This window comes from Paroedura picta, chromosome 16, assembly GCF_049243985.1.
Source record: "Paroedura picta isolate Pp20150507F chromosome 16, Ppicta_v3.0, whole genome shotgun sequence".
Classification (NCBI taxonomy): domain Eukaryota; kingdom Metazoa; phylum Chordata; class Lepidosauria; order Squamata; family Gekkonidae; genus Paroedura; species Paroedura picta.
The window spans coordinates 17606662-17750358 of NC_135384.1; the positions used below are offsets into that span (position 1 = coordinate 17606662).

The 143697-nt window shown below is 47.9% G+C and overlaps 3 protein-coding genes across 3 annotated transcripts; 1 reads left to right on the plus strand and 2 right to left on the minus strand.

The window, feature by feature from the left end:
- Nucleotides 1-6830: 6830 nt before the first annotated feature.
- Nucleotides 6831-27368, minus strand: LIN7B (lin-7 cell polarity scaffold B). The gene is made up of 6 exons (XM_077314156.1): nt 27195-27368; nt 26639-26757; nt 26241-26312; nt 22032-22241; nt 11650-11813; nt 6831-7572 (listed from the first exon to the last, which is right to left on the minus strand). The coding sequence occupies exons 1-6, from the start codon at nt 27229-27231 to the stop codon at nt 7551-7553; spliced, it is 624 nt and encodes a 207-aa protein (XP_077170271.1). The 5' UTR covers nt 27232-27368; the 3' UTR covers nt 6831-7550.
- A 2237-nt stretch (nt 27369-29605) lies between these two features.
- On the minus strand, nt 29606-46890 carry SNRNP70 (small nuclear ribonucleoprotein U1 subunit 70). Its single transcript, XM_077315286.1, has 10 exons — nt 46742-46890; nt 45236-45393; nt 44995-45057; nt 43940-43994; nt 43635-43699; nt 43375-43437; nt 40744-40825; nt 34152-34253; nt 33017-33104; nt 29606-30509 (listed from the first exon to the last, which is right to left on the minus strand). The coding sequence occupies exons 2-10, from the start codon at nt 45380-45382 to the stop codon at nt 29855-29857; spliced, it is 1320 nt and encodes a 439-aa protein (XP_077171401.1). The 5' UTR covers nt 45383-45393; nt 46742-46890; the 3' UTR covers nt 29606-29854.
- Nucleotides 46891-57992: 11102 nt separating this feature from the next.
- KCNA7 (potassium voltage-gated channel subfamily A member 7) lies at nt 57993-82463 on the plus strand. The gene is made up of 2 exons (XM_077313943.1): nt 57993-58553; nt 81510-82463. The coding sequence occupies exons 1-2, from the start codon at nt 57993-57995 to the stop codon at nt 82368-82370; spliced, it is 1422 nt and encodes a 473-aa protein (XP_077170058.1). The 3' UTR covers nt 82371-82463.
- The last annotated feature ends 61234 nt before the right edge of the window (nt 82464-143697 follow it).

Sequence of the window (143697 nt, forward strand, 5' to 3'; positions counted from 1 at the left end):
CATTTGGTAGCATCTTTCGTATCAAGTAGATTGTTATGCATTTATCTGGAGCAAGGCCTCTCAAACACTAGGCTTCACTCATTTGTCTATTATACAGATTATCCTCACTTCAGAAACTTCAGCATAGCTGACAGCAAGGATCCCCAACCTTGCTGAACCTGTGGTCACATTTGGAATTATGAGGACAGGTAGTGAACGTCAAAACAAAATGGCTGCCACCTGCAGCTGGGCCCAGTCACAGAACAAGAGGAAGTTCCACACCTAACATCCTGCTATAATGGAGGAAGCTGTTTCCCTGAAGGCAAAAAGATGGCGCCTACTAATATCTTCTGAACATGGAATCACGGATTGGTTCAAAATTGAGAAAGGAGTTCGGCAAGGCTGTATACTGTCGCCTTGCCTATTTAACTTGTATGCGGAGCACATCATGAGAAAGGCGGGATTAGAGGAGTCACAAATTGGGATCAAGATTGCAGGGAGAAATATCAACAACCTCAGATATGCAGATGATACCACTCTAATGGCAGAAAGTGAAGAGGAGCTAAAGAGCCTGTTGATGCGGGTGAAGGAGGAGAGTGCAAAAGTTGGCTTGAAACTCAACATCAAGAAAACAAAGATCATGGCAGCCGGCCCTCTCAATTCCTGGCAAATAGATGGGGAAGAAATGGAGATAGTGACAGATTTTATTTTCCTCGGCTCCAAGATCACTGCAGATGGGGACTGCAGCAAAGAAATTAAAAGACGCTTGCTCCTAGGGAGGAAAGCTATGGCAAATCTAGACAGCATCCTAAAAAGCAGAGACATCACCCTACCAACAAAAGTGCGTTTAGTCAAGGCTATGGTATTCCCAGTTGCAATGTATGGCTGCGAAAGTTGGACCATAAGGAAGGCCGAGCGTCAAAGAATTGAGGCTTTTGAACTCTGGTGCTGGAGAAGACTCTTGCGAGTCCCTTGGACTGCAAGGCGAACAAACCGGTCAGTCCTAGAGGAGATCAGCCCTGACTGCTCTTTAGAAGGCCAGATCCTGAAGATGAAACTCAAATACTTTGGCCACCTCATGAGAAGGAAGGACTCCCTGGAGAAGAGCCTAATGCTGGGAGTGATCGAGGGCAAAAGAAGAAGGGGACGACAGAGAATGAGGTGGATGGATGGAGTCACTGAAGCAGTAGGTGCAAACTTAAAAGGACTCCAGGGAATGGTAGAGGACAGGAAGGCCTGGAGGATCATTGTCCATGGGGTCGCGATGGGTCGGACACGACTTCGCACATAACAACAACAACAATATCTTCTGAAGCCCCGCATACCTCTGGTGGAAGAAAGCAAGGTGATCCAGCCCTTTGCTGGGGGTGTAGGGAACAACTGAGGACCAAGAAGTATACTGGTAGGTACCATAAAGAAGCCTAGCAACGCACTACGGATCTCTGTTATATGTAGTGTCCTTTTCACTCCACTAGCCAAGCTGAGCATTCTCTTGCTCTTATGGGACTTCATGGAAAGCAGAGCTTCCCTGTACCTTTCCCGTTCAGAACCCTATACAGGTACACCTTCCTAAAGACACAATCCATTTTACTAAGCATTCCCTTTGGGCAATGTTTTCACTAGGTCAATACCTGGATATTTTGGGAGTGGACGTAGGGAAGGCAGAGTCTGAGGAGGGGAAAGGTACCATGGTACCCGCAGTTCTCCTGAGGAAAAAAAAAAAGATGTTTTTGGAGGGTGGAATCTCTGGCTCTGAGGTCCATGGCCTCCCCAGGCTTCACCCCAAATCCCCAGGAGTTTCCCATCCTGGAGCTGGCAACCCTTCCCCTCCCCTGTCCTCCACTGGTGGCCAAGAGGGACTTGCTAGCGCTACATAGTCCACCTTCTCCAGGGGAACTGATCTCTGCTGTCTGGAGATAGTTGGAATAGCAGGAGATCTCCAGACCATACTCAGAGGTTGGCAGTGTTAATGATTGCAGTGTGTGTGGCCTAGGAATAAGGGTCCATAGACAAATGTAAGAATTATATAGGTTTGTACAGCGACTCATCCAACCATTGATGCAGTCCTCCTGAATGATGGCCCCACATTCCTTGGCTTGGTTCCAAAGGACTCACTGACCAAAGGAACCAGGACTTTTGTTTGTTATCTCCCTTAGCATGGGGCTCAGAATGCTTGAAACTGAAGGAAATATCAAGAGTTTGCACTATTACCAGACAGCTGAATAAACTCACCCCCTGCAAACATTTGTGGAAAGGCAAAACATGACCTGACAGTGTTCTTGTTTTCAGAGCAATAGTGACGCCTATTAAGACAAAACTGACAAAAATGAAGTCTATGATCATAATACTGAGGATTGCTGGTTCAATACCTTAGGTTAAGTCAAATTTATTTACACAGTCATAGACCAGAATGCACCAAGACCTTCTCCAGGTTTGACTCACCAAGGAGCTACTGGCCTGAAAAGTTCTCTGTGACCAAGGTAGTTTTGGAGGAAGTAGTGTTTGAGCCGGACATTTCACCTGTTAGTGATCATTGTTACCTGTGCCCTGGCTCCAAGCTGGATCATGTCCTGGCCAGCATCTGCTATGAACTCCACTGCCCTCTGAAGCTTGAGATGCACCAACCTCTGCTCATGACTGGCTTCTCCAGGGGTCTTCAGCAAATCATCTGCCCAGATCACAATGGCCCTGGCAATATTAGAGGTCACTGTCCCGTGTGAATCACCAGGGAAGCCACCTCATGTGCTCTCTTAAGAGTCTCGTTGCATCTAGCCATGCCATCCTTCAGAGCCTTGAAAAGAACTGCGCCAGAATGAAGAGCCACCCCTGTAGCATCAACTAAAGGAACGTTCAGGTTTTCCATCATCCTCACCTGTAGGCAATACAGCTGCTTGGCGAGGGAGGCCAGGGATGAACCTCCCCCGAGAGAGGACTTATGGTCCATTGATAGTGACAAGGGAAAGGTGAGATGCTGAGAAGCTGTAGAGGATCCCTGAAGATTCTTTCATCCAAGTTCCCTTAAGGTTCTGGGGGAGCTGAGTATTTAATCGTAGCCAGAACTTTACAGAGTATGTGCTGGAAATGTTGCATGTGAAACAGCCTGGCTGAGACCTCTTGTGGCTGATCCTTATTCCGAGATAATTCTCCTTCCAGGTCAGAATTCAAATCTATGACTTCCTGATATAGACTCCTGGACTGGGAAGATTAGAGAGCTCACACTGATGGCCAAGCTAATAAACTTAATAGGAAACCACTAGAAGACTTTCAAGATTGCTTGGACTATTATATGATATTTCTGTAACTTTTTTTCTATGACTAATTTATTATGTTATAAAAAATGTATGACAATGGGATTCTCAGACATTATGTGGAAACACATTCCACCTAGTGGCCGAGGCAGTGGCTGGTGGGGGCTGGTGTTGAGCCCCATTGGCTGCACCTCCACCGCCACCTGTCTTCTGAACCTGTGGTTGCTCTTCTGATGGCAGGAGCCTCAGAAGATGGGCGGTGCCACAGCAAGCGGGGCTCATGCCAGGCCTCACCAGCCGCCATCTACTGACATGCTCTCTGGAGCAGGACCACTGAAGTCACATCCACGTCCATTTTTGTTTCAGGGAGCGCACCAGTAGATGTGTTTCCACATCAATAATAAATCTCTCTATAAAACAAATTCAGATCTATTGATAGGGGCACTGTGTCTTGAAGCTTAGAATGATACACCAGAGAGGTGATATCGAGATCCTCCTCATCCTCCTCTCCTTCAGCTGGCACAGTGAGAATGGTGGGCACAGCCTGAGGAATGCTGGTGGCCTAACCCTGGAGGGCTTCACTGTTTCCCTTGGCTTCTGGCTCCCTCCTCTCAAAGAGGGGCAGTAGTCCTTGCAGGTGGCTGTCCCACCACTGGGAGAAAGGAGGTGCAGGGGAATGAACCCAAAGCCACACACCCCATGGATCCCAACCCCACCCTTGAAGCAAGGGGATCTGGGGTGACATAGATGGACCCATGCCCCAAGAAGAAGAAGAAGAAGAAGAAGAAGAAGAAGAAGAAGAAGAAGAAGAAGAAGAAGAAGAAGAAGAAGAAGAAGAAGAAGAAGAAGAAGAAGAAAGAGTTGGTTCTTATATGCCGCTTTTCCCTACCCGAAGGAGGCTCAAAGCGGCTTACAGTCGCCTTCCCATTCCTCTCCCCACAACAGACACCCTGTGGGGTGAGTGAGGCTGAGAGAGCCCTGATATCACTGCTCGGTCAGAACAGTTTTATCAGTGCCGTGGCTAGCCCAAGGTCACCCAGCTGGCTGCATGTGGGGGAGCGCAGAATCGAACCTGGCATGCCAGATTAGAAGCCCGCACTCCTAACCACTACACCAAACTGCACAAAGGTCTGGTAGTGAGAAGGTGCCATTGCCATCCCATTTGCCCCTCCTAGGGACATCAGGAAAGAATGTGGGTCCATAAATGGAAAGGTTGGGGCAGGCGCTGTTGCCATGAAAGCTGAAGCACCTGAAAGTGGGGTGGTGGATACGGCGATTGCCTGGACAGCTGTGGGAGCAGAAGACACAGGGCAAAGTCAGCCCATGGACCAGACTGAGTGGCCAATGAGAACACGGACATTAATGGGGCCATGGCAGGAGATTCAGGGTGCAATGAAGGAGGTGGGCACTACCATTAGTCTTTGCAACCTGCTTTTGCCTTTACCCAGGGCCTTGTGGTCCATGCCATTTTCACAGGCCCTGGCTGGGAGATGCCACCAAACCTGGAATGGTCTCAGCTCTCCTGGCCAAATGTGTCTGTGAAGGCAGGACACCTGGGGCCTGGAATGGTCTCATCCGAAGGGCACACTGAACTCCTGTGGTACTCCAAGTCACCTGCTGGAGGATCCAACACGGAGGCAAAGGTAGGGAATTGCTCTAAAAAATGTGGATTCCTCATGATCAAGAGCTGGCCACAGGCCTGTTACCTGAGCAGAAGCCTGGAAGAACCCCCATGGTCGCCAGCAAAGCTACCCAATTCATTTGATAGGGCTAGGTGTGACCTAACCCTCCTTGGATGACTTCCCCCATTGAAGTAGAAACTGACTCCAATCTGAGCTTTAAAGCCTTATGCTCCCAGCTCAGGACAGCAGAGCCAGGTCAATCTATGTTTTCTTGTAACGACAGCTATCAATGGTGCACCAGGGCTTGTGTGCAGGCCAAGGGAGTGCATTGAACTTCTGAATCGTGCCTCGGCTCTCTGCATACGGACTCTGGTGTTCTAGTGGTTGCTGCGAGATGCAAAAGTCAGAGCGACAGCATATCCAGCATGTGGCTTTGGCAACTGCCTCAGTGCAGGATCAGAACAGGATGACTACGGGTGAGCATGGCAGATCAAAAAAACGGAACTGTCACATCAACGCAGTGGTATGAACAGAACTATACAAGGGGCCTGTGAAGATCACTGCTAGCCCAACCCCAAGGCCCTCATTTATCTTGGGAGCAATAATATGTTCTACCCACCTTTTCCACAATGGTACTCTCATTCAAATTCTCAACAGCCCCTAAATGCCTGTAAGTCACTTTCATGAATCTTTACCCTGTACGAGGTAGCTGAGCACGCCATCTGCTCATCAGCAGTTCTCCTCCTGCTTATTTCCGTCCTGATCATAAGAGCAGCAGCACAGACTTACACCATGGGTATCATAAGCCCAGAGTGCTTTGGGGCTGGATCCTGCAAAGAAACTGCAGCATGCAAAACAGTCTTTGCCCCAGTAGAAGTGCTCAAATGACCCTCCTGTTTGCACCAACTGAAAGTGATAATGCTCTCCACTGCTTTCCTCTATCTGCATAAGAAATAGCACAGGGCATTCCTACTGATGCAATTTCTACTGCAAATTAGACAAAGCCATGTGAACCATCTGTTGTACGTTCCATTTTCCCACAGGCACGTGGTTATTTTGTTAAAAATGGCACTGAGGCGGTCTCTGTTGCTGCAGCCGTTGCAGGATTGCTTGGACAAGCGGAACCCGCTCTAAGTGCATTTCCCCATCCATTCACACACCACTGGATTAAGCTCCATTTCACATAGGAGCCCACTGAAGCCAGCTTGATGTAGAGGTTTGGGGCCTCCGATTTGGGGAGCCGGGTCCGATTCCCCACTCCTCCACTTGCAGCCAGCTGACTGACTTTGGTCTAGTCACATTTCTGTTAGTGCTGTTCTTGCAGAGCAGTTCTGTCAGAGCTCTCTTAGCTCTACCAATAACACACAGGGTGTCTGTTGTGGGGGATGGAAAGGAAGGCAAATGTTTTTTTGCAACTTTGCAACTCCTTTGGGCAGTGAAAAGCACGGTATAAAACTTTTGGATGGCCCCACTCTGGCCCAAGTCAGCTGGGGTGGGAATCCTTCACGTATGAAGCACAGGAAAAGGAGAGCACAAGAGAAGGGGCCAAGGCCTCTTCCCACGGAGCCCATTAGTCATTCCCATGATGCAGCTGGTAATGGAGAAAAGTAGGTGGGACAACCAAATGGGTGGTAGGGGGTGCAGAAACCACATCTTCTGAGTTATGGGTGGATGGCAGACCCCTTGTCATCACAGCATGTATTTGTTGTAGAAGGGCATCATGCCAACCATCAGGAATAAGGGAAGGGACATATTCCCCATCCAGCCTAATCTAATTTATAGCACACTTATGAACGGTTTCTGTAGCCAGGAAGTGTTTTCTGCAATTCTTATCTTCACAATTCTAACATTATAGTTCCTATTTCATGGCTGGGGAATTGCAACTAAGACTGTGGGCCACTCAGCTTAAGACCTCCAGGGAGCCTTACAGTTTTCAAATGCAACATTTTCATTCCTTGCATAAATCAAAGAAACAACAATGGATCCAGATGGGAAGAGGTGTGAGTCCCAAGACAATCCCCTTCTCTTTTTATTACTCATCACAGTCTAACCCACTCTTTGTCCAAGGTGCTCAAGGCTACATACACCAGTTTTCTCCATTTTTTATCCTCACAACAACCCTGTGAGGTAGGCAAGAGAAAGTGAATTATCTCAAGTCATCCAAGGAAGTTTCATGAGGGATTGGAACTTAGGGCTTATGTCCATTGTTTTACCCATTGCACCACACTACATGAGAACCTGTTTATAACAAGGAGTGGAAGTGCAAAGTCCATTTGGATGGGGAAGGAGGCTGGCGTTACAAGGGCCTCTCACTCAGAGCAGAGATGAAACTCCCTCTGAGGTAGAGGCAGCAAATCATGCAGGAAGTTTCCATTCTCCTCTTTCGACATCCCTGTGCCATGGGGAAGAATGATCTTGAGATACTGGGGGAGTTGGGGGGGGCAGGTATCTCCCACAGTTCACAAAGAGCATGTAATATGGGTTTGCACAAACACAGTCACTCACACAGGACATCTTTAAATAAGAGGGTCGTGGAGAATAGATACTGTACATAGAGGCCCACCTCCCACCAAAGGGGAGGAAGGCTGATAAATATATGTCTCCTTCTATACAGATAAAACCATCATGGGGGGAAGGGGAGGGGGAAGGCTGGAAGAGACACAGGCAGGCCCCCCCAACAACAAGGTGATGATGATGCAAATTATCCTCGCGATTCCAAGGATCTGTAGGAAAAGGGGGGGGGGGGAGAAAGACAGAAAGAGGAAATATGAATTATGAGAGCACCCAGCATTTCCCCCTCAGTTCCAAGTAGGAACAACTTGCACAGAAAAGAACCCCCCCCCCCCCCACACACACACACACACACGGGCTCCACTGTTCCCCTGTATCAGCACTGAACCCAGCTGTTTTCCTCTGCTGCCTCCAGTTGGGAGGCCACTGGAGTTGCAAAAGCAATTAACAATGTCACCAAAACAACTGGAGTATTTTTTTTTCTTAATTTTAACCATGCAGATATATGCCTAACATTTTCCTTTATGCACTGGGGGTTACTCTTAAATGAGATTTTTCTGACAGTCTATGGGTTCCCCCAGGTGTGCACAAACCTAAATTCCATCTGGCAGCATCATGTGGATTTTATTCCCACAGAGGCCACCCTTATGATACTGAGGAGTCATTTGTGCATCTGGCTGCTTCACTTGTCAGTTTCTCAGAGTTCAGTTTTTGGCTTTCAGGAGCCCCTTCAGGAAAACACAATGGGTAAGATCCAGCCAACTGATGCCAGTGGAAAAGAGGGGTTTCTCTCCAACCACCCAAAAGGCTATGTTAGGAGATTCTGGGACCAGCATGGACAAAACTCTTGTGGAAATTTGGCAAGAATGAGTGGAAATGAGTTGCCACCATTACACAGATGACACCCAGCTCCTCCTCCTGATGGATGACTGCCCTAGCTCTCCCCGAGAAGCCTTAGCCAGCTGCCTGGAAGCAGTGACAAAATGGCTCAAGCAGAGTTGTCTGAAGCTCAACCCTGCAAAGACTGTGGCTGGGAAGGAAGGGACCACGGGAGGAAGTGTGTCTGCCTACCCTAACAGCTTGTAATGGCTCACTCCGCCAGGAACCTGGGCGTGATCCTGGATGCTTCCCCCAGGTCTCAAAGGTAGCGCGGCTGGCATTTCATCACCTCTGCCAAGCCAAACTACTAGCTCCCTACCTGGACCCAGAGCACCTAGCCACACTGATCCATGCAACGGTCACCTCTAGGCTGGACTTCTGCAACTCGCTCTACACTGGCCTACCCTTATCCTTGATATGGAAACTACAACTGGTCAGAACTCTGTGGCCAGGATTCTCACTCAGACATCATGGAGATCCCACGTCCGGCCTATACTCCAACAACTCCTGGTTCAAGACCATACGTGGTCTGGGCCCAGTGTACCTGAGAGACCACCTCCCTGCCTATACCTCAACAAGGGCCAGAGCCTTCTCAGTCCTGGCCCCCACCTGGTGGAACGAGCTCCCTGAAAATATCAGGGCCCTGTTGGAACTCTCACAATTTCGCAAGGCCTGCAAAAAGGAGCTCCTCCACCAGGCATTTGCTTGAGGCTGACCAGCCCAAAAACACCCTCTGCCCCCCCAAGACACCCCCTCCCATGACCAAAGAATCTGACCTACCCAACGTTTCTGTTAAAACATTGTTCTGATTGACATCTTATGTTATGATTGTTATACTTGTTACATCTGTAGCAATGTTCTATGTAATTACCCCATGATGTTATATGTAAACCACCCAGAGCCTTATGGCGGTATAAAAATCTTAAACAAACAAACAAACAAACAAATATTTTTAGATGGGCAATATTTAAGCTTTTCTGTTGGAAATTTTAATCTGAATTAGATTTTATTTTTGTATTATAAATATATTGATTTTAAATATACTGTGATTCACCGAGTGTCTGCTGAGATAGGGTGGAATACTAAAGGCTAAATAATAAATAAACAAACATTTTTAAAAAGTTGGGCCCAGCCCAGTATTTGAATGGGAGGGAGTCTGGAGGGGGCCTGAGAAGAGCCCTGCTGGACCAGCCCAGTGGGCCCCCTGCTTCAGCCCACGACTGGGCACAGAGACCAAGGCCTCCCCCTGTCTTGCCTCCTACCCGGGGTCTTAGAGGCTTACTGATTCTGGATATGAACACCCCGCCCCCTGTTATCTATCAGCGGGAAGATTTCTGCACCTGAATTGCACTTTGGATGTTTGGGGCAAGGAAGAGCCAAGACAGGCCTGACTGCCCACGACCGCCAGCTTTGGGTTCTGAAAGGAACTTCTTCCCAAACCCGATTGCTGCCTGGCAACTCCATCCTATATGCAGCCATCCATATTCACGTTACTGATTTTAGGTCAGACTCATGCTATTGAGTTTGGCCTCCAGGTATCCTGAAACCCAGCCCCACCTTTCTGGAAATGGAAGTATGCAGCATCTGCTGCCATTGTTTTGCTTATTTCTTCCATGAGAAACATTTCGAGGGAATCCACAATTATTATAATGTTGTCCAGAAAGGAGGCAGCAAGCGGAAAGGGCATGGAGCGCTCTCCCAGCTTTGCTTCTTTCATCATGAGGAGTAGAAACGGCTCCAGTTTTTAAAGAGATTGGCAAGCCTGCACTCCTGGGCAAGGAGCACACCATTTCTGGGCTGACATCACTGACATCTGAACATGCCAAAGGGCTCTCTTTGACTCATCAGCCTCAAAGGCTCCCAAAAGAGGACACAAGAAACATCAGGGGTGACCTGTGGAGCCTCTGCCCAGGGTTCCTTATCTATGAAGCTGCCCATCAGTCAATGAAGGTCAGTCTTGCCTGCTCAGACTGGCAGCAGCTCTCCAGGGTCTCAGGCTGAGCTCCTTCACATCCCCTCCTCCTACCTGGTCCTTTCAACTGGAATTGCCGGGGATTGAACCTGGGGCATTCTGTATATGAAGCAGAGGCTCTTCGCCTGAGCCACAGCTCCTCCCTCAGGGCAGGGAACAAGGTTTCAAGAGACTTTCAAAACATTCACCGGCTATTTTGTCAGCTCCCTTTGCAGTTGGGCTCAGCTAACCAGGAGGTTTTCAAAAAAACTGGGATGGAGTTCATTCTTCCAAACCTTGTTTGTAATCCTGTTGCCTGACTGGAAATGTGATACAGTCCTAAAAAGCCTCCTGGCCACACCTGAAAGCATTGTGACACTGTTCTATCCCATAGTAGTTAATAAGGACTCTGGGAAATGTAGTTCTTCAAGGTACCGAACTTCTTAGCGCATGGATTCCCAACTAGGGGCTCCTGAGCCTTCCCCCTATATCCTGCCTTAATGGACTCAGCCACAAGCAGGGGACTCGCTGCTTCCATTGACATGGGGTGGCATTCCTGCATAGTTACTGTGCTTGGGAAAGGGGGCAAAGCCGGGACACCTGCTCCTGCCCCAAACCACCTCCTTTCTCCCCCTCCCCTCAGTCTTCCTTTGCCGTGGCAGGGAGGCATGGCCAGCTGACACTCTTGTGGCCCAGTTCCATGGTCAAAGGGTTGAAAAAGTCTGCCTTAGCATATACGTTAGGCAGGCCAGCAACTGCATCCTGGAATTCCTTGGTCCTGGGACCCTATACCCCAAGTGCCAGGAGACCAGGACACTAGCTCAACATTTCCCTGGGCCTATCATCACTGCATCGTGGAAAAGGTTGAGGAAGGATAAACAGGTCCCTTCCTACCCCCAAAAGTAGTTAAGGGGTGGTTCTAGTGGCAGAACCCCTGGTTACAGCAGAAGCAAACTGATTCTGAGCTGAGTCCAAACTGTGTTGAGTTAAGCTCATTGTGCAATGGGAGGAGGCTATATTGTCACCGTTAGGAAACCCCCATTTTGGAATGTCAGCATTAGCGTCTGAGGTAATCTAAAGCAGGGGTAGTCAACCTGTGGTCCTCCAGATGTCCATGGACTACAATTCCCATGAGCCCCTGCCAGCGTTCGCTGGCAGGGGCTCATGGGAATTGAAGTCCATGGACATCTGGAGGACCACAGGTTGACTACCCCTGATCTAAAGGGTTTAATAAGCAGCCTCTGGAAAAGGGAGAAGGTTTTTCCAAGATATTTCTGAGAACTTCCCTGTGAGAATTTCCCAGCAAGTATCCAGGACCTCAGAAAGAAAGCTGAAAGCGATGGCTAATCCCCCACTGCTTTTTCCAAGGGTCATCACAGCCACTAGGAACTGTTCCTTCAGGGGTGTCGGAGGGGGGGAGGGGAAACAGGGGAACACACGATCCACACTCCACTCTTACGAGTAGCTGTTGTGTTGCTGCCGACGTCGGGCCGTCCGCATCTTCTCGAACCGCGCTTCCATCTCTTCCAGGACTTTGGGTGTGTAGCGCACAACCAGTTTCACAGTGCCCTGCGCAGCTTTCAGGAGCTCCACCGCCCGTTCGTGCTGCTCACCTTCCACGCTCTGCGGAAGAAAGAGGCAGCATATTCATGAATGATTTGGGTGAAGGAATAGAGGGGGCGGGGGGAGCTTATTAAATTGGCAGATGATACTAAACTGGGAGGGGTGGCAAACACACCAGAAGACAGAATCAGGATACAGGATGATCTTGGGCTAAAATGAATTTCAATAGTGAAAAATGTGAAGTTCTGCACTTAGGTAGGAAAAATCAAAGGCATCACTATAGAATGGGGGAGTCTTATCCTGGCAGTAGTAAGCGTGTAAAGCAGTGGTTCTCAACCTGGGAGTCGGGACCCCTTTGGGGGGGTCGAACAACCCTTTCACAGGGGTCGTGGCAGGGCAAGCAGTTTGGCTGGGGGGGGACGCCATCCACACAACAGTCTTGCGGAGTATATCGAGATAGAGCGTTCATCTGTCTGGAGCAGCAGAAAAGAGCGAGATCGGCATGTTGGGACAAGAGGCAGAACTGAACTGAGAAACCCCAGAAAAAAACTTATTTATATACAATGATGAGCAATGGATCTGCACGCCATTGGTCAGTTTTGGTTTAATTTCTGTGAAAGAACACTTGCATAACTTTATGGTTGGGGGTCACCACAACATGAGGAACTGTATTAAAGGGTCGCGGCATTGGGAAGGTTGAGAACCACTGATATAAAGCGGGGGTCATCAACCCCCAGTCCGCGGCAGCCGCGCCTGCCTCCCCCCCCCCCCACAGCGAGAAGGAAGGGAAGAGGCAGGCGCGGCCACCGCCAACGCAAACACGCACGCACACAGTTGCTGTGCATGCGCGTTTCCGCCCCCTGGTGGTGAAAACGCGCATGTGCGGCAACTGCGCATGCGCGCACAGCTGCCGCGCATGTGCGTGGCACCGGGCTGTCGGCTCTCCCCTCACCCCCGGAGGCGGTGACCTGACCTCAGAAAGGTTGGGGACCGCTAGTGTAAAGGATCTGGGGATCTTAGTAGACCATATACTGAGCATGAGTCAGCCGTGTGACTTGGTAGCTAAAAAGGCAAATGGGGTTTTGAGCTGTATTAAAAGAAGTATCGTGTCCAGATCACGCGAGGTGACGTTACCCTTTTAGTCTGCTCTGATCAGACTTCACTTGGAGTACTGAGTTCAGTTTTGGGCACCACAACAGAAGAAAGATGTAGAGAAACTGGAGAGTGTCCAGACGAAGATGCTGAGGGGTTTGGAGACCAAGACGTATGAGGAAAGGTTGAGGGAGCTTGGTCTGTTTAGCCTGGAGAGGTGACTAAGAAGTGACATGATAACTATCTTCAAATACTTGGGCTGCCATATAGAAGATGTAGCAGAGTTGTTTTCTGTTGCCCCAGAGGGTCAGACCAGAACCAACTGAGATCACCAAGGGTGGGCAGGTAGTTGTGAGTTTCCTGCATTGTGCAGGGGGTTGGACCCTGTAGGTCCCTCCCAACTCTGTCAATCTATAATCTCCACAAATTCCAACTGGCAAGGACATGACTGTCAGCATCTGAAGCCGATATGCAATTGGTGGTACAAAGTGCCTCAAGCAGCCAGTGTTTGTCAGCCCCTGCTGAGGTTTTCAAGGCAAGAGATAGACAGAAGTGTTTTGCCATTGCCTGCCTCTGTGTAGCAACTCTAGGCTTCTTCGGTGGTTCCTCATCCAAGTGGTCACTAGGACTGGCCCTCCTGAGTTTCTGAAATCAGCCAAGATTGGACTAGCCTGGGCAACCCACGCCAGGGAAATTCACAATTAAGCACAGTGAAGAGCCAATGCACTCACAGTTAACAGCACAGCCCAAAGACCAGTTTGTCGGTGGAAAGTGCTATCCAGTCACAGTTGACCCCGGAGGGTTTTCAAGGCAAGAGATGTTGGGAGATGGTTTGCCGGGGTCTGCCTCTGGATTTCTTAATGGTCTCCCATTCAAACAGAGCAAACTCTGCTCAACTTCTGAGATCTGATGAGATCAGGCTAGCCTGAGCCATGCAGGTGAGGAGGAAAAATAGTTTACCCTCCAGTTGGTCCTTACATATAGGAGCCTCTTGTGGCGCAAAAAGGTAAGGCAGCAGATATGCAGTCTGAAGCTCTGCCCATGAGGCTGGGAGTTCGATCCCAGCAGCCGGCTCAAGGTTGACTCAGCCTTCCATCCTTCCTAGGTCCGTCAAATGAGTACCCAGCTTGCTGGGGGGTAAACGGTAATGACTGGGGAAGGCACTGGCAAACCACCCCGTATTGAGTCTGCCATGAAAACGCTAGAGGGTGTCACCCCAAGGGTCAGACATGACTCGGTGCTTGCACAGGGGATACCTTTACCATTACCTTTACCTGGCCCTTACATGCTTTCCTGAATGGAGCCACTGAAGGCACCTGCTAATAACCGCGCTGGTAAAGAGGACTGTGATGCATGGCCATTCCTTTACCTTGAATAATGCTTTTATGTTCCCCTGCTAAGAGGTCACTCATTACCTCCCAAGTAACATCTGTACCAGCCTTTACCATGGTTCATGCAGACCCATGACTGCCTATTATTATGATAATCATAACAGCTCTCCCTCACCCCTGCCCCAAGATGTCGCAGTAAGGGATGGTATATAAACCGAATGAATAAATAAACTCCTCAGTCTTATTGATGATAGCCATGCCACAGAACCCCTTGACAATTCATGTCTAGAAAACCTTACTGATATGGAAGTCGAATAAACACCTCAATGAAGATCTGCCAGGTAAGCACAGGCCAAAATATAAGAACAGAAGAGCTCTGCTGAATCAGGTCACTGAGGCATCTGGCCCATCATCCTATCTCACACAGTGGCCAACCAGGGCCAACAAAAGGGCAGAGATGCTGAGGCCTTCCCCTCATGTGGCTCCTGGCACTAGGCCTTGAATGTGGAAGTTCCTTTTAGTCTAGTAGCCAGATAAACCTACCCTCCATGAATCATAGAACTGGAAGGGACCTCCAGGGTCATCTACTCCAATCCCCTGCACAATGAAGGAAACTCACAACTACCTAGGCGGTGTTAGCCCGGGGTGGCCCAGATCGAAGGAGGCAGGGAGGGATCCACAGACTGGTAACTCCAGTCTCTACCCTGGCCTCAACCAAATGCCTGATGGAAGACCTCCGTCTTGCAGGCCCAGCAGAACCCGGGGAGTTCCGTCAGGGCCCTTAGCTCTTCTGGGAGCTCATTCCCCCAGATTGAGCCCAGGCAAATTTCCTGGGAGCCCAGGACAACCGCCAAGTTCATAAGGTAGGACCAAGGCTGCGTATAGCCTTAAAGGTCAGAACCTTGAACTTGATCCAGGAGCTAACCGGCAACCAATGCAGCTGCCACAGCACGGAATGGATGTGGGTCCTCCAAGATTTACAAATATTCTAAAGAACACAGGGCCCAGTTCAGATCCCTGAGGCACTCCACTAGTCACTCCTCTCCAAGAGATGATGAACCATTAACAAGCACCCTTCGGTTGCGATCTGTCAACCAGTTATTGTTACTGAAATCCAGATAAACTATATCCATTCATTCCCCTGATCCAGCAAGGCAGTAACTTTCTCAAAAAAAGAGAGATCAGGTTAGTCTAACAGGACTTGTTCTTGAGAAATCCGTGCTGACTAATCACAGCCATCTGCTCTAGCTGCTCAAGGACCAACTGTCTGATGTCTTGTTCTAAAATTTTGCCAGCTGTAGACATCAAGCTGATGGGTCGGTGGTTTCCCGAAATCTCCTTTTTCTCCTTCTTGGAATTTATCTAGTCCTCCAAGTTCTCTATGCCTGTGGCCATCACTACATCTTTCTACAGAAAGTTCTACATTTTAATCATTCGTTGTGTAAAAATGTTTCCTTTTGTCCAAGCTGAATCCTGAGTTCAAGTATTGAGGAAGAGGGAGAAAAGCTCTGTTTGTTAAGCTTTCTCCTCCCCATGCATAATTTTATAAACCTCTAACATGTCCCCCATGAGTTGTCTCTTTTCTTAACTAAAAAGGACCAGCCTATTCAGTTTTTCTTCTGTCGGGAACCCGCTTGCTAACTGAAAAAACAGGGTGCCCCTTTGAAGAAAACGTCACGCCAGGCCTGGTGAACGATACAACAGGAACAAGCTTTATTTCAGCAACGTGGAGTCCGCTGGTATGGAGTAAGAGCTTCCACCGAACTCCAGGTGGAAGCTCCCTTTTATACAAAACCCACCTCCTTAGGCTGTATTGCCCCACCCAGTACTTGCGGAGGGAACATGCTGATACAATCATGACTCATGCACATATGCGAGGTTTTCCGGGGTTCCTGATGGCCCATTTTCCTGGAACAAAGGGCCATCTCCGGGCCCTTGTCAAAAGGTGGTTGGGGGGACATTGAGGTTCTTTAGCGGCCATTGCCACCTCAACGATCGGGTGGGGCGCCCAGCTGCCGGCTTGCCTATGATCACCATGCCCTACCTCCGTGATCGCGGGCGCCTCTGATGGCGGGGTTCGGTCCGGTTCCCAAGCCACCAAGGACCGAACCACGACATTCTGCCCCCCCAAAGGTCCATTCTCCAACCCCCCGGGACGGCCAGGATACCGCTTGTGGAAACGTTCAGTGAGTCGGGGCGCAAGGACGTCCGCTGCCCAGACCCATTCCCGGTCCCCCAAAGCGAAGTCCTTCCATTCCACGAGGTACTGCAACTTCCCCCTGTGGAGTCTAGAGTCCAGGATATCCGCCACCTCGTGGTGCTCCCCCCCCGGCAGGACCTCGGGCGCTGGCGGGGAAAACACGGGGTGCCAAACGTCACCGTCCGGAGTTTTTTTTAGAAGGCTCACGTGAAAGACGGGATGGATGTGCCGGAGGTTCTTGGGGAGCTTGAGCTTGACCGAAACTTCGTTGATCGGGGCCAAGACCTCGAAAGGCCCCAAAAACCGAGGGCCTAGCTTCTTGCTGGGCAAATTCAACCGTAGGTTCCGGGTGGAAAGGTAAACTCGATCCCCCGGTCGGATCTCCTCAGCTGGTCGTCTCTTCCGGTCGGCGTCCTCTTTCTGCGCTGCCTTGACTTTGTGGAGCTGCTCCTGCAGCGACTTCCAGCAGCTCCCGGCACGCTTCCCCCACTCGCGAAGGTCGGCCGATTCCCGGGCGGGGACCTCTCCAAGCTCCGGGAAGTGTCTCAGGTCTGTCCCGTAGACGACGGCAAAAGGCGACATCTCCGTGCTGCTGTGGTCTGCGTTGTTGTACGCGAACTCGGCCAGGGGGAGCAGGGGCACCCAGGTGTCTTGATGATAGGAACCGAAACACCGCAAGTACTGCTCCAGTACTTGATTAACCCGCTCGGTCTGCCCGTCCGTCTGGGGGTGGTAAGCGGAGCTCAGCCCTTGCTCGATGTCTAACAGGCGCAGGAAAGCTTGCCAAAACCGGGACACGAATTGTGAGCCCCGATCGGAAATCACCTTGTCCGGCAGCCCGTGCAGTCGGAACACGTGATCCAGGAACATCCGAGCCAACTGTGAAGCACTGGGGACACTGGCGCAAGGAATGAAATGGGCCTGTTTGGAAAATAGATCTACCACCACCCAGATCACCGTTTTCCCCTTGCTGGGAGGCAAGTCTGTTATAAAGTCCATGGAGATCACTGACCACGGCCGGGTCGGGACCTCGAGCGGGTGCAGCAGACCTTTCGGCTTGCCAACCCCCGGCTTGCAGGTCAGGCAGACAGGACAACCACTGACGTAAGCTTTTGTGTCCCGCCGCAGACTGGGCCACCAAAACCGCCGCCGGGCCAACTTCCAGGATTTTACGAAACCGAAGTGCCCGGCGGTCTTAGCATCGTGGCAGAGGCTGAGGGCTTCCCGTCGTAGCCCTTCCGGGACGTAGACAGCCTCCCCCCTCCGCCAGAGACCGGAGTCCAAAATCAAAGAGTCCCGGAGCTCAGCCAGCTCCTCGTCTGTCCCGTAGGCTGCCACTAGGCGGTCTCGGAGCGGGGCGGTCGCCGGGTCGGGCTCCCATTCCTCCCTGGCCCGACGCCTAGTGACGACCCCCCGTCCCAGCTGCTCCTCACCAAACACGGACCTGGTGCAGGGAGCGTACCCCTCCCCATAATGCGGCAGACGGGAGAGGGCGTCCGCGAGGAAATTCTCTTTGCCGGGGATGTGACCAAGTTTGAAATTGTACCGCGAAAAGAACTCCGCCCACCTCATCTGCTTGGCGTTCAGGGATCGCGGTTGCCGGAGCGCCTCCAGATTCTTGTGATCTGTCCAGACCTCGAACGGCTCCTCTGTTTCCTCCAGCCAATGCCGCCATTCGGTGAGGGCGAACTTAATCGCAAACGCCTCCTTCTCCCAGGTAGACCAGTTCCGCTCCGTTTCGGCGAATTTTCGTGAGAGGTAGGCCGCCGGCCTCAGCTGTCCCGCCTTGTCTCGCTGCAGGAGAACCGCCCCGGCTGCTGCGTCGCTGGCGTCGACTTGTACCACCATCGGCTGGGTTGGGTCGACGTGCAGTAGCGTGGGCTCAGACGCGAAAGCTTGCTTGAGGGCCAGGAACGCTGCCTCCGATTTCTCATTCCAGCCGAGCGCTGCGCTGGGCCGCGTGGCGCGAGGACCTCTCCCCTTGGTACCTAGCAAGTCCGTGAGGGGAGCCACTACGGAGGAGTATCTGGGGATGAAGCCTCTAAAAAAGTTAGCAAACCCCAGGAAGCTTTGTAGCTGTTTCCGGGTGCGGGGCCTTTCCCAGGCCAGCACCGCCTGCACCTTCTCGGGGTCCATAGCTATGCCCTGGGCTGAGATGCGGTAGCCCAAATAGTCCAGGGAGGGACGGTGGAATTCGCACTTAGCCAGCTTCACGTATAGGTGGTTTGCCAGCAGGCGCTTTAACACCTCCCTCACCAGGGTCACGTGCTCTTGGGGATCTTGGCTGTAGATCAGGACGTCATCCAAATAAACAACCACCCCCTGAAACAGAAGGTCCTGCAACACCTCATTAATTAGACTCATGAAAACCCCAGGTGCCCCGCTTAAACCGAACGGCATCACGTTAAATTCGAATTGTCCCAATTGACAGTTAAACGCTGTTTTCCACTCATCCCCCTCCCGGATGCGTACCCGGTAGTACGCCTCCCTTAGGTCCAGCTTAGTGAACAGAGTCCCTTTGCCCAGCCGGGCCAGCAAATCCGGGATCAGCGGGAGGGGGTAAGCGTTCCCCGCTGCGATGGCGTTGAGGCCCCGGTAGTCCTGGCACAGCCGTCGGGACCCATCCTTTTTCCGGACGAACAAGACTGGAGCTCCCATGGGACTGGAAGCGGGCCGGATGAAACCTCGGGCCAGATTTTTACCCAAAAACTCCCGGAGGTCCTTGAGCTCACCCTCACTCATCTTGTAGATGCGCCCTTTGGGTAGTACCGCCCCCTCTGGGATGTTGATAGCGCAGTCCGTGCGGCGGTGTGGGGGTAGCTCGTCCGCTTCCCGCTCGCTGAAAACGGCTGCGAGGTCTCGGTACTCTGGCGGGACCTCGGGCTCTGGTATCTCCTGCTGCGCCGCCGCCGCTCCCCTGGGACGCGCCGCCGTCCTCTTGTGGCTGGAATTCTCGTGGGGGACCCGATGCCGTGCACCCACCGTCAAGTCGAACTTCAGGGTCCCCGCCCGCCAGTCCACCACGGGGTTGTGTTCCTTCAGCCAATCCAGGCCCAACACCGCCCGATATCCCGCTACGGGGACCTGGATCAGCCACCGCAGCTCTTGGTGGTCCCCTATGTGGATGGCGATAGGACCCACCTCCTCCCCGAAAGGTCCCCCCTGAATCGGGCTGCCGTCCATCTGGACGAAAACCAGGGGAACCTTCCGAATGCGCTTCGGTAGCCCCAAAGCCCGGGCTATCTGGGGGTGGACCATGCTGTGGTCGCATCCAGAGTCCAAAAGAGCCTCCCCCACCCAACTTAGTCCGTTCTCCGGGTTCCGGAGCTCTAAAATTACCACGTTCGGAGGTCGCGCCTCATGCTGTAGGGGTTTTCCCTCGCACCGCGGGACCTGCTGCCCGGCGCCGTCTACAGCAGGTCCTGGCCGTTTCCCGTCGCCTGGGCGCTTCCCGGTTCGTTGCGGAGGTCCTCCGCCCGGCGTGCCTGCTGGGGGCGTGTCGCACCTCCCCCCTGGGAGAGCCCGCGGTCCTCCCCCCCTTGCCGTTGGCACGCTGCTGCGAAATGTCCTGACCCCCCGCATTTCAGGCACAGACCTTCCCGGCGTCTCCTTTCCCGCTCGGGGTTCGGGGGTCGTTTGGGGCGAGAGTTGTCGGGACCCGGTCTCGGCGCCTCGGCTGACCCGCCTTTGGCCTCCCGGGGGGGTGCGGCGGCCCAACCCAGGCTGGCTTCCAGCTTGGCGACCACAAAACACCACCCCTCCAGTGTAGACAGATCTTCTTCCGTCCCCTTGATCACGGCCCATTCCCTGAGCTTCGGGTTAAGGCCCTCCCGGAAGTACTCGATTTGGGTCTCCTCGTTCCAGGAGAACACCTTGCCTGCTTCCCTCCGGAAAATGTCTATATAGTCCATAACCCCCCTAGTACCCTGTCGAAGTCCCTTGATCCGACTCTTTGCCTTGTCCTCAGCCTGGGGGTCCTGGAATCGTCGGCGGAGCGCGACCACGAAGTCCTGCAGGTCCCGCGTTGCCGGGTCGCCGCGCTCGGCCATCCCTAGGTACCACTGACCCGCCTTGCCCTGGAGACACGAGGCCACCCCCCAGACCAAGTCCTCGGAGTCCTCATACCGGTCTCCATACCTCCGGGCATGCGTCAGCGCGTGGAGGAGGAACTGCGGGAGGTCGTCCGGCGTCCCGTCGAAACGCGCCTTAAGCTCTGGGGGGGAACGTTTTGGAGAGTAGTCCGACCCCCTCCGGATCCGGGATTCTCGGCGTCCGCCGTCTCGTCCTGCTCCGCTCCACCGGCTACCAACTTGCCCAACGACGCCGTGCCGCTCCCTGCCTTGCACGTCGCTCCTGCGTTGGTCCGGCTCTCGCCGCCCCGTCGGCTCACCCGCTCCCCCGAGATCCTCTGCTGTCTCGCCTCTCCGCTGGCCGTCTCGCCTACTCGGGACTGAAAACTGCTCCGGGTCGGGGTCCGGGGCCCGCTCACCAGTGCCGGGCTCGTCCTCGTCGCTGGAGACGTCCTCACTCGACGCGATCCCCTCCGCCGTTGTATTACCAGTCCCTCCGGGCCCGGCCCGAGCTTGCTCACGGGCTTCAGCTGCCTGCAAGCGCCTGGCCAAGTCCGCCATGGCCCGCCGCAGGTCCTCTAGGGATTCCTCAGGTCCTACCGGGCGAAGCGCCTGCCTCAGCTGGGTGTCCCAGGTTGGGGCCAACCCCCCAGACCTCGGCGCGCTCCCCGCCGTGCTTGGGAACCCCATGGCCCGGCGCCTTCCCTTGGCCGCCGCTGCCGAGGGTCTCGGGGTCCCGGACAGCTGCTCCTGGCCCCCCGATTTTCGGAGGAAATCTCCCGGGGACATTAAACTCATGTTCCCGGGGTTCGTGGGGGTCGAGACCGCCCCGTTGCTTGAAAACGCCATCTCTGGATCCGTCCCGATAAGCGCTCGGATGCGATGCCGACCCTGGAGTTCGGTGGGAAGCTCTTACGATGTCGGGAACCCGCTTGCTAACTGAAAAAACAGGGTGCCCCTTTGAAGAAAACGTCACGCCAGGCCTGGTGAACGATACAACAGGAACAAGCTTTATTTCAGTAACGTGGAGTCCGCTGGTATGGAGTAAGAGCTTCCACCGAACTCCAGGTGGAAGCTCCCTTTTATACAAAACCCACCTCCTTAGGCTGTATTGCCCCACCCAGTACTTGCGGAGGGAACATGCTGATACAATCATGACTCATGCACATATGCGAGGTTTTCCGGGGTTCCTGATGGCCCATTTTCCTGGAACAAAGGGCCATCTCCGGGCCCTTGTCAAAAGGTGGTTGGGGGGACATTGAGGTTCTTTAGCGGCCATTGCCACCTCAACGATCGGGTGGGGCGCCCAGCTGCCGGCTTGCCTATGATCACCATGCCCTACCTCCGTGATCGCGGGCGCCTCTGATGGCGGGGTTCGGTCCGGTTCCCAAGCCACCAAGGACCGAACCACGACATCTTCACAGGGAAGGTGTGCCAACAATGGCTCTCAGTTCTCCCTATGAATACAAGAGTGGATCCTCCATGTAAATATAAGAGTGGAGGGCAAGTAAAAGCCACCCCTCATTCCTTCGTTGAGGTCCACTCCCCACAGAGCTTAACAGATTCCCCAACCCTCAATACGCACCACACCATTGACCGACAGTAATTGATCTCCACGCTTGAGACCGCCATGGCGGTCAGCCACACCCCCTGGGATGATGCGGGAAATGTAGATGGGGGAGTTCTGCTCCTTGCCCCCCATGATGTTGAAGCCCAGGCCTTCGTCCGTCTTGGGGAGCTCCACCACCCGTGGGTGCGCATGGCCCTCGCTTGCAGCAAAGGCAGCCACTGTCGCCTGGAAGTGGAAGAGGAACAGATTTTCAACCAACAAGCGGTACATTGATTCTGACACACAACAAGGTTTTAAACTCCTACATGGCCCCCCTTTTTCTCTGAGAGGCTTGCTCACATCCGTGGCCTGTTGCATTGATTATCATTTGACTCATTCCCCCCCATCATCATCCATCAAACTATCTTGTCTTGCATCGTGTGTGTGTGTGTGTGTGTGTGTGTGTGTGTGTGTGTGTGCACGCACGTGTGTGCAGGGATTCAGAAGACTAAGATCAGCTGCAAGGAACTCGGATCACATCTAGACAAGATTTCCTTGGGGAGAAATATCACACACCTGGGCAAACCACTTGCTTATGAGTAACTGGTGCCTAGTTCTACTCACAAGCAAGAACCCCTGCCCGCTCCACCTGACAGCTTGCAGGATAACCGGGGTCTGGGCTTTGCAGAACGAGTGCAGAGGGCACCCAATCCTCAAAGTCATCCCAACATAATCGGGTGACATGGAAATAGCCCTTGGAGTGGTAGCGGGGGGGGGGGGGAATCATTGCAGGCATTAATTCCGATCCACAAATGCACTTTAAGGTACACATTTAAAAAAAAGTAACAGAAAATAATTTCCAAGATTTATTTCTATCATTGAGTGGACCCACCTTCTTCTCAATTCTGCGATGTATCTCACACATGTAATTAATGGCATTAAACAGGAGCCTAGTGGCACCTTGAAGACCAACAATGTTCATCCTCTCATAGAGATTTTGAGAGATTGGGCTTAGCTTCATCAGATAGAATCAGAGAGCTGGAAGGGCCATACAGGCCATCTCGTCCAACCACCTGCTCAACGTAGGATCACCCGTAAGCACCCAGGGTAAGTATCTGTCCAGCTGCTGCTTGAAGACTGCCAGTGAGGGGGAGCTCACCACTTCCTTAGGCAGCCGATTCTACTGCTAAATGACTCTATGAAAATTTCTTTTCCTCATATCTAGCCAGTACCGTTCTACATGTAGTTTGAACCCATGTCTGCGGGTCCCATCTTCTGTTACCAATAGGAACCTAGCCCCGTCTCAATCTCCTCTTCTTCAAGCAGAATATTCCCAAGTCCCTCAGCCTTTCCTCACAGCACCTGATGTTTGAAGTATTAGGAAGACTTTTATTGGATGGATAAGGGAATTATACAATGTGCTAGTCCAGGGATAGGCAAACTGTGGCCCACCAGATGTCCATGGACTACAATTTCCATGAGCCCCTGCCCCAGTTGAAGAAGGATGTAGACAAACTGGAGCGTGTCCAGAGGAGGGCAACAAAGATGGTGAGGGGTTTAGAGACCAAGACTTATGAGGAAAGGTTGGGGGAGCTTGGTCTGTTTAGCCTGGAGAGGAGACAACTGAGAGGGGATCTGATAATCATCTTCAAGTATTTAAAAGGGCGCCATATAGAGCAGTGGTCATCAACCCCCGGTCCTTGGCCCAGTGGTGGGCCACGAAAACCTCACCACCGGGCCGTGGCGGGGAGAGAGGGAGGAGCCTTTGCTCAAAGCCTGATGAGTGCCGCACTGTGTGGAGGGAGGCGCGGCTGCCGCCATGCTGGTGGGTGCAAATGCGCTTGCGCGGAGCTCCACACAGGTGCTTTTGCATCCGCTGGCGGGCACAAATGTGCATATGCGACCGTTTGCGCAGAACTGTTGTGCATGAGCGTTTGTGCCCCCGTCAGGCGCAAACGCGCATGCGCGTTGCCAGGCTGCCCTCTCCCTTCCGCCCCTGCTAGCGGTCCCCAGCCCAGAGGGATGGACCAGAACCAACGGGATGAAATTTCTAAAGTTTTGCCAGCTGTAGAAATTCCATCTAAATATCCGGAAGAAGTTCCTGATAGTTAGAGCGGTTTCTCAGTGGAACGGACTTCCTCAGGAGGTGGTGGGTCCATCTTTGGAAATCTTTAAGCAGAGGCTGGATAGCCATCTGATGGAGAGGCTGTGTCATGGCCACGTCTCCAGAGGGTGCCTCTGCACCACTGCCTGAGCTCATTCTGCCAGCTCCCTCGGAGGAAGAAGTGGAGGAGCTGGAGCAAAGCAGCAAGTCCCGATAGGGAGCCACAACCAGGTCCCAGCCAGGCAAGCACCATGCCCTCTGCACCAGCATTACCTCAGCCTGCAGCAACACCCCTGAACAGCCCAGACTCATCTCCAGAGCGCAGGAAGGAATGCAGGAGGACAACGTTGGCAACACGCAGGCAAAGTGCTCGCTTAGACTACAGCAACAGGCTAAGTTGGGCTCAGGTTGGGCTCATTCATCGGAGGAAGGCTGAGTGCCAGGTGCAGCCACTTGGTGTGACAGCTCAGCTTGTTCTTAAGCACAGCCGAAGTGCTTCTCAGTGTGGCTGCAACCCGTGCATATGTTCACCCGGTGCCTTGACTGGTTTCCTGCTCACTGACGCTTCAGCGAAGCTCTGTTTGACTGACTCCCGGCTTGACCCTTGCTTCACCCGACTAGACTACGCTTTGATTGAATGCCCCACAGATTCCTGGCTTGACCTTGGTAAAGACAACTCTTTCGGTTCTCCTTTGGACTTCATCCACTAGCAATTCCTGATAAGACCCGGACTGGACTTTTGACTACTCTCTTGTACACGCTTTGAACTTGCTTGACTCTGTAACCGTGCTTGCCCTTGCACTAACCCAGCATGTGCCTGGCTAGGGCAGCACAGGCTGATTCTGTGAAGGTTCAAGGGGGTGGCACATTACGGCGGATGAGTGATAGGATTGTGAGTGTCCTGCACAGGGCAGGGGGTTGGACTCGATGACCCAGGAGGTCCCTTCCAACTCTATGTTTCTATGATTAATGACCTTATGCTAACTAGGGCTAAACGTGTGGGATATGAAATTCAACTTGAAGACTGGCAATTTTATTTATTTATTTATTCATTCATTTATGTTTAGATTTATATACCACCACTCCCCAGCAGATCTCGTGGTGGATTATGTAATAAAATATTAAAAATACAATAAAACCCCCATAATTTACCCAATTAACAGTAAAAAACAATATAAGAGGCAGCAGTGGGCATCCTCTATAATCTATTCTAATCCCATCTTGTTCAGCCTGAGGCCCTGCCATCCCTCCAGTGAGAGGGGGAGCTGGTCCGATGGACCCTGGGATCCAAATTGGAAACCTGGGACTCTGCCCCGGCCTCAGCCAAAAGCCTGGCGGAAGAGCTCCGTCTTGCAGGCCCTGCGGAAAGAACTCCGGGAGGCCCCTCAGGTCCTCCGGCAGCTCATTCCACTAGGTTGGGGCCAGGACCGAGAAGGCCCTGGCCCTGGTTGAAGCCAGGCGAGTGTTCTGGGGGTCCGGGACAGACAGTAAATTTCTACCCACAGAATGAAGTGGTCTGCGGGGAGCATAAGCATTTGGGGGAAAAGTTTCCAAATAGTTATTATATAAAAGAAAATATAAATTCAGTACAGATGCCTGGTTTTATTCCTCACTCCTCCACATGCAACCAGCTGGGTGACCTTGGGCTCGCCACAGCACTGATAAAGCTGTTCTGACCGAGCAGGAATATCAGGGCTCTCTCAGCCTCACCCACTGTAAGCCGCTTTGAGACTCCTTCAGGTAGGGAAAAGCGGCATATAAGAACCAACTCTACTTCTTCAGTAATATCAGGGCTCTCTCAACCTCACCCACCCCACAGGGTGCCTGTTGTGGGGAGAGGAATGGGAAGGCGACTGTAAGCCGCTTTGAGCCTCCTTCGGGTAGGGAAAAGCGGCATATAAGAACCGACTCTTCTTCTTCCTTTCAATGATTCCTTCATAACTATAAGGACTAGAAACTTGCCTTAGAGAAAGAGAAAGCATCCACAGAATCAGTGAGCTACATACACCCAGCTTTGTCTTTTATACAGACTATAATTGCACTCCCCTTTTCAAGTATTATACGTTGCCTAAAATGGGTGGTGGTCAGCTCTAAGGAGAAAAGGTGGCTACAAAGGTGTGTTGACAGGTTCTTTAAAATACCTTAGCTGTGGCGTGAGCGCGGATTTCAGGACTCCCAGTAATATCCAGCGTGTCATATAACTGCTCATAGACCTGCCCAAAAGAGATGTGAGGGCGTCAGGGGGTGTATCCAGGGGACAGAAAAGGCCACCCCAAAAGTAAGGCAGGGGGATAACTGGAGGGGGAGGCGGTTGAGGAGAAATTGGGGGACCAGCAAAGGAGGCTGTGAGCAGGAGGAGGGTGTGTGAGAAGTGGGGACAGGAGGGATGAGATATGGGGAGGGGGGGCAGGGTTATCAGTGCTGCTGGGCGAAATGGAGGAACTGGGAAAGGAGACAAGGAGCTGTCCTCTGAGTGAGATTGACAAAGTTATCAAAAAAAAGGGGGGGGAGGGGGTGAAGATGTCAGACAGGAGCTCACCTCGCGGATGGCCGAGCAAAATTTACTCTGCAACACCCTCTGGAGGGCCTGCAGCTTCTGGGGGGGCACTTCCCCACTGCGCTGCAGCCGTTCCAGCAACTCCACCGCTCGGGCCACATCTGGACGGGGGGGGGAGAGCAGAGGCATCCGTGAGACGACAAGGCGCGGCAGGAGGAGGCGACAATGCCGGGCCCTCCTCGGGCTCACTGCGGGCGGCGGGGCTGGCCTGAGACGCCCGTCAGAGACCTCCTCGGAGCGGCCATGCCCAGGAAGGGCGCAGGCTCCATTTTCCGGCGGGGAGCGGCGCCCCAATCCTTCCCCCCGGAGCCACCGGCCGCTGCACGGTCCCCTCTCCGCCTGCCCAGCCCATGCCTGCCCTTCGCTAGTCCGGAGGCACCCGGGGGGGGGAGGGGGCGAGCGGGTCTGCCCACACCTGCCTGATCAGGGCCGGCCCCACGCTCTCCCCTCCCGCCTCGCTGTGCGGCTGACCGCTCGCCACCTCCGGCGCAGACGGGGCTCGCCCGCCCGCCCGCCGCCCGCCGCCCGCGCTCCTTACCCCTCTCGAGCCCCAGAGGCTCCGCCAGCGCTGCCATCTTCCCTCTCCAGCCCCGTCTCTCGCGTCAAAGCGTGCCAGGGAGGGCGGAGGGACGCGATCGGAGCTGCATTTGCAGCCTGGCACGCAGCCCTGCCCCCGGGGCCGCCGCTGCTGCTGCGCGTGCTGGGCTGCGCACGTGCGCTCGTCGCCCTGCCTCCCGCGCCCAATCGGGGTCCAAAGCGGGACAGGCGTCCGGGCCAGCACGCGGCTGGGGCGGGGCAACCCGGAGGCATCCCAATAAAAGGGACCCCCCCCGCGCTCCACCCTTCGTTTTAGGGTGCTGGGCACCGCAAAGAAAGGAAAGCGGTTTCTTATACCCCGCTTATCATTACCAGAAGGGGTCCCGGGGCTGCTTACAAACCCCTTCCCCTTCGTCTCGCCATGAAACGCAGCCTGTGAAGCTACTCTTAACCACCCTGGCTCAGTAAGGACTGGGATCATGGACACCAATTAAGTCAAATGTTTATAAGATCCGACCCACTCTAATGTGGATTTCCTTCTGGAACACAGGCCCTCCCGAAGGACAACTAAGTGCCAGGAAAGTCCAGGTAAATTTAAGTATTTCACACCTGAAAGATCCACTCTAGGGCTGATTCTGCACTTATATTGTTCATTCCGTTGTGGATCCTGCTGAATTCAGATCGATTTGAACTCTATCTCACCCCCCCTTCCTTGAAACTTAAGTGTTCTGCACATGATTAGGGAAGCTCAGAAGAGGGGGGGGGCTCTTTCTTTTCTTGAAGGGGAGAGGGGATTGGAAACAGCAGAAGGGGAATTAATCCAAGAGGCAAATTTGCTGAGAGAAGTTAGAGCTTCCCCTTTAAGGGAAGCCTTGCAACCTGGAAACCAGGAAGCCTTTGAACTGGCCAAATTCAAAACAGCCTGCTTTCTCAATCTGAATCTTAAAATATTGAGTTTTAAAAGCACTCTGATATCGCACAAAAAAGGTAGGGTGACTCCGGATCAATCCTGCTTGTTGCGGAAGGAAAATTTAAATCGCCCAAAATCAAAACGGAAATCGCATTCTGTGTAGACGCAAGGGACTGAATCGACCTGGGATTGGAATAAAAGCTCCGTGCAGTTTACACCCAGGATATCACGGGGGAAAGGTAGTGTCACTCTGGATCAATCATGCTTGTTGAAGATGAACAATTTAAATTGCCCCAAATCAAAATGGAAATCGCATTCACTGTGGACATTCTTACACCTGGTGCTCACAGGTGAAAAATTCCTTGGGGAGCCAAAATATCCAAGTCCTCATGCTAAGGTAACACTCCTAAATTTTTAAGTGTGTGTGATTGGGGGGGGGGCAGGATGCAAATGGAATCCATAGAAGCTGCATGCACACAAACATGTTTAGGCTCATGCCATAAACATAGCAAACCATACTCAAAATGTAACATACACCACATTCTGTAAAACAGAGGATAAGGAACGGGGTCTTGTTGACCAGCCATGGCATGAAGCACTTGAACAAAAGTAGCAAAGTATTCACTATGCTGAGGTCACTCATCACAGTTCTTGTTCTAAGGGTAAATTGTGCCAGGCACAAAGTGACTGCTTCCTCCTCACCAGCTTCTTGTTTGGAAATCCTTCCCTCTTGCAGTAGCTCCATCTTCAGCGCTTCAGTTATGAATTTACAAAGCCTGGAGCTGTGAATCTGCAGAAGCGCAGAACAGAGGATAGATTCCAGCAACCCAAGAGCTGCACAATGTCTAGGCTTGCCCTTTTCTTAGACTCCAACATCACAACAGTAAACCAACAGATTGCTTTATCTTTTATTTGAAACAAGTGCACCTGGCCTCTCTGCCCAGTTAAGACCCTCAGCTCTGACAATTCCTGATCATGGCTTTGTTTTCAAAAGATCCTTTCTCCAGGTTCTTCCCCCCCCCCCCTTTTGGATTCTTGAGGCATTCTCCTTGCTTAGCTTTTTTCCTCATCGTCCCAGAGCCATGACACCCTTGAAGACCTGCTTGTCTTTTAGCTTTAGCTCAGTCTTCTTCCCGTCTTGTGCCCTTCAGACTCCTCAACTATGGCAATACATATAAGTGAGGTCTTTTGCCTTCCAGGCTGTTCCATCTTCAACACTGCTACCTGCCCCACTTCACAATAACCAAACCCCCTTTTTTCTTGAGAAGAGCACCACCAAATACAATTTTGGAATGCAACTAGCAGGGGTGGCCGAACTGGGGATTTCCAGAAGTCCATGGACCATAACTACCATAAGCCCCTGCCACCACATGCTGTAAATTATGGACATCTGGAGGGCCACAGTTTGGCCACCCCTGAACTAAAGACTTCTTCATGGGCCTGTGCACACCTCACCCAACTGCATGTTATCTTCTCAAAAAAACACACACCACAAGGAGGAAAAACATTAATACCACTTTATTCTTGTTTTAAAGAAAAATATCCAAATACACAAGAGACTGGTGGGAGATTACACATTAAGAGGAAATGGGCTGGGAGAGGAGGAACTGAAACAGACTTACCCTTCTAAACAAAAACCAGTTAAATCAGTAATTTCCACTGGCTGCTGGAGCCTTGCTGGCTTAGAGGCAGCCTGGGAAGCAAAGCCTCACCTGGCTGGACAGTATGGGAAAAGGACGTGTCTCCATTCATCACTCCATTGGGGGCTCCATCATGTATCCATTCTCAGTGGACAAGTAGCCATCAGCCGACTGTATGGATTCTTGGTCCAGGAACATATCCTGGCTGGTTTCCTCCAGAGCCTCTCCCATGCCATTGTCCTGGCCCCTCTCCTCCCGTTTCTCCCCGCCTCGCTCACCTCTTTCACGCTTGTGTTCACGTTCACGGTCCCTATCTCTGTCCCTGTCACGCCGACGCTCTCTGTCCCGATCCCTGTCTCTGTCTTTGTCGCGGTGACTGCGCCGTCGATCCCTCTCTCTGTCCCTGTCCCTATCCCGATCCCTGTCTCTACCCTTCTCCTCCCCCCCTTCAGGCTTCACCTCCAGCCCGTCTATACCCAGCTCGCCAAGGGTGGTCTCATCAGGCTGTGCGTCAGCCACTTCAGGCAGTTCTTCCTTCTTGTCTCTGTCACGCTCCCGGTCCCTCTTCCGGTCCCGAGAGCGGCTACGACGCTTGCGTTCCCGGTCTTTATCTTTGCTGCGTTCCCGGCTGCGTTTCCGTTCATCCTTCTCTCGGCTGCGTGTCCGCCGTCGGCGCTCCCGGGATCTGCTGCGACGGCGTTCCCGTTCTTTGTCCCGATCTCGGCTGCGGTCTCGGCGATCACGCTCGCGTTCACGGTCTCGATCCCTGAGCCCAGAAAGAGAAGAACTGAAACATATTTTGCAAGAAGGTGATATGGATCTTGCCCACCTCAGTCTGCTATGATGTGGTTTAAAAGCAAATCAGTCATAGAATCCTAGAGTTGGAAGGGGCCATACAGGCCATCTAGTCCAACCCCCTGCTCAACGCAGGATCAGCCCAAAGCATCCTAAAGCAACACAAACGGTATCTACTCACAGAATCTGTTTTGCAAATGGCTTTACTACCATTACCTCTTTCAGGAAACTCAGAATTCTAGTTCTGCATAGGGTTAGCAATGTTTAAATCCCTGACACAACAGCAAAACTCATCACTTTCAAAGTCCCCTGGTATTAAGCTTGTTTAGCTTCAGATTAAGATAGTAGCAGAATTGCGATGTGAATGTCCTCTACAGAGCAGCACAATCAGTTTAAGAGAGAACAGAGACTAACAGTCTCAGCTGCTATGGTTAGGCTGAGAATCTTGATTTATAGAATAGTATAGCATCTTGTTTTACAGAAAAGAAAAACAGTAACCTGCCTTAAAATACAGGTTTTAAAGAAAGACACAAAAGTAGGAAACAGGAGGACATGAGCCTACAACAAATCCTACCCACACAAATCATATCCATCCATCCATCCATCACCGCTTTTCCTAAGAACTCGCAGCGGTTCACAGAATAAAATGTTAAAAACCAGTGAAACCCTGTAAAACCCCCACTTTACAGTAAATAATAATTGGCGACAACTTCTAATCAATCGGTCCCCTCCAACCTTGTTCAGCCGAAGGCCAAGTCTTCTTCCACTGGGGAGTGGGTGCAGATCTACTAAACCATGGGAAGGGGTCCTAGTTGGGATGCCGGGGTTCTGCACCAGCCTCAACCACCCACCTGCTGGAATAGCTCCGTCTTGCAGACCCTGCGGAAAGCTGACAAATCTGACAGGGCCCTTAGATCTCCTGGGAGCTGATTCCATCAGGTTGGAGCCAGGATCGAGGCCAGGCGAACATCCCAGGGGCCCAAGACAACCAGTAAATTCATACCCATAGAGCAAAGAGCCCTGCCGGGGGCATAAGCAACCAAGCAGTCCCGCAGGTAAGTAGGACACATGCTGCATATGGCCTTAAAGGTTACCCGGAAACAGCCTGGTAACCAGTGCAGACGGCGAAGCACCGGCTGAATATGGGTCCTCCAAGGCAGTGGTCCCCAACCTTTATTAGGCTGGGGACCGGCAGGGCATTGGGCCGCGCCCGCAGGGACCGCGCGGGCCACGCCCACGAGCGGCGCCCGGCCGCGCCCGCGGGCCGCACCCGCGAATCGGGCCGCGCCCGCGAGCCGCGCCCGCGAGCCGCACCCGGCCGCGCCCGCGAGCCACACCCGCGAATCGGGCCGCGCCCGCGAGCCGCCCGCGCCCGCGGGCCGCACCCGCGGATCGGGCCACGCCCGCGAGCCGCGCCCGCGGATCGGACCGCACCCGCGGGCCGCGCGGGCGCGGCCCGGCCCTGATTCCCTCTCCCCGCCCTCCCTGCAGTAAGAAGCTTCCCGGGCCGCAAGCTTGCGGCCTGGGAAGTTTTTTACTGCGGGGGGGGGGGGCGGGGAGAGGGAGCCGCGGCCCGGCGCCGGGCCGCGGCCCGCAGGTTGGGGACCACTGCTCCAAGGTGTTCTAGTGAGGACCTTGGCAGGCGCATTTTGTACCACCCGTAATTTCCGGATCAAAGTCACGGGCAGACCCATGTAGAGCGAGTTACAGTAGTCTAGTCTGGAAGTGACAGTTGCGTGGATCACTGTGGCCAATTATTCTGAGGACAGGCAGGGCGCTAGTAGCTGGGTTTGGCGAAGTTGGAAAGATGCTGTCTGGGCTACTTTAGTGACCTGAGCCTCTGTGGAAAGGGAGGCATCAAAGGTCAAACCCAAATTCCTGGCAACCAGTGCTGGTGTTAATTGCACCTGGATGCAGCATGGGAGACACGCTTCCTGATCCCGCCCCCTTCTACCCAGCCACAGGACCTCCGTCTTGGAGGAGTTGAGTTTCAGGTGGCTCTGCCTGAGCCATCCAGCCACTGCTTCCAAACAACTGGCAAATGTATCTTAGGTGTGTGTGTGTGGGGGGGGGGGGGGGGTCCGGCCGACCACTAGGAAATAGAGCTGGGTGTCATCCGAACACTGGCAGCAACCCAGCCTATAGCCCATGATGATGAGGAAAACACACACAAACGTGTTTTTATTCATCCAACTATCACAATTCAGACAGTATTGGACACAGTTTTGACAGGGCAACAAACAGTTTTCTGTAACTGAGAAACTTTAAATGATAAATGCCAGGAAATTTGTTTAGACTGCAAGCTTTCGGTAGACTGTAGCCACAGCTGGAGTTATGTAAAACTGAACAAGCAAACTCATCCATAATTCTCCTGCTGTTTCCAATGCCAAAACTGCAACCACTTCATGCTAAAAAAGTACAGAGATAGAGATTCCACTATCTATTTGCCTCTACTGTTAACAATACTGCCAAACTTACCGTTCATCATATCGGGAAGTGTCATCTCGGCCTGAATGCCTGATGTTGACATCAGCACCACCCCGCCGGGTTCCACCAAGACCGCCACCTGCGAAAGTAGGGAAACATCAGCCCTAAGTAGTTGTGTGTTGTTTGTGCAGCTTGCTGCTTGCAGGATTAACAGAAGGAGCAGCCGCCTTCAAACAGTTTTGTCTCAAGCAAGTAATTTATTTTATACAATCACATGTTGAGCTCATTTAAGGCTGAGGTGATCCAGATCCACAATGCAATGATACCTAAATTATTATGTAAACAGAAGTGCAAACTATTTGCTAATTATAAGTAACTTTTGAAATGATGGTATACAATCACTGCCTCGTGTTGACTCTGTATTATATTGTTGCCACCTGGACTCCCCATTTACAATAATTTATGTATTAGTACAATGGGAAATAATTGATAAGGCATGACTATATTGTCTTCATGTAGGTGTCTTTTACAGGGGTTTTGTCAACAACGAAACTGTCTGGTACCACACTGATACTCTAGATCAGGAGGTGACTAAACTTTGTGAGCCTGCGGGCACCTTTTGAATTCTGACAGTGTGGTGGGTGTAGCCACAAAATGACTCCCCACAGGAGGCAGAACCAGCCATACAATGGCTGCTGCAGCTTACCTTCTGTCACACATGCTGAGGTGGCCAGCTGCTTCAAACGTAGAGCCAAGCTACTCTCCAGTGGCCAATCAAAAGCATCACCTACCTTTAAAGACGGGCACCAGGAAAAGTATTGGCAGTCACTATGACATCCATGGGCACTATGTTGGGGATCTCTATTCCAAACTGAACCCATTTCTCAACAGTAAAAAAGTTGAGAAAGCTGCTCTATAGGAACAGCTTCAGTTCTAACACCTCATATTGTCGCCTGCCCTTCAAGTTCCTTCTCTCTAAGACAATAAAGACATAGCATGTCCAGTCTCAAAGCTAAATGTCAATATCCTTTTTCAACAGTGGTTGGCCAAAGCAGAAGGCAGGAACCAAGTTGCTTCTGCCAATTCCTAACAGCTTTTCTTGCTAATGCAATAGCTGTAGGCCCAGCCAGGAGTAGGAGGGGAACAGAAAAACTACATTTGACAGAGAGCTTCTGCACACACTAACCAAGCCTGCGTGGACGCCATCCTTTCACCGTCCGTCCTCTCTCCACATCCACCAGCACTCTCCTGCCATCAATTTTTTTCCCATCGGCGTGCTTGTATGCCGCTGCAATAGATTAGGAGGGGTATCCAGGAACAGAAGGAGGGCAAAGGAGGTAACCATTATCCAGAGTGCACATAACAAGCCCACCCTCCCCCAAAGACACATACCACACATAGGATTCTGGGGGAGGCGGTTTTTATGGTCCTTTGGGTGAGGAATTTTATGGCCCTTTGGGTGAGGAATTGCTCCACATCTGCATGGGAAGACTTGCCTTAACCTCTATTGGGAGAAAATGCAGACACTATGGGGCTTGCCTTGATTTAAACAGGTGGGACAAAATCCACACAGCTGTAGAAAAGGGAAACATAGGAAGCTCACCTCCTGGGCTGCCTGAACACAGCTGTTGCAGAGCCATTCCATGCTGGCCTCAACCACTAGAGCTGTGGAGCAACTCCATCACCACCCTTTAATGCACCCCTCCTGCCCACCCCCAGCCTCTGCTGCAAAAAGAAAGGAAGGTTATTGAGCAATCAAGACACTCACAGTACATACACCACTGGCCCAGAGGGAAAAGGCTGGGTACAGACGATCAAGCCCTCCACCCAAGCCCTCCCCAGCTCACTTCAGAGGGAGCCAGGCACTGCTGTCCCCTTCAGTGGCATCCCCAACCAGCCAGTCCCAAGACTGGTCATGCCAACGCCCCAAATAAGAGCTCCTGCCTTTAAAAATATTTAACAAAAGGTGAAGGGGAAAATAGAAATGCCCTGCATATTACAGGGTGGTGGAGGGTCTGGTAAGAAAGAGCCAGGGTAGCATGTACCAACACTCCCAAGAACACTCTGGGAACTGGCTGGCATCCCTCTCCCAACAACCCCAGCCCACTTTAAGCCTCTAGCCCACCCTTGCGGCCGCTGTCCCATTACAAATCTCCAAGATGGTTTTGGGAGGGAAGGGGAATGCTCTCAAGCCACTTGCTAAGGGAGAAGGGGTGGGGTGAGCACAGCTAACAAGTAAAAAGGAAATAAAAGTTGTTTACCTGGTGAAACTACTTACAAAACCATTGAAACTTTTAACTCCTCAAACTCACTGCATCGGGCTGCTAGCGCTGGGGCCCAAGGCGCAGCTCCCCCCTGCCTGGGCGCCCCCGGCTGGGACGGTATTTGGGTTTTTTTGCATTTTAGCTGCTGAGCCGACATTCCCTGCCTTACCTGTCTCAGCAGCGGAAGTCGGACACTTGGATCCCCACCCTGCCAATCCCACCCCAGACCGCCCCCATCCTCCCCCCCAATGAGATCAAGTTCTTCATCAGGAACTAGATTCCAGTTTATGAGTGATGGGGCCCTTAAAAAGCCTCGTGGTTCTCATGCACCACCACCCTTCCCCAAGTCTAACAAAGCCAGCTAGATGCGGCCGTTCCTATAGATATGGCAAGAGACATCACATGGTCAACCAAGCAGCACTACACGCTACTAGTTCTTAAAATCCCCCACAAATTTCAGAAATATCCCTTCCTCTTTTAAATTGCATCATAGTAAATCACTTTACTACTGAAACATCCCCGAAATGTGTGATGGAAACTCTCAAGAATGAACATTAAAGTTCATGGCACCGGGAACAGGGGGAAAGGAAAACAACGTGTGCACAAAAATTATTTCTTTGATAAAATGCAGAGAAAATTTTTGTGGAAGAAATGTTCTCATTTTCCAACTGACAAGGTCTATGAAGTCAACCATATGCAGAAATGTGCATACAAAGCAGAAACGTTCTCCTTCAGAGACATTAAGCAGATGAGATGGAATTCTCTCTTCAACGTGAGCACACAAAACAAAATGCAGAAGTGTTCTTCTTCTCATGTATATAAGTATACTCGAGTGGAAAGACAAAAATGCTCCATCCCTTCCCAATTAAATTTTTTTCTCATAGTGGGTAATGACAATTACTTCAGAGGAAAAGACTAGAAGCTATCCATTTCAAACAGAAGGTTTGAGGTGGAAAAATACTAGCTATAAGATGTTGCTGCTCAAAATTGTTTTACTGAAGTAAATATATATATATATATATATATACACACACGGAGAGAGAGAGAAGTAAAGTTTCAGGTTTAAAAAAAGTCCAGAAATCAGCTTCTTTGGAAGAAGGAATTGTCCAGTGGTGTGCTGATCCACTGTCTCTGCCTCGCTTTTTTATCCACAAGATTTTTCATCTACTTGGAAATCAAGCTTTGCCGAGTCACCAATGGCAAAAATGTCATCCTGGGTTATGAAGCCACCCGTCATGCTGAGAACCAGTGGCCGTGTGGGTGTCAGGTCATGTGGACAGACCACCTCCTCTTAAAAATACAACACTTAAATTGAATTCCAAGACAAAAACCACACTGGTCCTGGACTGGCAAGGGGCAGAAGCCCCAATCTCTTATAGTCACCGTTTTATTTTCATAAAATGAATAGGGCCTTTTCCAGGAGATGAATAGGGCCTTTTCCAGTGAAGAGGTCAGTCCATGGTTGGGAGTGTCCCAGTTGGCTTACCTGAAACCACCCTCTGTATCACATCTTACCTTTACCTTTGTGGGACATTTTACAATTAAACGTAATGGCCCTAAATTAAGAAGCTCCTAACTTTCCTCAGTCTTCAAAAAGCTTAGGGGATGTAGGTAACACCTGGTGTGACAGGAAAACTCAACTAGAATATCTAATTATTATGATTGGGTCTCAAAAATGTCTAACTTTCTCCATCTAACTTTCTCCATCAGTGATTTTAAGCTCCTAATTCAAAGTTTTCCAACTAAAATTTACTCTGTAGTTCTTCTATATGAGAGGTTAGCAGCCCTCTCAAATTACTTCAAAGATGAGCTTCTGCACTCATTTTCAGGAGGTATTTCATTAGAAAAATAGAAATTCCTGTAATTTTTACGGTTGCAGAATATAAAGTGAAAGGTACAGCCATAAAAGAAAAAGTGGAGCAAGAAATTTAGTATGTTTTTTTTAAATCCATGGTTGTACCTAGGACTTGCCACATATTTTTAGGGGCACTTCACTTTCTAGGAATCCAAGTAAAAAAGGGAAGAATACACAGGGGTTTCTCTCCTTGTGGCAAGACTGCTCTGTAAAAGATGAATATGTGGCTAGGAGTGTTAATACTAAACCAACTTTAAGTGACTTAAAGAGTGCACTGGAAATCACATCCCACAAGTGTATCAAAATTCAGTATAGCTAAAATACTGACTTGGGTTACAGCAATCAGTCTTGTGAGGCTGGGGAAGGCTACCATATTTACTAAGCTGAGCTAGTTTCTCAAGCAGGAGGTGACAGCTCATCATGCTAGGCAGGTGACAGATCCAAAATTACTAAGCTGCCAGGTCCCCCTTCCCCCCCTCCTATTTGCTAACCATGGAGCCAAGTTCAGCACTTAGCATTTCTTTTCCTTAGATTCAGAGGACCGCAGTGAAGCCTCGAGAACAAACAGTTTTTTAAAATTAACTTGCCCACCCAGTCAACAGCATTCCAAAGCAAAGCTGCAGATAATCAATAACCATCAACCTTTATTGTTTCTATTTAGCCTTGTGTTACTACTGCTTTTAACACTCTGACCAAAGCTTTGTCTTGCATCAGGAAGCAAGCTAAATAATGATCTTTCAGACTGACCCAATGGACACTCTTGGTGAGTTTTAAAAAACCAGTTGCTTAAAGGCCACTCATAGGACATCTTTCCACTACAAATACAGGGAGGCAACATGACAGCAAGTTCCAGACAAATGTCCTCAATCTTAGCATTCCCACCCCCACCCCCCACCCTCAGTTTGATATTCCTAGCTGCAACCTGCCTCAGGAAGGACTGAAGGCTCCAAAGACTACCAGGCTGAAGAACTAAGCTAAAGGAGCCAGACAGAAAAGCAGATAACAAGAAAGAAGAGCAAGGAATGTGTGATGTATCTAACTGCCTTCTCTAAGCAATGATCAGGAACCCAGCAACAATGGTAAAGGTGCCTGCTTAAAACCCACATCAGGAGACAAACAATTTGGAACCTCGGTTGAGACAGACATTCCAACTGTGTCCCACCTGCAGGTCCACTGTGGCCTTGGCAAGCCGCACCAGGGATTGTCAGAAGGATCCATCTGCCTATCTTAGTGCCCCCAGGACCGCCCCACCTATCCATTTAGCTTGCTGACTAAAAGCAGAGCTCAAATATCCTCAAGTCTTGCTTGCTATCAATTTGCAAGTCCAAGAATACAGGCAAAATACATGCTCCCTTCTAAGAAACACACATCAGCCACTCGGGGCATGTGCACAGAATAGTTTTGGGGTACATACTACACTTCAAAGGTTGTGACTCCTCTCGGATTCATGAAATGTAGATGCAGCATCTCTTGGTAACCTGCTTTTTAAATACTGTACTTCTGTACCTCAAGACAAGGAACCTTCCAGGACAGAGACTAAAAGGATAGAACATTACCGGTATCATAGCACTCAGATTCTCAGCCTGGCCCAAGTATTCAAAGGCTGAAGAAAGCACCTTCATACACCCCCGCCCAGTTAAGCTTGTCTGCTGAGTTTTCAACTTAAGAGGTTTTGTGTTGTGTGCTCAATACTCTTTTAACAAAGGCTTGCAAATGCCTGCCTGAATCAGGCCCCTCCCACACAGCTGTATGTGCCAAGAACAGCAAAAAAAAAAAAAAAAGAGCTGTGTATGCAGCTTCCATAATTGTGCTGCCTTGTTTTCAAGGAGACAGGAACACAGAGGTTGCATAGGTGGCTCTTTTTCATCCTGCACCAAAGATTCAGGCTTTCAGCTTTAAGAAGGAAAGAGCCATATGTGCAAAGGCACGGGATGTAAACATCAGGAATCACTATGGAAACAAGGCTTTACTCTGTGGCACCAGTCATATCTTGAAGCAATCAATACTTGCAACAGATGAGCAAATGCCAAATTACCAAGCTAAACTTCGTATTTCTCAAGGAACTCGCTTTGATTTAAAGTAGCTAGTGGTAAGATATTTAAAAAAAAAATCTTCTAAATCTCTTCCAAAGAGATCCGGATACAATCGAATAGCAACTCTAGGCCATGTCTAAGTCACTATTCTGTGAGTCTCAAATTAGCATCAAATCCATTTAACCTGATGAACATTTTTGTCAACCCAATTAGGATTGTGAAGTGACTGAATGCACTGAGGATTAGCACTCATGAATAGATTAGGCCTCCAACATGTAGTGAGAGAGATTTTAATCAGCATTAAGAGACAGAGCTAAGAAGAAATATTTTGGTACAGCCACTATGAAAGAGTATTTTGTGGGATTTCCTTTTGGTGAAGGAGAACAGATTCTAACCAACTTGTAAACCATTTCAAGCTCGAGAGCTACCAGACAGGCACCATCAAGACTGTAGAATGGCCCATGTGTGGCTTGGAGAGGGAGGGTCACTCGGGATATTTGAGCCCTACTGAGGAAGGTCGACTCGTCATTCTTTTCCTCCACAACAGCAGAGCCCAGGGAACCAATTTCTCCTTCTGCCTCCACACAGCAAGAGAGCAGCGCAGAAGCCAGAAGAGAAATGGCTTCCTCCTTCCTTCCTTCCCCCCACCCGCCCCCCCAAACTAAGCCATGTGACTTAACATCTGCCTTTGACTTGGCTTGTGTATAGAAGTGTGTTGGGTACTGCGGTTTCTTACCAATTATACAAACCCTTATACCAACCATACAATGAGATGTTGTAAAGGGGAAGCATAAGGATCAGCTGCAAGCCAGCAGTGGCAATAGCCATCAGAAAGGTGGCTGCAGTGACAATAAGAACACAGAATTAATACACCCCGCTCACAACACGCCTCTCAACAACAGTATCTTTTCAAAAAACACACAGCTACAGGTCAAAGTTACACTTGCTTTAGAAGAACTTCTTCACAGCATTCCTTCTCCCTCTTTAAACAGTTAACAGAAAGGAGATGGGCAACAGTTCAGAGTGAAAGGACAGCCTTTATAATCCCACTGGGCCTCACAGTGCAAGCCATTATTCCAGCCTGCTCAGTGCTGGTATGACTAGCTTCCCACCCTCAGTCTATGGGGGTTCTCCTCCCCAAACACAAGGGGGATCTTTGATTGGGGGGGGGGAGAGAACTGTTGCCTGGTACTTTAGCACATATTAAAATTGCGGCACCCCAGTTACGTTAATTTGCACTTTCACAACAAGACAAAAAAACCGAAGTAACACACCCCTAAAGAGGAATAACCTACCTAGAGTAAACTGGAATTCCCAACTTCAAGTACCCTACATTAACTGGTAGCTTTACAGAGAGAAGGGGGAAAAACCTCTTCCCTCCTGGGTTTTGTTGTTGACTGGATTTCAAGGGAACCCTTTCCAATCACATCAGGGCCAGATTAACGGAACCTGGGTGCTCGCCAAACCAAGCAGGCTCCCCCACTTCGTACTTACCTGTTTTGGGGAAGGGGAGCCTAAGCCCACAACAACCCAGGGGCTTTCAAAAATTTAAAGGATTTTTTTTAAAGCATACATGCATTTGCAAGTAAAATATACAAAGGTACCCCCAAAAAAGACTATACTCACAGTGCATGTCACGCTCATGTTCATATTCAATGAAGGCGTAGCCACGGGGCTTGCCAGAACGCTTATTGTACACCATATAAATCTGCAAAGTAATATATGAAGGCTGAAGGGATTACCTAAAATATACACATTTCCCAAACCATAACCCTATGTTGACAAACTTCACAGTGAGTGCCACAGCAATGTATCCTTTTACAGACACAACCTAGTTGTTTAAAATAGCGACCCCCAACCTGTGGGCCGCGGACCACATGTGGTCCCTCGACTAATTGGAGGTGGGCCCTGAAGGACGCCTTCTTCCCCCCCCCCCCCCGGCCCTTTACAACACACTTCGGGTATCACTGTCTCCCATCACTCCCAGATGGGACTATCTCGTTGCAGAGAAACAAGCTCAGGGTTCCCATTGATTTGTCATTGTCATGAGTTAAAATTTCCATGAAAATAAAATGTTCCTTATGTTCATTGTTGTTGCGTGTCTGTATCTTATTTTGAAGGGATGTTTAAACATTACCATAGCGATCAGAGAGCGTTAGGGCAATGGTTGAGAGTAGAGGAGTATACTACCCCCCCCCCCCGGGGCCTCAGTGAAAGGTGTTGAGTGGTCCCTGGTGATAAAAAGTTTGGGGACCACTGGTTTAAAATAATCAACTACACCGAAAACAAAAAGCTGATTACCATCAATAGCTTCTTATTCCCCAGTTCCTTGGTTGAGTTTGCTCAGGTATATTTGGACAAGTTTTTTTACTGAGTTCAAAATGATAGGTTTGATGGCTTCAGGCAGCTCTCTATATCCGGTGGACAAATTGCTGAGGTCAGTGAGGGTGATCACATGCTCCCTTGATCCCTGTCTGTCATGGCTGCTCAAGTCAAGTGACCGGCAGATAGGTGATCCCCTGAAGGATATTGTAAACATCTCCCTGTCTTTGGGAAAGTTCCCGCAACGGCTCAAGGCAGCAGTGGTTTGCCCACTTCTGGAAAAGCCAGACCTGTGGTACCACCCGGTAATGCATCTTGCATTCCTGGGCAGGGCAGTTGAGAGAGCCATGGCAGACCAGCTCCTGGCATTTTTGGAAGAAACTTTGGCCCTGGATCCACACCAGTCGGGCTTCCGTCTGGGCAATGGGGTGGAGACCATGTTGGTCACCCGGATGAATGATATCCAGCTCCAACTGGATCGAGGTGGGTCGACCATTCTCGTGTTGTTAGACCTATCAGCCATATTTGATTTGGTCAATCACAAGCTTTTGGTCCAACACCTTGATGACATAGGGATTGGGGGAACAGCCCTTAAGTGGCTGGCCAGCCTCCTTTCTTGAGAACAGGTCGCAGAGGGTGGGAAATTAGTTATCTGACCCCTTTGCACTACCATGCGGGGTGCCACAGGGGTCAGTACTCTCTCCAACTTTGTTCAACATCTACATGTGGCCTCTTGCCCAGCTGTTCTAGAGTTATGGGCTGGGATGTCACCCAGCTCTATCTCTTGATGGATGGAGGGATATCCCCCCAGAAACATCTGCCAGTTGTTTGGAAGCAGTAACTGGATGGATCAGGAAAAGTAGCCTGAAACTCTGTAACTACCCTTGTCCCTGACCTGGAAATTGCAACTGGTACAGAATGCGGCTGCATGGGTTCTTACCAGCTCATCTTGGAGGGCCCATGTTCAGCCTCTGTTGAAACAACTTAGAATCATAGAATAGAGTTGGAAGGGACCTCCTGGGTCATTTATTCCAACCTCATGCACTATGCAGGACACTCACAATCCTAGCATTCATACACTGTAACCTGCCACCCTCTTGAACCTTCACAGAATCAGCCTCTCCGTCAGATGGCTATCTAGCCTCTGTTTAAAGATCTCCAAAGATGGGGAACCTACCATCTCCCGAGGAAGCCTGTTCCACTGAGAAACCGCTCTAATTGTCAGGAACTTCTTCCTGATGTTTAGACAGAATTTCTTTTGAATTAATTTCATCCTATTGGTTCTCTTGCCCTCCGGGGCAAGAGAGAACAACTCTGTTCCATCCTCTACATCAGTGGTTCTTAACCTGGGGATTGGAATCCCTCTGGGGATCAAATGATCCTTTCACAGGGGGCGTAGCAGGGCAAGCAGCTTGGTCGGGGGGGGGGGCATCCACACAACAGCCTTGCAGGGTAGATTGAGACAGAGCATTGATCTGTCTGGAGCAGTGGAAAAGAACAAGATCAGCATGGTGGGACAAGAGGCAGAACTGAACTGAGAAACCCCAGAAAAAAAAAACAATTTATATACAATCATGAACAATGGATCTTCACGCCACTGTTCAGTTTCAGTTTAATTTCTGTGAAAGAACACTTGCAGAATTAAGAAATGAATTTATCCACCACCAACAAATGGTGTAAAGCTAAGACACTTTGTGTCACAAGAAACTTTGTGTCACATCACAAAACACATTATGATGTGAAACGACAAACACTGTACTACTGAAGATTACTGAAAGACACTACAATAAAATCCTTAATGACATTGTTAGGTGCCACAATGAAAATCTATCGTCCTGATCTACATATAATTCAAAAACATATTTACAAGAGGAAAATACAGCAATTGTGTGGATGTTTTAGTTTATGCATTAATCTGGTCCAATCCTTACTTACTCTTTTTATAGGGCCATACACCTCAAATTCCCGCCTCAGTTTGGATTCTGTTGTATCATAGTTCTGCAAGGGAAATGGGAAGCTCAGTTAAAAGAACATACAGGAATCACACTGAATGCAGACTGATACATGCAACTGCTCTGTGGTCTGCTACTGAACCAGTTTGTTTCCATTTTTGTTTCAGTATCTCTAAAAAGGTCAGGTGAACAGTTATTTTTTGAAATGATGCACTGACAAGGAGGGAAGACAAGTTCACTTACGACTCTGGCCACAAACAGTGTCCTGAAGGCATCTCCTTGGGCATTGGGATCATTATGAGGGTCCCCTAGTTGGAACAAGAATAAAACATCGGATAAGAACAGAATCCAGGGGAAAAAGAAGCATTTGCCTTCCACTGTGCTCCATTATTATTCATGCAACGTAGCCTTAATATGAACTAATGTGACAATCATACGCTTGGGGAACATCATGAACAACATTAAAGCAGTTAAAGGACAAAACAAATAATACACGTCTTTCACAAAACTCATTTCCCATTACCACGTGGATTCTTCCCCCAACTTACACAACTTCAGCTCACTCTCGACTTCTTGTTGCCGGCGCTCAATCTTCTCTCGTCTCTGCAAGGAAAAGCAGAGGGAAGACAGGAAGAGAACTAATTATGGACAGAATTAAGGAATATGTTCCTTTCCAGACTAACTGTTCAGAGAAGTACAAGTCCTTTGGAACTCTAGTGGATGCATTTATCACATTTCTTTCACCACCTCCATGCTCAAGGCTGACTCAGTACTGCACAGCCAAGGACATGCTGCCTAAGAATCCTGGTTCCAAGTACTGCTGCTGGGCACTTGGCAATTAAAAAAGGATCAAGTAACAGGTCAAAGTTTTTTTTATTAAAAAGTATTCATAAAAGTACTAACGTCCTACTAAAATAAAAAGCATATTAAAAATTTTTAAAGCTAGATATTATTAGAAAAAGAGTGTAAAAATTGAATTTATTTTCTTTTTCAAGAAATGTAGTCAATTTAGTTTAAATGGATTGTTTGAAAGTTCTGCAGTTTCATCAATTGACCAGTAGGAGCTCTGCTATGCTTGTAAGTTCGCTCATGATTGTTGCAGGGCTCTGATGCAAAGAAATTCATTCCAGCTCTTGCTAATGACACCATAATGCAGGATCCCCAACCTTTTTGGTCCTGCAGGCACACTTAAAATTATGACATGGCATGGTAGGAACAACAAGAAAATGGCCATTGTAGGAGCAGAACAGTGTAGATCCTTGCCCTATTGTGACAACTGCTGCCAAAGCAACATTTTAAAAGAAATCTGCACAGGCAGAAATCTACAATACTCAATCAGAAATGTTGCTGAAGCAAAGGCCCTACTTGGCCCCACTGACTTCCTAAAAACACTGGGTGGCACCAGAAAGATATCAGTAGGTACTCAGGCATCCATGGGCACCACAGTGGGGACCCCTGCCAGAAATCAAATAAGGCAAGGTAAACTGCCATCAACAGAGGATTACTGTATAATTTATGAAATATTGGATTGCTATCAAATTGACCAGTGTGGCAGACACAACTGCTGCTCTCCCCACCACCCCTTATTGTACACTATACATACCTTACGTTCCATTCGTTCTTCCCGCGTTTCTGCACGAGTAGGTGGGGGAGCATCACGTGGGTCCTGGAAGAAAAGTTCACCTTTAACTATTGACTATCCAAATATAATGAAGCAACACAAAACAGCTTTAAATGGTCAGAAACCAACCAATGCAACAGCTCTTATGATTCTTTTCATTCTAACCAATGCCCCACCAAATTACACTAGTCTGAGACAGCGAAGTTTAACCTGCAGTACACACCTCAAACTCTCGGATGTATGGGGCAATGCCACTATAGGGCTGGTTATGGTGCTTCTCATGGGGAAGTTTCTCCAAAGGAGGCAAGTAGGGTATAGGATCACGGGGCGCAAAGAGCGCCAACAAATTTGGGGGCAAGAATTGTGTCATCTTGAAAAAACCTATCAAGTAAGAGAAGAAAAAAAAAGATTATTCAAAGGAAGGTAAATACAGCAGGACCAATCAATTACAGAAGGCAGCGCAGCCAAATTCTGTCCCATGTTCTCAAGCAACCTCTCAGACCCAATTTAAAAATGATGCTGGATGCCAACATAATGCTGCATGTGCCCAGCACCTTGCTTCCACTGGGCCCTCAGCCATTCATGCAAGAAAACCATAAATCAGGTTGGCTTGTAACATGTTAATGTTGCACATGCAGCAACACGACACATAGAGAGCTCTAATACAAACAAGATGCTGTGCATATGAAATATCTCCTGGTTTAAGCACCTTTCTCATCTGACATCACCATATCTAGATCACACCTTAACTGAGCTCCCCACTTGCCTAAGGCACAGTCACTATTCCCTAAGACTGTCATCTACCTAATCTAGTATTTAGCACCACACACTCTTACAAGTCAACAGGTTTACTTAGATAATGTGTATGCTGCTTTCCTCCCCAAAGGGAATCCAAAGCAGTTTATAACATCATTCTTTCCTCCTCCACTTTGTTTTCACAACCACCGCCCGGTATGGAAAGTTAAGGCCAGGCTTCAAGTCACCTAGCAAAATTCTACACCAGGCATTCCCTACCAGCAAGAGCTCCCCAGGCATTACACAGCGTTTCCTACAAGTTCATATGGCCACTGATATCACTGGAGGTAACTTCCCCAGTTGCTCTACAGGCCTAATTTCTAGCTCCACAATGGAAAAAAAAATGGTAAATGATAAATCAATCAACTGGCTGGCTCCCACATCTTACTTCCACGCCCACTTCTCTGAAGGGGCCTGTCACCACTTCCTGGGTTCCTCTAAGCCTGAAAAATACTTCAGGGGTTCCTCCACGGTTAAAAGGTTGGAAAAGGCTGTTCTACATCGTGAATACAACACCATGCTGGCTTTCGCCACTGAGCCGCATCCCCTTCCCTCCCTAAAAATCTGATATCCCTTCGGTTCCAGAGTGCTTTGCTTCCGCAGTGCGTCCAGCCCCTTCAAGCCACCGTCTGGAGTCCAGGCTCAATCGGGAGCCCAGGCCCAGGCCCCGGCCTCCTTCCCTCCCCCGCCCCCAAGGCCGCCTCCGACCGTCCTCAACTGGGTGCTCCTCGTTCCCGGGCCTCACGCCCCCCCCACACACACACACTCACACTCACACACCCCTGGGCCTCCCACCCCTTGGCTGCCGCCGACCTCTGGCCCGCGCGGCCTCCCCCAACCCAGGCCGCCGACGGCTCCCCTCAGCCCCCAACGCCCGTCCGCTGCCGGTAGACGGTTCCCGCCGCACACGCTTCTCGCTTAATTTCAATCTCACCCCCTCCCTCCGGGGCCCACGAGCGCGCCTTCCTCCCCGCACACGGTCGCTCTCCTTCCGCTGCTCGGCGCCTCCCGCCGCCTCAGGCTGGGCCTGCTCCTCGCTCGCTCTGCGCATGCGCAAAGGCAGCCGCTTCACCGCGCTTCAGATCCCTACGCGAATTGGGAAGAGGGAAAGGAGCACGGGACGGGCATGTTGTGGTTGTCCCGCGAGTTCCTCCGCAGCGGGTTTTTTTTTTTTTCCCCGGTTGAAGTCGATAGAAGGAGGGCAAGGGGAAATAGTCCCTCGAGACTAACAGGCAGCCGTCTTGAGCCCACTTGAAGGGTAATAGGCCTGATAGTACTCTAGTCTAGCACCCCCTTCCATTTAGGCGCCGGCACTTGACGGCTCATAGCATACAAATAGGCGGCGGCCGGACATCTGTTTTTTATGCCGTTTGCTAATTTAATACTAATTGACTTTCTCCTTAGATTTGTACTCTTATGATCCCTTATGATCTGTACGCCTGCGATCTGAGGAAGAGTGCTTGCACTCGAAGGCTCAGGCCTTGCATAAATCGTTGTTGGTCTTAAAGGTGCCATTGGAATCAAGTTTTGTTGTGCTAATTCAACACAGCTATCCACGGGAATCTGTCTAATTCTAAAATAGGAACAGAAGTTGTTGTCAACACACTAGGAAATGCAAGGAAGCGTAGAGCCCATTCCAAACTGAATAAAGAAAAGTACATGGCCTGTGCACAAGAGCAGTCAATCGCAGATCTATCTGGTTTTGTTAAGGCTCCCGCAATCTCTAAGAATGCAAATAATACACAAATACAAGGGATAACATTTATTTATTTAGATTTATCCCCGCCGCTTCAGAAACCAGTCCAGCTTGTGGCAGTTTACAGTAAAAGAATAAACAAGTATGATACAATATGACCCTTAAATGAAAACAACAATCAATTTTATTTATTTATTTATTTCGATTTCTATACTGCCCATTTCTCTGCAGCTCTGGGCGGTTTACACTGAACATTATATAAGTTAAATAGCAATAAACCTCAATTGCAGGAAGACAATTTAACCCCACCCACCCACCTGATCAATCCCCAATAGCCACCATCATCAGCCAGTCGTCAAAGGCAGTACCTCTACAAACCTCCACAGGGGACTACCTAGGGAGGGACTCGATCTTCCTGGCCTGGCCTCGACCAAGTGCTTGGCAGAAGAGCTCCTTCTTGCAGGTCCTGCGGAACCCTGTCAGCTCCGCCAGCGCCCTCAGCTTTTGGTCAAGATTGAAAGACTAAAGTGTTTCTCATAATGGTCCACACAGGAACAACGGTGGGAACTAAGCTTTGAGGATAGGACTTCTGTTTTGCTTTTGCTTTTAAAACAAAAACAGCTTGCTGCTAATAATAATAGCATATATAGTGTCAAAGAGCTTTGTGTGTTATCTTCCATTCAGTCGACCGCAACAAACACAAAAAAACTGAGTCCTTAAACATTAACATAAAAAATATATTGCAGCATAAGCTTTTGAAGCTCAGCTCATCATGAACACCTATCCCAAGATAAGTGTGGGTGTTTAAGGTGCCACAGGGATCTGGTGTTTACGAGCCTCCTTTAGTATTGTCCAGTCTCTTCAGTTCCTCTTCTCAAGTCCTGCACTCTGCCCTGACTGCAGAGGAGAGGTGGTTAGTGGTGACCAGAGATGGGTCTTTTTCAGTGGTGGCACCTCACTTTTGGACTGACCTCCCCTTTGAAGCACTCCTGGAAACGTACCATACAGTGTATTAAATGCCAGGAGAATCCCTGGCAATCTGGGGATGGAGCTTGGGGATGGCAGTGTTTGGTGATTTCAGCAATACATAATGCCCTTCAAAGCAGCCTTTTTCTCCAGGGGAACTGATCTCTTTCATCAGAAATTCCAGGAGCTCTCCAAGCCCCACCTGGAAGCTGGCAACATAAGTCTAAAGTCGGTATTTATTTCTAAAATTGGGGTTTCTTTTTTTTCTAGCTCTTTTTGTGTTCTCATTCTAGCCTGAAAACTATTTTGTGCATATCGTTTTAGTCCACTGGATGTTGTTCAGTGCTTTTAAAAATTTCCATGGCTAATATATGCCTTATTTATTATTTATTTCCTTTAGTTATACTCTGTATTTCTCCCCAAAGCAGTTTACATCGTTCTCCGCTCCTACATTTTATCCTCCTACCAGCCCTGTGAGGTAATTAGGCTGAGAATGTGTGACTGGTCCAAGGTCACCCAGCAAGCTTCCAAGGCAGAGTGAGGATTTGAACCTGGGCCTCCAAATTCCTAATCTGGCACTCTTAATTTGCTACAGCATGCAAATTCTCCTGTTATCACTACTGATCTTGTATCTGGGTCATTGTTTTTATTATCTTAATCCTATTGCTTCTACTTTGTAAACCACCTTTAGCAGGTTTCTGGAGAGACCCGCCCACAATGTTTCTAAATTTAAAAAAAGAAACAGTTGCCAGCCTCCCAGCAAGCTGTCTTACCTAGGGTCCCCTCATGTGAAAGAAACAAAATGGGCATGGGGCACCTGCTGGATTATAGTTCAGTTTCTTTACCACTACATGAAATTGTGGGGTGATGAAATTTGCCCAGAACAAATTCCTCAGAGGTAGGCTGCAGCAGCCAATTAAATAGTTATGTGGCACCTACTGTGGCACAAACCATCTGAATCAAGCAGGGACGAGTAAAAGCTTTTGTGAACACCTATGCTGCAATAAATGAGTACAATGTTCAAATGCCTCCCTTTGCTGTTTTCTGTGGACCATCAGACACTTGGTTGCATTTGGAACACTCCCATATGCCCCAGCCCCCCCCCCCAAACCCCGCAAACTAGACTGAATTCTTTCCCCTGACAATCTAATTTTTGAAGTGCAGGGAATGGTTTTTCATATGTGCAACACTGCTCCCCCCTCCCCTCACACACGCACACTTGTAAGTGACCCCATGAGTAGGGTTTTCAGCCTCTAGGTGGTGACTGGTGATCTCCTGGGATTTCTTTTTTTTTTTAAGATTTTTATTTTTATTTTCCAAGATTAAAGATAATAGAATACAAGTAATCTACATTGTTAATACAGAAAAAAGAAAGGTTATGCTCTTCATTTAATACACTTGGTTCCCCATTTCAATCCCCTTTTAAATTATTTTCTTAAATAATTTAAATAATTCTGTTCTTCCGTTGACTATCAATGTCAGTTTAGCCATCTTGGCAAAGTCAGCTAATTTATTCAACCAGTCTTCTATCGAGGGTAGTTCTTGCGTTTTCCATTTCTTGGCCAATTCTAGTCTTGCTGCCGTCATTGCGTAGAAGAATAAACTTTGTGTGTGGGTTGGGAGGCACTGCGGAGGAACACTTAATAACATAGCTTCAGCTTTCATAGGGAATCTAAGACCCCACATTTTCTGCATATTAGTGTGTATTTTTGCCCAGAACTTATAAACTTTTCCACATCTCCACCACATATGAAAGAAAGAGCCTATTTTATCATCACATTTCCAGCATTTATTATTACAGTTTTTGGCAATTTTGGCGATCACTTTTGGTGTTACATACCACCTATAAAACATTTTATACCAATTTTCTTTAAGTATTTGACTGTTAGTATACTTTGGTATTCTAGACCATACTAACTCCCATTGTTCCATTGTCACATTAGTCTCAATATTTTGCATCCATTTAATCATACATGGCTTAACCCGTTCCATTTCTGTCTCATACCTTAATAGCAATTTGTATATTTGGCCCTGTAAGTGTGGTTTGTCTTGGATTACTAAGTTTTCAAATTCTGGTATTGGAGCCTCTAGATTTAACGGTTGCTGAAACTCTGCTTTAAATCTAGATAATAATTGGTTATACTCTAACCATTGAATTTCTACTCCTTCTTTCTTTATTGTTTGTATATCCTTGAACTTGCCAGTCTTTGATATTAAGTCTTTGTACTGGAGACAAGTCAGCCTTTTCTGTTGAGCTTTCCCAAAATATGCCTCAATTGGCGATTTCAATATTGATGGTGCTGGGGATAGTCTCTTATTATATCTTGACCATACGTTCAAGAGTCCACTAATCCAGGTGTTTGCTACTGCTTTTTGTTTTTGTTTTCCTGCTGGCCATAGTCTTTCATGGAAGCTGTTACCCATGGTTTTTCTTTCAAATACCAGTTCTCTTGAATGCGGTTCCCGAATCCAGTCCACTGTGTATGTAAGTGCTGCTGCGTCTTTGTATAGTTTTAGATTAGGAACACCTTGACCTCCTCTCTCCTTCACATCTTGAAGTATTTTAAAAGCAACTCTTGGCCTTTTTCCACTCCAGATAAATTTATTGATCACTGATTGCCATTTTCTCAGCGTTTTCTCCTGGATCTCTATTGGTAACATTTGGAACAAAAAGTTAAATTTAGGCAACAAGTTCATCTTGACCGTGGCCATTCAAGCTGACCAGGACAGTTTTGACTCGTTCCATCTTTTGATATCCAGTTGCATAGTCTTCCATAGTCTTTCATAGTTACCAGTGAAGAGTTCTCGGAAGTCTTTGTCTAGGTAAATTCCCAGATATTTCACCCATTTGGGATTTGTCTCACATCCATTTTTTCGGTTGATATTTTGCACGTCAAGATCTGTGCTTCCCTGTAGAACAATTTTTGTTTTATCCTTATTTATTCTATACCCTGAATAATGCCCGAAGTCTTTCAGTAGTTCCAGGAGAGATCTCCTGGGATTTCAACTGATCTTCAGGTAATAGAAATCAGTTTACCTGGAGAATATGGCCACTTTGAAAGGTGGACACTGGCATTGTAGCCCACTGAAGTCCCTCCTTTCCCCAAGGACCATCCTCTTCAGGTTCCACCCCCCAAATCAGGTCTAGCTGGCAACCACATCTATGCGGCTGCATTGATTGATTTATTTGAATTTATAACCTGCCCTCTCTGCCAAAGGCAAACTCAGTGAGGCAGACAAAATATATATTGTGATACAGTTAACCAGGTTAAAACCATGCTAAAAATGATAAAAATCTAAAAGATCTCAAACCAGAAGTCTAAAGCCAGAACCCTAGACCCTGGGTTCTGTGATGTAGGAGGGAGGCCAACTAGATGTTAGCTACTTTACTGGCCACAGCTGTAGGCCTGGTGGAAGAGCTCCGTTTTACAGGCCCTGTGGAACTTGGTGAGCTCTGGCAGGGAGCTCATTCTACCAGGCAAGAGCCTGGGCCAGCTAGATTTCTTTGGAGCCAGGGACCATTAGCCTATTTGTGTTGCCCGAGCATAAAGCTGTTCTGTGGACATATTCAGAGAGGTGGTTCCTTGTGGCCTGAACCACTTATGGTCCCAAGGCTGTTATTAGAAAACCGTCGTGGTTTCATCTCGAACTCTAGACTAGACCAGGGGTAGTCAAACTGTGGCCTTCCAGATGTGCATGGAATACAATTCCCATGAGCCCCTGCCAGCAAAGTAGTAGTTTGACTACCCCGGGACTAGACCTTCAATCCAGCTTGTGGCTGCCATGGGGAGTTGCAATCACTCTGCATCTGCCTGTTCCCCACAGCAACTCGAGGCTAACATGCTGTAGGGGCCTGATCTGGACTGGGAGGGGGAAGGAGGAGGTTTTGCCAAGAAGGACAACAACCCAGGCCTGCTCTAGTCCGACATCCCACTTAATAGTGGTTACTTAAAATAAGGATGATACAAGCCAGGCTTGCACACCATACCTTACTCTTCCCCTTCTTAGGGCTGATCCTGCGTAGAGCAGGGGGTTGGACTAGATGGCCTGTATGGCCCCTTCCAACTCTATGATTCTATGATTCTCTTATATGGAAACTTGCCATTAACTTGCTGTGGTTGTCATATGTACAAATTGGGGTTGTCACCTCTGTGCTGGTTAGTTCTGAGAAATCTGCAGATGGAGTAACATTTTCAGCCACTTGTAAGGGATGGGGGGGGTATAAGATTGTCAGATCCAGACTGAGAAATGTTGTGTATGCAGATTAATGGAACTGCAGCGCAGGAACTGCAATTCAAACATCAGGGACTCTTAATTGTATCGGCCAGCACACAGGATCATTAAAATGGTCCAATCTGTTTGTGTCCAGGGGCCTCATTCTGGGACAATCACAGGCTTTGGCGGGAACTTCCAACTGAAAATAAGTTCGGCTGTTGGTCAGTTCAGTTGTGTGCAGTCTAATAAAGAGCTGATGTTTTGGCACACGAGCAACTCTGTGCCCTACTGAACCCACTATGCAATACTGGCAGTGGAGGTGGGATGCTGAGCTGGGTCTACAGCTCCGGCTAGCAACTGCTAAGTCACTGCTTCCCTCCCTTCCGAGGAGGGCTGCTGAGATCACCTTCTGCCTTCTGGGGGGAATCCTAGAGATCACTGCATCCCTGCCTCCTGAGGAGGGATCTGCTGAAATCACTTCCCACCGTCCAAGTGGGACAGCTGAATTGCATCGGGACCCTGCCTTCCGAGGAGAGGCAGATTAACAGAACCACAGATCGGGAACGGCATTTCAAATATCGGGGACTCTTAATTGTATTGGCAGGATCCATTGTATTGGCAAGGTTTCCAGCCTATAGTTTCCTCCTCCATCACTGTAAAAGGTAAAGGTATCCCCTGTGCAAGCACCGAGTCATGTCTGACCCTTGGGGTGACGCCCTCTATAACGTGCAAAAATATGACTTTGAATAGAACTGGATGGCAGCAGGTGGCACTGTTAGACAGGGAATGTTTTCAGAAATATCAAGCAGGAGAAATTCTGGTGGGGAGTGGCTGGAATGGGGGGAGGGAGACAGTCAAAGAGCAGAAACCATTATCAAAACCACAAAAGTTATCGCAGAATCACAGAATCATAGTGTTGGAAGGGACCACACAGGTCATCTAGTCCAACCCCCTGCTCAACGCCCCTGATCAGCCCAAAGCAAACAACCCCGTATTGAGTCTACCATGAAAACGCTAGAGGGCGTCACCCCAAGGGTCAGACATGACCCGGTGCTTGCATAGGGGATACCTTTACCTTTTAGTGCAACTAAATGCCTCTCGACATCCTCTCTGTCCATGTCAACCTGCCACCCAGACACTATCCTTTGGCTACTGCCATCTCTAGATGTACCTAAGCCCCTTTGACCTGTGGGGAAAAACAGATGTAAAATAGGTGCTGAGCCTTTCTGCTTTTTCTGCATCCTCTATCAGAGTTTGTCCATCTGTACCCAACAGTGGGCCTATTGCCTCCTTTACTTTACGTTTGCTCCTCACATAACTGAAAAATCTTTTCTTGTTACAATGGGCTTCCCTGGCCAGTCTTAGCTCACTCTCAGCTTTGGCCTTTCTAATGATTGATCTACAGTGCCTAGTAACCTGTTGGTACTCTTCTTTAGAGCTCTGTCCTTCATTTCCTGAACATTTCCCTTTTCTTTCTTAGTTCCTCTTGAAGTTCTCTGTTCATCCAAATAGACTTCTTAGAGCTCCTGCAGTGTTTTCTGGGATAGTTATGGATAGTGCATGCAATAGCGCTTGTTTGAGTAGCACCCACCCTTCACATGCTCCCTTCCCTTCTAGCTTTCTCGTCCATGGTATGGCACTCATCATGTCTCTGAGTTTATTAAAGTTTGCTCTTCGGAAATCCAACATCCGCATCTGGCTACAAAGCTTCCTTGGCTCCCCATCTCAAAAGGAATTCTATGAGGACATGGTCACTTCCCCCTAGGGTCCCCACCTCCTTCACCTCATCCACCAACTCTTGCCTGTTGGTCAGTATTAAGTCCAGTATGGCTGAACCTCTTGTGGGTTCACCTACCATTTGATAAATGAAAGGAACCTTCCCTTTTTATACTATGGATACAATCCACCTAGACTGCAGAGCCAGTTTGGAGTTCAGCATTTGATCTGGTCTGCATATACAGCCAGTCTGGAGGAGATAAATGTTCTGTACTCAGACCCAGCACCACCCAATGTAAAACTACCTGGAAATAAATTATCAGTATGTTACTATGAAAGATCCCAACTGACTTCTGATTGGGTTGCCAGCTTCTATTGGGAATGTTCTTGGAGATTTGGAGGCGGTGGGAGGGAGGGACCTCTATGGGGTATAATGCCATAGAATTCTCCCTCTATGGCAGCCGGTATTTCAAGGGGGACTGATCTCTGTCATCTGGAGATCAGCTGTAATGCCAGGTGCTCTCTGAGTCCCACCTGGAGACTGGCAACCATATGTGCATGAAGTCAGTTTTCAAAATATGGGGAACAATTAATGAAATGGAATCTAAATAATAATAAAACCTCCCCAGCATGGTGAAATGGTACCTATTCACTCTTCTACCTCAGCACTCTCTCATTTCACTCCCATCTCATTCTGGTGTATTTTAAGGCTATACCTTTAGAACAGCTACACTTTCACCTGGGATCTCCTCTTTAAGATAACACTGTTCCAAGCACACACAGGCTTGTGTTAGTGTTGTGATGTCAGTTATGAGAGGAAACTAAAGGGGTCCCTGGTTCACATATGCAGCAACTCTGGTGGCCAAGACCTAAGATGGTGGGATGGATTGCACCACACCATCTTGTAGATAGAGGATTCTAAGGTATCACATTTTAAAATATATCCTGATGTTTAAAACATTCCCCACAAAACAGGGTTGCCAGCTTTGTGTTGGAAAAGACTTTGGGAGTGGAGCTAGGAGTGGGCAGAATTCGGCTACCTTAGTGGAGCATAATGCCATAGAGCAGTGGTCCCCAACCTGCGAGCGCGGCCCGCACAGGCGCGGCCCGATGCGCGGGCGTGGTCCGATGCGCGGGCGCGGCCAGTGCGCGCGGCCGGATGTGCGGGCGTGGCCCGTGGGCGTGGCCCGTGCGGGCATGGCCTGATGCCCTGCCGATCTCCAGCCTCAGAAAGGTTGGGGACCACTGCCATAGAGTCCACCCTCCAAGCAGCCTTTTTCTCCAGGGGGACTGATCTCTGTCACATGGAGATGAGCTATAATTCCAGGGGATCCCCAGGCCCCATCAGGAGGCTGGCATCTCTGCTCTAGACAGAACTTGCCTTCTCTGAGAAAAGACTGGAGAAGACTCACAAGAGACCCTTCTCCAGTTTCATCACGAGGATGTGGGACACCGTCCTTGGCGTGGTAAGGTTAGCTATTGCTTTCTGAAGAAAAATGAAAACATTTTTGTTCTTGGAGCCTTTGGATTAATTTTCTTTACCACTTTTCATAGAATCATAGAGTTGGAAGGGGCCATACAGGCCATCTAGTCCAACCCCCTGCTCAACGCAGGATCAGCCCTAAGCATCCTAAAGCATCCAAGAAAAGTGTGTATCCAACCTTTGCTTGAAGACTGCCAGTGAGGGGGAGCTCACCACCTCCTTAGGCAGCCTATTCCACTGCTGAACTACTCTGACTGTGAAAAACTTTTTCCTGATATCTAGCCTATATCGTTGTACTTGAAGTTTAAACCCATTACTGTGTGTTCTTTCCTCTGCAGCCAACGGAAACAGCATCCTGCCCTCCTCCAAATGACAACCTTTCAAATACTTAAAGAGGGCTATCATGTCCCCTCTCAACCTCCTTTTCTCCAGGCTGAACATTCCCAAGTCCCTCAACCTATCTTCATAGGGCTTGGTCCCTTGGCCCCAGATCATCCTCGTCGCTCTCCTCTGTACCCTTTCAATTTTATCGACGTCCTTCTTGAAGTACATGCCAAAGTGAACATTGGTAGAGTAGGCCAGGCTTTCTCAACCTGGGTTTCATGAAACCCTGGGGTTTCTTGATGGCCCTGGAAGGATTTCCCGAATGGGTGGGAATGAATTAATGTTGGGTATGTTTTTAAAATTTGTTAAACATTTATCGGGTGATATGATCAAAACTGGCCACTGATAGGCCTGGAGGGTGGGGGAGCAGAGGGCCCTGAGTTGGCATGTACACACTTATGCTTCCCAGCCTGCACAATCACACCACTTCTGGGGGTTCTCAAAGTCTGAAGAATGTTTCAGGGGTTTCTCAGCAGTAAAAAAGTTGAGAAAGGCTGGAATAGGCAATCTCTGGTGTACACAAAAAAGAGTATGACCATGCAGGGGACAGCAAGAAAATAATTAGATTAAGGTGACCAGATTTTAACATTGGTAAAGCGGGACACCATTGACGGGGGGGGGGGTCTTGATTAAAAATTTGGTCTAAATGGAGCAACAAAACTTTTCATAGAATGCATAGAACACAAAAATAGTATTGTAATATATATATTTTTAATTTCAATGTAAGTACAATTTGGGCTTGGTCCCTTGGTCACTTTTGAATGTGGATATTAGCAGCTAGAGAAGGGTTGCTTAGGTGCCAAAGAAATGTGGCTGAGTGGAAGATCCCTTGGCCTCCAAGCCAAATCTCAATAGTAGCCTTGAGCCACAGTCTTCTCTCTTCCAGCTTAGGCGATCTCACTTGCTTCTCCAAGAACCCAGGAGTCCTGGTTCAAGTACCACTCTCTAGAGAGCACAAGAGTTCAGGCTTACAGGCCTCCTGAAGGTGCCCTGCCAATCCTTTTCAATGCCCCTGGGCACTCTGCTTGCCCCTATGTCACCACCATTCCAGTTATTTTTAGCTCACCACCCCCACCCCACCCCCACCCCCGTCAGAGGACTGCTTGGATTGCTTTTAGGCATTGGGATGGGGGCGGTGCTGAGATTTTGGCAAGGGGGCCAAGAGTCTGTACTGTCCTGGGCAACTTGATATCTCTAGGTCTGGAGAAAGTGTTTACAGGCAGAAACCTTGGACGCTGGCATTGGAAGACAGGGGTTGTTCTCAGAAAGGGGACATAGAGAAGGGCTGTGGGGGAGGATCTAGAGTAGGGGGTCTAGTCCATCTGTGTGGGGGGGAATCAGAGCAAAACTGGATGTGGTGGGGCACAGGAGAATGATTTTAGCAGGAAATGCCAAGAATGAAAGGAGGTGGCATGAAGTAGGGAACTAATAAGGAGGAGGGGTTAGAATCAAGCCAGAAACTAGATCATGTTTGAGGTACAGAATGAATCCGTGAAGGCGGAGGAAGGGGAGCTAAGGTGGTCAGAGAGGAAGGGAGGGAAAGAGCCGGCTGAGACACGGATAAAGATGTGAGTGATTTCACTTTGCAAAGGGCACAGAATAGCTGAACAACTCAAGGAAAGCAGAAGCCATTTTCTGGAGAGGTCGAAGGCCTCAGGGGTGGGGTGAAGTTGGCATCATGGCTCCCTCCCTCATCCCAGGATCCCAGTAGCTGCCAGCTGTGCCATGGATGAGCTGCTGCCGCCAACAGTGGGGGTCCATTGCGAGGGGCGTCCCCACAAGGACTGCTGCGAACGGGTTGTGATCAACGTTTCAGGCCTACGCTTTGAGACCCAAGTGAAGACCTTGCGCCAGTTTCCCAATACCCTACTGGGTGACCCACAACGCCGTGTCCGCTATTATGACCCTCTGCGTAACGAGTATTTCTTTGACCGCAATCGGCCCTGCTTTGACTCCATCCTGTACTATTACCAGTCTGGAGGACGGCTCCGGCGGCCAGCCAACATCCCCATTGACGTTTTCCTAGAAGAGCTCAAGTTCTATGAGCTTGGGGAAGAGACCCTCACCAAATTCCGTGAGGACGAGGGCTTCATTAAAGAGGAAGAGCAACCCATGCCTGATAGGGAATTCCTCAAACAAGTGTGGCTACTCTTTGAGCATCCCGAGAGCTCCCAGGCTGCCCGCATCATCGCAATCATCTCTGTGATGGTCATCCTGATCTCCATTGTGATCTTCTGCTTGGAGACCCTGCCGGAGTTTCGGGATGACAGGGACGTATCATTGCCGGTGAGTAGTGACCACCATTTTCTTCTCTTGCACTCTGTGAACTCCTTTCTTTCCATTTTCTTCTACAACTAACATAAAATGTTGAGTAGATTCAAAACAAAATCTTAATTTCCTTCACTTCAATGGTCAAACTGAAATTCTAGTGCTGTCGTTTAAATTTTTTTAAAATATTGATAGGGCATCTCTAGTTTTGCTGCATTTTTTTTGCAACATTTCTCTAAGCTCGAGTTCATCATCTTTCACTATCATCTCTCCGCTAACATTCAAAATTCAGAAAGTTACTTTGAATTTAATGTATGCAAAAGAGTAAATGCGAATTTAATATTCCTTTCAGCCCTTCTTCCTGCTGACTTCCCATTAGGCCACTGGCAGGAGGCAGAGGGGCACAGTTGCCAGCTCCAGGTTGGGAAATTCCTGGAGATTTGGGGGTGGAGACTGGGAAGGACAGGGACCTTAGTGGGTTACAAGGCCATGGAGTCCACCTCCAAAGCTGTAATTCTGGGAGATCCTCAGGTCCCACCTGGAGGCTACTAGCCCCCCCCCCCCCCAATTCATCTCATTGTTTCCACCTAGAACTCTGAAGCCAGCACATCACTGTTAAAGGGTGAAAATAACATAGTCCGAGTCTGCAACACAGTCAGTTTCAGACAGTAGCCCTGATGGTCTGCAGTAGAACAGTTAGATTCAAGACCCCGAGCACTTTAGAGACCAGCAAGAGCTCCAGGGTGTAACGCTTTGAACTCAAAGCTCCCTTTTGTTAGACACCCTTGATGAAGGCAGCTTTGACTCTCACAAATGTATACCCTGAAACTCTTGTTGGTCTTTTAGGTGCTACTGGATTATCATAGAATCATAGAGTTGGAAGGGGCCTTACAGGCCATCTAGTCCAACCCCCTGCTCAACGCAGGATTAGCCCTAAGCATCCTAAAGCATCCAAGAAAAGTGTGTATCCAACCTTTGCTTGAAGACTTCCAGTGGATTCAAATCTAATTCTTCAATCCAAAGACATTTCTTACAGTTTTGCCCTGACACCAGCAAACATTGATTCCCCAAATGGGCTGGATCCTCCCTTCTTAGTATGGGAACCTTGTGAATTAGTATGCCAGGGACAGACCACCAGACACTCACTTCTAAGATAACTATTGGAATAAACCATTGACAAGACAGCTGATGAGGCACATTCATGAAAAACAGAAATAACTTAAGCATTCCTTTCTCCAGCCCCTCTCAATCCTTTAGAGACCCATATTTATCGAGGACTTTTAAAGGAGATTCCAAGCCAAAGTTTGGAGAAGTAAGAGGCTGCAATTTATGCAAAGGATCCGAAATTATGTCTCATGAGGCTACAATGTTTGGGATTTGCCCTATTAATATAAATCATTTGGTAAACCTATGTGACATGTTTTCAGTTTTAGCTTGCCTCTTTCACAACAATCTGAACCACAAGAGAAGCGAAATTAAAGGTGGATTGTCTTGCTTTTTATTATCACCCCAAAGGCAGGGATACATCTGGCAATGGGTCATGGAAAAGGTCCAAAGCTAAGTGAATTGGCTTCACATCGGTGGGTCCACAACCTCAGCATCCACCTTGGGACCTTCTCATAACCTGGCTGCACATGTATCTCTGCTACAATTAGAGACACAAATGTATGAATACACCCTTTGGTGCCATGAACACAATATTTCAACCAATCTCCTAATCCATTCCTATCAATTGTCTACCTTGAGACATCTCAAATCATGGAGTCCTTCCAATTATGGTGCACAAGAAAGAGAGGAATAAACCATTGACAAGCTGTCTTGTCAGTGATTTATTCATGGGAGGTCCCCAGGCTCCCATCATCATCACCATCATCATCATCACCACCACCACCACCACCATCATCATCATCATCATCATCATCATCATCAGGGTTGTGTGCGGTGGCATCCAAATCGACCATTCCAGGCCATCACAGCCAGCATTGTGCCCCGGGGGGGGGGGGGGGAGAGGAGGCGTGGGTGCCGGTGCATAACTCGGCACACACACGCTGGCACAGAGGATGTTCCTGGAATGGCCAATCCGGACTCCACCGCACACAACCCTTGAGAGTTTAAAAGGAAACCAGATCTATGTAGCCAGAGATCCAGTGGCTCTTAGGAGAGTTCCCCCACCAGGCCCTGAGGAATTATGGGAGTTCCGGCAGGGCCCTGATCTCTTCAGGGAGCTCGTTCCACCATGTGGGGGCCAGGACAGAGAAAGCTCTGGCCCTAGTTCTGGTCTGACACGCTTCTTTGGGGCCAAGGATCATCAGTCAGTTGGTGGTGGCAGAGTGTAGGGCTCCTTTGGGGGTATAGGCAGGTAAACTGGGCCCAGATCCTGTATCGTCTTGAAGGTGATTACCAAAACCTTAAGCCTGATCCAGAAATCAGCTGGGAGCCAGTAGACTTGGTGAAGTGCTGGCTGAATGTGTGCCTTCCTGGGTGTATTTGTGCGGATCCTGGCTGCGGCATTCTGGACCAGTTGCAGTTTCTGAATCAAGGTTAAGGGAAGGCCTGCATAGAGCGAGTTGCAGAAAGTAGGATTTCTAAGTCACCATACCAAAATGTTGAGAACCACTGCTCTAAGACCTTGGGGATACTGGTTCCCAGTGCTAATTGCCACCTTCCTTCGTAGTATCTCTAGGGAAGCCATCCTCCAGATCCTGGGCATCTCACAGAATTCTAGCTCATCTCCAGACTACAGAGAGCAGCTCCCCTGGAGAAAAATGGATGCTTTGGAGGGTAGACTCCATGGCATTGTACCACAGAGAGCCCCACCCCCACAATCTCCAGGAGTTTCCCAACCTGGATATAGCAAGCCCACCCCAACCACCATCTTGCTGCCAGTAGCCAGGGGGGACCTGGCAACCCTAGTCTCTGCTCAGAATTCAGAAGACTCTCCCCCCTCAAGATAGTCCCAAAGTGTCCTGTGAGTCTGCTTTGGCGCCTGGCTTCCTGATCCGTTGCCAGCTACTGAGGCAAACCCAGTGTTAGCTATTCAGCAGTGGGACTCCGGCCATGAGCAGGTGGGTGGGATTAACACCTGGTGTGCTGTATCCACCACCCAGGGCTCCTGACTTTCTGACAGCAGCAGTGGGAGGGGGGAAAGAGGATCATTGATGTCATGTTTGTGGCTTTTAAGGCCAGAAAGACATGTCTTCTGAGGCCAAGAAGGGAATCCCTGCAGGGCTCTGTAGACCCCTGCTGCCCCTCCCCTATACCATGTGCTGCCCTGAACTCGCCCCCCCCCCTCATTCCTCTTTCATCATCGATACACAATCATGGGTCTGGACACCCCTGGCAGTGGTTCAGTCCTAAGTTAGCACTTCATATACATTTTAGTCGTCACACCACTTTCCTTCTTCCCCAGCCCCCCAGATAAATGTATGCCGTTTGCAAATTATGTTCTGAAATTGAGATTTTGGCATTAGAAATACATTTTGTATTGTATGCCCCCTGTCCCAGCTTCTTAAGAGTCATTAGAAGTAATAGGAATAATGTTATGGGTCACCAGAACATTTCCCCAGCCAGACAATGAGAAGATGTAGGGGGGGGGGGGGGAGGTCAGTAAAAAAAATGCTGAAGAGTGGTTCCCCCCCCCATACTATGGCCCTCTTGCAAACTAGGAGCCTCACCAACAGCTGCTATTTACCAGTGGGAAATTCTCAGAAGATCTATTCACAAATCTCTCACAGTCTGGCCCTTGGGGATCTTTTACCTCCCAGTCATCTGGCTTCCCACCCAAAATAGCCTACAAAAACAGGCTTGCCTAGAGAAATTAAGTCCTGTCCATTTGAAGCTTAATGGGCTGTGATTCACCAGGTGAAGCTATATACCTCCATGCTATGGAAACCTTCCACTGCTCACTGCCACATATTAGGCTTCTGTTAAAGGGGCAGGACATTCTTCTCCAGGCTTGTTGTTGTTGTTGTTGTTGTTGTTGTTATTTATTATATTTATATAACACCCTCCCTGAAGGCTCAGGGCAGTTCCCATAAAATGGAAACAATACCGGTAACTTATTTTTACAATAATAAAGTGATAACAACAAACAACATAAAACAGTAGAAAAATATAGCAAACATTAATGCTTACTGATAGCCCAGGGTTGGCCACCTTAGACCAAAGTTCTCCTTCCTCTCTCTCTGCAACTCGCTTCCATGCTGGCTGCCAGACTGGAGCACAGATTTTAAGAATGTCCACATGATTTTTCCCAGTTGTTCTCCTTCCTAAGTTTCCCTTTGTTTGTTCCAGTGTTTCTGGAACCTACTTGCTACACACTATATCATAGCAAATTGATGGGCTTTCCCTATATACATCCTCCCTATTTCCCCATGGCGACATCATAAACTGCTCTTGGGAATCCGGGTGATCCCAACCTGGGACCAAGGAGGATGGAATCCTGTTTCGATCAGCAGCTGCATGTTTCCTGTTCACTACCTACATTTTTTTCAATGGAACTGTTTTATTAATCATAGTGGTTTATTATAGTGTAATCTTAAAATGTAGTTAGCTGCCCTGGTGCGGGACATAAACAAACAAGTCCATTTACCTCAGTTACCTTAGGACTGTATAATTCAGGATAGCCCTGCAAGCCTTCTTTTTCTTTTTCCCCTCATAAAAACAACTATGCAGAACTCCAGATGTGGTGGAAATAAGGATTACACCAAAGAGTAGGTGAATGTCCATGTCAAGCATCCAGTAGGGATTTTATGGTTCTCCCCTTGCTGACTCAGAAATATTTAAGAGCTGAATTCCTGGATCTGTGATCCCATTCATCAGTTAATGGTTTCAGCTTCAGCACTGTGGGTATGGCGAAATCCCCAGGTATGTGTCACAACTGACGTCTTTTGAGATATTTCCCAACGACAGTTTAAATGCGGACAAAGTGAGAACTGAGTTGCTTGGTGAGTGATCATATCATCAACTTACTACAGGCCAAGCCACAATACAGGTTGAGATGACACATTTCACAACAGCAAAAGTTCATGAACTTTGCAGTCTGCACCTCAGAGATTCCCTCCGTTGTTAGGGGGTACTTGCCAGTGTGATAGATCCAGGTGGGCAGCTGTGTGGTTCTGAAGCAGCAGAACAAAGTGAGTCTAGTGGTATCTTTAAACTTTGTTGGTCTTAAAGGTTTCACTGGTCTCAAATTTGGCTCTCTTGCCAATGTGATTAAAGGAAGACAGTAGTTTTTTATGCTCATTCAAATCAAACCCAGATTCTGTGACCTTGAATCAGGGGAGATAAGGTAGGGGGTGTAACTTTTTTTTTTTAAAGACATTGAAATAAACAAGTTGCTTTCAGAAAACAGGTGTGAAAAAAATGTAAACATTGTGTGCAGCTCCTGGGCAATTTGAGTGCCTGTATTTCAAGGAAGTAAACAGAGCCAGTGTGATGTAGTGGTCAGGGGCGGTGGCTTCTAATCTGGAGAGCCGCTCCTCTGCATGCAGCCAGCTGGGTGACCTTGGGCTCACCACAGCACTGATATAGCTGTTCTGACCGAGCTGTAATAGCAGCCTGTTGTGGGGAGAGGAAAGGGAAGGTTCTTGTAAACCGAGGCTCCTTTTGGTAGAGAAAAGTGGCATATAAAAACAACTCTTCTCCTTCTTCTTGAAGATGTACTTCTTGTGCATTTATGCAGCTGCTTAACATAGAGAGATTTGCTGTCTGGCCTTCATGATGCAGAGAAGGGGCTTTGCATGCAGAAAGAGTTGCAAATTCAGTCCCCAGCATCTTCAGGGGAAAGGTCTTGGAGGATTAAAGGGAGAGGATCCCCTATGAGCTGTGCAGGGGACAGAAACCCCATCTCTTGTAGTAGGATCTTGGAGTGGTGCCTTATTGACCGTTTACGCACTGGGAACTTCACTGCCCCAGCTCCCATGCAGGAGCACAACTTGGGAGTGGATGAAGTGCACTGGGCCAAATGCTCCCCCATGTGGGTGCAGGAAGAGGTGGGGCAACCTGCCACGACTAAAACTCCAGCCTGCATCCCAGCATGAAATCTCCAGTGTGTAAACGGTCATTTGGGTACCTGTATGTTTACAGTTACTGACCTAAATAGCCCAGGTCTGCCCATTCTTGCCATATGTCAAAAACTAAGCAAAGTCAGTCCTGGTCAATATTTGGTTGGAAGGCCATCAAGAAAGACCAGAGGTACTATGCAGAGGCCGGCAATGAATGTCTCTGTCGGGGTTTCTCCGACTTCGCCGCTCCTACCCGGAGACCCACCAACGAGAGGCTTATTACCTGGACCTTTATCCAACCCTGCAGAGCCGGGTCTAGGGGAGTCCTCGGCGGGGGGAATCCCCAACGAGGAACAGTGTTTACACTTGGAGGACTGGAGAGGAGTGAGGAGCGGTCTTGGCCGGGCAAGGAGCCGCCCAAGATTGAAACGACGGATGCAAGACGCCGGAGCTTCTCCTTTAAGGGTTCGGTGGGCGGGGGATGCAAGGGAGGAAAGCTACTTAATGGGAGAGGTCGGCGTCAGTGAGGAGGTGGGGTTCGGGATAGTGCAAAAAACTATCATGAGCCCGGGAGTTTCAGCCCGAGTTTCCCGGTGGACTCCATTCTGAGACGTCGACTATCTGCCTCAAGTGCTATTCCGACCTGCCTTCCCGTCTGCGGACACCGTGGCGGAGCAAAGAAGAGGAGCGGACCCCTCGAACCCTGACAGTCTCTGGCCTTGAGACCCCTTTGGGGTTGTCATATGTTGGCTGCAACTTGACAGCAAAATAAAAAAAAAATGTTTACAGCTACAGGGCAAATACCGCCCCCCCCCCCCCCCGCTGGTTGTTTCAGGTCAGAAAAACAATGTGGGTAGAAGCCCCTCCTCCCCTTGTATCACATTTCTCTCTTGACTGATTTTTCTAGGAAAGCAAACAAAATTGACTGGGAGGTTCATCCATAGGATTCCCAGCCTTACATATAGCTCCATAGACCCAGATCCCCTCTGTCTGATCATTCTTCCTCGGCCTAACCCTCCTCAAGGCTTTCGGGAGAAATGATCTTTGTTAGTAGCCATATGGAGACAGTCAAGGAATGACGCTTAACAGAATAAGAAGGTGCCACTGACTTATCTAATTTAAGGTGACCCACTTTTGGAGGGACATCTTGGGGCACCTGGCAAATTGTACTTAGGTTGAAATTAAAAAATATATATTACAATACTATTTTTGTGTTCTATGCATTCTATGAAACTTTTTGTTGCTCCATATAGACCAAATTTTTAATCAAGAACCCCCCCCCCCCGTCAATGGTGTCCCGCTTTACCAGTGTTAAAATCTGGTCACCTTAATCTAATTATTTTCTTGCTGTCCCCTGCATGGTCATACTCTTTTTTGTGTGCACCAGAGATTGCCTATTCCAGCCTTTCTCAACTTTTTTACTGCTGAGAAACCCCTGAAACATTCTTCAGACTTTGAGAACCCCCAGAAGTGGTGTGATTGTGCAGGCTGGGAAGCATAAGTGTGCACATGCCAACTCAGGGCCCTCTGCTCCCCCACCCTCCAGGCCTATCAGTGGCCAGTTTTGATCATATCACCCGATAAATGTTTAACAAATTTTAAAAACATACACAACATTAATTCACTCCCACCCATTCGGGAAATCCTTCCAGGGCCATCAAGAAACCCCAGGGTTTCATGAAACCCAGGTTGAGAAAGCCTGGCCTACTCTACCAATGTTCACTTTGGCATGTATATCTTGCATTAGGGAGATGAAATCCTTATGGAATTTCAAGCTGAATACAGGGATCCACTTATACCAGTCTTTCTGAACTTTTTTTACCATTCAGAAACTCCTGAAACATTACTTAGGCTTTAAGAAATCCCAGAAATGGTGCAATCATGCAAAATATGGTAGGGTTAAGGTCTCTCCCCACCTGGGGCCTCTCCCCTTCCCACCCTCTCATGCCCACCATTGGCCATGGGGGGGGGGTCATATGATCTCACAACACCTATGTTTATTAATTCCCACCCATTCAGGAAACCCTTCAGGAAACCCCAGGGTTTCACAAAATCCTGGTTGAGAAAGCCTGACTTATACAATCTTCTAAATTATTAATAAAAACAGCAATTTACTGTTGATCTAAGCCATAAAACAAAAGATATAGAATGCAGACCTTACAATTGCAGCAGATTTGTAAGTAAGGCTTTTTATGGTGTTTGCTATGCCAAAAATACAGCAAGGGAGAATTTGGAGGTACTAGAGTTCCAATTTCTTCTTTTCTTGTCTTTTCGACTCTAAAAGATTTAGAGAGCTGTCTCCATTGTCACTGTTGTTGTTATATGTTGTTGAGGATCTCTAGCAAAATACAGGGGAAGTGCCATCTGGGGGTATCTGGGAATCAAGTACATCTGGCCTCAAACAGAGCCAGGCCCTTTTCAGTCCTGGCCTCCATCTGATGGAATGATTTCCCGGAAGAGCTGCAGACTCTACAGGAACTTTCTCAGTTTTGTAGGGCCTGCAAATTGGAGCTCTTCTGCCAGGCTTTTGGTGGGAGGCCAGTGAATACTGAATTTCATGCCATCACATGGGGCCCTCCTTAAGGTACCCCGGTCCTCAAGTGGGAGATGAGGAGGTAGAAGAAGCTGGGGCAATTATGGATTTTAATTGGTTTTAATTGTAATGTGTATATGGTTGTGAACAGCTCCGAGTTCAAAATCCTGAATGGGACAGTATATAAATTTAATAATATAATTAATTAAGGCCCTCCCTAAAAATTAATATAGGAAGCTCAGCTCAGTATTCCTATGGCACTGGAAACAGTTTTTATGTTATTGATTTACCGCCCTCGCTTTCGGCTCAGGTGGAGGATAGATAATTAATTTTGTCCACACGAATACAGTCATAGGGAGATCACATGGTGAGTGTTTTCAGAGTCTCGACCCCTCATCCCCTCGGAAACTGAGAAGCCGTCAACCTGGTGGAGTCTCTTTGCTTATTTTAGCCACCGCAGACTAGAAAGCCATCAACATCAGAAGCTCATTACTTGGAACTGAACAGCAAAGCAGTTTTATGTAATGGCCCGAGTGCTGTCTATGCGGTTAAGCTGAGCTACAATTCGTGCTTCTTCAAGCAAGCTCCTTCCCTCTGCGGTTGGGTGGTCTCCCCACCCCTTCACAGACACACAAAGCTAAATAAAGCTCAGGACATCTTTTGCCAATGTGGTGAACATGAACAAGAGAGAAGGAGGCGCTTAGAGCGCCTCAATAAAGTAACATCTTTAATTGGTTTATATTGAACATTTACATGCAGTTCATTTTTATACATCCCTGAAATCAATAGTGGAAATTTGGGATCTGAGAATTCAGCCAAATTATATTAATTCTACCAAATTATATTATTCTTGTGCTCATTTTCTTCATCTGTATCTTTGTCTTGTCTTATGCCTGGAGGGGAACATAAAACAATGAGGTCCTCAAGGCAAAAGTGGAGGGGAGGCAGAAACTTCTAGCCTGATGAGGGCTGCCAGCACTGGGCAGGGACCTGGGGATTTGGGGGGCAGATCCTGGGGAGGGACTTCAGTGGGGTATAATGCCGTAAAGTCCATCCTCCAAAGTACCTATTTTCTCCAAGGGAAATGATCTTTATTGCCTGGAGGTAAATTGTAATAGCAAGAGATCTCCAGGCCCCACCTTGAGTTTGGCAACCCTAATGCCAATGAAGAGTTGTGCTGAGCTCAAAAGGTGGCACAATGATTTATGTTGTTTAGGGTTGATCCTAATGAAAGGTCTCACATGGATTTATGTTTTGGATTTCAACTGGGCAAATATGGCCAGTTTCAACAACTTTCTACTTGCACCTTGAGAATTGTGCTGGTATCCTCATCTATCCTAATTAGACTCTTTCCAGCGTTTTCCAGTAAAACCACAATGATCTATGGACTTTTAAGGATTTTATTTATTCTCTCTGCACAGTGTCTATTCTGTAGACTTGTAAGGGACTTTATGAATTATCATCTCTCTGTTGCAATTCTGATTCAGAGAGAATTTCCGCACATCTTTTAAAATACCGTTATGCCAGCTGAGTGGTGTAACACTAAATAAAATCGCGCCTCCTGGCGCCTACTCATCTGTTTTGCTGTCTCGCTCTTCTCTGCTGCCATTTCACGCTTCTCCCCCTCCACAAGTGCTGCTGCTGGGAATGACGGAAGAGACCAACGCAATTTATACGCGACTTTTTTCCGCCTGTCAATCAAGCCAGGCAGCCAATCCCCTTTCCCCATGCTTTAAAGGGCCTGCAATGCCTGCTGTTTTTTTAAAAAATCAGCACTTTTCTGTTGAAATACCTATGTATCTAATCATAGATGCATACTAGTGCTTATGTCTTGCTTCTTGCTTCTTTAAAAAATAAATCTCATTCCTGATTGTGGGGCGGGGGAGGGAGCATGGAGAGATGGAGAGGCATGCTTTGTATTACAACTTGGGGGAGGGGGATTTTTTTTTTGCCTTTGCCTGCATGAATGAATGACTTTTCGTTGCTCCAGGCTTAAAAAAACCCCTCCCATCCCCAGGAGAAAGGAAAGGGAGGTGGGTGCAAGGGCAAGACATTGGAGGCAGAGATAGCGCTTCTTCGTCTCCATACATTTTTTTTTGCTGGTGACCTGCTGGTTGCTCTTTGGTAGGTAGTGCTACATATGTTGTTGAATTCACTTTTTACGATTCACCAACTAGCGCTTTAAAAAGGCGGATATAGCCGTCCTTTTGCTGCTTGGACGCTGGATGTTGGCGATGTCATGTGGAGGGGCCAGAATATAATGCCTACTTATGGTAAACGTTACACTATATTTAAATGGTGCAGAAATGCCAAAAGTGTTGAGGGTCTGTAAAAATGACAGAACATCTTAAGAGTGGTGAAGCTAATTTGAAAACTCTCTTGGTATTATTTACTGTCTCACTTATTATTTACAAAAACCCCACATACCACTTTTCAATTTGGGTTCACAAAGCAACATATGTAAGCAATTTAATGTGATTACATAAAACAATTAAAATATGTAGTTTTTCTAATTCTTGTTGTTCTAAAACAACACAAAAAACAAGCATGCCTCGTTCTCATTTGTTCTGAAGTATCTGTTATGTAAGCACTGAAAATTGTTTGTTTTTAATGTGTATGCATGTGTGTCTGTGGGAGAGAACCCATAGAGCTGGAAGGGGCCATACAGGCCATCTAGTCCAACCCCCTGCTCAATGCAGGATCAGCCTAAAGCACTCCTGACAAGTGTTTGTCTGGCTGCTGCTTGAAGGCTGCCAGTAAGCAGTTTACCACCCCCTAGGAAGCTGATTCCACCTCTGAACTACTCTTACTATAAATTTTTTCCTTAATATTCCTAATATTTATTTCATAAATAATAATATATATTTTCCTAATATACCTTTTTGCCTATGATTTAAACCCATTACTTTGAGTCCTACCCTCTGCTGCCAACAAGAACAGCTCCTTGCCCTTCCATGAGGGCATTTCCGCACCTTGAAAATGTAGCCAGAGAGCCCTCGGAGGCAGGCAGCATATTGTGGCCCCTTCACATGACATCACCCACCTCCAGAGGCTGGCCAGCTCGCAAAGTCCTCGATTTTAATTCGTGACTTGGTGAATCCCAAGGTCATTTCCGCATATCATTCAAAATAGCGACATGTATTCTGATCCCAATCGCATGATAGTATATTGCGCCTCCTGTCCCCTCCTCACCTTCATGCTGTCACACCTTTTTCAGCCATCATCACGCACATTTCCCCCTCCTCAGCTATGGTTTGAAAAGGCGGTTGAGAGAGCAATGCGCCTCTAATCGGCCTGTCAATGACAATAGCTGACCAATCCCATCCAGACATATCCAGTCGGTGGTTCCTGCGATGTCCGAATTTTTTTTCAATTATGACTTACTTATTGCTATGCATATAGGCTGCATAATAGATGGATAGCAATATTAAAAATTGAAAGCAATGTGTTGCACATTTGTTGCCATGCAAGACAAACAACAACAAGAAATACAGCAGGGTGAGAGTGGCAGATTCTCACCGCCCAAGCTGTCAAATCTCCGTCCCTTCCACCACTTCCCCCTTGCACAAGCACATGCGCACACACTCCCCTGCAAGGCCTCGCGGCTACCGCCTCCCCCCCATGAACACGCCTCCCTGCGAGGCCTCGCTGCCACTGCTGCTCACACACAAGGTACTTACTAGGGGGAGGGAAGGGACTTCTTAAATGACAGGGGGTATCTGCCTCCTTCACTGGGCAGGGAAAGGGGAGGAGGGGGTGGGAAAAAGCTGACCGGCTACAGCGCGTTTCCCCCACCATACCTTCCTGCTTTTCACATGTGTGAAAAGGATCTAGGAGTCTTAATAGACCATACATTGAACATGAGTCAGCAGTGTGACTCGGTGGCTAAAAAGGCAAATGGGATTTTGGGCTGTATCAAACAGAGTCTCGTGTCCAGATCACGGGAGGTGATGGTACCGCTGTATTCTGCTCTGGTTCGGCCTCACTTGGAGTACTGTGTTCAGTTTTGGGCACCACTGTTGAAGAGGGATGTAGACAAATTGGAGCATGTCCAACAAAGATGGTGAGGGGTTTGGAGACCAAGACATATGAAGAAGGGTTGGGGAAGCTTGGTCTCTTTAGCCTAGAGAAGAGACGACTGAGAGGGGATCTGATAACCAGTATTTAAAAGGCTGCCATATAGAGGATGGAGCAGAGTTGTTCTCTCTTGCCCCAGAGGGACAGACCCAGAACAAATGGGATGAAATTAATTCAAAAGAAATTCCGTCTAAACATCCGGAAGAAGTTCCTGACATTCAGAGCAGTTTCTCACTCAAACAGGCTTTCTCGGGAGGTGGTGGGTTCTCCATCTTTGGAAATTTTTAAGCAGAGGCTGGATAGCCATCTGACGGAGAGGCTGATTCTGTGAGGGCTCAAGGGGGTGGCAGGTTACAGTGGATGAGCGATAGGGATGTGAGTGTCCTGCATAGTGCAGGGGGTTGGACTAGATGACCCATGAGGTCCCTTACAACTCTATTATTCTATTATATTCTTCTGCTGCTTAAAGGCTGGTTATATGCTGGGGGGGGTCATGCATTTTAGAGTGGTGAATCCACTTTTTGGGATCCACCAAGTTGCAAATTAAAGTGAAGGACTTTGTGAACCAGCTGCTGGGAAGCCTCTGGAGGTGGGTGATGTCATGTGAAGGGGCCACATTATGCCACCAGCCTCCGGGGGCTCTCTGGCTATATTTTCAAGGTGCATAAATGTCCCCAAAAGTTTTGTTGTTGTTGCTTGGCTTGTGTGGCAACGAATGTGCATTGCTACACATTGCTTTCAATTTTAATATTGCTATGCGTGTACGATACAGTGTATGACAAATGAGTCATAGTAAAATGAAAAAATTCAGACATCGCAGGAACTACTAACCAGATATGCCGGGATGGGATTGGTCGGATAGAGTGATTGACAGGCCGATGAGAGGTGCATTGCTCCCTCATCTGCTTTTTCAAGCCACAGCTGAGGAGGGGAAGATGTGTGAGACAGTGGCTGAAAAAGGCACATCATGAAGGTGAGGAGGGGACAGGAGGCGCAATAAACTATTGTGTGATTGGGATCAGAATATGTGGCGCTATTTTGAATGTTATGAGGAGCTAAATGACAGCCTTTCAGTTACTTAAAGAGAGCAATCATGTACCATGCCCGCACCCCCTTTCCTCCAGACTGAACTTGCCCAAGACCCTCAGCCTTTCCTCGTAGGGCTGGGTCTCCAGGCCCTTGATCCTCTTCATCACCGCCCTCTGCACCCGCTCCAGAACTGCACACAGTCCTCCAAGTTCAGCTTGACAGGGGGACTTTGACATCTTGTCATTTGGATGTTATGCCTCTGTTGATCTTTTCCCAATCACTGTAGCTTTTCAACTACATATGTGGTTTATGATTTTGGACTTTTTATTGATTTTATTGTTTTACTAGTATATCCTGGATCATGTAAACTCTTTATGGTTTTAAATGCTGTAAACCTCACTGAGCCATCTATGCCAAGAGGGGTGGTTATAGAAATCAAATAATAAAAAAATAGGGCTGCAGAATTAGAGAACAAAGCAAACGGACAATTGACTAGAGCAGGATATACCCTAGTTCAGAAAGTGGACTGCAAAGGCAGGAGACAGGGCAGTGAAACCAAGACAATACATTTTTATTTTTATCATCATCATCATTATTATTATTTGCAGTTTCTGCAGATGTATCTTTTATATGGGTCAATTGACCGAATAAACACACTGGACTGGATTATTTTATTAATTTGATTTTTATACCACCGCTCCCATAACTTGTTCGCGGAGATTAACAAAGTAGGAACATCCATACAATTTTAAAATCTCCATAAAACAATTAAAACAGTTTACAACACATGGCAAATGGTGGCGACCTAATATGACCATCCCCCCTATTCCGGGCATTGGTCAGTGTAGTTGAAATAGTAACTGAAAGCATAACATAAGATGGAATAGCCCCGGCAATTAGGCCCCTCAACAGTCTAGCACTGCAGTTCAATAGAGCCTTGGGGGGAGGGGGGAACCCGATCGAAAACCCCGGGGCTCCCACCTGGCCTCAACCAAAAGAGTCAACCCTGCAGTAGAGGTGCAGACTTTATAAGGCTGCAAGAGACAATCTCTCACTCTTTTTCAGCTTAGCCTGCCCCACTGGGATGCCAGACTCCAACAGTCCCCCTGGAGGAAGTGGAGGCTTTGGAGGGTAGATTCTAGGGCATTGTACCCCATTGAAATCCCTGCCATCCCCAGACTCCATCCTTAAATCTACAGGGGTTTTCCAACCTGGATCTGGTAACTCTAGCCCCATTCCACAGTTTGTGGCCAAGGGGACCTGGCAACCTTATCCCTCATCTCTTGTGAGGGGAAAATGGGGGAGTACAGGCTGCTTTTGGTCTCCCATTGTGGAGCAAACCTCAGTATAAATACATCAAAATAAATTTAACTTGTTCCATCAAAAGGGCCAGATTTCTGTGCTAATTATCTCCTATTTTCAATATGCCTCAGGCTTGAATCCTAGATAAGGCTGGCAGTTTGTGGGGGGCGGGGTCTGGCTCCTCAAGGAATCCTACAGATAGATCTACCCAGTCTGAAAGCTATTCTGAGTCTGAACAGGTCTGAGACAACCCCCCCCCTTCCCTACCTCCTATCTCACTTGCAAGGCTAAGAAGCCCTGCTTACATAGTGAACAGGAGTCAGAATTAGCCAGTTGGGAAATTAGAGCTGACCAGAGGACAGAGCAGGGAGGGTCATTTGACCTTGACATTTGGCTTTTCTCCAAGCTTTGGGAACAGTTTTTTATTCCTTCTGGGACTATCTAGGCCAACCTGGGCCCATTTTGGACACAATGGGATTTTGCAGCTGGATTTTCCTGTGCAGACCAGGAAAATCAACTTCCAAAGTGCACTGAAAGTGCATTATCTAATGTGTGGAATGGGTCCAGATATCCCCACCTTGATCCCCTTTACCCATGGCCTGACTCCCTCTAGCAAATGCCTTGATCTGCAGCAGATAGATCTCAATATATTATCTACCCCTCTTTACGCTAAAGTAGTTGCCAGCAGCCATTACTTATATGTATAAAAGTGCAGCCTCCAAATTTCTCTCCATGGTGCTTAAGTTGTATAATCATGGACTGTTTCTGCACAAGGGATGTGGCTGGCCCCACCACCTGTTTGCGTACGGAACTAAATCCCACTTCCTCATGGAATCGGGCACAGTCCGGGGCAGTCCCAGTGCTGACCAGACTCAGGCCCTCACTTGCCCCACAGCAAAGGAACATGGATAAATCCGTATCCCCTTTTTTGCCACAGGACACAATGAGGTGTAAGTCTGAAGGGGAAAATCCGGGCCATCCCCAGTCAGGGCATTGCCCCCCCCCCCCCGTCCATTCCCTGAGCATCACTCCTGTCCTCAACTCTGCTTCCTTCCTCAGCCTCCCATGGCTACATTTTTTTGAAGGCTGGAATAGCGTTACAACACAATGCTAGTATAATGAAATGAAGGGGGTGTCAGAAAGCGGTCAGCGAAGAAAGGCATTTAGGGCAGGTGAGACAGCCCCAGCGCCATGTAGATCTTCACTGCCCCAAGGCTGTTCAGTGCTGACCCTGGCCCATGTGCCTTCATACACCGACCCCAGGCCCCACAGCCTCAGGTCGCTTTTTGACACCCGAGGAGCTCCATTCCCCCTTGGCCCAAACAAAACCAGCGCCAGTGTTTGTGGTGTCAACAAGGAGCACCATGAAAAGATCAGCCTATTTATCCCCATAACATGGTGGCCATTAGAACTCTGTCATAGCCTTTGCTTGGGGGAGGGCGAGGGGACTGGTGTGTGTGTGAAATTTCATTACACTGGAATTGTGTTGTAATGCGACTCCAGCATTAAAAAAAAAAACTTGGAATGGGGGGTGGGACTTCCTCTCCCTCAGCTCTCCTGTGTGTAAACAACTCCTGGGGGCCAATGGGGGAGAGTGAGGCAAGGGCTTCCCATGCAGTAGTGGCAAGAACACGGGCAACTAGCCCCAGGCCAAAAAAACAGGTAGCAGCGCAGCATAATATTCTCCGTGCAATAATGGTCAGGGTGGTGTCAGGTAGATTGTAAGGGAATGGAACCATCAGGGAGGGGAGTTCAGGAAGGCTGGAAAGAGGGGAGGGAGTATGTTAGTGGCAGATCTACTGAGGCAGAAAAATGTGGAAAGTTTACAACAGGGGTCGTCAAACTGCAGCCCTCCAGATGTCCATGGACTACAATTTCCAGGAGCCCCCTGCCAGCGAATGCTGGCAGGGGGCTCCTGGGAATTGTAGTCCATGGACATCTGGAGGGCCGCAGTTTGACGACCCCTGGTTTACCAGATGGTGTGCTTTCTAATTTGGGGCTGGGAGAAGACTGAATAGCAGAGAGTAGGGATGCAGCTGGTCCAAAGCAGTTCCATGCTGGAGTTTAAGCCTTTTCCTTTTCTTCCCATCATCCTTGGCTTTCCCCCTTATCCTCATAGGCTAGAGTAGCTTTCTTCTGTTGCCACTTCTAAAGCCGAGTGCATTTTTTATTCTGCTGGAGGCCCAGTCTCCCTTGACCCTGGAAGCTAAGCAGGATCAAACCTGGCTAGTACTTGGATGGGAGACCACCATGCAAGACTAGGGTCACCACACAGAGGGAAGCACTGGAAAGCCACCTCTGTTGGTCTCTTGCCCTGAAAACTACAGGTCGCCATTAGTCTCCAGTATCATTAGTCTCCAGTTAATGTGTTAGGCTAGGATCTGAGACAACCAGATTCAAATCCCCACTCTGGCGTGGAAGTTTGCTGGGTGATTTTGAAGTCAATAATCAAATAAGTCAGCTGTGACTTGGTGATTCTTTCCATTAGCAGAGGAAGCATTGGCTTTGCCAGGAAGGCACTTTGCCCCAGGAAGACACCTCTCATACTATGGCAGATGGATTTTAGCCCTCTCTAACCACTAGCAGCCAAACAGTCAGCCAGGCTGATCAGTCATCCCTGTGTGGGAAGGCTAGGAGGCTGCCTGGAGCAAGTTCGTGACGGTTAGAGCGGTTGCTCAGTGGAACAGGCTTCCTCGGGAGGTGGTGGGCTCTCATTTTTTGGATGTTTCAGAGCAGAGGCTAGAGACACAAATGCTGATTTTATGAACTTAGGCAGATGGTGACTGGGTGGGCAGGAAGGGATGTGCCAGGGTTCGTCTCTTGTGGCCCTTCCCTGCATTCCCAGGGAATTGCTCAACACCACTGTGTGATGGTAGGTGAATTTCCTCCAGGCCAAGCTGGATTCTGGAGATGTTTTTTTTTTTTGGGGGGGGGAGATTACTTAGGCATGAAATTGGGGTCCCTGTGGGTGGGCAGGGAGTTGTGAGTTCCTGCACTGTGCAGGGGGTTGGACTAGATGATCCTGGAGTTCCCTTCCAACTCTATGATTCTATGTGCTGCTGCCTTTTGATCTCCCAAGGTGGTTCAACAGAGCGGTGATTTTCTGTGGAGCTCTTATTACCACTGCAAATGCAGAAGCATCCAGTGCAGCCATGGAACATCCACACAGCAGTTCCCCCCATGCACCCCCTAACTCCGTCCCTCCTCCCACCCCACTGCCATCCTGCCCCACCAAAGGGCTTTACAAAAACTGGTAATTGCTCTATCACTATAGCATTATAACCGGTGAGAAAAGGCATGAATATCATCATCATTATTATTCCATATATATAAAGTGCAAGTTGTGGTGGCGACGACTCATTTCTTAAAGAAGGAAGCAATTGGTTCTGGGTGGGGGTTATTCCACCAATAGGAAAAAGGCAATCCAAGGGATGTGCCTAGTAACTGCTGATGAAACGGAATTGCCTTTTTCTTATTGGTGCAATATCCCACCACTCAGAGCCAATTGTGGTCTGCACCTGGGAAGGCTTTGGGGAGGGGGAGCCTGCCAGGCAGCTGATCTGAAGGGTCAACTGTTTGGCAGGCCCTTTAAATGCCTCCCTCTAGACCCTTCCCAGGCTATGGAGAGCAAGGCCAATAAACTGTCCAGTCTGACACACTCTGGGCATTTCCAAACATGAAAAATGTAGCTGTACATCTTCCAAATGTAGGTGGCATATTCCAGTCCCTCCATATGACATCGCCGACATCCAGAGGCTGCCCAGCAGCCGGCTCGTGATTTCACCTTTTTTAACGTGCGATTTTGGAAATTGAGAAAAGTGGATTCACCACCCTAAAATGCGCAAGCCACCGGCGAACAACCAGCAGGCAACCAGAATGTACGCATGACAGCCTGCTCAGCTTTGTCCTGCCCTCGCTTCCGCCCGCCCCCCTACATTTCCAGCCCAGCGAGGGAGACAAATTCTACCCCCTGTCAGTTCAAATGTCATTAAGTCTTTCTTTAGTGGTTTTTAAACGAGTGCCTCCTTCCCGTCCTCCTCAGTGCTCAGACCCCCGTCCCTTCTTCTCTCCCCCCCCCCCAGCTGGTCTGCCTGCATGCTCTCAGCCACGCCATTCCATGTCACTATTGCCCAGGATTTCTTCCTTCCCTCCATCTCCCTCCCCGAGCACCTCTCAAGCGGGGTGCTGCCTCTACGCTGCCCATGCCGCCTACGCAGCCTGCATGCTGCCCCCGGTGCCTCCACAACGCCTGCAGGAGGCACAGCTGGTACGGAGGCTGCACAGGTGGCGTGCAGGTGGTACGGCTGGCGTGGAGGCAGGGTGGCCGGCGTGCAGTCTGCGTGGGCAGCATGGAGGCAGCACCTCACTTAAGAGGTGCTCAAGGAGGAAGGGGGAGAGAGGGAGGGAGTCCTGGGTGATTGTGGCATGGCATGGCATGGCATGGAAGGGCGGAACAGCATGCCAGCAGATTAGGGGGTGGGGAGGAGGAGAAGAAGGGATGGGTGTCTGAGTACCGATGAGGAAGGGAACGAGGCACTTAGTTAAAAAACACTAAAGGGAGACTTAATGATTTTTGAACTGATGCGGGGGGGGGGGGAGAATTTGCCTCCATTGCCATGCCTTCTGCTGGCCGGCCATGTTTTGTTTTGTTTTTTGCGGGGGAGGCTTTAACTAATGTGGCAATGCATTTACATAGGACCAAATACGCATTGCCACGTGTAATTTTCAATTTTTTTTAAAAAAGGGCTAGACCACAAACCTCCGATCGCTTGGCTCCATTGATTGACAGGCCGAGGAGGGGAGATTGAAAGAGCGCATTGCTGTCTCTTTTGCTTTTTGTGCAGCATGTGAGAAGGGGAGGAATAGCATGATTTAATATCATGCTATTGCAGGTAGGAGGCATCTAGCTATGTTGACCTCTGTGTGGAAATGTCCTCTGTGTCACACAATGGTCAAAACCCAGGGGTGAGAACTGCAGAAGACCTCTCACTGTGGCCCCCCAAACACCAAAAAGACAGAGTGTTCCATCTTCTTTGTTGATTTATTTGCATACATCCTCATCAACTTAATCACAAAACCAATGTTTGGTATTAGGGTTGTGTGCTTCAGTCACCGAAGCGGCCGTTCCAGCCCGAAGCAGCCAGCACCCCTCCGCCTCCTCAAGTCAGGTTTGGAAGAGATCAGAAGATGGGAAAACATGGACCATTGGGTGACGAGATCATGCAGATGCTCCTCAAAAAGTCTGATCTCGCGTGGATGCCAAAGCAAAGCAAAACCTGCATGTAGAAGCAAAACAGCGACCAACTCGGTTCCTTTCCCCCAGCAGCTTGCAAGGGGAGAGACAGCAATCTCTAACCACTCAGGGGTAGTCGAATTGCCAGTTTGTAGGCAGGAGCTCATGGGAATTGTAGTCCATGGACATCTGAGGGCTGCAGTTTGACTACCCCTGCTCTAGATTATCACCACCTTTTGGGTAGGAGAGACATCTGTCCAGGGTACCAAAGTAAGGGCCAATCAGGATGTGGAATAAGAGAAGATATTTGTAGCTATGGTGAATTTCTAGGGCCTTTACGCACGGGGATCTTTGTTGCAAATTGTTTGTGGAATGAAAAATCGCCATTTAAAATAGTGGAATTCGTCGTTATGCATACCTGCCTTTGTAGTGGAATCCAGTTGCGTTTTGTAGCGTTTCCCACAGGCTTCCGGTCTCGGCAGAAATCGCTAGAAAGGAAGCGCTATGGCCAAGCTCGTCCCGCCCCTGGCCGTCAAGCAGCCAATGGGCAGCCGTTAGCATGCTCCCAAACAGCCCCTTTCCCTTTAAGAAAGGTTTAAAAAAAAAAAAAAACAGACCCATAGCAACGAATCTAGGTAGATTCGTTGCAACGGAGAGACCCATCCAGCTGCCTAATGTGAGCTGTCGTTTGATCATATGATCGTTGCCACGCTGCCTCGAGTGATAAAAAAAAAATCCCCCCCCCCCTCTCACGGGCCTGATTTTCGGCTGAATTAATGTGTAAAAAATAAAGGGACTTTATTTCAGCAAACGGGCTTTTATGTGGTTTGTGCTTAGTGACTAAAGGTAAAGGACTGAAGCCAGGGAAGCCTCTAAACAGAAAGAGGCTCGCTGGTGCGTTTATCCCCGCTCGCTCGGAGAAAAAAAAATGGCGATCGCTTCGCCGGAAGTTTGGAGGACAGGCTCAGGAGGAGGGACTTTGAAGAAATCGCAACAATGGTAACGCACAGGTCTTTATCGCTAGTGTTACAGATTGTTTGCAAGAGTGTAGCGCTTTCCGGAGGGTGAATCCACTTTTTGGGATTCCCCTGAAAGCGCTACAACGAAGCGCTTTTTGCTGATCGGTTTCAGGAGTGTTGCAGATTGTCTATGACGTCGTGCGTTATGGCAAATCAATAGCGTTTCCAATTAGCAACCATTGTGCGATTTTGAAGCCGTGCAAAAAGCCCCCTAGAATAAAGGATGTCTTTATCAGTTTTTTGAGGGGATAATGCAGTTTTTCTCAGGATAAGCCTGGAGGAATGGGATCCTATTATTGGAGGAAGCAGATCGTGGCATCCTAGGGCCAAACTAGGCACAAGAGGCGTGCAATTAAAGTCTCCTGTGTTTGTCTGAAAGCTGATCAGCACTTCCAGGATGAAGATGAGGGGGAGGGGAGGAAGGGATTGTTAACCCTTCCCCCAATGAGTTTCCCACAATTTAGAACTCCCCTCCGAAACTGCAATTAATATTTTGAGGGGGGAGGGAGCAGGGTACAAGTTTTGTATTTGTCACCCAAGGACATAAAAACACTCCACTGCCTCTGGAAGAAGAAGTTCCCTTCATGGTGGCCCCCACTGACAGTCGTCCCCAGCAGGGCAGCCAGTGATGGCATTCTTCAGCTTGAATTCGAGCCAGCCTGGTGTAGTGGTGGACTCTAATACGAAGAAGCCAGGTTTGATTCCCCACTCCTCTGCATGCAGCCAGCTGGGGGACCTCAGGCTAGTCACAGTCTCCTCAGAGCTGTTCTTGCAGAGCAGTTCTCTTAGAGCTCTCTTGGCCCCACCTACCTCATGGGATGTCTGTTGTGGGGATAGGAAGGGAAAGAAGTTTGTAAGCCATTTTGGGACTCCTTTGGTTAATGAAAAGCAGGGTATAAAAAAAACAGCTCTTCTCCTGAGCCTCTGGGGAGGGTGGTGTATAAATATAATAAAAGGTTCCCCTCTTCAAATCTGTTTGCCCTAAGGGCTATGAGTACACTCCCTGGCAGTGAATTATTACCAGTAGTTACAGCAATGGCTGTTAGCATGGATGATTTTAGATTGGACAGAAACTTTCCCTCTACATAGCGCCTCTTACCCATCTGAATTTGTGAAAAAGATGACTGGAAGCAACAGTTTAAATCCTTTTCTATGTGAACCCTTGTCCGATCTTTAAATCTGTCCAATCTTTAAATCTTCAGCGCTATTCTAATTGTTGTTGTTATATGCGAAGTCGTGTCTGACCCATCGCAACCCCATGGACAATGATCCTCCAGGCCTTCCTGTCCTCTACCATTCCCTGGAGTACATTCCCTGGAGCTATTCTAATAGCTCCACTCTAATCATAGAATCAGAGCCTCTTGTGGCGCAGAGTGGTAAGGCAGCAGACATGCAGTCTGAAGCCGTCTGACCATGAGGCTGGGAGTTCGATCCCAGCAGCCGGCTCAAGGTCGGCTCAGCCTTCCATCCTTCCGAGGTCGGTAAAATGAGTACCCAGCTTCCTGGGGGGTAAATGGTACTGACTGGGGAAGGCACTGGCAAACCACCCCATATTGAGTCTGCCAAGAAAACGCTAGAGGGCGTCACCCCAAGGGTCAGACATGACTCGGTGCTTGCACAGGGGATACCTTTACCCTTACCTTCCAATGGATTCCAATGTTTTGTCAAATGTGGTCTGTTTGTGAACTCTTTTATTTAGCCTTAATAAAAACATTTGTCACACTAGCACAGTCATGTTTTAACCTCTCTCTTTCTCACCCTTCCTACTTCCCACAGCCCGTTCATCATCGCATGAACAGCAGCGTGCCACATGTCCCACAAACCAAGAACCATTTTGATGATCCCTTCTTCATCGTGGAGACTATTTGCATTTGCTGGTTCTCCTTTGAGCTCCTGGTGCGCTTCCTAGCCTGTCCAAGTAAGCCAGCTTTCTTCAAGAACATCATGAACATGATTGATTTTGTGGCCATCATCCCCTACTTTGTGGCCCTGGGCACAGAATTTGCTCGCCAGAAGGGTGTGGCCCAGCCTGCCATGTCCTTGGCCATCCTCAGGGTCATCCGGCTGGTGAGGGTCTTCCGAATCTTCAAGCTCTCCAGGCACTCCAAAGGCTTGCAGATCCTAGGACAGACGCTCAAGGCCAGCATGAGGGAGCTTGGATTGCTCATCTTCTTTCTGTTCATCGGAGTCATCCTCTTCTCCAGTGCGGCCTACTTTGCTGAAGCCGATCACGAGGGTACGCCCTTCACTAGTATCCCTGCAGCTTTCTGGTGGGCTGTGGTCAGCATGACGACCGTGGGATATGGTGACATGTTCCCTGAGACTATGGGGGGCAAAATTGTGGGCTCCTTGTGTGCCATCGCTGGCGTCCTCACCATTTCCCTCCCGGTGCCTGTCATTGTCTCCAACTTCAGCTATTTCTATCACCGCGAGACTGAGTGTGAGGACCAAGGCCAATACACTCACATCACTATGTGCCCGTACACCCCACCGCCATCCCCGGCTGCTATCCGGGAGAAGGCTCATCTCAGGGAGAAGCACCACAAGGATGGCATGCAGCATTCAGAACTGCTGGATGGTGTGGTGTCCATGGGCAACTCAGAAGCACCCAACAAACGCCTTGTGACCCAAGTGTGACCATCCTGTCCAAGATCCTGATCCTCGCACCCTGCACATAACTTTCCTTGCACTTCTGTGTCTTAACTCTGTATAATAGGACAATAGATGAGCCCGTCCGGACTGGCCTCCTGTTGGGTCTAAAACCTTTAGAGAATAGCATAATTCCCATCAGGTTTTGAGAGGGAACTAGGGGGACGGCTGGGTCTAAATTTGGGATGAGGTAATGGCACAGTGTGCTGCCCCTGGAGCAGGGGGAGGGGGAGGGGGCCGGTGCCTCTGGGAATCATGTGGCTTCTGTTGCAAGGAGACAGTTGCACAAACACACAGCCCCTGTGGCTTGGCTCCTTCCTCGATTGGTCTAGGAGGCCGTCAGTCGGCAGAAAGTATTTCCTCCTCTCCTTTTACTCCCTTCTTTGCCTGGTCACCCTCCACCCTTCTGTGACTCAAAGAACCCTTGGCATGAAGATGCCTCCATGAAATCACAGCAATGTGCTCTTGGGTTACATCTGCTGGACTGCGCAACGGAACATACCCAGAGCAAACCAGGCCCCAAATAGCAAGAGTTGGGCAGGGGGGGGGGGAGATACGTACAGGAATGCCACAGAGCCAGACACATCTGAATCAAGGTATCGCAGGGAATAGCCTCATTGCCCTGTAACTATGTCTCCAGGATGCAGGCGGCCACTGGGAAAGAGCCCCTGGCTTCTCTCGGCCCCACAAAATGGAAGCCCTCCCATTCGTTCTCAGAGGCTGAGAAGTAGTGCCCGCATGGTTGGGAATTCACTTTTCTTACTGGATGTGGGAGGATAGGAAGTCATCCCTCTTAAAGGCCACAATGAAGCTGTAATGCATAGGTGGCTTAAAAAAAACACACACAGACTGATGTTGTGTCTTTCCAGTCTCCTCAGAGCTAAATAGGATCACCAGATCTCCCCTGGCCATGGGAAATAGGTTGTCAGATCCAGGTTGGGAAACCCTGGAGATTTGGGAATGGAGTCTGGGGAGGACAGGGACCTCAGTGGAGTACAAGGGTGAGTTCACTCTCCAATGCAGATTGGCATCAATCCAGCCATTGTGGTTTGAACAGTAACTACAAAGAAAAACCTGCTAGCTTGGTATAGTGGTTAAGAGCGGCAGCTTCTAATCTGGCGAGCCTGGTTTGATTCCCCACTCCTCCACATGCAACCAGCTGGGTGAGCTTGGGCTCGCCACAGCACTGATAAAGCTGTTCTGACCGAGCAGGAATATCAGGGCTCTCTCAGCCTCACCCACCTCACAGGGTGTCTGTTGTGGTGATGTCCCATCACCATAGCTAGGCCCATCCTTATGCAGTGCGTAGCAGCTCAAAAGAAGTGGCAGATTTTTATTTTGTTTAGTATTACATGCGAGACCTGGGCAGGGGGGGGGGAGAGGATCGAAGAAGGCAGAGGAGGGAGAAAAAAATCCAAGACTGACAGAAGTTGAGAGAAATTAGGGGTTTCTCCTTTAAGGCAAACTTGTCACATGGGCACCTTTGGCCAATCAGGGTGTCTCTAGCACGAAGGGAGTGCTTTCTCAACCCAAATCTTCCAATATCGAGGATTAAAAGCAGTCCTGGATATTGCAAAGAAATGGTAGGGTGACTCCTGATCAATCCTGCTTGGTGCAGAGGGAAAATTAAAATCGCCCAAAATCAAAATGGAAATCGCATTCTGTGTAGACGGCAGGGACTGAATTGACCTGGTATTGGAATAAAAGCTCCATGCAGTTTACACTCAGGAAACTGTTTTCTGACCCAGGCAACAAAATGTCTCTGTTTGTGCCTAACGCAACAGAATCTCCTTATAGAATCATAGAGTTGGAAGGGACCTCGCGGGTCATCCAGTCCAACCCCCTGCACTCCCTGATATATATTTTTTTACCCTGATGCAAAAACAATCAAAAATATCCTTGCAGTTTCAGCTCAGCTATTTTCAAATTCAGTTTTCAGTTCCACCCACCGTTAGACATCCTGAGGTCCTCAGAAGAAAGGGAGGGAAAAGATGGAACAGAATCAGTCATTATCCTCCCAAGATCTATAGTCACCATTTTGTCTCAAAGGGCCAAAAGCCATATTGGCTGAAAATACCATTTCTTGCCATTTTCAGACAAAAGGGCAACCATGCTTATCGAGAGGACTGTGCAGTGCTCTCTCTCCTTGTACAGAACATCCATCTAGTTAAAAACAGTGTCTAGAAGTTCTCAGTACAATATAGTGATCTGCAGAAGGGTGCATACACATGAAAGTTCACCCCTTGAATAAAACTTTGTTGGTCTTAAAGGTACCGTTGGACTATAATTTTGTAGTGGTAGCCACGGTCTAGCAGGATTCTTCCAAATCCCAAAGCATAAAATCTCTGCTATAAAAACAAAGAAACAAAAAGCAATCTCTGCTCTCTCTGGAATTTGATCCCTGTAATCATGCTGAAATATTTGTGAGGGGAAAGTAGATCTCCAAGTCTTAAACCAACAATTATGAACCAGCTGTGCAGCTAGGGAGAGAAAGACATCTCTCCTTGATCATACTTTCCTGGCCACTTCACATGTCTTAATTTATCTAGTGCTAGAAGTGCCGCTGGCTCTTAAGTCCTGGGTGGGGCACGACCCAACGGGAAGTTTACACTGTGTCAGTCACAGCCCTTTCTCCCAGCGTCATTTACTTTTGCACAGAGAACCCGGAGCAGAAAGGCTTTGGAAATGGGGGACAAACCCAGGGCCACTCGAAAGCTTATACAAGTTGTAAATGTCCTGTTTTGTATGCAAAAAGGAACTGTGTGCATGATGACCTATCTAAGCTGTGTCTGTGCCTGGAACAGAATTGTGCAGACTTGCCATTCACGGAGGACGCAGCGATCGCAGTTTGTGATGAGAGGATAGCTGCAGTTCCACGGATCCCATTTGACCTTTAATAGGAATTTCTCATGAGAAGATAACTTGCAAGACATGTGAACAGTAACTCCATTGCAGCCACGGTGGAGGTCGTTTGTAAGTGTGGCCCAGCGGACTCTGTGAGGATGACGGTGTTGGTGCAGTTATATTGCAAGCAAGAGGAGAGTGCAAAGGTTAATGTTGCTTCCCGTCTCCTAAAGGATGTCCTCCTATGCCTTTAGCAGAAGGGAAATCCATATCTGCAGGATAGATTCTTTTACAACTCTGAGGGGAGAAATGGTGGCAATTTCGTAATGTTTGCATCTTTTCAGAGCAAGATGTCATTTCGCTCATAGCTGCGGAGGGGTTGCTGGCTCCATTCCTTGTACTTAGTTCTCCTACTTGACAGCATTATCCTGCAATTATTACTCTTCCATTTTATAGGTATGAGTTCAGGAAGCTGTTACCAGTTAGTGTGGATGGGCGGGGGGGGGGGGGACCTGTTTAAATATACATCGTCTTAAGATAACCGGTGTCAACTGTAGCCTCAAGACACATGACGGGACTCAGCCAGCTTTTTTTCTGGGGAGAAGGGATCCACTTTAACTATCCTTGGAAGCCGCATTGACAAAAGCCACGTGGGACCAGCAGAATCATATGATATACTTCAGTTTTCCCTAGATTAAAACTGAAGATGCAAGAATCTGCTCTTAGAAAACTTATCCGTGCGGCAAAAGGATTCTGGACTAACTTTCTGCCTGATGAGCTAGTTTTCTGTGGGCAGATGCGGGTTTCCCTTCACTAGAAAATCTCATCCAGGAAAATCACCATGTGATTCTGCAGCAGGTGCAGAGTAGCCTTACCTCCCCTGGCCTTGAAGAAGTTGCCGGTGGTGGTCATGCCCCCTGATGCCATAACTATCATGGTCTGTTGGGCTGATGACTGGCTGGAGTGTCTCTCACCAGCCAGATTAAAGGATTAATTTTTACATCTTGCAGCTAAAAGGGGGATGGCTTTTATAGACGGTACAGTAGAAGTGCCCTGTGTGCAATCCAACTAATGCTGTGTTGCACTTGGGCTTTTCTTGGGCTTTTCCTGCAATGGTAGGTGCTGCTGTGTGTACTAACAGCAATAAATAGGATTGCAGTCATGTTTTCCTGATAGGGTTTCTGTGTCTTCAATGGAGATGTGGCTATGAGGGAGGCGGCAGCTGCTAGAGATGCAGAAACTTTGCCATGAAAAGTGAGCTGGCGCTGTGTATATTGTGACCATGGAGCAACTGCACTATAGGGAACAATAAACACAGAGTAACTGAGAAAGCACAACAACTTTCATCTGCAACTGTTGTGCTCCATCTAAGGACCAACAGGTCTGCTTCCACACAGAGGTTTTGTGCTGCCCTGGTTCTCCTACTGCCGAGCTGTTTTGGGGCCCCACACGTCTGGGGGCCGTTTTCATTGCCTCACTGCCTGGCAGCCACCATTCCTCACACCCCACCCCACCTTTCCTCCCACACCACAGGGAACTGCTGTTGTGTTTTCTGCTGTCGAGTCACAGCTAACCTATGTTTGGTGCAGTGGTTAGGAGTGCGGACTTCTAATCTGGCATGCCAGGTTCGATTCTGCGCTCCCCCACATGCAGCCAGCTGGGTGACCTTGGGCTCACCACAGCACTGATAAAACTGTTCTGACCGAGCAGGAATATCAGGGCTCTCTCAGCCTCACCCACCCCACAGGGTGTCTGTTGTGGGGAGAGGAAAGGCGACAGTAAGCTGCTTTGAGCCTCCTTCAGGTAGGGACAAGCAGCATATAAGAACCAACTCGTCTTCTTCTTCTTCTTCTTCTATGAGGACCCTGTGGAGTTTTCCTAGGCGAGAGACAATCAGGGCTGGTTTGCCATTGCTTCCTCTGCATAGCAACCCTGGACTTCATGGGAGGTCTCCCATCCGAATTCTCCCCAGGGCCAGCCCTGCTTGGCTTCTGAGAAATGACAAGACTGGGCTAGCCTGGGCAAAATGGGTAATTGGCCTATGTTAATGACTGGTTTTGAAAAAGGAAAAAAATCTAAAATTTAAATGTAAAGCCTTAAGCTGTAGCAATGTAACAATGATCAAAAAACACGGCAAAGTCCTCCTGTGGTGGAAGACAACAGCCGCTGGGCATTGAGGCTCAGGAGAGGGCCTGGAAAATCACCAGGTGGAGGTTCCTTTGCGACTACAAGTACAGCAGCAGCAACAGAAGGAGCCTCAAAAAGCTGTCTCAGTATGGAAGTCACCAAATTCTGCAACTCTATGTGTACTTACAATTGAAGTAAGCGACTGCGAAACCCGTGGGATTGACTTCTGAGTAAAAATTTAATGACACTAATTAAATAGGGTTGCCAGCTCTGGGTTGGGAAATGCCTGGAAACTTTGTGGGAGGAGCCAGGAGTGGGCAGGATTTGGGGCAGGGCCCTCAGTGGAGTATGATGCTATGGGGCTCGCCCTCCGAAGCAGCCATTTTCTCCAGGGGAACTGAGCTCTTTAGTCTGGAGAGGAGCTCTGATTCCAAAGGATCCCCAGGCCCCATTTGGGAACAGGCATCCCTATAAATCAGGGGTAGTCAAACTGCGGCCCTCCAGATGTCCACGAACTACAATTCCCAGGAGCCCCCTGCCAGCGAATGGGAATTGTAGTTCATGGACATCTGGAGGGCCGCAGTTTGACTATCCCTGCTCTAAGCAGCCATTTTCTTCAAGCAAACACATCTCTGTTGCCTGGAGATAGGGGTGCCAACCTCCAGGTGGAACCTGGGAACCCCCCAGAATCTGACCACAGAGGTCAGGCAACAAAGATCCAGACAACAGAGATCGGTTCCCTTGGAGAAGATGGTTGTTTAGATGGTAGACTGTAATGAACCTCACTGAAATCCCTCCTCTCCCTGAACCCTGCCTCTTCACCCTCAAGGTCTCCAGATTTTTCCCAACCTGAAGCTATCTGGAGATGAGCTGTAATCCCAGCGGATCCCCAAGCCCCGGCATCCCTAGGTCCCTCCCGGATGGATACTGTATTCCCTTCTCAGAAATGTGGAGCATCAGGCCTCATCCGGAACAAAAACTGAAGAGACAATGGCATTTTTGTGAAGCTGGGTCTTTTAGATCCACTGTGGAGGTCAACATGTATCAACGAGACATCACTGAATCCGATGGAAACGGACCGTGGGTTTCAGGATACATTTACTGAACACTGCTGTAGCTTTCCCCCAGAATGAACTTTCTACCCTTCTGCAGCCTTGTATAAGTTTCCCCCATTCCCATGCCACCATCTTGAATGTGATTGTGAAGAGAAAGGTATCTCACTCTGTTTATTAATCTGCAATAAAGTATAAGACACTTGTTAATTTATTGAGAAGGAAAATGAGGATGAACCTGGAATTTTTCTGTGTCTTCCCCCACTTCCCCCACAAATGCACCTGTCAACAAAGCCCTGGAGGGTGACTGAGGTGAAGAGGGATTTGTTTAGCTCAGGATCTACCCAGAATGACCCCTCCAGCCTTCTCCCCACACCTTTCCCTTGCCTTTACGTAGGGCATAGTGTATCCTGGGTCCCTTTTCCAAAGGCCCAGTCATCCTGTTGCTCTGCTGAGATGGCAAGGTTTAAATATAGACTGTCAGAATATGGCAGATTCCAGCAAGGCCCAGCCACCAAAAATTGGCGGGACAAGCAAGACTTAGGAGAACTGGATGCTTCTTTTAAAGGCACAGCTCAGGGGGTGAGGAGGACAGCTGAGGGTGAGAACGCCCCCTAGAGGAATCAGGTTGCCTGAGTTACTGGCAAGATGTTATTCCGGATGAAACCCTAGCACTGACCATGCGTGGAAAGCTGCCTTCAGCTAAATTCAGCACACAAAAAGAGGATTGTCGATAGTGGGTTCCAGGTGGGTAACTGGTTTGGCCTTAAGTTTGACAACTGTCTAGGCCAGGGGTGGTCAAACTGTGGCCCTCCAAATGTCAGTGGACTACAAATCCCATGAGCCCCTGCCAGCAAATGCATTCACTGACAGGGGCTCATGGGATTTGTAGTCCATGGACATCTGGAGGGCCACAGTTTGACCACCCCTGCCCTAGGGGAAAAGATGTCCTGTTTTGTTAACAGAGGTTTAAATAGGGGAAATGGGCCAGCTGAAGGTTTTCAGACCATGGAGCTAAATCAGATCTCACCTGTAGATCTAATCGCAATTCAAAGCACAGGTAGAGGGATTGGTTTAAAAGCTGGAAACTGTAGTCTGAAGCAGCACAATAAAACGGGAGTCCATCAGCACCTTAAAGAATAGCCCCATTTGTTCCAGGATAGGTTTTTGTGAGTCAGAGTTCATTTAATCCGATGAACCGGTGTGTAAATCAGTCAAGCCCTAGTTAATGCAGGGTTTCCCTACATTGCTGGGCCCATGGGCACCTTTGGTTTTATGAGAAGAAGAGGGCTTTTCTGCCACAAAATGGCTGCCACAGGGCCTGGGACCAATCACAAAACAGTGGAGATGCTGCAAGTCAAGCATCCTCCACAAATAGGGGCAACTGTTCCCACAGACACAGAGATTTGGTCTGCTTTGGACCACTGCCTGCTTCAATGAAGTGGAAGAAAACTAGGATTGATGGTTGAGTTGGGGGGAATGAATCCTTTGGGGAAGACAGACTGGGTACCAGGAAACATACTGTCAGGCCCCACAGAGCCCACAAGTACCATGCTGGAGATCAGTAGTCTAGTGTCTTAGACCCAGGAGACCTCATTTAGCCATAAAACTCACTCAGTGACAGACTGCCAAACAGCCAGGCTCGTACTGGTGATGCCAGACTTTCCCTCCGCTTGTTGGTTGCCACATGAGGCTCCCCCACTGCCTTTAAAATCAAGGAGGTAGGAGAAAAACAAGTTTTTACTGATTGATTTCTTTTCCACATAGTCCATATCTTCTGCATGACTCTCCCAATTTCACCTGAAGTAATCCGAGTAATTCTGAACCTGAGAAAGTAAAATTGAGAGGAATCAGTGGGTTGGCTTTTAAATGCCTTTGGGCTTTCCTGCCTTCCCCTGACTTTTGGCAGGCAGAGCCCATTCCTGATAAACCCCTTCCCCTTGCCAAATTTGTGCTTTCCAAGACACGGCAATCCTGCTGGGTAACCCTACATAAGTGGTTCACTTTCTCTCTCTGCCTATTTCGTCGTTTCTTCCAGTTAATGGCCGAGGCTTAGGAAGGGGAAGAAAAATAACGCAGATAAATGACTGGCTGTGTCATTGGGAAAGGTTTGGGCTTTTGGACCGTGGATCATGCCACTGTGATGAGGCTCTTGTATTGGGAGATGGTTTGCTCCTCATGGGGGTGGGGGGGGGGAATGTCTTTGCGAAGAGTCTTGTAGACCTGGTGAGGAGGACCTGAAACTAAGTCCAGTGGGCGAATTGGACACACATTCAACGCCTAGTTCAATGATGATAATTGTAGATGGGAACACTGCGGATTTAAAGGGAATGGCACGTATGCAGGAAACTATTAACTTAAAGGAAAGTTCAAAAGCTAAAAGCCTGGGGTACTCATATAAAGGATTACGATGTCTCTACACTAATGCGCAGAGTATGGTAAACAAGCAGAAATAACTAGAAGTCCTAATAGATGAAGGGGACTATGATCTAACAGGCATTACAGAAATCGGATGGGATAACACTCAGAACTGGAAAAATAGGATTAAGGGGTACAACTTATTTAAAAGAGACAGATAAAGAATAGCACTATATGTCAAGAATATATATACTTGTGAGGAAATACATGTGTCTGAGCATGAGATTCTAAGGGTCTAAGAGTCTTTGGGTAAAAATAAAAGGAGTACGAAATAATAGTGGGGTCTGCTATTGACCGCCAAGCCAGGCAGAGGACTTTGATGAGATGTTCCTAGACCAGATTACAAAATTCTCAGAGAGATGGGACCTAGTGGTCATGGGAAATTTTGTTGTTGGCGGGATCACTTGGGCATGAAATTGGGGTCACTGTGTTTGGGCAGATGGTTGTGAGTTCCTGCATTGTGCAGGGGGTTGGACTAGATGACCCTGGAGATCTCTTCCAACTCTATGATTCTATGATTCACCTCAAAACAGAACAAGCAGGTTTGTGACCTTGAGCTCCTTAGAAAACATGTAGCAAAAATATAATAGATATGATGTGGCCAGGCTGTTTTTAAACACCTTTTCACAGGCCTACTGACAATCTGAGCTGAAGCCTGGGGTTAAAGGTGCCCTCTCCTGGGCCTAGAATGGTCAAGCCCAACTGCTGTGGATGTTAGCTGAGGTAAAGCTGACTCTCTCCACCCCCTGGAAGGGAATGATAACCGGGCAGGTGGTTACTGGGGGCTGTTTGGGAATTAGGTGCCCTAGCCCACCTTATTCCCCACATGCCATGTGGCAGTTTTGAGGCTGGGGAATCCATGTCAGCTGAGGCCAAACTTGTGTTTCCTGCATAAACAGGCTGCGTCTCCAGGAATCTAAAAATAGCATGTCCTGGAACATGAGAGATGAGGTGGGGAGAGACGGGGTTTACCTATGACCAGCTGCCTTGGCTTTGAAATGGGAAAAGCCCAGAGTGGAAAGGAATGTCACTGAGCTGGGAGGAGGTTATTCCTGACAGCCCAAGTAACTTAGCCACCTAAGCAGCAAGGGAGCCTGTGTCTCTCTGTTGTTCTCTGCCAGAGGAAGGAGAAGGGTTTTGGCTGGTGCAGGATGGACTTATCAGACAGGTCTTCCTGCCCCACACCTTTCAGTGGCCTCCCTTAGTCCAAGGCAATACTAAGAAGAGAGGAAATGGGGATCCTCAAAATAGCAAGGAATGTTGGGGTTCTTTCTTCATACAGTAGGGGTCAGTGTTTGCAAAGGGAATAACCAAACAGGTAGACTTAATGCTGGGCACCCTGATTAGAATCAATATATTGAAGTTAGCTTGTCCAGGGCATCCTCTAGGCACAGGGGTGGCCAAACTGTGGCTCTCCTGATGTCCCTGGACTACAATTCCCATGAGTCTGTGCCATTTGGTCATATTGGCATGGGCTCACAATAATTGTAGTCCAGGGATATCTGGGCTGATTCTGCACTTACTTTGTTTTTTTCTGTTGTCGATCCTGCTGAATTCAGATCGATTTGAACCCGGGTCTTCTTCCTTCCTATCCCCTCCCAATTGAAACAAAAAGTGTTCTGCACTTGACTGGGGAAGCTCGGAGTGAGGAGGGGAACCAAGTGCAGCAGGAGGCTCTTTCTTTTCCAGAAGGGGGAGAGAGAGAGGATTGGAGACAGCAGCCTCACAGAGAACGAGGAGGGGAAAATAAATCCAAGAGGTAAATCTCCACTGAGAGAAGTGTAGGCTTCTGGAGATTCCAAAATGAGGGGAAAATAAGTCTTGGGAGGGAAGTTTTGCAACTGGGAACCAGGAAGACTTTGAACTGATTCCCTGGCCTGCTTTGCTATGTCAACATTGGAGGCATGGGTGGGAGGTTAATCCACAAAACGCAGAACATCTACACTTATACTGGGGTTTTAAAAGCTGGGTCTTCAAATATAGCGACTTATATCCGCTCCTGGATATCGTGAGGGAAAGGTTAGGGTCACTGTAGATCAATCATGGATGAGGCAGAGGGAAAATTTAAATCACCCAAAATCAAAATGGAAATTTGGCCATCCCTGCTCTAGAGATAGTGAAAAGCAAAACACAGTTCCCTATAGATCACCCCTGTTTCTTCCGGCCTTCCTGACATAAACTGCTAATACGGCAATTTCTATCCTCTTTTCATAGCTCATGTGGATTTCCCCTCTTTCCCTTGCTTTCTAGCCAGGAGCAGACAGGGGTCTTGTGGCACCTTAAAGACTGACACATTCTTTTTGGTTTGTAAGAAATTGTTCTTAGTCTTGGATGATATGGCTATTCTGGAATTATTTTCCTGAAAGATTTCTGTGCCATTTGAAAATGGCAGTAGTTCAACAGGTGAGGTTTCCCTGTCACCAAGTCCATTCTTCAAAAGATGCATCTGTGGGATTTTTTTAAGTCAACGAGGACCCTAAGTGGCTCTACTCTGTGCACAACCCCAGCAAAGCTGTGAGGTAGCTTAGGCTGGCTTGAGCTCACCCTCTGTGCTTCCATGACAGAAGAGAATTCAAACCTGAGTCTTAGCCGGACATGCTACATTATGCCTAATTGGATTGTCATGCAGCTATTAAAAGCATAAAAGTTGGAGGTGGGGGGAGAGCAACCGTATGCCCCTAGATTGCTCCATCCTTGATCAAAAACACTCCAAAACACATTTCTGTTCCAGGAGATCAAACCTTCACTTTGATCTTGCCTAGGAACTTGCACTTCAGGAGCACAAATCCCCTCCCCTCCCTGGCCCTTCCCTTCCCTGAATGTCTGTCCATTTTACACCTGGTCCTACTAATGCTTTTCGTCTGGATGTATTCATGTCTTTGCCAAGATACTGCCAAATCCATCTGGGGCCCAAAGAAGGGAGAGCAGAATGAGCCAACTGCAGGATCTGATTGCCAGCTCTATTGTACCGCTAATCCTGGCACTGACAAGTCAACTGCAGATGCACCCCTGCCTTGAGAGGGTGGGGACACAAGAATCCTGCCAGGAGGACTGGAATCCAGACAGGACTGCTGTTTCCTCTCCCTTTCAACGGTGCCTGTCCCTTTTCAAGCCACACAGGAGGGAACCTTTTGCCCGGTGCTGCTTCTACTGTGGTCACCTACATTTTTTGTCAGTACTGTCAAATGCTGTGTAGTTAATCATTATCATTGTCGCAATATTATGATGGGACAAGGCAAACAGAGAGTTAAATATATTTTGGGGGTCTGGAAAGTAAGGTAGCCAGCTTCCAGGTGGGGCCTGGAGGTCTCCCAGAATTAGATCAGTTTCCTCGAAACAGAAGGCAGCTTGGAAGAGCAAACTTGGTAGCTTCACATCCATCCTCTGTTTCCTTCATCCAGCCCAGCCTCTGCCCCCAAATCTCTAGGGATTTCCCAACCCAAACTTCACAACCCTACTAGAAACTGCTGTTTTAGATGTAAAGAACATGGGTTAGACCCAACAAGCTTTTCTGCAGGTGAAAAAGAGAAGAGGTCTCCTTTGACCAACCAAAAAGGCCATGGGATTGGCATGGATAACAGCCGTATGTTGTGGGGCGTGAAAAAAAAAAGACCAGCCAGCTGACAGTCCATGGAAAAGAAGAAACAACCAACTTGGCTGCTTATGGCTGAAATTGTATTCTGTTTTATAAAGTAGCCAGAACAAGATCCAGTATAAATCTCATTTTCGTCTTCTTCTATGGCTTTTTAATGTGAAACAAACTGGGGATCATTATTCAGTATTTTACAGTCACTTATCAAGATCACTGTTCCCTCCAGATTTTGCTTAACAGTTGCTCCGTGGGGTGATGTGATATTGATAAGTGACTGTAAAATACTGAATAATGATCCCAAGTTTGTTTCACATTAAAAAGCCATTGAGGAAGATATGTGTCTCCAGAAACAAGGTTTATACTGGATCTCATTCTGGCTACTTTATAAAATAGAATAAAATGTCAGCAATAAGCAGCCAGCTTGGCTGTTTCTTTTTTTCCTTGGTATGTTGTGGGAGCTTGCAGTAAGGAAGGGAACTGGAAAAGGCTGAAGATTGCTAAAGGAATGGGGGGGGGGGGATGTCCTTTTAATAAAGTGGAATTGGACAGCTGATGTTTTTCATGCCATGGAGGTAAATAATCCCAAAATCATAGAGTTGGAAGGGGTCATACAGGCCATCCAGTCCTACCCCCTGCTCAATGATCAGCCTAAGCACCCAGGAGAAGTATTTGTCCAACCGCTGCTGGAAGACTGCTAGTGAGGGGGAGCTCACCACCTCAGGCAATTGATTTTACGGCTGAACTACTCTGTGTGCAAAATTTTCCTGATATCTAGCTGATACTGTTCTATGCATAGTTTAAACCCATTACTGCGTGTCCTACCCTCTGTTGCCAACAGGAACCTTTCCCTGCCCTCCTCCAAGCGACAACCTTTCAAACACTTAGCAGGATATTCGCAAATCCCTCGGCCTTCCCAATAGGGCTTGGTCCCCAGGCCCCGAATCATTCTCATCGCTCTCCTGTGAACTCTCCCAATTTTGTCCATGTCCTTTTTGAAGTGAGGCCTCCAGAACTGCCCAAAGGACTCCCCTGATTATTGTTTGCACTTAAGGTTACCAAATTCAGTATTACACAAGGAGCTCTCCTAAAATTGCAACCAATTTCCAGATCAGTTCCCTCAAATGGCAACCAGACTCTATGGCATCACAACCTTGCTCAACAAGTTGCTCAAATCTCCAAGGATTTGTCATACTGAAGTCAGCAAGCTTAAGTTGCCATTAAAATTCATACTAAAGGAAAGAACAGCTCAAGACCCCAGTTTAAAAGTTGGCCACCCTGGGCAACCCTGAGTAACAAAATGGGCTGGATCCATCATCATAGAATAATAAAATCATAGAATAATAAAGTTGGAAGCGACCTCATGGGTCATCTAGTCCAACCCCCTGCACTATGCAGGACACTCACAACCCTATCGCTCACCCACTGTAACTTTCCAGGCCCTTGAAGCTTAACAGGATCAGCCTCTCCATCAGATGGCTATCCAGCCTCTGCTTAAAAATATCCAAAGATGGAGAACCCACCAACTTCCACTGAGAAACCGCTCTGTCAGGAACTTCTTCTGGATGTTTAGATGGAATTTCTTTTGAATTAATATCATTCCATTGGTTCTCATCCATCCCTCCGGGGGAAGACAGAACAACTCTGCTCCATCCTCTTTATAGCACCCTTTTAAATACTTGAAGATAGTTATCAGATCCCCTCTCACTCGTCTCCTCTCCAGGCTAAACAGACCAAGCTCCCCCAACCTTTCTTCATATGTCTTGGTCTCCAAACCCCTCACCATCTATGTTGCCCTCCTCTGGACACGTTCCACTTTGTCAACATCCCTCTTCAACTGGGGTGCCCCAAACTGAACACAGTACTCCAAGTGAGGCCGAACCAGAGCAGAGCAAAGCGGGTACCATCATCTCCCGTGATCTGGACACAATACTCCGTTTGATACAGCCCAAAATCCCATTTGCCTTTTTAGCCACCGAGTCACACTGCTGACTTATGTTTAATGTATGGTCTACTAAGATTCCTAGATCCTTTTCACACATGCTACTGCCAAGACAAGTCTCCCCCATCCTATATTGGTGTATTTGGTTTTTCCTGCCTAAATGCAGAACTTTACATTTGTCCCTATTTATCTTCATTTTATTCAATTTAGCCCACTTCTCAAGCCTATCAAGATCTTCCTGTGTTCTGATTCTGTTTTCTGTTGTGTTTGCCACCCCTCACAGTTTAGTATCATCTGCAAATTTAATAATTATCCCCTCTAATCCCTCATCCAAATCATTTATAAAGAAGTGTTAAAAAGAATGGACAGAGGTTCAGATATTACATCTGCAAGTTCTTTTAGTACCCTTGGATGCAATTAATCTGGCCCAGAAGACTTTGTTTTGTTTAAAGAAACTAGGTGTTTGTGGACTGCCCCCTCAGTGATCCTAGGCCACCATTCCCATCCCCCCTGTTTTGTTACGCTTTTGCCACATCGATCACTATTTCCCTCACAAGAGAAGACCGAGGAGAAATAGGAATTAAACAGTTCTGCCCTCTCTTTATCATCATCATCTGTTATAATTTCACTTTTTTTGTCATTGCAGTGGTCCTACCACGTATCTACTCTTTTCCTTATTTGAAATATAACTAAAGAAGCCTTTTTTGTTATGTTTAGCACTTCTTGCTAGCCTAAGCTCATATTGAGCTTAGGTTGGGGACCGCTGTCCTAAATGACTCTTTTTTATTCCTCAAATCATTTGACAACTGCTTATGGAAGAACCTTGGCTTCCTTAGGCTCCTTCCATCTTTTGTTCTCAGGGGAATTGGTTGTGATTGAGCCTTCAGTATTTCACTTTTAAGAAACTCCCATCTCTTTTAAGTCTTTCTGACCACAGGACTTTACCCAACATACCTTTAAGTCTGTTAAAATTGCCCAGGTTTTCTCTTTCCCACGATTGAAAATTCCAAAAGCACATGGTCACTGCTACCAAGTGTGCCCACTGCTTCCACCTCTTCTACCAGTTCTTCCCTATTGACGAGAATCAAATCTAAAATAGCAGAGCCCCTGGTTCCCCTCTCTATTATCTGGGAAATGAAGCTGTCAGCAAGACAAGTTAAGAATTTAACGGAGTTTGTATTTTTAGCAGAGTCCTCCAACAGATACCTGGGTAATTGAAGTCACCCATGACCACTGTTTTCCCCCCTTTTTGAAAATTATGTAGCAGTATCTCATTCAAATCCTTGGCTTGGTGGTCCATAGCAGACCCCCACAATAATACCACTCTCATTTCCTACTCCTTTTGTCTGTGCCAAAAGTCTCAACCAATTTGGGGAATGCAGCCATGTTAATTGGGTGGTTACATTACAAACCACAAAGAATCCTGTGGCAACACAAACGCAGTTAACTCAATTATAATGGCTAGAGTTTGGCTGTCCTTTTCATGTGATTGATGAAACAGTTTCTTGCCTAACAAGAATGTATGCCAAATTATAACAAAGCACTGCCAGGAACTCTTTCAGTACTTTTACATGAACTACTTTAGCTCCTGCCACAAGGCATTCTGGGAACTGTAGTTCAGAGAGGTCTGAATACAGGTCAATATTCCTGGTGCCCCCCCCCCCTTTAAGGGAAACAGCAGGAGGCAAAGGTTGAAGCCCCTCCTCCCCTTGTGCTATGGCATCAGTCCTATGTGTTTGGAAATGGGTCCCCAACTGAGCATCACCTGTCGCTAATGAGGCAAGTGGGGGGAGCCCAGGCTCAGTTCGCAAAAAAAATCATCCTGTCTAGTTTAGAGTACCACCCTCCCCAAAACACAGTTTCCACAATTCCATAGGAATGATATCAATTAAGCTAGTCATTGATGAGTTTACATTTGCAGTACACAAATCTAGCACTCCTAGTTCAATAAATAGCTACAATACAGGCTACAGTGGATCAAGTGTAGAACGTAGGCTGAAGAGTTAAAATCCTCATGATTGTTAACATGTGACCTTAGGATAATTAATCTCAGATTAATATATTTTGTGGTTGAGATGGGAGACTGAGATGCGTGCACGCGCACACACACACACGCACACCATGTTGAGAGCATTGGAGGAATGGTGGGATAGAAATAATAATTAACAATGAAATGACACAGTAGGAAATATAGATAGCCTCACTTTCCCCGCTTGCTTCCGATTGGAAGCTTTGTCTCCTAATAGTTGCTGCTCTCCTCTCTTAGTTATGCACTTCACAGGTGGGTTGAAAGAGTCTTGGTTAACAAGTGCTAAATCAAACATCATATTCTAGAGTCCAGTCTGCTCATAAAATAGATTCTGAAGCCTAGCAATGTTATATAAATAATCTGACACAGTTAGCTATGCAGTGTGGCTTAAAAAGAAGTCTGTTTGGTCTCATCCTTCTTCTTCTGACCTTATAGTCTGTATTTGGGGAGAGTCTGTCTGAATTTTGCACATCTCATTGTGGAGTGGTCACCAAACTAATCATTTGGGGGGGGGGGCAGAGAGCCAGAGTGGCAGCCAACTAAGCCCTTTAAATAATTGTCCTCCCTAGCCCTCCTGCCGCCCAGAAATATGTGCTTCATTTCTCCACATCTGTTGCATCTGGCTTTTATGGGCCAGAATGCAATTTCCGCCTATTAAAAAAAAACCTACCAGTCCAACAGCTGCTTCAAACTATTCTAGTTGGGCAGCCGATTGACACCTACATGCCGAAAAGAGGGGCCCGAAGGAGGGCTTCAGAGAACAGAACAGGGGAAGGTGGAAGATCTCCAAGCGCCTGCTGCAACAGGCAACCGAAGCAGGAGGAGGAAACAAGGCTAATGACAGGGGCAGGGAACGTCTGTGTGATGTGAACTTCCCACTGCAAGAAGCAGGAAGATGTGAGGCAGAGATGCAAACAGTTGTCAGTGACAATATTATTTATCATCTCCGTAAGAGGCAGTCCCTGGGCTATGGCTCAGTGACAGAGCAGATGCTTTATCTGCAGAAAGTCTCAGGTTCAATCCCAGGCCTCTCCGATTCACAAATCTTAAAGGATGAGATTTGGTAAAGGTCTTACCTTGGCAGAGTGGTGTTGGGAGTAGGGTTGCCAACAGGCCTGGGGAAAAAATATCCTGCCCTTTAAACCAGGGTTGCCAGATTCCCCCCAAAGATGGGGAATTAGGGCTGCCTGATCTACGTTGGAAAACTCGTAGAGAATGATGGCTGGAGCTTGGGGGAGCACAGGGACCTCTGTGGGGTACAAGGCCAGAGAGCTCACCCTGCAAAGCATTCATTTTCTCCAGGAGAACTATCTATGTAGTCCACGGATGAACTGTACTTCCAAGGGAAGTTGGCATCCCTGGTCGCTGCAAAAGAGTTTGGCTCTAAGGTGGTCAGCTGGAGAGGAAAAAGAGGCTTATTGAGTGGAAATGGGCCGTGGAATCTTTTCACCGCATGGCATCACCTGATCATGACTTTGCAGATCAAGCTGATATTAACTGGACAGATAGCAGGGCTCTGTCCTGCTCTAACGTGTGGACCCCACCTCAAAATGCTTCAGAGGTCTGACAGCTGAGATGGTCCCAAGCCAAAAACAAACACTGAAATGGTTTTAGAAGGTGCGTGTTGAACTTGATGGCCGGTCAAGGCAGATCATTGGCACGCTATTCTTTTTTGAGCTGTAACAAGCGTGTTGAATACAACTTGGACGTTTGCTATTCTCTCCCAGTAAGATAGTTCCTCTGATGCAAAACAGAACTCAAACCAGCCTTAACTGTAAAGAATTCTGAAATGATTTTACAAAGGTATCGAAGGTATCCATGCTCCATCTTTCATACCCTGACATGTCTAGTGGCACCTTTAAGACACACAATGTTTTGTTCAAGGTTATTCACAGAATGTCATTGTATCTGAAAGCTCAAACCTTGAATAAAACTTTACTGGTCTTAAAGTGGCCACTGGGCTCAAAATTGGTTCAGCTGCTTCGGACAAACACAGTGACCCACTTGGATAGTCTGACCTCACTAAAATAGCATGTTGTGATGTGGCATAACAAGATGTGACATGCTAAGGTGGACAGGGAGACCTTGGTTCAAATCTCCATGAAGGATTTTGGGCCAGTTGCAAGCAGGGGGTGGTGGGGGTGGAAAGTGTGGTCAAGTCACAGCTGACCCATGACAACTCCATGAGGTTTTCAAGGTGAGAATTGTTCAGAGAGGTGGCTTGCCATTGCCTGGTGACCCTTTTAGCTTCCAAGATCTGAGGAGATTGAGCCAACCTGGGCTATCCATGTCAGGGCAAGCAGTCTAGCCAAATTAAATGAATTCTTTCTTCCCAGAGAAACCAGGGATTTCCCCATCTAACTCTCTGATCTATTTTGGGTCCTACTAGTTGGAATGTGGGTGCGAGTCTGAGAGATGAAGCAAGACTAACCCCCACCTCCACCGCCCGCATCTGCCTAACATATGGCTTCAGCTAGACAGTCGGGAAGATGTGCAAGGACTAGAGAGAGGGCAGGCAGGAGAGATTCCCTCCCCTGAGCAGCAAAGCAATTGTTCACTCCTTGTACCAACTTATGGGGTGGTTTCTCCCCAGAGAGCTGGGGAGAATTGACTCCGAGATTAAAAAAAATACCTGCCCAGGGCAATCAGCCCTCCTGTTATACTCTCCCTTTTTCCCCTCTGCTGCCCTCTGCAGGGCATAACCACACATTGCTGATTATGCCCCCCTTTTTTTCCTTCCTTGGACATAGATTTGGGAGGACCTCCTATCCAGGGGCAATCCAGCCCCATATCTACCTGTCTCCAGCACAATGCAGCCCTTGTGCTCTCAGCCCATGTCCCCAGGACTCACCCATGTCTCTGTCTTTTTTGTTTATAATTATTTCATTACTTCATCTTTCTCCCCAGTGTAAGGTGACCGGATTTTAAGTTTGTTACAGAGGGACACAATTGACCAGGGGGTTGCCAACCTCTAGGCACGGCCTGGAGATTAGCTTCAAAGCCCAGTGAAGTTATGATGTTATGACCAATAACCATAAATTCATTTAATACCCTGTATAATCAATTAATTCCCCACAATATAATTCATTTACCCTATAAACAATTTATCACCGATAAACTTAATTAAAATTATTAAAAGCAATTAACTGATTTTAAATGGCTGTGCTAGACATGTTAAAAGCTTTGAACACTCAAAAAACTTTCTACAAATGTTAAAAATTATAAGAGTTCACTACCAATCACCTGTAACTTTAGGGGATAAGTTACATGACTGTATGTACGGAGCCACTGTTTTGAGTTGAAATTGCTTAACAAGAAACTAGACACTAGGCATTATCAATTCTCTGTGAGGTTCTTCCGTGTAACAGAGCAGCTGTACAAAGGAGAGTAAATAGGAAGACACACCTGAATTAGTTCATGCTAAGCATTAGGAACACAAGCTTTATGGATATACTAGGAATAAAGCCCATTTTAACGGACAATAAAATGGGCGCTAGGGCCAGGCCCCCGGTGAAGCCTTTGCAGGGCGAAGGCTTCCCGGAGGGCGAGGCCGCTCCATCGGGCAGGAGAAGGCGGCGGGTCCCCCCCCCACACACACACTAGCGGCTCTCAGGAGCCTTCTCCCGGCCACTGGAGCGGCCGGGAGAAGGCAGCGCGGCCCCCCAGAGGACTCCTGATTGGCCCCTCCGAGTTTTTATCCTGGACAGGGCTTGCCCTAACTCCTCCCAGACAGGGCTTACTAAATTATTAAGTCCGCGGCGCGGCGCACTGCACCGCGGGCGGTTTAAAGATTATATCATCTGGTTTTAATATAGGGCATCAACGAGTACAAGAGAAAAACACTGTGTTACCTCCTGTCCTGCACTTGTACTCTGCTGATTGATTTCCTCTAGCATGCACACTCTTCTAGAAGGGGGCAGCATCTGACAGCAGCAGACATTTCTCTGCACAAATAATGAACATGAGGTTACCATAGTCTCAGAGTTCTTTCTTCCTAAAGTTGTTCTGCACCTGAATAATTACCTGCGCTAGCGGCAGGGATTTTGTGCGTGGGGCGGGCGGGAGGTAGGTAGGGAGGGCGAGGCATGGAGGGCTGCTGATGCTTGCTGCGGACGTAGCAGGGCAGAAGGTCAGAAAGGTGGCGGCAAGAGGAAGGGGGGTGGGGGGTGGCAGGGCTGGGGATGCTGGGAGTGGGCTGATGGCGACGGGTCCAGAAATCTGGGGCCACAAGGCGAGACGCACCACCGCCACAGTGGGGGCGGCAGGCGGGCCCTTCCCCCTCCCTCTCCCTCCCCGACTGGCCTCAGAAGGGTGGCCGCAGGGTGGCGGCAGCAGTGACTAGGTTGTAGGTGGCAGGCCTGCTCAAACTCAGGAACACTGACTGTGTCCCGGCCCAATTGGTGATGTCGTTGGACGTGAGGCAAGGGCAGAATCACATCTCATAGGAATGCCAATGAGTTGGGGGGCTGAGGTCGAAGGGCCATGGTGTTCGTTTGCTCTGCTCTCTGGATAGGGCATCCAGCCGTTGGACGGTCCCTTCCCTGGAGTTCAGGCTCCGAATGAACGATGGCCTCTTTGAGAGATTGTCCTTCCCTGGCAGCAGGGCTTTGCTCCAGGATTCAGCAGCTGTAGGTGATTGCCTATCATGATCCCATACCTAGCTTTGTTTTCCCACCCTCGTTGCCAGTGCAACATATGTGAGTTTGTGCGAAGAACATACAAACAAACAGCTCTTTATTAGCAATTTCAACAGGGAGTACATGTTGTAACAGGAGACAAGAAGACTGAGAAACCCTTTAGAAAACCCCAACTTATATACACAAAGTAGACAATAAGTCTCCCCACCCATGTGTGCAATTGGCCAAATTAGCATGGATTGGTTTAAACTGATTGGCTAGATTAGTATACAGCCCTGTTTGCTGGTTTATTTTCCCTTTATTTTTCACTGTAATTTCGGCCGAAAATTGCACCCATGCGGGGGGGGGGGGGGGGAGTATTTTTTTTTCACTCGGGGGGAGCGTGGCAACGATGAAACGGCAGCTCAAACACCACCTGCTACCTAGATGGGTCTCTCCATTGCAACGAATCAACGCAGATTCGTTGTAACGTGTGTATGTTTTTTTTTAACTTCCTTAAAGGGAAAGGGGCTGTTTGGGAGCATGATAATGGCTGCCCATTGGCTGTTTGACGGCCAGGGGCGGGACGAACTCGGCAATATCGCTTCCTGGATAGCGATTTTTGCAGAGACCGGAAACCTGTGAAAAACGATAGAAACGCAACTGGATTCCACTACAAAGGCAGGAATGCATAACGACGAATTCCACTATTTAAAATGGCGTTTTTTCGTTCCGCAACCAATTTGCTATATAGATCCTGGTGCGGAATGGCCCTCTGTTTAGGATTATACTGTTTCATTTTCATACCTATTTTATTTATTTATATTTTTATAGTCCGCCTTTCTCACATTGACTCAAGGCAGATTACACATGAGTCAGAACAATCAACAAAATGGGAATGACAGTAACTAATGCATCAGGGCAGCCTTTCTCAACTTTTTCAGTGTTGAGAAACCCCTGAAAACATTCTTCAGGCTTCGAGAAACCCCAGAAGTGGTGTGATCATGCAGAAAATGGTTGGGAACCATAGCTGTGGACATGCCCACCTGGGGCCCCTCCTCTTCCCATTCCCTCCAGGCCCATCACTGGCCGTTTCAGGAGGCGTGGGTGGGTCAACATGACCTTATGTCACAAAAAAACACCTTTTTGCCAGAAAGATCAAGATAAGAGTCCTTCACCAGCCAAGGGGCAGTTCTCTGGTGGTGCAGGTGGCAGGGGTGGGGGGAGAACCCACCCCCTCCCGAGGAAGCCTGTGCCACTGAGAAACTGCTCTAACTGTCAGGAACTTCTTCCGGATGTTTAGATGGAATTTCTTTTGAATTAATTTCATCCCATTCGTTCTGGTCTGTCCCTCTGGGGCAAGACAGAACAATTCTGCTCCATACACACACAAAAATATGCTGAAGAAATTTCATAACATCTGACAGCCCTAATGTGTCTTACGCCACATGCTGTGCCTGTGATGGATTATGTGTGGAAAAGAGGAGGTCAGCATGCAATGATTCACAGAATAGCTTCCAAATACATGGAACCCTCCGTCCCTTAGATCTATATAATACCTCTTTAAGGTGAACTAAGGGCGGTGGCTTCATTCCTGCCACAGTTAAAGTGTTTTCAGCTAAATCACTACCTGAACTCATATATGGTGCCCAATTAGGCCCTTATTCCAATTTTGCTCCCTTAGAGAAAATTCAAGCAGGTTTTCTAAGAGCCCTCTTTAATGTTCCAAGATGTAGTTCTCCGGCAGGAGGCAGGCTTGATAAAAGTAGAGACCAGGGCATGGATAATAATTAATTATTAGATAAAAATTCATCTTGAACCTGTAAGCCTTATTCCTTTTTTCTTGTCAGTTAACCCACAACCCACCTGGTGTACAGAAATAATTAACAAGCTTCTTAAAATTGGTTTAGCTCCTGATCAGCTATTAGAAATGGGGCACAGGCAAGCAAAACATCTGGTTTACCAACAACTTATGAGATGGCCCTCCTCCCAAGCCCATATAGGTTACTAAAGTAGGGATTTTCTACAGCACCATATTTAACCCATATCACCTTTTCTAAATTTTGATGGGCTTTTTCAAGGGCTCAGTTCAATGTCTTTCCATCAGCACTGTTAAGTGGTAGACTGCAGCATGTGCCTCTAGAGCAGTGGTCCCCAACTCCTGGTCCGGGGACCGGTGCTGGTCTGTGGCTCAGTTGGTACCGGGCCGCGGTGCCTCCTCGTCCTCCTCCCCGGCTGCTGCTCACCTTTGGTGCTCTCCAGCGGCTGCCATGGCTGGGGCTCCCCCTCGGCGTGGCACTGCACAGCTGCTGCTGGCAAGAGCCCCCCAGTGGGCAGCAGGAAGTCAGGGGTGCCAGCGGGAAAGCAAGTGGAGCAGGGGCTCAGGTGGCGGCAGCGACGTCCCTCAGCAAAACACTACCCCCCCCCCCCTGGGCCTCAGTAAAATTGTCAAGCGTTGACCGGTCCCCGGTGATAAAAAGGTTGGGGACCACTGCTCTAGAGGACCGACTATGCCCTTGCAATTCAGGTGCCATTGGGTCAATTGCCCACACCATATTGCACTTTGACTTTTATAGGGATGGCAGAAACTGTTTAATTTTGCCCTTGTTATCTAGGCTCTCTGGACTTACAGATGATCATCTAATTAACATCTTGCTTGCAGATAAAGATAATTTTATTTCTTACACAAGCTTTGCTACATTGCCAGCAGAGTGCGGAAATCCTTGGTAACTGTTGATACTGAGTGATCTGGCTGTCAAAATGCTGTAATAATGTTTGTGGATTTGTTTATATTCTGATGCTGTATGTCCTGGATGTTAAAATGTTGTAACCATGTAAGTGGTTTTATTCATACTTTGATGCTGGTCAATGACCGTAAATAAAATAATCTAATCTAATCTACCTCTTTAAGGACCTGCTCAATGACACAAAACAATGTGCAAGCTTTTGAGTTCCCCAGAACTCTTTCTCAGATTAGGCATTACAAAATAAAAAGGCAGGGAAGGAGGACAGCAGGTTTTAAGCAGATGTTTCACATCATGTGATTAAGAAGTGGGCCTTTGTGCTATAAAAGGCTCTTGCTTGCCAGAGGCAGAATCACTTGGAGCTGGGAGAAGGAGCAAGTGATATCTCAGGAGCTCACTGCCATCTCCGCCCTCTGCTGAGTTGGCCTTTGTGTTATAAAAGGCTCTTGCTTGCCAGAGGTGTGTGCCAACGGCGCACACAATACTACAAAAACCAAAGCCCTCTTGGGTTCTGGATCAAGCCAGAAGATTCAGTAAGGAGCCAAAGGGCAAGAGCTAAAGAACTCTTGGCTTTTGGCTCTTCGCTGGAGGATCAAGCAAAAGGATTCAGTGATGTACAGGACTATTTGAGAAGAGAACTGTGATTTCTAAGACTCAACAAGGGTTTCTCAAGAACAAATCATGTCAGACCAACCTTATCTCTTTTTTTGAGAAAGTAACTATCTTGCTGGATCAGGGGAATGCTGTAGACATAGTTTATTTGGATTTCAGTAAAGCTTTTGATAAGGTTCCACTTGATATTCTTATTGACAAGCTGGTAAAATGCAGTATGGATCCTAATTCTATCAGGTGGACCGAACACTGGTTGACAGATCATACCCAACGGATACTTGTAAATGGTTCAGCATCTTCTTGGAAAAGAGTAACAAGTGGAGTGCCCCTGGGACCTGTGTTGTTTAACATATTTATAAATTATTTGGATGAGGGATTAAAGGGGATTCTTATTAAATTTGCAGATATTACTGAAGTGGGAGGGGTAGCAAAAATAACAGAATAAGAATACAGGATGATCTTGATAGGCTCAAGAACTAGTCTAAACTGAATAAAATGAAATTCAATAGGGACAAATGTAAAGTTCTTCATTTAGGTAGGAAAAACAATCTACACCAATATAGGATGAAGGTGAAGAGTTCTTGGAAAGAACTCATAAAGCACTCTTGAGAGAGCAAGTGCAGGAGGAGGGAAAGTTATCAGAACAAAAACAGGAGGGTATTAAATGGAGGACTGTTACAGGTAGGAGTAGAAGAATAAGGAGAAGCTCTGCCCTATTGATGCTCAGCAATCATTTTGAGGATCTGCCTGAAGATGTTGATTCAGGAACACAGGAGCATGAGCAAGTCCCCACGAAGACCTGGGCAGAGTCTGCACTTACTTTGTTTATTCCATTGTCAATCCTGTTGAATTCACATCGCTTTGAACTCGGGTCTTCTTCCCCCCCCCATTGAAACAGGAAAGTGTTCTGCACGTGGTTAGGGTAGTTCAGAAGGGGGGGGGGAGCCAAGCCTCTTTCTTTCTTTTCTTGAAGGGTGGGGGGAGAGGAGCCAAGCAGGGAGCCTCTTTCTTTTCTTGGGGGGGGGGGGGAGGATCAAAAAAGGCAGAGAAGGGAGAAAAAATCCAGAACCGACAGAAGTTGAGAGAAATTAGGGGCTTCTCCTTTAAGGCAAGCTTGTCACATGACCAGGTGTGGCCTATCAGAGGTTCTCTACCACGGAGCTTGCTTTCCCAATCCGGATATTGATTAAAAGCACTCCAAGATATTGCACAATAAAGGTAGGGTCTGTCCGGATCAATCCTTCTTGCTGCAGAAGGAAAATTTAAATCACCCAAAATCCAAACGGAAATCACATTCTGTGTAGAGGGCAGGGACTGAATCGACCTGGGATTGGAATAAAAGCTCTGTGCAGTTTACACCCAGGAAACAAGTCATAGGCCCCCACAGGTAAGAGTTTTAGGACTTCTTCCCTGCAGACCCCACAAAGCCCAGGAAACACTTCACAGGCCCCCTCAGGTAAGAGTTCTGGAAGAAGAAGAAGAAGAAGAAGAAGAAGAAGAAGAAGAAGAAGAAGAAGAAGAAGAAGAAGAAGAAGAAGAAGAAGAAGAAGAAGAAGAAGAAGAAGAAGAAGAGTTGGTTCTTATATGCCGCTTTTCCCTACCCGAAGGAGGCTCAAAGCGGCTTACAATCGCCTTTTCTTTCCTCTCCCCACAACAGACACCCTGTGGGGTGGGTGAGGCTGAGAGAGCACTGATATCACTGCCCGGTCAGAACAGTTTTATCAGTGCCGTGGCGAGCCCAAGGTTAGATTAGAAGTCCGCACTCCTAACCACTACACCAAACTGGCTCTCTTCTAGGTGTCAAGCGTTGCAAGAACTCACAACAAGCTTCTTTAAAAAGAAAGCGTTTATTGAGAAGTTACTTCATACACCTAAGCTAAAAAAGTCAAATCTGCCTGAGGACAGATTTGCCTTCCCTTATCAAGGCGTTCTCCCGCCTAAAACCTGAAAGTTCCCAAGGGAGGGGGAAAGGAGGCGACAGGTGCCATAAAACACAGTGTCACAATTCACACGTCCTTGGTCTTCTCCGGAGACAAGATAAGATGTTATGGTTACACAAGGCAGGCCCGGCCGAGAGGTTCAAAAGACAAATAATTCACAGCTCTCTGTGATAACAGGGCGCACAACATAGTTTCCGTTTCAAGCAAGCATGCAAGCATAATATATGGGCCTGGGTCTAAAGAACAAAGCAAAAGAAAGGTTAAACAAATAATCATGGAGAGACTCATGCTAACTCATGGCAGGGTTCAGCAGCAATCCTGACACTAGGTCTGCTCACAAAGGTACATAGAAACGGTACTAGTAATTGGGGATTCCCTGCTGAGAGGCGTAGAGGCCGAAGTGTGTAGACCGGACTTGTCTCGAGAGGTCTGCCCACCTGATGCGCAAATCAAGGATGTCACAGAACGGCTGGACAGGCTTGTCAAGCCCACCCCTTCCTTTTTATCCATGTAGGCACTAATGATACTGCCCAGCAGAGCATGGAACATATTAAGGAAGACTTTGTGGATCTATGGGACAAGGTAAAGAACCTGGGAGCGCAGGCTGTCTTTTCATCAGTCCTTCCTGTAAGTGGCCGAGGCAGAGGAAGGGAGAGAAAAATCATGCAAGTAAATGACTGGCTACATCACTGGCATCATCGGGAAAGGTTTGGATTTCTGAATCATGGCCTATGATGTCAATATGGGGGGAAGAGTTCAGCGTGGTGGTGGGTAGGTGAGTGGGAGGAAGCAGCAGTGGAGTGCGGGCGCAGGGCAGAGAGTGAGAGAGAGAGGAAGGAAGGAAAGTAGGAATGGGAAAGGACAGAAGACAGGGCAGGGGGGGAGGGGGTTGAACTGGCCGCTGGGCGGCTGAGGTGCCTTTCCCCCCTCCCCCCTCCCAGGTGGACCCGCAGCTTTGGGCCAGGCAAAGGAGCAGCCTCATTTCGTCTGCGACGCAGTGGGCCTACCCCTTTGGCCATGGCGAAGCCTCCCCCCCCCCCGGCCCCCTGGGAAGGCTGCCCCGATCGGCCACCTAACTTGCGTGTTGGCGGGCAGGCCTGCCCTTAGCCTTGACCCGGAAACTACAGCTGGTCCAAAATGCAGCGGCCAGGATCCTCACAGCAACACCATGGAGGTCCCACATCTGGCCCATTCTCCATCAACTGCAGTGGTTGCCACTTGAATTCTGGATCAGACTAAAGGATCTGGTAATTACCTTCAAGGCCATACGCATTCAAGGCAAGAGTTGGTGGATGAGGTGAAGGAGGTGGGGACCCTAGGGGGAAGTGACCATGTCCTCATAGAATTCCTTTTGAGATGGGGAGCCAAGGAAGCTTGTAGCCAGACGCAGATGTTGGATTTTCATAGGGCAAACTTTAATAAACTCAGAGACATGATGAGTGTCATACCATGGACGAGAATGCTGGAAGGGAAGGGAGCATGTGAAGGGTGGGCTCTACTCAAACAAGAGCTATTGCACGCTCAATCAATGACTATTCCAGAAATACGAAAACACTGCAGGAGCTCTAAGAAGCCTATTTGGATGAACAGAGAAGAAGAAGAAGAAGAAGAAGAGTTGGTTCTTATATGCCGCTTTTCCCTACCCGAAGGAGGCTCAAAGCGGCTTACAGTCGCCTTCCCATTCCTCCCCCCACAACAGACACCCTGTGGGGTGGGTGAGGCTGAGAGAGCACTGATATCACTGCCCGGTCAGAACAGTTTTATCAGTGCCGTGGCGAGCCCAAGGTCACCCAGCTGGTTGCATGTGGGGGAGCGCAGAATCGAACCTGGCATGCCAGATTACAAGTCCGCACTCCTAACCACTACACCAAACTGGCTCTCTCAAGAGGAACTAAGAAAGAAAAGGAAAATGTTCGGGAAATGGAGGGAAGGACAGAGCTCTAAAGAAGAGTACCTACAGGTTACTAGGCACTGTAGATCAATCATCAGAAAGGCCAAAGCTGAGAGTGAGCTAAGATTGGCCAGGGAAGCCCACTGTAATAAGAAAAGATTTTTCAGTTACATGAGGAGCAAACGTAAAGTAAAGGAGGCAATAGGCCCGCTGTTGGGTGCGGATGGACAAACTCTAACGAAAGATGCAGAGAAAGCAGAAAGGCTTAGTGCCTATTTTACATCTGTTTTTTCCCACAGGTCAAAGTGTTTAGGCACGTCTAGAGATGGCTGTAGCCAAAGGACAGTGTCTGGGTGGCAGGTTAACATGGATAGAGAGGTTGTCAAGAGGCATTTAGCTGCACTGGATGAGTTGAAATCCCCTGGTCCAGATGAAATGCACCCGAGAGTACTCAAAGAACTTTCCAGAGAACTTGCACAGCCCTTGTCCATCATCTTCGGAACCTCTTTAAGGACTGGAGATGTCCCGGAGGACTGGAAAAGAGCAAACGTTATTCCGATCTTCAAAAAAGGGAGGAAGGATGACCCGGGAAACTACAGACCAGTGAGTCTGACCTCTGTTGTGGGGAAGATAATGGAGCAGATATTAAAGGGAGCGATCTGCAAACATCTGGAGGACAATTTGGTGATCCAAGGAAGTCAGCATGGATTTGTCTCCAACAGGTCCTGCCAGACCAACCTAGTTTCCTTTTTTGACCAAGTAACAGGTTTGCTGGATCGGGGAAATTTGGTTGATGTCATTTACTTGGATTTTAGTAAAGCTTTTGACAAGGTTCCCCATGATGTTCTGATGGATAAGTTGAAGGACTGCAATCTGGATTTTCAGATCGTTAGGTGGATAGGGAATTGGTTAGAGAACCGCACTCAAAGAGTTGTTGTCAATGGTGTTTCATCAGACTGGAGAGAGGTGAGTAGCGGGGTACCTCAGGGTTCGGTGCTCGGCCCGGTACTTTTTAACATATTTATTAATGATCTAGATGAGGGGGTGGAGGGACTACTCATCAAGTTTGCAGATGACACCAAATTGGGAGGACTGGCAAATACTCCGGAAGATAGAGACAGAGTTCAACGAGATCTGAACACAATGGAAAAATGGGCAAATGAGAACAAGATGCAATTTAATAAAGATAAGTGTAAAGTTCTGCATCTGGGTCAGAAAAATGAAAAGCATGCCTACTGGATGGGGGATACGCTTCTAGGTAGCACTGTGTGTGAACGAGACCTTGGGGTACTTGTGGATTGTAAACTAAACATGAGCAGGCAGTGTGATGCAGCGGTAAAAAGGCAAATGCCATTTTGGGCTGTATCAACAGAGGCATCACATCAAAATCACAAGATGTCATAGTCCCATTGTATACGGCACTGGTCAGACCACACCTGGAGTACTGTGTGCAGTTCTGGAGGCCTCACTTCAAGAAGGACATCGATAAAATTGAAAGGGTACAGAGGAGAGCGACGAAGATGATCTGGGGCCAAGGGACCAAGCCCTATGAAGATAGGTTGAGGGACTTGGGAATGTTCAGCCTGGAGAAAAGGAGGTTGAGAGGGGACATGATAGCCCTCTTTAAGTATTTGAAAGGTTGTCACTTGGAGGAGGGCAGGATGCTGTTTCTGCTGGCTGCAGAGGAAAGGACACGCAGTAATGGGTTTAAACTTCAAGTACAACGATACAGGCTAGATATCAGGAAAAAGTTTTTCACAGTCAGAGTAGTTCAGCAGTGGAATAGGCTGCCTAAGGAGGTGGTGAGCGCCCCCTCACTGGAAATCTTCAAGCAAAGGTTGGATACACGCTTTTCTTGGATGCTTTAGGATGCTTAGGGCTGATCCTGCGTTGAGCAGGGGGTTGGACTAGATGGCCTGTATGGCCCCTTCCAACTCTATGATTCTATGATTCTATGATTCAGGTCCCAGTGTACCTGAGGGACCGCCTCCCTGCCTATGCCCCTCAAAGAGCTCTACACTCTGCCGCCACCAACCAACTAATGGTCCCTGGCCCTAAAGATGTGCGTCTGTGGCCTCGACCAGGGCCAGAGCCTTCTCTGTCCTGGCCCCCACCTAGTGGAATGAGCTCCCGGAGGAGATCAGGGCCCTGACAGAGCTAAAACACTTCCGCAGGGCCTGCAAAAAGGAGCTCTTCCGGCAGGCATTCAGTCGAGGCCAGGCATAACCAACAACATCTGAATGGCCCCTGCTACCTCCCTCCCAGAACTCCGTGAACACGCTGTGGACCTGTTTGCACCATTGCACTGTTGTGATTGTTACAGTTATTTATATGCTATGAACTGTTTCGTGCATTGTTTAGACGTTTTATGTAAACTGTCCTGAGCCTTCAGGGAGGGCGGTATAAATAAACAAATAAATAAATAAATAAATAAATAAATAAATAAATAAATAAATAAATAAATAAATAAATAAATAAATAAATAAATAAATAGTGCAGTGATTCCCCACTTCCTTTTTCCTCAAAGCATCTTTTCCCCTTAACAAAGAGCTAATCCTGGCTTTTTTCAGCTTCCTCAATGTAGTTCGTACTTCTGAAAAAAACAGAAGACCCCTTTATGGGAACAGGGTATACCCATTTGGGAATGGCTGATTCCATGACGTTTGAGCTGGAATCTCCCATCATTTTGTGATTGGCCCCAGGCTCTATGGCAACCCTATAACTTTTTGCAAAACTCAGAAAATTGCTCCCAGGTTCAACAAAGTTGGAGACCCCTGACTTAGCCTTTATCTGGTGCATTCCAAGGGTTCAAAGTACTTCGCTTACATCATCTCAGAAATCTTTACAACAATCCTATCAGGTGGGCTCTTCGTAAAACTGAGCTGGCTATTTACACTATTGCAGAACACTGAACTGATTTTTTTGAAGAAATATCCTGTCAGCTTCCATCCATTTCTCAGCACTAGGCATTGTGCGAAGGCGTCTGAACCAGATTGGTCTAAACCCATATCATCAGTCTCCTCCATATGAATTTTCTTGCCTCCCTACCACCACCACTCACTCATCTGGATTCCGTCCCTCTTCCTTCTCCCACTCTCACTTTTGGTCCTATCAGATGTCAGGTATTAAATAATTTGGCAGTGGCAGGTAAAGCAAGCCAGGTCAATCTGAAATCCACACCTGCTTCAGGGCAGACAACCTGAAATGAGAGCAGGCTTCTCCCCCCCCCCCCCCCCGAGATAACAAGTAAGCTAGATTCAAGGATCAAAATCCAGGTAACGGCAGGGATTGATGCTTCAGCCTGAAGCAACAGATAGATCCTACCCACCTTTCACTTTTCAAGGCAAAGCCAACTCTTATGGGCCTCCTTTTCTTGGATATAGATAAACGTGTTCTGTCATTTCACAGGGTCCATTTTATCATAATTATTTTTTCTGTTTCAGTTTTTATCCCTTCATCCTTCCAAGGAGCTCAGGGGATATTATCTGCTTCTCTCCCCTCCTCTCTGTTATTCCCACAACAGTCAGATAAAACTTAGGGGGGCAGTGTCTGGTCCGAGGGCATCTGGTGAGTTTCACAGCTGAACAGGGGATTTGATTCTGTTACCAAAAATAGACTTGACTCCTGAATATTGGACAGGGAAATAATCAAATTCCAGGGGACTACTGAGTGAGAGGGGTAACAAGTGAGATCTCTGCCTATGTGTCCCTGCCAAAAGAATTTCCACAGAGGCTAAATTTAAAATAAATAAAATAGGTATCCATTGAAAAATACATTTAAAGCCCTAAGACACTTGCAAATGATTTAAACTAACAGAGACACTCATGAGGAAAGTAAAGAGTTGAGATGGTGTGATAGGGGGTATAAACTTTGGAGCCAGAGATATGTTAATAGATACCTTCCATGACATGAAGAGGTCATGAAACTGAGGTCACTGTGGGTGGGCAGATAGTTATGAGTTCCTTCATTGTGCAGGGAGTGGACTAGATGAACTTGGAGATCCCTTCCAACTCTATGATTCTATGAAGTCCAGGAAAAGACAGCAAGATGTCCTATGTTCATGCTTGGTGAGAGGTTTGAATCCAAGAATGACACACATGGCCAAGTGTCTCTATTTAAATACCCTGTTTAAAGTCAGAAGGCTAAGGTCGAGAAGTTAGCCCATAAAACAGAAGAATTAATGTATTGATCAGGGTGAGGCAAAGACATGGAGTGTCATGTCTGTACCTGCTGCACCTCCAGCTCAACCCCCAAAGGGTATTCCAGGGACCATAGCTCACCCAGGTGCACTGCCCAGGCCAAGCACCCTCCTGGTACCACCTGGAGACCCTTCCAGCAATGATGATGTTTGCTGGCAGGGACTCATGGGAATTGTAGCCTGTGGACATCTGGAGGGCCACAGTTTGACTACTCCTGCTCTGGTAAATAAGGAAGGGAAATTGCTGAGGTGGGGATGAATTAATTAAGAGAAAGAATGATCACAGGTGTTTAAAAAGTACTTCAAGCTATCAAAGAAAAGACCAAGCTCCTGAGTGCCTTTATCCCATCAGTTAGTCTTCTTAGCACAGAGTGAAGGAAATGTTGGTGGAAGAGGCCCCTCATGGAAACAATAATGTTGCCCTACGTGCTCCAGAGTTCTCCAGCTAGAGAATGGACATTATATTTGCTGCAGGAAGGCAAGCATGGCTAGGTCAGTTCCCTGGGTGAAACTGACATGACTTGTCACATTTCTGGCCAAGCCATGCTTTGCTAAGGTGATACAGGCAGTGTTGTCCCAAGTGTGCTTTGCAAGCAAACTCTCCTTTTGGTCATAAAGGTCCCTAACAAATCCAGGTCTCCCAGATCACAGTCCAGCACTCTCACATCTCTGATATTCTGGATCTCATTACAAGTTATTGTTTCAGATGTTATAGATCAGGTGTAGTCAAACTGCAGCCCTCCAGATGTCCATGGGCTACAATTCCCATGAGCCTCGGCCAGTGAATGCTGGTAGGGGCTCATGGGAATTGTAGTCCATGGACATATGAAGGGCCACAGTTTGACTACCCCTGTTATAGATATTGTTCTTTCACTTTCTCACAGTAGGGTGCTCAGGTTCCTTTGAAGACAAATTCCTGAGCATTTTTTGCAAGATCAATTGATTTACACATACAGGAAGGGCAGGTGGACAGTAAGCCCACACTGAGACCATATCCACACTGGGGCTGTGGTTCACTGGTAGGATATCTGCTGTGTATGTAAAAGGTCTCAGATTCGAGGGTCTCCAGTAAAAGCATCAGGCAGTAAGTCATGTGCAGTCTCAGTTGGAATATTGTATATAGTGCTGGTCACGGCACCTAAAATCTTATAGCATTGGAAAAAGTGCAGAAAGGGTCTACTAAAATGATTAAGGGGATGAAAAACCTTCCCTATGAAGAAAGGTTAAAGGAGGTGAGGGTTCTTGAGCTTGGAAAATGATGACTGACTGAGGTTTACAAAGTTATGCATGGGATAGAGAAGGTAGAGATAGAAGCACCTTTCTCCCTTTCTCACAATACAAGAACGCAACAGATTTATAACAGATAAAAGAAAATACTTCTTCACCCAAAGAATGATTAACACATGGAATTCACTGCTGCAGGCAGTTGTGGCGGCTACAAGCATAGCTTCCAGAGGGGACTGGATAAACATATGGAACAAATGTCCATCTGTGGCTATTCGCCACAAAGTATAAATGGATATTATGCTCTGTATTCTTGGTGCATCGGGGGGAGCAACAATGGGAAACCTTCTGGAGTTCTGGCCCCACTGGTGGACTCCTGATGCCACCTGGGTCTTGGCCACCACGTGATACAGAATGTCGAACGATGGGTCACTGACCTCATCCAACATGCCTTCTCTTATGTTCTAGCCCCCAACAGTCAATGTCCAACCATGTGTAGATCCAGGGAGAGGAACTATGGTTTAGATCTACACAAAAGTTTCTGCTAGTGGAAGGAGAGTTGCCAACCTCTAGGTGGTAGCTGGAGATCTCCTGGGATTACAACTGATCTCCAGGTGACAGAAATCAGCTTAGCTGGAGAAAATGGCCACATGGGAAGGTGGATTTTATTTATTGATTGATTTGATTTTTATACCGTCCCACACTTGTCATCTCGGGGCAGTGTATATAGAACTTAAAAAATACACTGTAACATTAATAACATTTGTAAACAATTGGAAAAGGAGATATAAAAAAGAAAAGATCTAACAGACATTTGGTCATTGGTGTTGTGGTTTCCTGGTGGTTGGGACAGGTCTTATCCAATCTTGGTCTTATCCAAAAGCCTGGTGGAAGAGCTCCATTTGCACTATAAAACTGTTTGAGTTCTGGTACAGCCTTGATCTCTTTGGAGAGCTAATTTCACCAGGTTGCAGCTACTAAGAAGAAGGCTCTGGCTCTGGTCAGATTTCTTTGGGGACAAGGATTACCAGGTTGTTGGAATATACAGAGCGAGTCACTCTTCAGAGGGATATAGACAAACAGATGGTCCTTGAGACATGCCTTGAAGGTGAGCACCGGCACCTTAAATCTGATCTCGTATTCAATTGGTAGCCAGTGCAGCTACTGAAGGATTGGCTCTCCACGGTGTCTGGGAATGTCGGCTCTCCATGGTGTCTGGGAAAGCAGTCGGCAGCTGCATTTTGGACCAATTGTAATTCCTGGAGCAGGATAAGGAAAGGCCTGCATAGAGCAAGTTACAATAATCCAGTCTAGAGGTTACTGTTTCACGGACCAGCTCCTGGAGTTCATGGAAGAAACTTCGGTCCTCGACCCATATCAGTCTAGCTTTCATCCTGGCGACTTGGTGGAGACAGTGTTGGTCGCCCTGACAGATGATCTCCGTCGCCAGTTGGATTGAGGCAGATTGGCCGTGCTTCTTCTATTAGATCTGTCGGCTGAGTTTGACGTAGTCAATAAAGAACTGCTGGTGCACCACCTAGCAGTGACGGGGATATGAGGCACAGCTCTCAGCTGGATACACATCAGTTCAGTTAGTTTTATTACGGTCATAGACCAGCACAAGATGATACAAAAACATCCATTAAAACTAGGAATTAACACATCTTAAAACATAACAATACAAAACAGAATAATAATATGGTACATAAACACAGCTGTCCAGTTCACTTGAAACAGACCATTCTATTATGAATTTTCATTGCTGCTGCGCAGAACTTGGCAACTCTATAGGTTGTCTGTAAGCAGCAGAGATATGTAAAATTCTCCTGAACGCCCTGGGAATATGCCTAAAAGTGGAAGGATTAGACTAATTCGAATGTCATTATAAAATCGACATTGAAGGAGAACGTGTTCCATGGTTTCTATATGTCCGAAGCCACAGATACATTTCCTTTCGATATAGGGTATTTTCCTATATCTTCCTTCTAATACAGCCGAAGGGAAGGCATCACAGCATGCCAAAGTGAAGGCCCTCCTATGACTAGGTACTTCAAGCTTGGCCAAATATGTCATAGGGAAAGACATTGGGTTCACTAATAATGAAAGATGGGTTATTAGCTAGATCCTGTTGGCGTTCTATCTCAGTCAATCTCTGCTTAACAATTTCTTTGGCCTGATCATATCCCATACTCAGTAGGAACTCAGGAGAGAACCCCAAGAGTGCAATTTTAGCTCTCTGGTTGCCATAAAGATTGGTACCCATCCTCAGTTGTTAGGGAGGCAAGACCACAAAGGAAAAAGGATAGTCTAAGCCAGTAGTTTAAAGCACTCATCCATACTCTAGCCTCCATCTTCATAAAACCTGTCTCAAGTTTCAAAGTAGCATTGGAGACACACTTTGGCACTTGAAGAGCAGATCTTAAAAATTTAGATTGAACCCTCTCCAAAGGAGCCAAGTTTGAGAAGGGGCCCAACTGTGTGCCATATAGCAGTTATGACACTGCCTTGGCTTCAAACAATTTGAGTGCTGCAGGTATATATAGTCCACCTTTTGATCTAAAAAAATTAAGAATGGCATTTACACTTTTCTGTGCACTGTTGGCCACATAGTCATCATGGGCTTTCCAGCTACCAGAGGTCTGAAAAACCACCACTAAGTATTTGAAGTGATAGACCTGTTCAATTATATGCCCACCAAGGATCCACTAATGTCTCTTAGGTTTTTTGGCAAATGACATAATTTTGTTTTTTGGGGGGGTAATTTAGTTCTAAATGGTCCTTTTTACAGTATAATATTAAAGCTTTCAGGGCTCTTTTAAGTCCAACAGCTGTTTTCGATAAAATTACTGCATCATCTGCGTAGAGCAAGGTTGGAAGGTGTCTTCCAGCAATTTTTTTGGGGTGGAAATTAATATTACAGAGGTGGCTCACCATATCATTGATATAGAAGTTAAAAAGAAGTGGAGCTAATATGCATCCTTGTTTGACAACTTTTTGGGTTTTAATAGCTCTGAAGAGATGACCTTCAGGGTTGCATCATACTTTAAGGGAAGTTTCCTTATGCAGAGTATGTATTAAATAGAGGAGACGGCGATCAAGTGAGGAATTCTCAATTTTTTTCCAAAGTTTGGTTCATGAAATGGAGTCAAAAGCAGCTTTAAAGTCTATGAAAGCAGCATAGAGGGGAGAAATATTGCAGGAAATATGTTTTTTGATAAGATGGTGCAATACCAGGCATTGGTCGATAGTAGATCGGCCCTCTTTGAAACCAGCTTGCTCCTCTGCAAGAATGCTTTCCTGTTCTAGCCAGTCTTGAAATTTGGATTGCAAATGTCTTGCATATAGTTTGCTGATAATATTGAGGAGACTAATAGGTCTGTAATTTGCAGGATCTTTTTTCTTCCCTTTTTTATATATTGGGACAATAATTGCAAGCCCCCAGTCTTTAGGAATAAGTCCGTAGGTATCAATGCAAGTAAAAAGTGAGGCCAAAATAGGAACCCAAAAATCCAGGTTGTTTTTTATAGCCTCTGCAGGAACTAGGTCTTCCCCTGGAGCTTTCCCTAATCTTAGCTGTGCTATTAGACTATCTCAGCCTCAGTCACTGGTGCCCATGCTGGTAGATTTTCTATAGATTGATTAGGGCATCCTCTATCGTCTAGAGCAGTAGTCCCCAACCTTTTTATCACCGGGGACCACTCAACGCCGGGGACCACTCACCGGGGACCACTCAACGCCTTTTACTGAGGCCCGGTGTGGGGGGGGGTAGTTTACTCCTCTACTCTCAACCACTGCCCTAACGCTCTCTGATCGCTATGGTAATGTTTAAACATCCCTTCAAAATAAGATACAGACACGCCACAACAATGAACATAAGGAACATTTTATTTTCATGGACATTTTAACTCATGACAATGACAAATCAATGGGAACCCTGAGCTTGTTTCTCTGCAACGAGATAGTCCCATCTGGGAGACAATGACACCCAAAATGTGTTGTAAAGGGCCAGGGGGGATGAAGTAAAGGGCCGGGGGGGGGAGAGAAGGCATCCTTCGGGACCCACCTCCAATTAGTCGAAGGACCACATGTGGTCCGCGACCCACAGGTAGGGGATCGCTAGTCTAGAGCAGTGGTCCTCAACCTGCAGTCCGCAGCCCGGTGCCGGGCCGTGAAGGCCAGGGCGCCGGGCCGCGGTTCGCTCTCCCCGCCCCCCCCCGCAGTAAAAAACTTCCCAGGCCGCAAGCTGTTATTAGAGTAATTTGAAGGCATTGTAGATCAGTGGTCCCCAACCTGCAGTCCGCAGCCCGGTGCCGGGCCGTGAAGGCCATGGCGCCGGGCCGCAGCTCCCTCTCCCCGCCCCTCCCCCCTCGCAGTAAAAAACTTCCCAGGCCGCAAGCTTGCGGCCCGGGAAACTTCTTACTGCGGGAGGGCGGGGAGAAGGAATCGGGGCTGAGCCGCACCCGTAGGGGCGCGGCCCGCGGGCGCGGCCGGATGTGCGGGCGCGGCTCGTGGGCACGGCCCGATGCAGGGGCGCGGCCCGTGGGCGCGGCCCGTTGTGCGGGCGCGGCTCGTGGGCGCGGCCCAATGCGGGGGCGCGGCCCGCGGGTGCGGCCCGATGCCCCAATGCCCTGCCGGTCCCCAACCTCAGAAAGGTTGGGGACCACTGTTGTAGATGATCTGTCTCCAGTAAGTTAGTTGTTGATTGATTTGGTTGAGAAGTCCACTTAGCAGGGCAATAGGATCTACCTGTTGGCATTAAGGTGGACTGATAACAGTCCTCAATATGCAACCTTTGAGTAAGAACATTTAAATTAAGGATGACTGGAAAATGGTCACTGACAAATTTGGGAATAACTTTTAAGGTCTTAACATATGGAATCCCTAGATCCCTAGATACAATAATGTAGTCGATAGTGCTCATTCTAGCCCTCGATAAATAGGTAAATTCAGCAGGATGGTCTCACTTTACGGCACCATTTAGTATATGATTTAGCCTATACGCCATTTGGGCTAAGCAGAAACCTGAAAGGTTTGGAGTCTTGTCATTGGAGCATCGAGTGAGAAGAGCTCCAGTGTTTTCATGTGGAGACTTATAAAGAGTATTATTATTTTGCTTATAAAGAGTATAGTCATCTGGGCCCAATCTGGCATTAAAATCCCCTCCCAAGACTATAGATGCATCTGAGTTTGACAGGATAAGGTCAGCAATATACATTTCTAATTCCTCCCACAGAGCTTTAATCAGAAGTTTCTGTTTCAAAGGGGTCAGACATTTATTATCAAGAGACTATGGCTTTTAAATTTAATTTTTATTGCCATAGCATGATTCTTAAAGGAGGGAAGGGCTTTCAGTTCAATATTAAGCCTGGTGGACGTTAAAATTCCCAGGCCTCCTTTTGCACTCCCATATTTTTTCCCTAGTTCTGCTGCAACAGACTGAAATCCATTTATAATCAGGTCTTCTACAGTCCATGTTTCCTGAATCAGTATGACATCATAATTGGGAAGAAAGTTATTAAAACATGGATCCCTAATAGATACTTTCCACCCTACAATGTTCCAAGTTAGAAAAGTAATCCTATGCTGATCAATTGTTTGTTATTGGGATGGGATGTATTAAAATTTGGAGGCTGGGCCTCCAAATTTGATAGTTCCTCCTTATCTTGTATATCAGGTAATTTAGGCTGAGTCTCTTGTTGTAATTCTAGCAAATTCACTTGAGCAAGCAAGGCAGCATGAGCTGCAAAATGCGGGTCATTAGCAAGCAGAGAACCTATCTCTTCAGCTGGGGTGGTAGTCATTCTCTTGTTGAGAAAAGGAGTGTGTGGTAGTACTTTATTTGAGAATTAGATTTTGGAGATTTCACTTGTTCTTTATCTGATGTTAATGGACACTCAAAGTAGGCCTCAGAGTCACTTTTGCTCTCTATAGCAATGGTCCCCAACCACCGGGCAGCGGCTCCCCCCCCCCCACAGTGACAAGCTCGCCAGGCTGTGAGCAAATCAGTCTCCGATGCCGCTGATTAACTTGCAGCCCGGCAAGTTTCTTTCTGTGGGAGGGGGGGAAGGGAAGTGCGGCTGCCAATGCGCCGGTGGCGCAAACACGTATGTGCGGACCTGCCGCGCATGCATGTTTGCACCCATCGGGCCCGCAAATGCATACATGCAGCTGTTTTGCACATGCGCAAATGCGCACATGCGCGCACGTGCATAGCCATCATGCGTGTGCATTTGCATCCTCACCAGGAGCGCAAACACACATGCGGCGCAGGCCCGTGCACATGCACATGCGCAGGCCCGTGCACATGCACATTCACATGCATGTTTGCGGCCCTGCTGGGCACAAAGGCGCACACGCGGCAGGTCCGCACATGCACGTTTGCATGGGGGCTGCCGCGCATGTGCCTTTGCGCCCTCGCTGGGGCCCCGGGTTGCCCTCCCCCCACCCTTGGCAGTGGTCTGCAACTTGAAAAAGGTTGCGGACTGCTGCTGTATAGTAAGGAGTTGAAGGTGCTGGCTCTCTGTGCTGTAAGAAGTGACTGGGAAGCGGATAAGTTAGGACTTGAGTAAGGTCGAGTTTTAACCACTTCTTCTGAAATTGGGGTGTCTACCAGAAGACTGGTTTTAAAATCTTCCCGTTTTTCCTTCAAGTTGGAGTCCTCCATTATTTTGATATCCGTGTTCTCCTTAGAGTAGTGTTTCATGTCTTCATTCACAGGGCAGTTGATAGGCTTCATGCAACCAAGGGTTAAATTATTACAGCTCTTGTCTGCAAGGCATTGTTTACTTAACTCTTTCCCAGTGATAAGATCATAAACTGTCTGTTCTTTAAATACTCTGACAGGTTTTATTCAATACATCTGCCAGAGTCGTTTACTCATTCTTGTGATTCTGATTGGGAGGACTGGTTGAGTAAAAGACAGAAATAAACGTTTAATTCCTCCTGAGCAGGGGTAGTCAAACTGCGGCCCTCCAGATGTCCATGGACTACAATTCCCAGGAGCCCCTGCTAGCGAATGCTGGCAGGGGCTCCTGGGAATTGTAGTCCATGGACATCTGGAGGGCCGCAGTTTGACTACCCCTGCTCCTGAGCCTGGCAAATAATAAAAGTCTTCCAAATCGACTGCCCCAATTCGACATTTAAGAGTTGGGACAGAATGGTCACAATAGCCCTACGATTATTCCATCTCTAAGTATTCTGGTAAATTTTAAGAAGCAGTTGTTTTTACTGTAAAATGCGACAGGAATTTGCTACTTCTGGTTGTCCTGTTAGTGGAGGGAAAACTGCCTGTTTGTCAGCGTGGTCAGCTTCCACTGTCCCTTTAACCACCTGCTGCGGGTGGGAGAGTCAGATTTTTAGATCTTGTTGGAGGTGGTCCATTTGCTCTGCAAGTTCGTTTATGTGTTTCAATATGACAACCAGAGTCTCTGCAGACAAAAGACAGACCTCATGAGGAGGTTGAGTAAGAAGCCGAGGAGAGCTGGCAGCCTGTTCCTGGAGGTTATCTCCCCTTCTCTCCTCCCCCGCAGGCTGTCTCATCCCAAGGCTTCAGTGGGTCGAGGGGGAGTCCTGTCTTATGGCTGTTCGCTGCAATTTCTTATTAGCCGGGGGAGAGGATTTAGAGGCCGTAACTCTTTTACTCACATCTTGCGTCATTTCTGCAGCAGCGACAAAGGGGTTCATCATCATCTGTTTCTCCGCTTTACAAGATTTAGAAATCCTACTCTTTTCTTTCCTCTGGATAACATTTGGAACCATAAAAATTAGGCCAGAGGAAGATAAAATCAAAAATAAAACAGGAGCTCCTCTAGGAGCTGCTAGGCAGACGCCATCTTGGATCATGTAGCTGGATACACATCTTTCTCCACAACCAGATCCAGAGGGTAGTGTTGGGGGATGAGTTTTGTCGCTTAGTCCCTCCACCCCTTCATCTAGATCATTAATAAATATGTTAAAAAGTACCGGGCCGAGCACCGAGCCCTGAGGTACCCCGCTACTCACCTCTCTCCAGTCTGATGAAACACCATTGACAACAACTCTTTGAGTGCGGTTCTCTAACCAATTCCCTATTCACCTGACTATCTGAAAATCCAGATTGCAGTCCTTCGACTTATCCATCAGAACATCATGGGGAACCTTGTCAAAAACTTTACTAAAATCCAAGTAAATGACATCAACCGAATTTCCCCGATCCAGCAAACCTGTTATTTGGTCAAAAAAGGAAACTAGGTTGGTCTGGCAGGACCTGTTGGAGACAAATCCATGCTGACTTCCTTGGATCACCAAATTGTCCTCCAGATGTTTGCAGATCGCTCCCTTTAATATCTGCTCCATTATCTTCCCCACAACAGAGGTCAGACTCACTGGTCTGTAGTTTCCCGGGTCATCCTTCCTCCCTTTTTTGAAGATCGGAATAACATTTGCTCTCTTCCAGTCCTCCGGGACATCTCCAGTCCTTAAAGAGGTTCCGAAGATGATGGACAAGGGCTGTGCAAGTTCTCTGGAAAGTTCTTTGAGTACTCTTGGGTGCATTTCGTCCGGACCAGAGGATTTGAACTCATCCAGTGCAGCTAAATGCCTCTCGACAACCTCTCTATCCATGTTAACCTGCCACCCAGACACTGTCCTTTGGCTATGGCCATCTCTAGATGTGCCTAAACACTTTGACCTGTGGGAAAAAACAGATGTAAAATAGGCACTAAGCCTTTCTGCTTTCTCTGCATCTTCCGTTAGAGTTTGTCCATCCGCACCCAACAGTGGGCCTATTGCCTCCTTTACTTTACGTTTGCTCCTCACATAACTGAAAAATCTTTTCTTGTTACAATGGGCTTCCCTGGCCAATCTTAGCTCACTCTCAGCTTTGGCCTTTCTGATGATTGATCTACAGTGCCTAGTAACCTGTAGGTACTCTTCTTTAGAGCTCTGTCCTTCCCTCCATTTCCTGAACATTTTCCTTTTCTTTCTTAGTTCCTCTTGAAGTTCTCTGTTCATCCAAATAGGCTTCTTAGAGCTCCTGCAGTGTTTTCGTCTTTCTGGGATAGTCATTGATTGAGCATGCAATAGCTCTTGTTTGAGCAGCACCCACCCTTCACATGCTCCCTTCTCTTACAGCATTCTCGTCCATGGTATGACACTCATCATGTTTCTGAGTTTATTAAAGTTTGCCCTACGAAAATCCAACATCCGCGTCTGGCTACAAGCTTCCTTGGCTCCCCATCTCAAAAGGAATTCTATGAGGACATGGTCACTTCCCCCGAGGGTCCCCACCTCCTTCACCTCATCCACCAACTCTTGCCTGTTGGTCAGTATTAAGTCCAGTATGGCTGAACCTCTTGTGGGTTCATCTACCATTTGATAAATGAAATTGTCAGCCAGGCAGGTCAGAAAGTTGCATGACTGAGGACGCTTCGCAGAGTTTGTTTCCCAGCACACATCTGGGAAATTGAAGTCACCCATGATGACAAGGTCCTGCCGCTTGGATATTTTCTCAAGGTGCTCACAAAGTGCAGCATCCACATCCTCTCGTTGGTCAGGCGGTCGGTAGCAGACACCAACCACCACACTGTTTGTTTTCCCCTCGCTTATTTTCACTCAGATGCTTTCCACTGTAGATATGCTCTCCTCCACTAGAATTTCCTGACAGGTAAGCCCTTTCCTCACATACAGTGCCACTCCTCCACCTCTTCGATCTATTCTGTTTTTTCTGAACAGTTCATATCCATCCACCATTACATTCCAGTCATGAGAATCATTCCACCAAGTTTCTGTGATGCCTACTAGATCATACCTTTCCATCAGCATGAGAAGTTCCAGCTCTTCCTTTTTATTGCCCATGCTTCGGGCGTTAGTATAAAGTTTTTGCAGGCTTATAGATTCCCTTGTGGAGTCCTGCAAGGCTCGGTCTCCTCCCCCAGGCTATTTAACATCTTTATGTGTCCTCTGGCCCAACTAGTACAGAGCTTTGGGGTTGCCATCAGTATGTTGATGACACCCAGCTCTATCTCCTCATGGACAGCAGCCCAGACTCCCCCCCCCCAGAACCATTTGCCAGATGTTTGGAAGCCGTGGCTGAATGGCTAGAGCAGAGTCGTCTGAAACCCAACCCCTCTAAGACGGAGGTCCTGTGGCTGGCGGGAGGGGGCCGATCAGGAAGCGTGTTCACCCACCCTAGCAGGGGCACAACTTACCATCGCACCCCAGGCTAGGAATTTAGGGGTGACCATTGATGCCTCTCAGACTTTAGAGGCACAGGTCAAGAAGGTCAAGAACCCAGGCATTTTTTCATGTGCGCCAGGCTCTGCTACTAGAGCCCTGTCTGTCCTCTGTTCACCTGGCCACAGTGATCCCTGCAATGGTCACCTCCAGAATAGATTTCTGTAACTTGCTCTATGCAGGCCTGCCCTTGTGCTTGATCCGGAAACTACAGCTAGTCCAAAATGCAGCTGCTAGGGTCCTCACAGGTACGTCTTGGAGGGCCCATATCTAGCTGATGCTGAGGAGCTGTATTGATTACCGATTATTGCCCGGATCAGGTTCAAGGTTTTGGTGTTAACCTTTAAGGCGTTCTGAGGTCTGGGCCCAACATACTTGAGGGACGGTCTGTTGCCCTATGCCCCCTGCAGGGCCTTACACTCTGTGGGTGCTCATCGGTTGGTCATTCCCAGCTGCAGGGATGTTCGTCTGGCCTCAACCAGGTCCAGGGCCTGGCCCCTACCTGGTGGAACGAGCTCCCTGAAGAACTGCGGGCCCTGCGGGAACTTCCAGCATTCTGCAGGGCCTGTAAAATGGAGCTCTTCCATCAGGTCTTCCATCAGGACAGGGTGGCCCCCCCTTCCAGGACAGGACGGTTGCTGGTAACATTTGCACCCTTCCCTCTCATACTCCTTTGGTGTTACTGGGATAAATTGAGTTTTGAGGATATTGTTTTTTCCCGTCCTGTATCTTTTGTGTGCTGTTTACTGTGTGTGTTTTATACTGGGATTTTAATTAGGGTTTTTATGGGGTTTACCCAGTTATTGTAATCTGCCACGAGCCGTGAGGGAGTGGCAGGCAATAAATCAAATAAACTAAACTAATAAACTAAAACTGATGTCAGCCCACCAGTCATCCTGTCATGTTTCTTTCCTTGCCGGCCTCGGATTAATGCCATACATAGGTACAAATCAGATTCAAATAATCTGTGTTGCTGTGCAGTTAACTATGCTCAGAACTCAAAAGCTGAGCTATAAAACAATATACAATTTAAATAATTATTTATTAAAGTGCACCAATATTAGGTTAAAAACAAAGTAAAAACCGTATTTAAAAACTATACAGATCTAACTGCACACGAACAGACCAAACGCGTTTCGACCCTCCTGGACGCTGCATCGTCCCACTGCAAGACATCCACATAAAATGTAGCCTGTGCTTTGCATTCACTCCCACTGAGAATGCATCAGCATCTGCCACGGCTGACTCCAGCTGTAGTAATGACTGATGTTCTGCTTTATTTTTTTTAATTGTGATTTTATCACTTTAAGGTTATTTATTGAATAACGTGATGTAAACTGCCCCAAGCTGGTATGCCAGGAGGAGAGTTCATATAAATCTAATTATATAGATTTTAAAATGCTGTTTTCTTGTACTTACCGACTGCCATTTTCCCTGGCATGCCGCTGGAGGGCTTTAAAAAAAAAAACAGCAATTGCTTTAGTGCTACAGTTTTATTTTTAAAAGGCCTCCGGAGACATGACAGGAAAAATGGTGACTGTAAGGGATTAACAGTCAGAAAATGGAGCTGATGTCAGACCGGCCTTCAAAAATATGCAACTACCAGTCCAGACGGCACACAAATCTTGGGCTGCATTCTTTTGAGAAATAGCACAGGTTTGAGGAGTAGCATGCTGAGGGAAGGCCAGGAACATGGGCAAAGTGACCCGCCTGCCCGCCTCCTTCCATCCTTGCCCCCCCCCCTGCTTCCTCCTCCTCCTGCTGCCCACGTCTGGCCAGCTCCAGGCGCCCGGGGGCGGGGAGCCCTGAAGGAGTTTCCAGCAACGGCAGCAGCAGCAGGAATAGGAGGAGCAGCTCCGGGATCCGGCGGTCTCCTCGATGGGTTATTACCTCTCTCCCACGGCGGAGATATCGGGCGCGTTGGGTGGTGGAGAGGCGCATGTGGAGGCCATGTGGAGTTTGGCGAAGGCGGGGCAGCCGGAGCGGGCAGAGCCGCGCCGAACAGCCAGGTGCCGTTGCGGGACGCTGGACTATTTGTTCAAAGGCGGGACAGTCCCATGGATAGCGGGACTAATGGTCACCTTACCGATGGGTGATGCAAGGATGATGGCGCTTTCATGCCTGCTCACTAATGAAGTTTCAATCTTCTCCAGCAACCATGGAATCATGCATTTTGCCTTTTCATACAGCAAATTCCAGTTGCAAAGTGGATTGCAAGTGCGCTATTTGGACTGGGAAAGTGCCTTTGGTGTCCATGTGCCCTCCAAAGAAAGGTGGAGGAAAACATTCCCATGGAAGTAGCCTTGGTCTCAGACCTTGTGCCTTTTATAAAGAACAACCGGAGGACAGGACTGTGGTTGGTTATGGAATTATAAAGGGAAATATTCTATTTTTTTTTTCTTGGTTCTCATTCTCCAGAAATAAAAGGAATCTATGGCTGGGTAAATGAAGGGTGGGTGAGTTGTAGCCTGAAGTCAGGATGGAGGAACTTGCTTTCCTGTCCTGCCTTCCCCCCTCCCACCCACCCCACACGCTTCCTGTGCCCTTTGCCAACACAACCACGCCGGAGGGGAAAGCCGAAAGAAGATGGTTTGCATTAACCTGAGCCTGCTGCCATTGCTTCCCCTTTCTTGCTTTTGAACGGCAGAAGCACCCGCAAGATGAGAGGTTCATTTTGTTCAGAGACCCCGGATCCTTGCAAGCCCCCAGGTTTCAACCTCTGACCTTCTACCTTTCCTTCACCATCACATCCTATTCGGTTAAATGCATACAACTATCATTTGCTGTGGAAGCATAGAAGCTTTTTCGCAGTTCAAGAACAAGTACGCACTTGTGGATTTGTAGTCTGAGCTGTCTCCTGCACAATCTACATATGTGTAATTGATTAATTTTGGATTATTGGTGGATGGCAATTTTAGGTTCAAATCTAAAGTTCCTTTTAGATATCCAGCCGCTCTTTTTTATTGCAGCCCACTTTTCCTGCCTGGTGCACTGATCTTTCTACTAAGGATCCCAACCCTGGTTGCAATATTGGGTCCGCTGGTGCTGTTTTATTGTTAGAAGTTTTCATCTGATGTTTCTGTACTGATTGCCTTTTGGTATTTATTTTGGCATTCTTAAGAAATTGAGTTCCTATAGATAATACTATTTTCTAGACCTAATATTTATAAGAGTTCAATCATTTCTGTCTCTGGTTTAGGAGAAATGAACCATCTTCCTCCTTTTCCCTTTGCATGCACAGGTGGTAAGAAACAGCAAACAGTTGTTTAATTTCTACTACTCTGTTTAGACACTTCACCACACATTTGCTTGTCATAACCTAGAATCAACTCATCCATGTATGCAAGAATAAAAGTACAATATCCATCTTTCATAGAATAATAGATTTGGAAGGGACCTCCTGGGTCATCTAGTCCAACCCCTGCACTATGCAGGACACTCACATCCCTATTGCTCATCCACTGTAACCTGCATCCCCTTGAGCCTTCACAGAATCATCCTCTCTGTCAGATGGCTCTCCAGCCTCTGTTTAAAAATCTCCAAAGAAGGAAAACCCACCACCTCCCAAGGAAGCCTGTTCCACTGAGAAACCGCTCTAACTGTCAGGAACTTCTTCCTGATGTTTAGACGGAATTTCTTTTGCATTAATTTCATCCCATTGATTCTGGTCCATCCATCCAGGGCAAGAGAGAACAACTCTGCTCCATTCTCTATAACAGCGGATCTCAACCTGGGGGTTGGGACCTCTTTGGGGGTCAAACGACCCTTTCACAAGGGTTGCGGCAGGATGAGCAGCTTGGCCAGGGGTGGGGGGGTGCTGCCACTATTGCTGCTTTTCCTACAGGCTCCTGTGCTCGGCCACCAGCTGATCCAGCAGCAGCTCCAGTGTGGCACAGTCACCCGCCAGGTGCTCCAGATGGCAGCACCGTTCGGCATTCTCAGGCTCCAGGCAGCAGTGCAGCTCTTGCAGCTGTGCACCCAGCCTCTCCAGGCGCACCCGCTTGTCACGTAGCGCATCCCGGCCACCTCCTCCTCCTCTGTGGGCTGCCCCTCCTGCCCAGGTGTGCAGGTAGCACTTAAGCTCCCACTGCTTGCCCTCCTCATCCTGGAGCTCGCCCTGTATGGCTGCGCCTTCACCCGCTTGCCTTGCCCAGCGTGCTTGCCCTGGCAACTGGTGTGCCCACTGCACTACGTTGCTTTGGGTCTGGCCCCGGCTGGGCAGGGAGTGGTGGCCGCGGCTGGATGGCCCGAGGAGGCAGCCTGAGAGCAGCCCTGCTGGACACATGCCCTGGCCCAGCCCAGATGCAATGAGAGGCTCTGCTCCTGGTCCCGCCTCTGTGGCCTCCCCCATGCCATGGGCTTTCTTGGCTTCTCCCCCACCCTTCTCTCCAAGGGGGACCCAAAGTGGCCCACATCCATTTACTGATGCCTCCAAATCAGTTTTGTCTGAGGGAGCGTGCCTGCACATGAAAGCTGGATAAATCTTTGTTGGTCTTAAAGGTGCCCCTGGACTCAGTTTTTGTTCTTCCAAATCATTGGTTTTCGTTACTTGGTCTGTACCCCGCCCTTCTCTCCAAGTGGGTCCCAAAGTGGCTAACATCGCTCCTCTTCTATTTCATCCACCCAACAGCCTTGCGGGGTAGATTGAGATAGAGCGTCCGTCCATCTGGAGCAGCGGAAAAGAGTGAGATTGGCATCGTGGAACAAGAGGCAGAATTGAACTGAGAATCCCAGGGGGGGAAAAACAATTTTTAGACAATCATAGAATCATAGAGTTAGATGGGAGCTCCCGGTTCCAACCCCCTGTGCTATGCAGGACACTCACAACCCTATTGCTCATCCACTGTAACCTGCCACCCCCTTGAACCTTCACAGAATCAGATGGTTATCTAGCCTCTGTTTAAACATTTCCAAAGATGGAGAACCCACCACCTCCCGAGGAAGCCTGTTACCCTGAGAAACCGCTCTAACTATCAGGAACTTCTTCCTGATGATTAGACGGAATTTCTTTTGCATTAATTCCATCCCATTGGATCTGGTCTATCCCTCCAGAACAACTTTGCTCCATTCTCTATATGGCCCTCTGAGCTGTTCTTTCTACGCCAAGGCCTGAGCCAAGTTCATGTAAAGCAAAAGTTAGACCAAACTGTAACACATCACACAGACATTATAATAAATTACTGTCTGACGAATCCCCTAAAATCACCAAGCCTGTTGCTAAATTCTGTACTATAGTATGCAGGGTTCGTGGAGCTGGTAGGGTCTGCTATGAAAAATGAAATATGAGGATTTTGTTTCAGGCTCAAAGCTATTTCTGCTCTAGTTTTAAAAATCACTATACATTTTACTACCAAGTTTTAAAGTAACTTTTAATAATAGATAATATATTTTAATAATAGATATATATTTGTATTTTAACATTATGTTTTATCTGGGATGCATTGTATAATTTCCCTTGTTATATGCCTGGTGTTAACCGTAATAAAACTACTATTACCTATTACCTATTACCTGTTATCTATTACCTGTTACCTATTACCTATATGGCCTCTTTTTATATACCTGAAGATGGTTATCAGATCCTCTCTCAGACGTCTCCTCTCCAGGCTAAACAGACCAAGCTCCCCCAACCTTTCCTCATATGTCTTGGTCTCCAAACCCCTCACCATCTATGTTGCCCTCCTCTGGACATGCTCTGGCTTGTCTACATCTCTCTTCAACTGTGATGCCCAAAACTGAACACAATATACAATGAACATCATATGTGTGGTCTCAGACCTGCTGTCACAGAGCTGTCCAGTCTACCTGTCTTCTCATTATAGCTTCCTTCCTCTTTCTGTGTTGTACTGCTCTGAATCTCTGGCATGATTTCTCCAGAATCTGCTTTCTCAGGTTGTGTGTTTTGTTCTGATGTTTCACCACTGCACATTGGTTCAAGGTCCACAAACCAGTACTGGTCATCTGCCTTTTCTAAGCCACATGTGGTAGTCCTTTTTCTACTAGCACCGCTTTTGATAATGTAAATCGCATGCCTGACACAGGCTTTACCTGTTTCTGGGTACAGCATATAGACTTCTTAGTTCCAGAATCATATCCCACAAAAACACTTTCTCTGGGTGTGGGATCCAGTTTTTGTCCTTTCTCCTTGAAAGGAAATGCAAAGGCCGTGCTGCCAAAGTCCCTAATGTGTCCCGTCTGGCACCTTGCCACTCCCATCATGCCGGATTTGAGGAGGTGTGTTTATGCTTCCTTTTGTGGGTAGCCTGTTCTGGACTGCAGTCGGGATTGGTTGCCCCACAAGCATGAATTTGCTCATCTCCAGTAAAGAGCTCCATCTCCTTTCAGCAGTGCCATCAACTTCTTGTGCAGGGTGCCTTCCTCTGCCATGATTTGTGTGTGATGTGATCTAAACTCACCACCATTATCCATCTGTAGCATGTGAAGCTTATTTCCAAACTTTTGAAAAACCATAGCTATATATCTCTTGAGGAATTTGTGAACTTCACTCTTTTGCCTCAGCAGATGTGCAACTGACTATCTTAAGAAATCAACCAGACGACGGCGGCAAGATTAGTACTGGCTAGAAAATGGGAAACGCATGAGCTACCGTCAATAGAAGACTGGCTGAGCAAATTGGCGGATCTCGCTAAGATGGCTAAATTGACATTAATGGTTAATGGAAAATCAGAAGAAGCCTTTCAGGAACAAGGGGGTCCTTATCTGAAGTATCTAAAAAGGTAGAACAGATGGGAAAGGAGCGGGTTCTAATATGCTTAGATTCTAAACAATTGCTTCACTAATGTTTATTATATGTCTCTATTATATTTCTATCTTTTCTGGAAAAACAAACAAACAAACAAACAATCAAACATACACACACACACACACACACACACACACACACACACACACACACACACACACACACACACACACACACACACACACACACACACACACACACACACACATATATATATATATATATATATATATATATATATATATATATATATATATATATATATATATATATATAAAGAAATCAACCAGAAAGATTAAAATGTATCTATTTCCACCATTTGATGTTACCCTTTGATGATACTGGTCCAAGAACAACACTATTAATTAATTTTAATGGCTTGCTAGTATGTTTCTTAGTTCTGGGTGGAAATGAGGGTCTAACTTCTTTTGCTCTATACCACATTTGTTTATGTCACTGGTGTCACATGCCTCCTTGGTAAGGCTATTGTTCTGAAGGTTTAAGATTACCTTTGAATTATAATATCCTAGGTGCCAGGTATGAGCCTCTTGTGGCACAGGGTGGTAAGGCAGCAGACATGCTGTCTGAAGCTCTAACCATGAGGCTGGGAGTTCGATCCCAGCAGCTGGCTCAAGGTTGACTCAGCCTTCCATCCTTCCGAGGTCAGTCAAATGAGTACCCAGCTTGCTGAGGGGTAAACGGTAATGACTGGGGGAAGGGAATGGCAAACCACCCTGTATTCAGTCTGCCAAGAAAATGCTGGAGGGCGTCACCCCAAGGGTAAGACATGACTCAGTGCTTACACAGGGGATACCTTTACCTTTAGGTGCCAGGTATACCTGTTCACCTGCAAGACTCCATTGATATACCCAAGGTAACCAAGAAGGAAAAGTACAACAATTTCTTGGCTAACAGTACATTTGTTATTTCCAAAACATACGTCAAAGCCTTTGCTGTTTAATGTAGACACACTCAATAAATCACAGCTTGATTCAGGTACATACGGGACATCTCCAACTTCATTTAGGAAAATTTTGTGAGGAATGTTGCAGCATAAGATGCCAGTACCTATGCATTATATTTTTATGCATTCACTATTAGCAATTTTGATTTCTCCTTTCTTGCTTTCATTTTTATCAAAGAAATCTTTGTAGTGTGTGCTGTGACTACATGTCTACTAATCACTTATTCTCTTCTGATTCTGATTCAGCAGCATCATACATGAGGTAGTCAATCAGTAAAAAAAACCCCTTTTTTCTTTTGAATGCCATATTAATAGCATGATGTTTTTGATTTATAACATTGCCTCTCCATTATAGCTTGTGTGCTGTTCCTAGACACTACACCAAGCTGGCTCTGTCACTTCGATTAGAGGTCAGTGCTCCTAACCACTATACAAAGCAAGCTAAAAGGTTAAAGGCCACTTTTCTCTTCCCAGCACAGCTTCAAGGCAAACTGAGGCACCAAATGTCTGCGTTATACATTTCCTAGCCTGATCAAGGCATGGAGGGAGGGCAGGGGGGTGATGGCTTTCAGGAGCACTGCTGCTGTGGACCTGGTCAAAGGAACAAAGCATTTGTATTCCTGTTTCTCCCTCTCGATGTGAACAGTGCAGAAGTTTAAAACTTTGAAGGATTTGTAATACTAGAGGAACTGTTGGTACAAAAAACAGCTGATCCAACCCAACAGCTGTACCACAAGCTGCTTTGCTTCTGTAACTATCATGTGATAGAGGAGAAAAAGGCACCGGAACAGGTTGGTACGTCGAATGTGATTTATATGAATTAGATTGTGGAACAGAGACTTTTGTTGTTTGCAAAACACCATGTATCTTTCTGGTGTTAACAACAATAACCATTCCTAATAAAATGTGCAGGGTGCATCCAACAATGTGCCAGCCTTCTGATTTGCTCTTGGTTGGGAGGGCCCTCACCCCCCCAAAGGTCACTCAGAGGAGTTGGCATGCCATCTGGAAGCATTAGGAAGACTCTGATTGGCCCTCACTGAGAGCCAATCAGAGGGCTGCTGCACCTTCCAAAAGCTCTTCCCCATATTCCATTCGTCAGGAGGAAGAGCCATCACCAGGTTAGGCCAGGAGCTTCCTACATCTGTTTAGCTGCCCTCTGCCTCCCCCTGTACACTGCTGCTGCCTGCCCCCTCGCCCAGCCCAATGGCTGTGACTTCTGGCTCAACTCCCCCCCCCCCCGGACTTTTGGACTTTTGGACCATTGGGTTTCCTTCTTGTCTCCCACCCTCTTCTCCGCTCCCCCACTACTGTCCACCAGCACCCCTCCAAGCTGCCTCCACATCCCTCACACCACTCCTGCTTGGCACTGTCTGAGGTGCCAACTTGCCACACCACTGAGGAAGGGGCTGGAGGCCGCCTTGCCTGCTGGGGAAGACCCTGCCATGCCTTTGTCAGCATCTAGTAGAAGGTGACCAGATTTTGACAAAGGTAAAGCAAGACACCATTGACCGGGGGAGGGGGATGTTGAAAGAGTCGCTGCAGGAGGCTGGGGAGACTAAGGCCAGGTGACTACTCTGGGCTGACTCAGGTGTGCGAAGTGGCTGCCGAAGGAGCTGTTCCTGTCCATCGCAGCCAGCGCCATGTTGCGGGCAGGGGGGAGGCACGGGTGGCACCGCGGAGGCGAGCACAAACACAGGCACGGAGCTCCACGTCTGCATGTGTGCGCCCGCCACCCATGCCTCCAGTAATACGGCGTTGGCTGCTTCGCACACCTCTAAAAAAATCAGGATTTTTGAAAAATGCTGCGGGACGCGGGACCAATCCTGAGGGGCTTTCGGCACCGGGATCCTTGTAGCAAATTGTTTGCTGAATGAAACATTGCCATTTAAAATAGTGGAATTCGTCGTTATGCATACCTGCCTTTATAGTGGAATCCAGTTGCGTTTCTATCGTTTCCCACAGGCTTCCGGTCTCGGCAAAAATCGCTAGCCAGGAAGCGCTATTGCTAAGCTGTGTCCCGCCCCTGCCCGTCAAGCAGCCAATGGGCGGCCGTTATCATGCTCCCAAACAGCCCCTTTCCCTTTAAGGAAGGTTTAAAAAAACACACACACACACACGTTGCAACGAATATGTGTTGCTTCGTTGCAACGGAGAGACCCATCCAGCTAGCAGGTGATGTTTGAACTGCCGTTTCATCGTTGCCACGCTCCCCCCAAGTGAAAAAAAAATCCCCCCCCCTCACGGGCGTGATTTTCGGCCGAAAACAGTGTGAAAAATAAATGGAAAATAAATCAGCAAACGGGCTTCTGTGTTGCTTGTGCTTAGTGACTGTAAACAGAGGGACTGCAGCCGGGGAAGCCTCACTGGGTAAACGAAGGCTTGCCGGTGCGTTGATCTCCGCTCGCTCGGAGAAAAAAAATGGCGATCGCTTCGCCGGAAGATCAGAGGAGAGAGCCAGGGGGAGGGACTTTGCAGAAACCACAACAATGGTAACGCACAGAACTTTCCCGCTAGTGTTGCAGATTGGTTGCAGGAGTGTAGCACTTTCCGGAGGATGAATCCACTTTTGGGGATTTCCCTGAAAGCGCTACAACGAAGCGCTTTTTGCAGATCAGTTTCAGGAGTGTTGCAGATTGTCAACGACGTTGTACATAACGGCAAAACTGTAGCGTTTTCAATTAGTAACCATTGTGCAATTTTGGAGGAGTGCGGAAAGCCCCTGAAAATTTGGGATTGTCTCACAAAATCTGGGACATTTGGTCACCTTAATCTAGTAGGCGGCTAGGATCGGCCCTCCAGTGCCTGTTGTCCTCCTGCTGTTTTGGGCAGCCACTGGCAGGCCGCAAGCATCCTCTACCCTGGCCTCACCACCTGCCCTGCCTTCCTGGACTCGCCCAGCCATTGGTGAGCCTCCCATAAGCTCCCCCCCCCTCTACCATATCACCTGCAGAGATATGGCGAAGGTTCATGGGGAGGAGGTTGCAGTCTCTTCACCTGCTTTCCCACCAGCCTTCGCTGCTGCTTCCTCCTCCAGCCTCTCCCCACTCCCTCCATGTTCCCTTGGGGAGGCAAGCCAGGGGAGTCCTCCCCCCTCCTTTCTGCCCGCTATTAAAGCAAGCTGAAAATCATAGAATCACAGAGTTGGAAGGGACTGTTACACCAAATGTGTGTCTGTAAGGACATGTGTCTAAATTTAGTTGTGGGGAATCAGCTAGTAGAGCCAGCAAGAGGCAGCGGGGCGTAACGTGGGACCTTGTATTGCACAGTTTACTGGGTAATTATGTCACTGAGATAGAACCAAGGCAGACAATGATCTAAACATGAAAGGATTTTATTAACACACACTAATTAGACAAAAGACAACACATGCGGACTCTAGCATAGAAATGTACATTCCTAGCCACTAGCACACAAGGAAAAGGCTTATAGGGGAGGAACCTATACTAAGGGTTGATTGGAAGTGATATCTACCTGTCTTCTGGGTGAAGCAGAGTTCCGGAGGTCTAGGGAAGCAATTTGGGGCGACGGACGAGGGACCAAGACGAGCGTCGGACAGAGTTTCTGTAGTCTGGAAACTGACTGCACTTTGTGGCTGTGGGAGCCCAATATTTAAAGGAAATTTGGGGCCTGAGGTGATAGGGGGCTGATCCTACCTTGTCCAGGGCTTGGACAAAGAGTTTGATGGCCAGTAATGATTGTAGCCAGGTCCCAACAAAGAAATGGGTTGTTGAGACAAAGAAACTAGCTGCTGGGAATATGGAGAAATATTTCCTATCCAGAAGAGCTGACGGCCCATTTCTGGCAACTCCTGGACGATTGCTTGTGCCTGGGGATAGTGGTAAGGGAAAAGACAAAGACCAAATCTTGGATTAGATTTGGTGCTGAAAGAGTGGCCAGTTCCCTTTATGGGACAATGTGCTTGGCTGGCTGGAGGGGAGTCTTGGGTGGGGTGCCTTTGTCTCTCTGTACTTGCCAGAGGTGCTGACAAACTCCTCTTTTGTTTGCAAGCAAGTGGGTTGGGGAAGCCTAACTCCAAGTCCTGCTTGAGAGCCAGAAGTGGGTTTTAGTTGCTCTCCCATTATGCTTTGCAAGGCTTCACCTGGCTTTTCTCTCTCTGGTGCCAGGGTCTGCGCAGGAGTGTCAGGAAGGGTTGACACGGGTGTGCCAGCGTGCGATGGAGGGGTGACAGCCCACATAACAGGACCTCCAGGGTCATCTAGTCCCGCACAGTTCAGTGTCCACACAGTGCAGGATCTGAACACTATACTTCTTTTGATACAACCCAAAATCCCGTTTGCCTTTTTAGCCACCAAGTCACACTGCTGGCTCATGTTCAGTAGCTGGTGGACTAAGACCCCCACATGAACTATTGCCAAGTCTCCCCATCCTATAGTGGTGCATATGATTTTTCCTACCTATAAGAAGAACTTTATATTTATCACTGCTGAAATTTATTTTCTTCTGGTGTGTTTGCTACACCTCCCAGTTTAGTGTTACCTGCAAATTTAATAGGTACCCCTTCTATTCTTTCATCCAAATCATAACTACGAATATTGATAATAACAATATAGTGTGTATTTTACACTACCAGTACTTCACCATTTCACTGATCAACTGGTCTTAATTCTGTTTCTTTGTTATTTCTTTTCCGACATCCTGATACAGCAGTCGGTGGCTACCCAGCTAGGGCACTACAGCTAGAGCTAGCTTGCTTTCACAAAGCTGCCTTTCCAACAATAACAATGGCCCAAGTCAGTGTTTTTTGCCCTAAGCAGAGACAAAGCAGTGAGGGGAAATAAAGGGAAATGGTTTTAACACAGTAACAAACAAAGCAGCTTCTGATTATTCATCCACCTGCCCAGCTCTCCAGGTTTTTTCCTGATCCAAAGAGCCCAAAACGCCCAGTCCAATATTTTCATCCCTCTGCCTTTCATGGGCATCTGTCCCTTGCTTTTATGGCAGCTGGAGACAGCAATGGCTTTCACAGGCTTCCTGATTTCTGGGAATTAGCTTTTTCTGGTAGAAATGTAACAGATGTCTTCTATACTCTAAGATCCTGGTCAGGGCTGCTGCTGTCATTTTGATCAAGCTACCATAAGGGATCTGCACACAGAGATCCATCAAAGTCTGCCTAGGCCTTCTCCACGCTCTCCTTCCCACCCAAGACTCTTTGCCTTTGTACAATCCCCTACTCCTTTTCACATCCATTGCTTCCCCCCAAATATCCATCCTTCCCAGTGATTCTTCTACATCCCTCTGTTACTGCTTCTGGAATCCAAGATCCTCCATCCAGTCAAGTGCATTATTTCCAGGAAGCTGTTTTCCAGCACCATTCAAGGTGCCGCCTGCTCTTATCCACAAAGCCCTTAGCAAGCCCACATGTCTCCATCGATGAGCTCTTATTCTACTGATTTGGATATATGTTATCCTGCTTTCCTCCTCAATGGGGAGCCCAGACTGGTTTACGACACTATTCTCCCAGCCTCCATTTTATCCTTGTAACAACAGCCCTGCGAGGTAGGTCACCCCAAGAACTTCCATGACAAGTGAGGACTTGAACCTGAGTCTCTTTGATTCAAGTCTCTAATGACCGCACCACACTGCACATAGAGATCTTCTATCTTGCCATTAATGTATGTATTTATGCCTGCCCCATGAAGCTGCAACCCACTTATGACGACCCCAGCAAGGCCGTCCTCTGCAGTGCCTTCCTTGGTGCCTCCAGTCCAAGCACTGACTGTGCTCAGCTTCCGGGAACCGATGAGATCTGGCTACACCCTATTCCTCCCCGTTTAAGCCATTCTGGGGGTTTTAAAAAATGTTAAACTACTTTGAACTTCAGCCACGGGGCAATATAATTTTTAACATCTCTATAAGTGATAGCCCCCACATTTATTAGCGTGGGGGACATAAAGTATATTGTACCTTCCCCTCTTCCTTTTTCCGAAGGGCTCATTAAGTGAAAGAGGACTTGACACCGATCGGGTTTCTCTCTCTTGTTCCGCAGATGTTACAGCCAGGCCATCGACACAGGAATTATTTTTAATTTACTCCCTCCTTCCACAGTTCCCCTTTCCTCATCCATCCATTGGGCTACAAGGGCAAAGGGAAGACTTCAAAGCAGTGGCTCACATGTCCCTTGAAGCACATTCATTCCCTCCTTCCCTTTTATTAATTTGGAAAATGCTTCTTTCTTGAAGGGGCAAAATGAACAATTGAAGAAATAGCTAGGCACTGCTGGATTAGGGCACTAATATTTACCAAATGTGGGACAACCCCCCCCTGCAATTTCCTATCCCTCCCCCTTCAGCAATGCTCTGGATTGGCTCCTTCACTCACCACCCCTCCCCCCTCGTCCCTATGATTTGACCCATTCTTCCACATTCTTTGTCCAAGCGCTCCGTTTCTGTTTGTTCTCAGGATAGGGGGAGGATTTCAAAAGGAGTAGGGCGGTGGGGGGGGGGGATCTGGAAACTGGGGATCTTTGGCAAGGCACATGAGAAGCAGGAGCAGGGACTCCTGGGTTCTCCAGGAGGCGAGGAGGGGGCTTTAGTGAGATTAAAATGGGCATTGGTTTCCTGATTCAATATAAATTCTTGTAGAGCGGTTTTACAGCAAATTCTTGTACATAAAAGAATGGACATAAAACAACAAGTTCAGAAACTAGCTGAGGGAAATTTAAATCTTACAGACATGCTGTTACTGATTTAACAGCTCTCTGTGCTTCAAAGGAAGAATTCAACATGAGAGTGCTGAATTAGTTTTCATTAACAAATTCAAGACAACCCCCCCCCCCCCACACACACACACACAAAACTTAATAGGACCTGAGATTCCCAATACACTATAGGAGCAAATGTGTTGCATGCCCCACCCGTTTCATTACTTCAGCTATACCTCTGTAGCTTCCAATTGTATCCTTGTAATATGACTTCTTATACACGTAAGGAATGAGGAGTCCAGATTTCACTATGTCTGTACAGGAAAAGGTTTGTGTGTGTTTTAAAATGAAAGGATTGAGAACAGAATCTTTTGAAACTACTCAGCAAAGAATCAACCTACATGACAATTAGAGCAATCCTGAACAGTCTACTCAGAAATAAGTTCCATTTCCTTCAATGGGACTTGCTCCTAGAGGTGTGAATCAAATAGTTTTATTTATTTTATTTATTTCTATTTCTATACTTTTTGTATAGAAAAAGGAGAGGAGAAAGAGAGTCCTGACTAACGGTCTAACTGTTGTTCTTCATTCAGTGTATTAATTGTGTTCATTCTGGAGGCAAGTTGGTAGGAATTCTTATACTCAAAGGCATTCACTGTCAAAGCATGCAGGGCTTTAAAAGAGAGCTAGATAAATCAATGTACTATGTTGAACCAAGTGGCGTAGGGAATTTAATCAGCTGGTCCATGTCTCAAGCTGCTAGTCCTCAAAGAGTTCATCTCCCCAGTTTTATGCTATCACACCCCACCAAAACATGCAGAATCCTTTTACTTAGCAGGTTAAGACTTAGAGACACAACCTAGAGAGCTCAGGGCAAGCCTGATTTAGTCAGATTTCGGAAGCTAAGGGCGACCTCCAAGAAACACCTGGGTTGTGATGGGGGGAGGGCAGTCAACAGCAAACTACCTCCGAGTGTCTCTTGGCTAGCTGCCAGACAATCTTTGGATCTCCTGGCTACATTACATACATAGTGTTCTTTCCATCATCATCTGTAATAATGTAATATACTAGTAAATAAGCCCGCTGCAGGCTTAATGCAGTGGGCGCTAGCGGGGCTGGGGAGGCGGGCTGGGGCTGGGGAGGCTCAGGCTGGGCAGCGGGGTCCGGCGGTGCAGCCTACCTGGTCGTGGCCGAGCTGTTGTGTCGTCGAAGCGCTTGGGGGCGGTGCCAGAGGGTGGGAGGCCGGGCGGGGCGCACGGCTGCGAGGCAGGGGCAGGGGCCGGGACCGCAGGCGCGGCAGCAGGTGGCGGGCGTCGCGGCGGGTGGCGTCGTGGGGCGCTCCTGGCATTGCGAGCGAGGGCCAGGGTTGGCGGAGGCAGCGGCCTGGCCACAGTAGCAGGCGGCTGCAGGGAGCGGCGAGAGAGAGCGACTGTCCGGGCCGCATGGCAGCGAGGCAATGGCGGCGGCAATTGGCCCCTTGCCGCCGGACTGACACTCGGAGGGCCCAATCGGTAGGCGCTTCGCGCCTGCCGATTGGTCCCTCCGAGTGTCAGTCCCGGAGAAGGGGCCTATGGGCACCCTTCCTCATCATGGACAGGGCCTACCTTCAGGGCCCTTAACCGATTATTTAATCCACTCCGCTAGCAGCGGGTTAAAGATGCCTTGAGACTATGTATTATACAATTTATGTATGCAGTTCTATGCCTAACCAGTAAAAAAAGGTGGCTGCACCAAAACATGTCTAGTTTTAGGCTGCTGGATTCTACTTTATTCATGGCTGATTTCCTTCATCCGGGGTCCCTGACAGAGGTTAGCAATAGGAGAGACTAACTGGCACCATCTCACATGTGGAGTCCCCCAAGGAGCAGTCCTCTCTCCTATCCTATTTAATATCTTTATGCGGCACCTGGCTCAGCTGGTGTGGATGTTTGGGCTGCACTGCCACCAGTATGCAGATGACACCCAGGTCTTCCTCCTGATGGATGACTGCCCTGACTCTCCCCCAGAACCCTTAGCCAGATGTCTGGAAGCAGTGACAAAAAGGATCAAGCAGAGACGTCTGAAACTCAAGCCTACATAGTCCTGTGGTTGGGTAGGAAGGGACCACGGGAGGAAGTGCGCTTGCCCACCTTGAATGGTGTGCAGCAACGCACTCTGCCAGGAACCTGGGTGTGATCCTGCATGCTTCCCTTACAATGGAGGCCCAGGTCACAAAGGTAGTGCGGCTAGCATTTTACCGCCTCCGCCAGGCCAAACTTACTAGTCCCCTACCTGGACCCAGAGCACCTAGCCACACTGATCCATGTGACAGTCACCTCTAGACTGGACCTCTGCAACTCACTCTATGCAGGCCTACCCTTATCCTTGACCTAGAAACTACAACTGGCGCAGAAAGGTGTGGCCAGGATTCTAACTAGAACATCATGGAAATCCCACGTCCGGCCTATACTCCAACAACTTGGCTGGCTCCCAGTTGAATTCCAGATTAAGTTTAAGGTTTTGGTAATCATCTTTAAGGGCATACGCAGTTTGGGCCCAGTGTATCTGAAAGGCAAACTCCCTGCTTATGCACCCAAAAGAGCCTTACGCTCTGCTACCTCCAACTGGCTGCGGATCCCTGGCCAAAAAGAAACATGTCGGGCCTCAACAAGGGGCAGAGCCTTTTCGGTTTTGGCCCTCACCTGGTGGAACAAGCTCCCTGAGGAGATCAGGGCCCTGTCTGGACTTCCACAATTCCGCAGGGCCTGCAAAAGGGAGCTCCTCCACCAGGCATTCTCTTGAGGCTAACCGATTCGGAACATCTGCTGGTCTCCCCCATCAGATGCCCTTCCATGACTGAACAATTTGATCTCCCCAGTGTTGCTGTTATTCATGTTGTGTTCTGACCGTTACCTGGTAGATGTTGTGATTTTCTATTGAAATGTGTAGAATGTTATAATGTTCCATGGAGATTTATGCAATGTTCCATGTAAGCCGCCCAGAGCTGTAAAGAATGGACGGTATAAAAATCCAAACAAACAAACAAATAAACAAATACACAAATATATAAAATTGTTGAACTGATTTTACACATGAAGCTAATATTGAGGCCTTTTAGTGTTTTTAAATAATAAATACATGTATTTTCATATATTAAAATTTTCCCTGACTTCTATGTAAAATACTTTTAACATTTGGCTATATTTATTTAACCCTTTGGTTTGAGTCAGAAATGTTTGGAGTTATGTAATTTCTCCTCTTTTTCTTGTACCTTATATACATGCTATACGATCAATCAAGAGAGTTAGAGGTATGCTTGTTTCTTAACCAGCAAGCTGGGGAACCTTTTTCTGTCTTGGTGTAATCCTAAACAGAATTACATCTATCTATGCATGCTGCCTTTAATAGAGTTAGATGGAGGTCTCTCTCCTGAACTGCATTGTTAAGAGACACCTTGAGAATCACCCTCCCCATCCAACCATAAATCTTGGGGCCTTTCTGCACGCC

Excerpts from the sequence above, each read along its gene's own strand:
- KCNA7 (XM_077313943.1), top strand. The coding sequence starts at position 57,993 with ATGGATGAGCTGCTGCCGCCAACAGTGGGGGTCCATTGCGAGGGGCGT. Across the intron at positions 58,554-81,509 it reads ACAGGGACGTATCATTGCCG|CCCGTTCATCATCGCATGAA; the intron begins GTGAGTAGTGAC and ends TACTTCCCACAG.
- LIN7B (XM_077314156.1), bottom strand. The coding sequence starts at position 27,231 with ATGGCAGCGCTGGCGGAGCCTCTGGGGCTCGAGAGGG. Across the intron at positions 26,758-27,194 it reads GCCTCTGGGGCTCGAGAGGG|ATGTGGCCCGAGCGGTGGAG; the intron begins GTAAGGAGCGCG and ends CCCCCCGTCCAG. Across the intron at positions 26,313-26,638 it reads TTTGCTCGGCCATCCGCGAG|GTCTATGAGCAGTTATATGA; the intron begins GTGAGCTCCTGT and ends TCTTTTGGGCAG.
- SNRNP70 (XM_077315286.1), bottom strand. The coding sequence starts at position 45,382 with ATGACACAATTCTTGCCCCCAAATTTGTTGGCGCTCTTTGCGCCCCGT. Across the intron at positions 45,058-45,235 it reads CATACATCCGAGAGTTTGAG|GACCCACGTGATGCTCCCCC; the intron begins GTGTGTACTGCA and ends CTTTTCTTCCAG. Across the intron at positions 33,105-34,151 it reads ATGGCGTCCACGCAGGCTTG|GTGGCGGTCTTGGTGGAACC; the intron begins GTTAGTGTGTGC and ends CTACTTTCGCAG.